The sequence below is a fragment of the Ovis canadensis genome, chromosome 18 (assembly GCF_042477335.2).
Source record: "Ovis canadensis isolate MfBH-ARS-UI-01 breed Bighorn chromosome 18, ARS-UI_OviCan_v2, whole genome shotgun sequence".
Lineage (NCBI taxonomy): Eukaryota > Metazoa > Chordata > Mammalia > Artiodactyla > Bovidae > Ovis > Ovis canadensis.
The window spans coordinates 14,364,000-14,506,564 of NC_091262.1; the positions used below are offsets into that span (position 1 = coordinate 14,364,000).

General features: G+C 43.4%; 1 protein-coding gene, 18 non-coding genes and 3 pseudogenes across 27 annotated transcripts; all 22 read left to right on the forward strand.

Moving 5' to 3' along the window:
- Positions 1-5,999: 5,999 nt before the first annotated feature.
- On the forward strand, positions 6,000-113,604 carry LOC138423313 (uncharacterized). Of its 9 annotated transcripts, none has more exons than XM_069559098.1 (21): positions 6,000-7,766; positions 9,106-9,143; positions 12,994-13,074; positions 17,341-17,533; positions 21,102-21,306; positions 23,834-23,973; positions 26,571-26,710; positions 29,309-29,448; positions 32,047-32,186; positions 34,785-34,924; positions 37,523-37,662; positions 40,296-40,435; positions 44,857-45,061; positions 47,571-47,710; positions 55,608-55,757; positions 58,055-58,205; positions 60,828-60,977; positions 106,968-107,106; positions 109,377-109,506; positions 111,812-111,925; positions 112,811-113,604. In XM_069559098.1, the coding sequence occupies exons 16-21, from the start codon at positions 58,075-58,077 to the stop codon at positions 112,846-112,848; spliced, it is 702 nt and encodes a 233-aa protein (XP_069415199.1). In that variant the 5' UTR covers positions 6,000-7,766; positions 9,106-9,143; positions 12,994-13,074; positions 17,341-17,533; positions 21,102-21,306; positions 23,834-23,973; positions 26,571-26,710; positions 29,309-29,448; positions 32,047-32,186; positions 34,785-34,924; positions 37,523-37,662; positions 40,296-40,435; positions 44,857-45,061; positions 47,571-47,710; positions 55,608-55,757; positions 58,055-58,074; the 3' UTR covers positions 112,849-113,604. The 9 variants fall into 9 exon arrangements, with proteins under 9 accessions (XP_069415199.1, XP_069415196.1, XP_069415204.1 ...); XM_069559096.1 differs by lacking the exon at positions 6,000-7,766 and adding an exon at positions 8,596-8,727; XM_069559095.1 differs by lacking the exons at positions 6,000-7,766; positions 12,994-13,074 and adding an exon at positions 8,595-8,727.
- On the forward strand, positions 8,594-8,660 carry LOC138424036 (small nucleolar RNA SNORD109A). Its single transcript, XR_011250610.1, has one exon. It is a non-coding gene; the product is annotated as a small nucleolar RNA SNORD109A (small nucleolar RNA).
- On the forward strand, positions 17,679-17,771 carry LOC138423974 (small nucleolar RNA SNORD116). Its single transcript, XR_011250552.1, has one exon. It is a non-coding gene; the product is annotated as a small nucleolar RNA SNORD116 (small nucleolar RNA).
- On the forward strand, positions 21,452-21,543 carry LOC138423976 (small nucleolar RNA SNORD116). Its single transcript, XR_011250554.1, has one exon. It is a non-coding gene; the product is annotated as a small nucleolar RNA SNORD116 (small nucleolar RNA).
- LOC138424077 (small nucleolar RNA SNORD116) lies at positions 24,184-24,276 on the forward strand. Its single transcript, XR_011250646.1, has one exon. It is a non-coding gene; the product is annotated as a small nucleolar RNA SNORD116 (small nucleolar RNA).
- Positions 26,921-27,013, forward strand: LOC138423962 (small nucleolar RNA SNORD116). The gene has a single exon (XR_011250540.1). It is a non-coding gene; the product is annotated as a small nucleolar RNA SNORD116 (small nucleolar RNA).
- LOC138423963 (small nucleolar RNA SNORD116) lies at positions 29,659-29,751 on the forward strand. Its single transcript, XR_011250541.1, has one exon. It is a non-coding gene; the product is annotated as a small nucleolar RNA SNORD116 (small nucleolar RNA).
- Positions 32,397-32,489, forward strand: LOC138423964 (small nucleolar RNA SNORD116). The gene has a single exon (XR_011250542.1). It is a non-coding gene; the product is annotated as a small nucleolar RNA SNORD116 (small nucleolar RNA).
- Positions 35,135-35,227, forward strand: LOC138423965 (small nucleolar RNA SNORD116). Its single transcript, XR_011250543.1, has one exon. It is a non-coding gene; the product is annotated as a small nucleolar RNA SNORD116 (small nucleolar RNA).
- LOC138423966 (small nucleolar RNA SNORD116) lies at positions 37,873-37,965 on the forward strand. Its single transcript, XR_011250544.1, has one exon. It is a non-coding gene; the product is annotated as a small nucleolar RNA SNORD116 (small nucleolar RNA).
- LOC138423968 (small nucleolar RNA SNORD116) lies at positions 40,643-40,735 on the forward strand. Its single transcript, XR_011250546.1, has one exon. It is a non-coding gene; the product is annotated as a small nucleolar RNA SNORD116 (small nucleolar RNA).
- Positions 45,207-45,299, forward strand: LOC138423969 (small nucleolar RNA SNORD116). The gene has a single exon (XR_011250547.1). It is a non-coding gene; the product is annotated as a small nucleolar RNA SNORD116 (small nucleolar RNA).
- On the forward strand, positions 47,921-48,013 carry LOC138423970 (small nucleolar RNA SNORD116). Its single transcript, XR_011250548.1, has one exon. It is a non-coding gene; the product is annotated as a small nucleolar RNA SNORD116 (small nucleolar RNA).
- Positions 50,701-50,793, forward strand: LOC138423981 (small nucleolar RNA SNORD116). The gene has a single exon (XR_011250557.1). It is a non-coding gene; the product is annotated as a small nucleolar RNA SNORD116 (small nucleolar RNA).
- LOC138423975 (small nucleolar RNA SNORD116) lies at positions 53,487-53,580 on the forward strand. Its single transcript, XR_011250553.1, has one exon. It is a non-coding gene; the product is annotated as a small nucleolar RNA SNORD116 (small nucleolar RNA).
- On the forward strand, positions 55,989-56,080 carry LOC138423973 (small nucleolar RNA SNORD116). Its single transcript, XR_011250551.1, has one exon. It is a non-coding gene; the product is annotated as a small nucleolar RNA SNORD116 (small nucleolar RNA).
- Positions 58,441-58,532, forward strand: LOC138423971 (small nucleolar RNA SNORD116). Its single transcript, XR_011250549.1, has one exon. It is a non-coding gene; the product is annotated as a small nucleolar RNA SNORD116 (small nucleolar RNA).
- LOC138423972 (small nucleolar RNA SNORD116) lies at positions 61,221-61,312 on the forward strand. The gene has a single exon (XR_011250550.1). It is a non-coding gene; the product is annotated as a small nucleolar RNA SNORD116 (small nucleolar RNA).
- On the forward strand, positions 63,735-63,822 carry LOC138423982 (small nucleolar RNA SNORD116; annotated as a pseudogene).
- Positions 76,498-76,582, forward strand: LOC138423977 (small nucleolar RNA SNORD116; annotated as a pseudogene).
- Positions 78,918-79,007, forward strand: LOC138423980 (small nucleolar RNA SNORD116). Its single transcript, XR_011250556.1, has one exon. It is a non-coding gene; the product is annotated as a small nucleolar RNA SNORD116 (small nucleolar RNA).
- Positions 104,027-104,108, forward strand: LOC138423979 (small nucleolar RNA SNORD116; annotated as a pseudogene).
- Positions 113,605-142,565: the final 28,961 nt, after the last annotated feature.

Sequence of the window (142,565 nt, forward strand, 5' to 3'; positions counted from 1 at the left end):
ACATTAAAGTCTAGCTTTTTCAAAAGTTTGGCCATTAGTTCCTGAGTACCAACTATGTTTGAGACATTAATATTGTATTTTATTCACATAAAATGAAATATGCATGTGCTTGTTTGGATATGGTCAATAAACTAATTTTATAGGAAGACTTCAAAAACTGTTGATGATGAGTTTGGACCATTATTTTACTATTGTGTATGCATGTGTGTGATGTGTAGTCTCAAATTTATATATTTCAGTTACATATAGCATTTATTGAATTCTTAGTATGTGTACCACATGCTGAAATAAACACTTTTCGTGGATTATCTCATTTAATACTAATAATAACCATACAGTATAGGATATTCATTCCTTTTTTTAAGATAAGATAGAGACTCGTTAGAAACTAAATTTGATTGTGCAATTAATTCTATTATTCAGAACTTAAGAAAAACACAATCAGTGTCACAGCCTTTGGAAGATGAAAATAATACTTATATTTTGCTACATTTCCTCTAGTTTTGGGGGAAAGATACACATTTTTGAGGTCATCTTTATTTTCTCTTGTTAAGGTCAGAGCCATGCAAATTCTCAAGTTTAGTTCTTTAAACTTAAAAGTGTAAGTGTTGAGATACTGCAGGAACAGGAGAAAAAGATGACATTGGTTTGTTGGAAATTCTGTGGTATAAATTTACAAATTGTAGAATGACTTGTTGAAATAGGGGTGCCAGTGCTTAGGAGATAGGCAGTGTTCCTTGGGAAACTATTTCATAGAGACTGGTATGTCATGGGGGCACAAATTGAAGTCCAAAAAGAAATGGCCAATGAGAGGAGTATCACTAAATGGAAAAAATCAACTTTAACGCAGAATTGATGACAGTTAACACGAAGAGAAATACTGTAAATAGCAGGGAAAGGACCAATGAGGAACTTGGAGTTGAAGGTACAATCCCTAACTGCTATAGATTCAAGTGTCATAATGTTCTAATGAAATATTTTTCAGATTGTACTTTATGACCATATGGTATAGATTATAAACTATCTACTTCATATGAATATGTGTTCCATAATCAATTCACTTTTCTCCAGTTGTCTGTATTCATTCTAACACTTTTCTAAAGACAGTACCTTGTGTCTTACAAGTACCATTCATTAGTAATTCTGAGCTAGTAGCTAAAATGTTGGCCAGAACGATAAGCAGAGTGAATTGCGACATAAAGTTTTGCCTGATTGCACCATAGCAGTGGCTAACGTACATTTAAAAACTTGGATGGTTTATAGCAAGAAATGTGTGTTATGCTAAAGTTTGCCTTCGTATTTTCTGGTATCCTGAGGAGAACTAAACCTGTGTAAGATATTCACAGCTGAGGCCCTGGAACAGAGGATACTGAAGGAAAAAGCAGTCATAGTTAATTAAGTAAGGCTGCATCTGTCATGGAGGACTGCTGGACACAGAGCTGCTCAGCCTCTAATTTTGATGGATGCAACTTGGGAATGTTTGAATATGGTAAATCTCTTTAATGATGGTAAAGTGTTTATAATATTACTAAACCAACATGTGAATGAGTGAATGAATTAATAGGGTCAAAAGTAAAATACTACAGAAAGTTGTGATAAACATATAAGAATGACAGGATATGAAAACTCAGCACTTGGCAATAATCATAATTGTTTCAGCCAGGAAAATCAAAAGATGCTAAAACTCATTGGAGAAAATTTGAGGGGAAACGATACATTTAAAAATGTTTTAAAAAATATTTTATTGAAGTATAGTTGATTTACAACTATAAGACTTTTAAGTCTGAAGTTTGACCAAAATGAATATAAAAGAATATGTAGGGCAGAATATCTTGAAGCACATGGTTTCAGGTGTACATGCTCAGGAAATATGAAAGTGTGGAATAAGAGCATGAATACTTTGATACCAGTGGGTTTTATCTGTATCTGCATTTGAACCATTTATAATAGAACGTGTTTTTACTCACAGTTCCTTCACTTAGCATGATTTTTCAAAGTTCAGCCATGTTATAGCATGGATTGGGACTCGATTTCTTTTTATGGGTGAGTAATACCCCGTTTATAGATCACATTTTGCTTGCTTATTCATTCATCAATTTATGGCATTCTACTAACTTATTTCTGTTCTTTGGCTGTTTTGAATAATCTTGCTGTATATTTATGTGGAGATTTTTGTGTATATGTATATTTTTAGTTCTTTTAGGGATAAGAACACAAGAAGTTGTCTGACCAGGATTTTAAGATCGTACTTGCTTCGTTTGAAGGTGTACAGGTCTGCACAGTGAACATTTGGTTGAATATTGGTGGAAACTCTTACTGTAGAAATAAGTAAATTGAAAAACCAAAATAAACACAGTTGAAGCCCATTGCCTCATACCTGGTTCATTCAATTTGAATGTATTTAGTTTTTATTATTGTGCATTTTTGTTTTTGTGTTCTTGTTTTAAATATGGAATCAATGTTGGTTTGCATACAAAGCATTTCATTGTCTTACAACAATAATTACAATGGAGAAAGGGCATCTTGAATAAGTGAATTAAATATTCAAGGATAGTAGGATCATTCAAATCGGTAGAATTCTGCCACAGAAATAAATTGATTTTACTCATAATGTTCATGAAGAACTAAAATGAAAAACCTCTTCTCATTGGTTTAATAGCTGGTGTAGCCTCCCATACTCATTTTCATCTCTACTTTCCACATGTAAATTAAGTGGCTTAGTATGTTTCTAGGATTATGGACGCCTGTATTATTTCTTGGGTGTTTTCAGGATCTGTCCTTTCTCACAGGCGAACAGCAAAAGGTGTCTTTAAATGAATGTGTCTGGATCATGTATTTATACATTGTGAAAAATCTGAAGAAAATGAGAAACAAAATGACTGTTGTTGAACCGTACTATATTTCTATTCTAAGCAAGTAAGGGAAGACTTTAACTTACTCATTTTTAGTGTTATTCACAGTTTGGGTAGTTTTGAATGCTACCAGTTTTGCATGTATTCAACATTTGATATCTGAATATCTGATTTCTTACTAAATGGTATTCCTTTTGAATGTGTGCCTACTAACATATATATAAACTCAAAATATGAGAGAGTGGAGAGGATACCTGAACACTGGCCCAGTGTTCTGTACTACATTTTTCCAATATTATATTTGTACCTCTTACATAACTTTAATTTTATGTACTTTAAAATACACCATTTGTCACGTGTATTTCTATGGGTTTTGGCAAAGGTATAGAATAGTATATCTAGCACCGCAATCATGGTGTGTGTCGGGGAGGGGGGTGTCCATTACCCCTAAAATCCCCTTTTGTTTCTCCTTTATAGTCAATCCCCCCTTCTGCTCTTCAGTCTCTTGTAATCACTGTTTCTATAGTACTGCCTTTTGTTTTTGTTGTTCAGTCACTTAAGTCATACTCAGCTCTTTGCAGCCCCATGGACTATAGCATGCCTGGGTCTTCTGTTCTCCATTATCTCCCGGAGTTTTCTTAAATTCTTATCCATTGTCTCAGTGATGCTATCTAACCATTGTATCCTCTGCTGCCCCCTTCTTTTGCCTTCAGTCTTTCCCAGCCTCAAGGGCTTTTCCAATCAGTCATCTCTTTGTACCAGGTGGCCAAAGTATTGGAGCTTCAGTTTTATCAACAGTGCTGCCAGTGAATATTCAGGGTTGATTTCCTTTAGGATAGACTGGTTGGATCTCTTTGCAGTCCAAGGGACTCTCAAGAGACTTCTCCAACAGCACAGTTGAAAAGCATCAATTCTTCAGGTATCAATTCTTTATAGTATAACTCTCACATCCATACATGGCTACTGGAAAAACTGTAGTTTTGACTGTACAGACCTTTGTTGGCCAAGTAATATCTCTGCTTTTTAATATGCTGTCTAGGTTTGTAATAGTTTTCATTCCAAGGAGCAAGTGTCTTTTAATTTCACGGCTGCACTCACCATGATTTTGGAGCCCAAGAAAATACTAGCATGTGAAATGAGTACAATTGTGCATCAGTTTGAGCATTCTTTGGCATTGCCTTTCTTTGGGATTGGAATGAAAACTGGCCTTTTCCAGTCCTGTGGGGACTGCTGAATTTTCCAAATTGGCTGACATATTGAATGTGGCACTTCACAGCATCACCTTTCAGGATTTTAAATAGCTCAGCTGGAATTCTGTCACCTCCACTAGCTTTGTAGTGATACATCCTAAGGTCCACTTGACTTCACACTCCAGGTTGTCCAGTTATAGGTGAGTGACCACACCATCATGGTTTTCTGAATCATTAACACTTTTCTTGTACAGTTCTGTGTATTCTTATCACCTTTTCTTAATCTCTTCTGCTTCTCTTAGGTCTTTACTGTTTCTGTCCTTTATCGAGTCCATTCTTACATGAAATGTTCCCTTGATGTCTCCAACAAGTATTTTCTTGAAAAGATCTATGGTCCTTTGCATTCTATTGTTTTCCTGTATTCTTTGCATTGTTCATTTAAGATGGTGGTCTTATCTCCTTGCTATTCTCTGAATTCTGCATTCAGTTGGGCATATCCCTTTCTCCCTTGCCTTTCACTTCTCTTATTTCCTTAGCTATTTGTAAAGCCTCCTCAGGCAATCACTTTGCCTTCTTGCATCTTTTTCTTTGGGACAGTTTTGGTCACTGCCTCCTGTACATTGTTATGAACCTGCATGCATAGTTATTCAGGAACTCTGTCTACCACATAGTCCTTGAATCTATTCCTCGCCTCCACTATATAATCATAAGGTATTTGATTTAGGTCATACCTGAATGGCCTAGTGGTTTTTCCTACTTTCTTCAATTTAAGCCTGATTTTGCACTAAGGAGCTCATGATCTGAGCCACGGTTAGCTCCAGGTCTTGTTTTTACTGACTGTATAGAGATTTTTCATCTCTGACTGCAAAGGACATAGTTTGATTTCAATATTGACTATCTGGTGATGTCCACATACAGAGTCATCTCTTATGTTGCTGGAGAAAGTTGTGTGCTTTGAGGGCTACTCCATTTCTTCTAAGGAATTCTTGCCCACAGCAGTAGATTAAATGGTCATCTAAATTAAATTTGCCCATTTTCATCCATTTTAATTCACCGATTCCTAAAGATATTGATGCTTAATCTTGTCATCTTCTGCTTGATTATGTCCAATTTACCTTGATCCATGGACCTAACTTTTTAGGTTCCTATGCAGTAATGGGTACAGCATCAGATTTTACTTTCACCACCAGATATATCCACAACTGAGCATTGTTTCTGCTTTCACCTAATTGCTTCATTCTTTCTGGAGTTATTAGTAATTGCCCTCTGCTCTTCCCCAGTAGCATATTGGATACCTTCCAACTTAGGGGGCTCATCTCCTGGTGTCATATCTTTTTGCCTTTTCATACTGTCCGTGGGGTTTTTCAGGCAAGAATGATGGTGTGGGTTGCCATTTCCTTCTCCAGGGGACCAGGTTTTGTCTTTTCAGTTCAGTTCAGTCACTCAGTCGTGTCCGACTCTTTGCGACCCCATGAATTGCAGTACGCCAGGCCTCCCTGTCCATCACCGACTCCCGGAGTTCACTCAAACTCACATCCATCGAGTCAGTGATGCCATCCAGCCATCTCATCCTCTGTCGTCCCCTTCTCCTCCTGCCCCCAATCCCTCCGAGCATCAGAGTCTTTTCCAATGAGTCAACTCTTTGCATGAGGTGGCCAAAGTACTGGAGTTTTCCGCTTTAGCATCATTCCTTCCAAAGAACACCCAGGACTGATCTCCTTTAGAATGGATTGGTTGGATTTCCTTGCAGTCGAAGGGACTCAGGAGTCTTCTCCAACACAGTTCAAATGCATCAATTCTTCATTGCTCAGCTTTCTTCACAGTCCAGCTCACGTCCATACATGACTACTGGAAAAACCATAGCCTTGACTAGACGGACCTTTGTTGACAATGTTTCTGCTTTTAAATATGCTATCTACGTTGGTCATAACTTTACTTCCAAGGAGTAGGCGTCTTTGAATTTCATGTCTGCAATCACCAGCTGCAGTAATTTTGGAGCACCCAAAAATAAAGTCTGACACTGTTTCCACTGTTTCTCCATCTATTTCCCATGAAGTGATGGGACCAGATGCCATGCTCTTTGTTTTCTTAATGTTGAGCTTTAAGCCAATTTTTTCGCTTTCCTCTTTCACTTTCATCAAGAGGATTTTTAGTTCCTCTTCACTTTCTGTCATAAGGGTGGTGTCATCTGCATATCTGAGGTTATTGATATTTCTCCCGGCAGTCTTGATTCCAGCTTGTGTTTTTTCCAGCCCAGCATTTCTCATGATGTACTCTGCATATAAGTTAAATAAGCAGGGTGACAATATACAGCCTTGACGTACTCCCTTCCCTATTTGGAACCAGTCTGTTGTTCCATGTCCAGTTCTAACTGTTGCTTCCTGACCTGCATACAGATTTTTCAAGAGGCAGGTCAGGTGGTCTGGTAGTCCCATCTCTCAGAATTTTCCCACAGTTTATTGTGATCCACACAGTCAAAGGCTTTGGCATAGTCAATAAAGCAGAAATAGATGTTTTTCTGGAACTCTCTGGCTTTTTCCATGATCCAGAAGATGTTGGCAATTTGGTCTCTGGTTCCTCTGCCTTTTCTAAAACCAGCTTGAACATCTGGAAGTTGACGGTTCACGTATTGCTGAAGCCTGGCTTGGAGAATTTTGAGCATTACTTTTACTAGTGTGTGAGATGAGTGCAACTGTGTGGTAGTTTGAGCATTCTTTGGCATTGCCTTTCTCAGGGATTGGAAACCTGACCTTTTCCAGCCCTGTGGGAAGTGCTGAGTTTTCCAAATTTGCTGGCATATTGAGTGCAGCACTTTCACAGCATCATCTTTCAGGATTTGAAATAGCTCAACTGGAATTCCATCACCTCCACTAGCTTTGTTTGTAGTGATGCTTTCTAAGGCCCAGTTGACTTCACATTCCAGGATGTCTGACTCTAGGTGAGTGATCACACAGGTTTTGTCTTTTAAAGAATGCCATTTAAATGGAATCAAACATTACATAGTATCTAGGGTCTAGTTCCTTTTACCTTGCAATTTGTGTTCTCCAGTTTACTTGCAAGCCTTTGTCCTTCAGAGACCTCTGTTCGGTTATTGATGTACCCCTCCTAAATTCCATGTTGAGAAAAGACAGGCCAATATTACTCCATCTTAATTCCGCTTATGTCTTACCCTCTCTAAAGTCTTTTTCCATTTGATTCTTTTTGTAAATAATTTCCATTTATCTTACGAAGTGTCTCCTCTATTTTTCTGTTCTTGCCATTGGTCTATTCGTTCAACATGTTTGTAATAGATTTTCAGAGTTCTTATCTCTTACTTCCAGAATATGGGTCTCACAACAAACATCCTTTTTATTTGACCCATCACAAAGCATTTCATAAAATTTTTATTTGATGTAATACAACTTTAGAATTTCTCAGTTTAAAAGATAAGTACTATGTTACTAATTTACATAGAGTGGTAGAGAGGAATATTGCATATTTGCAGAATGAAGAGTTCAGAGAGTGAAGAAATTAAATGACAAAGATGATAAAGAGCAAGGAATTTTGATTTGTTTGGTGAGGACTAGAAATGTGCGGATGCCTGTACAATAAATAATTATTATAGACCCAGTTCTATTGATTTTTAAAATAATGTCATGCATGTTTCTGATCTTATTTGTATCCTATGTGATGTTTTGCTGCAGGTCGAAGGCTAGAACAAGTTGTCATGCTTCAGGGAGGAAAGGTGAGCAGCTACTCTGGTGCTATTGGAATTTTGGTCTGTGTTCTGGCCAGTGATGTCACAAATTCAAGTTTTGTGACCTCATATTTTCAGGTGCCCAGGGAGCACATTTTTATGATAAATTTTCCCACATAGGTATATCTACTTTGTTAATGGACTCTTCATTATGTTTCCCTCTATTAAAGAAAATAACTTGGTTAACATTTAAGAATCATTGATAGATTTCGTTTTTATACCATTTTATTATGTGTGAAAATAACCTTTTAGTGAAATTTAAATGTGCCAAATTATTTATCTTTTTGTTACTAGCATTTCAGAATTTAGGTATTTCTACTCATATTTCCACTATAATCAAAGCTTATAGGCTACTTCATTTACAAATGCTGCCCCACTATAGCTCAGATGAACAAGAACCTTCCTGCTATGCAGGAAACACAGATTTGACCGCTGGGTCAGGAAGATCCCCTGGAGAAGGGAATGACTACCCACTGCACTGTTCTTGCTTGGAGAATTCCCCGTACAGAGGAGCCTAGCGGGCTACAGTCCGTGGGGTGTCAAAGAGTCAGACTCCACTGGGAAACTAACACTTTCACCTCACTACTCCTCGAAATTTTAATTGACTTAGTTGTTTTGGATATTCTCAATAGATTTTAATTTTATACAGAGAAATCCATGGTTGTGTGCCTTTTGTGCTATGAGGGTTCTATTGTATAATACTAAACAAATTGTGTTCTGTATATGTATTGATTTTTGTTAACAACACAGTATGTAAGCCTGAAGGAAATGAGCCTGGCTATGGAAATGCTTATTTGTTGGGAGGGTGCTTGTCTGGATCGATGATGAGAAAAACTGTCTGAGGATGCTGAGGGACTCATTCCAGATGTCAATCTGAGGTCCAGATGAATGCCCCTCTAACTGGACAAATAAGAACCTCAGAGCCTGGCTTTGGCTACATAACACTGCTGTGAGCATGCCTTTTCTTCCTTCCAGAGCAAGTCATCCTATTCTATATACTCATGCCTCTTATGAGGCATGTAGATATGCTAAGTGACCCAAGACTTGCTTCATTTTGAACACAGTTGTAGATAGAACTTTTTAAAGGAATTATTCTTGAGTAATAAATGAGGAGGGGGGGAATGTTGAAGTAAGAAGGGGTTGAGCAACTGTAATGGATACTGAAAGCATCATTTGTGGTTGGGCTGGAAGAAGGGAACATTGCATGACTAATAAATTTTGACAGTGAATTTTGACAGTATTAGTGCTTTGTTATTTTTACTGTTGAATATTTTTGAGACTATGTCTTTTTTTTCTTTTTTTTTTCTGCTATGCTTTTCTGAGATAGAAGGACTGAAATGAGGGCCTCTACTTCAGAGAATAGGGGTGAGTAACTACCAGGATCCTTTAAAATTCATATGTCTTGTGCACTGTGCCACACCCTGAAGTCTTAAGTGTTCATCTGTTCAGTGACTTACTGGGCAATATCTTCATGATGTGTCCTTTTCTTTAGTGATTGCCTCTAGCCTCATTTCCAAATTTTAAATTTTATTTTATCTGAGTTTTAGGTAAACTGACAAATACAGAATCTTGGAAAATGGTTGTTATATATATTTTCTTGTTGCAGTGAAATATCCTTTGGTGAAATTAAACTGTGCTTGGGAGTTTTCTTAACATATTATGGTTTCAAAATGTTGACCCCATGATTGAGATCATCATTGTTAGATCATTTTGGTCAGATCCGTAAGATCATTACGGGTCATTATTACTATTCTTCTAAGTGTTAAAGTGAAAGGTGCTCAATTGTGTCTGATTCTTTGTGATCCCATGGACTGTACAGTCCATGGAATTCTCCAGGCCAGAATAATGGAGTGGGTAGCCTTTGCCTTCTCCAGGGGATCTTCCCAACCCAGAGATCAAACCCATGTCTCCCACATTGCAGGCAGATTCTTTACCAGCTGAGCCACATTTGGCTTTAATTAGGAGTTTTCCTTTTTCGATCTGAAAAATTATACTTTATATACTTTCTGAACTCTTTCCAAGGTCATGAAGATTTTAAATGATAAAAACCTTCATTTTTTGTAAATTTCAATTTTCCATATTACATTAATCTCACAAAATGTACTAGGTTGGGTTAATCAAGTGTAGTAAAATTTCATATATTAAATAATTAATCATTATTGTTAAAATTGAAACATCCATCAGTTAAGAAAAATAGTCTATATTCCTTGACCTGATTACACAGGTTTTGTGTTACCTAGGGCCTGATGTTTAATACTTTTGAAATGAGTAAACTCTGTTTTTCTCTTGACAAAGATCTTTTCACAAATTCTTTAATAGTTGTGTTGTTATCTATTTATGAATTGTAATTTATATATTCACTTCTCTACAAACTAGCAAGGTCATTCATTTCCTCTGGTCAGTTTAGCTAAAATATTCTGAATTTTGTTGAATTTTTCAAGGAATTGATTTTTGGTTTCATTGATTTTTATTTTTTATTCAGTTGCTTGTTTCAATCTTTAATCTTTATCACTTTTTATACTAATCTTTGTTTTCTTTCTTGCTTGCTTTATGTTTGGTTTTCTTTGCTTTTGCTAGCTTCTTAAGGTAGGTTACTGATTTGAAATCTTTTTTTTTTCAATGTAAATCTCAACAGCTATAAAATTTTCTCTTCAAGTACTGCTTTTGGCATGTCATAAATTTTGGAATGTTGTGTGTTAATTTTTATTTATCTCAAATAATTTAATAATTTTCCCTGAGAATGTCATACTTGATTGATTTTTATTAGGGACTTGTTTCATAATTTCTACTTCTGTGTGAAATCATCTGAGTTTTTTTCCGTTACTGATTTCTATTTTAATTCCATTGTGATCAGTGAACATAGTGTGTATGATTTCAGTGTTTTAAAATTTATTTAAACTTATTATTTTTTTTTAGTTTTTTATTTTTTAAATTTTAAAATCTTTAATTCTTACATGCGTTCCCAAACATGAACCCCCCTCCCACCTCCCTACCCATAACATCTCTCTGGGTCATCCCCATGCACCAGCCCCAAGCATGCTGCATCCTGCGTCAGACATAGACTGGCGATTCAATTCACATGATAGTATACATGTTAGAATGTCATTCTCCCAAATCATCCCACCCTCTCCCTCTCCCTCTGAGTCCAAAAGTCCATTATACACATCTGTGTCTCTTTCCCTGTCTTGCATACAGGGTCGTCATTGCCATCTTCCTAAATTCCATATATATGTGTTAGTATACTGCATTGGTGTTTTTCTTTCTGGCTTACTTCACTCTGTATAATCGGCTCCAGTTTCATCCATCTCATCAGAACTGATTCAAATGAATTCTTTTTAACGGCTGAGTAATACTCCATTGTGTATATGTACCACAGCTTTCTTATCCATTCATCTGCTGATGGACATCTAGGTTGTTTCCATGTCCTGGCTATTATAAACAGTGCTGCGATGAACATTGGGGTACATGTGTCTCTTTCAATTCTGGTTTCCTCGGTGTGTATGCCCAGAAGTGGGATTGCTGGGTCATAAGGCAGTTCTATTTGCAATTTTTTAAGGAATCTCCACACTGTTCTCCATAGTGGCTGTACTAGTTTGCATTCCCACCAACAGTGTAGGAGGGTTCCCTTTTCTCCACACCCCCTCCAGCATTTATTGCTTGCAGAGTTTTGGATCACAGCCATTCTGACTGGTGTGAAGTGGTACCTCATTGTGGTTTTGATTTGCATTTCTCTAATAATGAGTGATGTTGAGCATCTTTTCATGTGTTTGTTAGCCATCTGTATGTCTTCTTTGGAGAAATGTCTATTTAGTTCTTTGGCCCATTTTTTGATTGGGTCGTTTATTTTTCTGGAATTGAGCTGCAGAAGTTGCTTGTATATTTTTGAGATTGGTTGTTTGTCAGTTGCTTCATTTGCTATTATTTTCTCCCATTCAGAAGGCTGTCTTTTCACCTTGCTTCTATTTTCCTTTGTTGTGCAGAAGCTTTTAATTTTAATTAGATCCCATTTGTTTATTTTTGCTTTTATTTCCAGAATTGTTATATCTGGTCTTTTATGGAGTATATTCCTTATGCACTTGAGAAAAATGTATAATCATTTGATTTTAGGTGGAGTGTTCTGTATAAGTCTGTTCACTGTAGTTGGTTTATGATTGTTCAAGTATTCTGTTTCCATAATGATCATTCTTCTAATTGTTCTATTGTTTATTAAAAGCAAAACATTAAAAGTATCCAAATATTGTAGAGTTGTCTGTTTCTTCAGTTCTGTGCAATTTTGCTTCATGTATTTTGGGACTTTGTTGTTAGGTGTGTAAATGTTTATCATTGCTTTATCTTCTTAATGTATTTGACTCTTATCAATGTTTAATTGACCCATATAACAATTTTTGTTTGAAGACAGCTTTTGTCTGATATTGGTTTAGTCACTCTAGCTGTCTTTTGGTTACATGTTATATGAAATATTTATTTCATGCTTTAATTTTTAAGCAATCTTTGTTTTTGAATCTGAAGTATTTCTCTTGCAGATAACATATAGTTGGATCATGTTTTTAATCCATTTTGCCAATCTCTGCCTTTCACTTAGAAATTTTAAACCATCTCTGTTTAAAGTAATTACTGATTAAGGAGGACAACTGCTATTTTGCTCTTCATTTTTTCTGTAATTTTTTTTTTTGGTCTTCAATATTGCGTATTTTCTGTGAAATAGATATTATTGAGAGTACCATTTTAAATTCTTTATTTCCTTGTTTTTACTATATATTTTTAAGTTATTTTCTTAGTGGTTGCCCTAGGGGTAACAATTAACTTCTTAATTTATAATAAAGTAGTTATGATTAATAACAATTTAATTTCAATAATGCATAAAATTTTTGTTGCCACATTGCTCCATTTCCCCTATATGTTGTCATTGTCACACATTGTGTCTTCATACTTATGCACTCAGCACCACAGGCAGGTGGTTTTTGTTTTATGCCTTTATTTAAGTACCATATAAGAGAAGAGTTACAAAGATATGTTAATACTGGCTTGTATATTTGCCTGTGTAGTTACCTTTACTGATGTTATTTATTTCTTGATGCAGATTTGTTATTGTATATTGTACATTCATTTAAGATTGACTCCCTTAGACATTTCTTGTGGGGCAAATTTACTATTAAAGAACATTCTCAGTCTTTGTTAATCTGAGAATGTCTTAATTTCTCCTTCATTTTTTCAGAGCATTATTATCAGATGAAGAATTCCCAGTTTTGTTTCAGAACTTTGAAAGTGCCATCCTACTGCCTTCTGAAACCATGTGGTATGATGAGAAATCACTTTTGTTTTTCTGAAAATCACTTCTGTGTCTTCTGTATTGCTGTTTTGTCTTTCTATTTGAACAGTTTCATAATGATGTGTCGCACTGTGAATCTGTTTGAATTTATCCTATATGGACTTCTTAAGTTTGTGATTTTTCATCAACTTTGGGCAGTTTTGTCTATTATTTCTTGATTCCTGCTGATTCCTTTCTTTTTCTCTGACTCTTGTTATGTGTATGTTAGTACACTGGCCTCATATTACTTTTAGGCTGTGTCTATTGAAAATAAACTTTCTCTTCCTATAACTGGATAATTTGAACGATTTATAGTTTTTAGTTTGGGCAGTTTTGTCTATTATTTCTTGATTCCTGCTGATTCCTTTCTTTTTCTCTGACTCTTGTTATGTGTATGTTAGTACACTGGCCTCATATTACTTTTAGGCTGTGTCTATTGAAAATAAATTTTCTCTTCCTATAACTGGATAATTTGAACGATTTATAGTTTTTAGTTGTGTTTTTTTTTTTTTTGTCAGTTCAAATTTGTCATGGAGGCCTTTTTGTGAGTCTTTTAATACTTGTAATTATGCTTTCAACTCCAGAATTTCTACTTGATTTTGTTTGAAAATTTTCTGTCCCTTGATTGACATACCTATTTCATGAGATAGTGTTTGTGGGAATCATCTGGTTCTTAAAACTACTTTCCATTACCTTTTGCAGCATATTTAAAGTAACTGATTTAAAATATTTCTCTGTTGAGTCCAGTGTCTTGACTTTGAGTTCCTGTTGCTTGTTCTTAGTTTTTCCTTCTGTGTGAGGGACGTGCATGTTTCTTTGAATGTCCAGTATTCTAGTACTTTTACGTTGAAAATTGAACATTATGCATATCATAATTTGGCAACTTTGGAAGTCAGACAATCCATTTTCCCTATATTTGCTGTCCTTGTTGATGAAGTTGTTTGTAGTAGTGTTCATTGAAGATTTTTTCATTAGATTCAGTTCAGTTCAGTCACTCAGTTGTGTCTGATTCTTGGCGACCCCATGGACTGCAGCATGCCAGGCTTCCCTGTCCATCACCAACTCCCGGAACTTACTCAAACTCTTATCCATAGAGTCAGTTATGCCATCCAACCATCTGTCGTCCCCTTCTCCGCCTGCCTTCAGTCTTTCCCAGCATTAGGGTCTTTTCCAGTGAATCAGTTCCTCACGTCAGGTGGCCAAAGGGTTGAGTTTTCAGCTTCAGCATCAGTTCTTCCAATGAATATTCAGGACAAATTTCCTTTAGGATTGACTGGTTTGATCTTCTTGCAGTCCAAGAGACTCTCAAGAGTTTTCTCCAACACCACAGTTCAAAAGCATCAATTCTGTCCATAATTCTTCAGGCACTCTGTCTATCAGATCTAATCCCTTGAATCTATTTGCCGCTTCCATTGTATAATCATGAGATACTTGATTTAGGTCATACCTGAATGGCCTAGTGGTTTTCTCTCCTTTCTTCAGTTAAGTCTAAAGTTTACAATGAGTTCATTTTCTTTCTTCCTTTATTTTATTTTATTTTATTTTTTATTTTTTTGAGTTCATTTTCTGTGTCACAGTCAGCTCCCGGTCTTGTTTTTAGTGACTGTCTAGAGCTTCTCCAACTTCACCTGCAAAGAATGAAATCAATCTTATTTCAGATTTGACAGTCTGGGGTTGTCCATGTGTAGAGTCTTCTCTTGTGTTATTGGAAGAGGGTGTTTGCTATGAGCATTGCGTTCTCTTGGCAAAACTGTTAGCCTTTTCCCTGCTTCATTTTGTACTATAAGACCAAACTTGCCTGTTATTCCAAGTGTCTCTTGACTTCCTTCTTTTGCACTCCAGTCCCCTGTGATGAAAAGGACATTTTTTTTTTTTTGGTGTCCTTTTAGTTCTAGAAAGTGTTGTCAGTCTTCATAGAACCATTAAATTTCATCTTCCTTGGCATATGTGATTGAGGGATAGAGATGGATTAGTGTGCTATTGAATGGTTTGCCTTAGAAATGAACTGAGATCATTGTGTTGCTTTTGAGATTGCCCCCACGTACTGCACTTTGAATTCTTGTATTGACCATGAGGGCTATTCCGTTTCTTCTAAGGGATTCTTGCCCAGAGTAGTAGATAAAATGGTCATCTGTATTATTCACCCATTCCCATCCATTTTAGTTCACTGATTCCTAAAATGTCAATGTTCATTCTTAACTATATCCTCTTTGACCAATTCCAATTTACTTTGATTTGTGGATCTAATATTCCAGGTTCCTTTGCAATATTGTTCATTACAGCATCGTACTTTACTTTCACCACCAGATACATCCACAATTAGATGTTGTTTCCATTGTGGGTCAGCCTCTTCATTCCTTCTGGAGCTATTTCTCCACTCTTCTACAGTAGCATATTGGGCACCTACTGACTTGGGGAATTGATCTTTCAGTGTCATACCTTTTCCCCTTTTCATATTGTTCACTGGATTCTAAACACAAGAAGCCAAAGCAGTTTATCTTTTTTTTTTTCTCCAGTGGACCACGTTTTGTCAGAAATGGCCACCGTGACTCATCCATCTTGGGTGGCCCTACAAGGCATGGCTCATAGTTTCACGGAATTAGATAAGACTGTGATACATGTGATCAATTTGGTTAGTTTTAGGTGATTATGATTTTCTTTCTATCTGCTCTATGATGGATGAAGATACGCGGCTTACGGAAGCTTCCTGATGGGTGGGACTAACTATGGGGAAAACTGGGTCTAGCTCTGGTAGGCAAGACTGTGCACAGTAAAGCAGTAACAGACTTCACTTTCTTGGGCTCCAAATCACTGTGGCTGGTGACTGAAACCATGAAATTACAAGGCGCTTGCTCCTTGGAAGAAAAGCTATGACAAAATTAGACAGGATATTAATGATTAGAGACATCATTTGCTGACAAAGGTCCATATACTCAAAGTGATAGTTTTTCCAGTAGTCATGTATGGATGTGAGATTAGGACCATAAAGAAGGCTGAGCATTGAAGATTTGATGTTTTGTACCATGGTATACTCATGAGAGTCCCTCAGACTACAAGGGAAAAACCAGTGAATCCTAAAGGAAATCAATCCTGAATATTCACTGGAAGGTCTGATGCTGAAGCTGAAGCTCCAATAATTTGGCCACCTAATGAGAAAAGTCGACACAATAGAATAGACTCTGTTCTGGGAAGCATTGAAGGCAGGAGGAGAAGGGGACAAAAGATGATGGGATAGTTGAATGGCATCACTAACTCGATGGACAAGGATTGGAGAAAACTACAGGAGATGATGAAAGACAGAGAAACCTAGCAAATAGCATTTCATGGGGTCACAAAGAGTTGGACATGACTGAGTGACTGGAGAGGAGGCCAGCATGGCTGCAGGTAGTAGGAGTCAGAATAGATCCCAGCCATGAAGGCAGTGGCACCCCACTCCAGTACTCTTGCCTGGAAAATCCCATGGACGGAGGAGCCTGGTGGGCTGAAGTCTATGGAGTCACTAAGAGTTGGACACGACTGAGCGACTTCACTTTCACTTTTTACTTTCATTGATTGGAGAAGGAAATGGCAACCCACTCCAGTGTTCTTGCCTGGAGAATCCCAAGGACGGGGGAGCCTGATGGGCTGCCGTCTATGGGGTCTCACAGAGTTGGACACGACTGAAGTGACTTAGCAGCAGCAGCAGCAGCAGCATGCAAGTGGGATCTGGTTTGGGTAGGTGTATTTTTGGTGCAGTTCCTGCTCTGAGTGCCATAGTTGGGGCTGTGCTGATGTCGAGGCTGAAGTGAGGAAGCTTCTGTGGTTCCTAGTTGGAGCCCCAGGCCATTGCAGCCCTTTGATTTGGTGAGATTCCTGAGTGCCTGGTGGGTTGCAGTGGTTGCGGAGGCCTGGTGGACTAAAGCCAGGGGACAACAGCAGTAGGACTCCATGGAGATGGCATGTGTATTCAGATATCAGGGCCTTTGCATGGGGATTCTTAGGCACAGAGATACCTAGAAGGAGTTTCAGAGGACACTCAGCCCCACATCAAATCCCCCAGCAGCCATGCACGCTCAGTCAGACAGATACCCACAGGCACTTGAACCTAATTTGCTGCACTCTATTGACAGATATGTATCCAGTCGTATGTAAGGGATCAATACAGTTGGGTAGCAGATACAGGCCTTCCTCTCATGAAGCAAGCACATCGATGTTGCCCAGTGAAAGACCGGGTACACATGTGAAGCCTGCCTGTGCTTTCTGTCCCCTTGACAGGTGAAGTTGCCAGGTATGACTGTCCGTCACCCAGGAGACGAAGCCCCGCCCATAAGGTGGTGACTCGAGGTGCAAGGGAGTGTGGCAGGCCCAGGTTGCTGCCAGTTCTTTTTGGATCATTGAGCATGGTACGCCTTCCCCAACCCAAAGATGTGTCATGGATTTCGGCTTTCCTGGGACTGCATGAGTAGCTGTAAGTATGGGGGGACTGTTCCTCTTGCTGAAAAGCCTGGGGGCTCTGAGTTCCCCCTGGTTCTGGGGGAGACTCAGGTCACTGGCTCCTCCTGGGATCTGTGCTGCCTGCCCTGCAGAGGTGGGCAGCAAGCCAGCACGTGCTCAGATCAATGATGACACCCTCACCTGCATTCCTTGGAAAATCTGAACAAAATGAGTGAGAACTCACTACCGTCTCCTCATCGAAACTGAGGTCCAGCACGTTGCTGCCCCTGTGGCTACGGGAGGGGCTAGTTAGCAAGAGGGCCAGCTACATCTGTGTCATACACATGGGCACAGCACCCAGGTCACCACAATTTGTGAGGCTCCCATCTGAGGGTGGGCTGTGGACAGGCATTTGAGTGGACTTGAGAGTGCCAGGTCCTTGGTAATGACTGTGAGGGGCAGAGGAGGCTGCCAGCTTGGCAACTGGTGGTAGGAGTTGCAGTAGATCCTGGCCTAGGCACATTGAGCTCTTGGCTTGAACAGGTGTGTTTCGCCCCAGCTCCTGCTGCAAGTGCAGCAGTTAGGGCTGTGCTGACGTGGAAGCCAAAGAAAGGAAGCTACAGTGGTTTCTTGATTGCAGCCCCAGGCCAGATCTGAGGCCCTCGCCATTGCAGCCCTTTGGGTTTTTAAGATTCTTGAGGGCGTGGTAGGATTCTTGAGGGTGTGGTTGGCTGCAGCAGTTGCAGTGACCTGGTGGATCAGTGGCATTGACAAAAGGCAGTAGGCCTCATTTCTGCAGTTGGCAACTCCTATATTGCAACTCTTGGCACAGTGCTTGATCTGTGGAGGCCACTGTGGAGTGTGGTGAGGTACCAGCTCTGCATTCCTTCTGTGGGTTAGCCAGAGTACCTAGGAAAAGCGTACTGCAGGTGAGGAAAGTTGCGGTGTGATTTCCTGTGATGAACTGTCTCCCTGAGACTGCAGGTACTGTCTTTGTGTTTCCAAGGATACCTTGGTCCCCTTGAAGGTGCCCTTGGCTCCCTGCAAAAGAGAGGGCCCGCTGGTCCTCAGGAGACTTCTGTGGCCTTGGTGGCCTGATACCTGAAGAGGGATACTCAAGGGTATCTTGCAGGGGCCTTGAAGAATTCCATGTACTGAGGCTTGCCTGCCAACCAGTCTGGGTAGAACTGAGGTCTGCGCACATGCCTGTTGGTCCCTTTGGCTCTTGGGCATGGAATTTTCAAGCTGTAAGAATTCCTAAGGGATGGGGCAAGATGGCCAGGTGTTTTCCACCCTGCAGAGAAGTATCATCACTGAGGCAGTGGTTGTGGTAGAGGTTGGGCCTTGGTTGGCATGCCAACCCTGCCTCCATGGTGTAGCCAGTGGCTACCCTGGCACGGTTTCGGGAAATCTTGCACAGCAAAGCTTTTCTCCTGACACCTCTTCTCAGGTCTTTGAAGCAGCCTTGGTGTCCTGGATGGACTTGGTAGTTTTGCTCTGGTGGAGAAGAGGTGCCGGGCAGAACGGTGTGGGTCAACTAATCAAGGCCTTCTTACTTCTGTGGGTCTTTCTGGGTGCTGATGGTCCCTTGTTTGAGCAGGGCACCTTAAGGCTTCTGATGGGGTTGAGAAGCCTTGGGAGCAGGAGCAGTTCAGCTTGGACTAAGCCCTGAACTAGGGGAGCTTTTCCTCAGGTGTGGTTGGTACCCAGGGCCCACAGGGATATGGATTTGAGCCTAATCTGACTGCTAAAGGGTCCCAGTTTCTGTGAGAGTGACCCCTGAACTCTGATCCCTGAGGATGACCATCTCCCATCTTCACTTTCCAGTGGAGCACTGGAGAGTGATTGGACACAGTCAGCTAGACAAGTTTCATGCCCTGAGTTATTTTAGCATTTTGAGGGTGTGGTGGGGCTTTTCTGCTCTGGGGCGAAGTTCATGGAATTGTCTGTCTTCTCAGGAAACTTCACTTGTACCTTGAGGAGCTGGAACTTGTGAGAAGGGACAACTAATTGTAGTAGTACTGGCATGGCCTCCGGATATGTGGCAGTTCCACGGAGGCTCCATTTGCTGATTTTGAGCAGTCAGGTTCCTGTGCTTTGGTCAGAGCGCGTGGGTTTTGGAAATCAGGAGCCCATGCCCTATGTGAACAGCCCCTCAGGGTGAAAGTTTGCGTGGGGCTTATGGAAGGTGTCAGGCGTGATCTGCCGTATTGTGGGAAGGCTGGACCTCAGGGCTCTGTAGAGAAGGCATACCTTTTCAGGCAATGAGGCCTTTACAAAGGGGCTCAGCCTTTAAGGAGACAACCAGGAGTTCCAGATCCACACCCAGAATCCTGAAAGCTTATCTTTGTACACTGGAACACACACACAGCCTAACATCAAGCCCCTCACCACAAACAGTCAGCCAAACAGACACACACAGATAATACATCCTAATTTCCTACAGTCTGCTGATGCTTATGTATCCACTGGTATATAAGGGATTGAGGCAGTTAGAAAGCAAATGAAGGCCTTCAACCAGGGAACTGTCAGCGTGGATGTTATTCAGAGAGAATGGGATGCACATCTGAAGCATGCCTGTGCTTTTCAGTTTTCAGGAACAATTGTTGGGTATGACTGTCCATCACCCAGGAAAAGAGGCCATGTGTGGTATATATTGACTTCAGATGCAAGGAAGTCTGGTCAGAAGTGTGGTGGGCCCAAGTTGCTGCCACAGCTTTCTCAATCACTATGGAGGGTACACCTTCCCCCTTTTGGATTAAGGGTTCCGTGGGTTCCATGAGATTGCCTGAGTAGCTCTAAGTGTGGATGGAATGATCCTCTTACCGAGAAGCCTGGGGGCTTTGAATTGCCTAGCTGCGAGAGGACTCCCAGGCTCACTGGCTCCTCCTGGGAGCTGTACTGCCTGCCCTACTGAGGTGTACAATGAGCCACCTGAAGCTTCTTGGGGAAAGTACCCCTGTTCTTGAAGGGAGGGGGACTTGTGGGCAAGGACACCTGAGCTGTAGTAGAACCTGGCATGGTCTCAGTGTAGGTGGCAGTCACACAGATGCTCTGCAGGGTGACCTTGAGCAGTCAGGTCAATGTGCTTTGATCAGAGGGTGGGTGTCATGGGGATCAGGAGCCCAGAGCCTGTTTCAACAGGCCCTCTGGATGAATATTGCATGGGGCTTGTTGAAGGCAGCATGCTTCATCTGCCATTTTATGTGATGGCAGGAGGTCAGGGCTCTGTGGCGAAGTCATGCCTATTCAGACACTGAGGCCTTTGCAAAGGGGCTCTGACACAGAGACCCCCAGGAGTTTCAGAGGCACACCCAGAATCCTGAGAGTATATCTTTGTTGGTAGACCAGAACACACGCACTCAGCCCCACATTGAATCCCCTGGCCACATACGGCTTTCAGAGAGATAGATACCCACAGGCACTTGAAACTAATTTCCTACACTCCTGGTGAGAGAGAGGTATCCAGTCATATGTAAGGGATCAAGACAGTTGGGGCTAAGATCCAGAACTTCCCCCAGAGAACCATGGGCATCAGTATTGTTCAGCAAGAACGAGGGAACACATCTGAAGCCTGCCTGTGCTTTCTGTCCCCTTGTCAGGTGACATTGCCAGGTATGACTGCGCATCACCCAGGATACGAAGCCCTGCGCGTGAGGTGGTGATTCAAGGTGCAAGGGAGTCCAACAAGAAGTGTGGAGGGCCCAGGTTGCTACCTCTACTTTTTGGATCACTGAGCATGGAATGCCTTCAGCTGACCCAAGATGTGTCATGGATTTACAGTTTCCTGGGACGGCCTGAGTAGCTGTAAGTTTAGATGGACAGTTCTTCTGGCCAAGAAGCCTAGGAGCTCTGAGTTCCCCCAGCTGCTGGGAGACTCCCATGTCACTTGCTCCTCCTGGGGGCTGGCCTGCCTTCCTGGCTAAAGTGTACAGCGAACCAGCAGGTGCTCAGATCGATGATGGCACCCTCACATGCATTCCCTGGAAAATATGAACAAAATGAGTGAGAAATTGATACAATCTCCTCATCGAAACAAGGTCGACCATGCTGTCTCCTCTGGGGCTAAGGGCAGGACTGGTTAGAAGTGCGGGCAGCTTCACTTGTGTCACACACAGGCATAGAGCACTGGGGTCACCAACACTTGCGAGGCTCCTGTCTGAGGCTGGGCATGTACAGGTGTTTGAGCAGTCTTCTTGGAATGAGAGCTGCATGGTGAATGCCACTGACGAGCAGAAGAGGCTTGTCCAGTGGTGATAAGAGTCACAGTAGATCCTGTCGTAGGACCATGGAGCTCTTGACATGAAAAGGCACATTTCGTCCTGGTTCCTGCAATGAGTGCACTAGTTGGGGCTGTGCTGATGTGGAAACTGAAGCGAGGAAGCTTCTGAAATTTCTGATTGGAGGTCCAGATCAGATCTGAGGCCCTCGCCATTGCAGCCCTTTGGGTCGGTGAGATTCCCGAGTGGCCTGTGTACTGTAGCAGTTGCAGGGACCTAGTGGAACGTTGGCCGGGGCCAAAGGAAATAGGTCTAGTTTCTGTTCTTGGCAGTTCCTGTATTGCAACTCCTGTCACAGTGTTGAGCCTTGCAGGACACTGTGGACTGTGAGGCGATCGTAGCCATACATTCCTCCCGTGGGTTGGCCAGAGGCCTAGAGCAGAATGGTTGTGCAGGTGAAGATAGGTGTAGTATGATTTCCTGGGACAATCTGTCCCCTGATATTCAGGCACTGTTGTTCTGTCTTCAGTGATACATACTGTGGTCCTTTTGGAGCTGCTGGTTGCTGGGTGCAGAGGACAGGGCATTGCTGGTGGTTGGGAGACTCGGTGATAGTGACCTTTGTGGCCTGATGCCAGTAAGAGGTCTTTCAAACTGTATCTTTGGTGCCTCGAAGAGTTACAATAACTAGGCCTAGGAGCCAGCCCTCTTGGTGGTAATAAGGTATGTTGCCCCCATTTAGCCCTTGGGACTGGAATTTAAAACGTGTATGAGTTCCTGAAGAATGGGGCCAGCAAGACAGCCCGGATCCCACCCAGGTGTTCACCACCCTGGCAGTGACACATCAACCTTGGAAGACCGTGGTTGTGGTAGAGATCCGGCATTGGTTGGCATACCATGCTGCTTCAGTGTAGTAGCCATTGGCTCCCCTGACATGCGGGTGGGAAACCTGGCAAATCCAGGGTCTTCCCCTGCCTGTTTTTGTGAAGTCTACCTGGAAGCAGCCTTAGTGATCTGTGAGCGCTTGGTGGTCTTGCATGGTGGGGACAAGCTGCCAGGCAGGATGGCATGGTGTTGCCATAATGAAAGCCACCTTCTTCCTGTGGGTCTTGCTGAGTGCTGATTGCCCTGTGTGAGTAGAGCCCTTGGAGGCTTCTGATGTGGGTGAGTCACCCTGGGAGGCAGAAGGAGTTCAATTTAGACCAAGTCTTGCTTTATGGGAGCTTTCTCTAGGGTGTGGTTGGTGCCCAGGGCCCTGCAGGCTGTGGATCTGAGCATAATCTGGCCAGGAAATGGGCCCCGTTTCTGTGGGAGTAACCCCTGGATCCTGGTACCTGAGGATGACCAGCTCTTGTCTTGCGCTTTCCGGCGGAGCCCCGGAGACCGACTGGGCTAATTGCACAGGAAGAGGTGCATGCCCTGTATTCTTCTGCTCTGCGAGCGTATGGTGGGCTGCATCTGGCCCAAGGCCAAGTTAACCACACTGTAGGCCTTCTCCAGAAGAGAGAGTTCAGGGAGGAGGTGGGACTTGTGGCAAGGACACCTGAGCTGTAATAGTAGCTGGGGTAGTATCACGGTAAGGGACATTCACACAGATGCTCCGCAAGGGGGCCTTAGGTGGTCAGGTTCCTGTGCTTTGGTCAGACCGCATGGATCATGTAGATCGGGAGCCCAGAGCCTATGTCAACCCGTCAGTGTAATTTTGCATGGTGTTTTGTGGGAGCGTGGGAGTTCAGGTCTCTCTGGAGAAGATGTGTGTGTCAGACACCAGGGCCTTTGCTCAGGGGCTCTGAGACACGGAAATACACGGAGAGAGTTCCCAAGGCCCCCAGAATCCTGAGAGCACGTCGTTGTTGGTACAGTAGAACACGAGTACTCAGACCCACATCAAGTCTGCGGCCACGCTTGCACACTCAGTCGGGCAGACATCCACAGTCACATGAACCTAACTTTCTTCACTTGTGCCAACACATGGGTATCCAGTCGTACATAAGGGATACTACAGTTGGGAAGCAAAAAAGGCCTTCCCTCAGGGAACGGTGGGCATCAGTATTGCTTAGCGAGAAGCTGGGGACACACCTGAAGCTTGCCTGTGTTTTCTGTCCCCTTGTCAGGTGAAGTTCTCAAGTGTGAGTGCCCGTCACTCAGAAAATGGAGCCCCGCTCGTGAGATGGTGACTCGAGGTGCTGGGGAGCCCGGCGAGAAGTGTGGCGGGCCCAGGTTGCGGCCACTGCTTTTTGGATCACCGAGCATGGTACGCCTTCCCCTGCCCCAAGACGCGTCATGGATTTCAGGTTTCCTGAGACTGCCTGAGTGGCTGTATGTATGGAGGGACCATTCCTTTTGCTGAGAAGCCTGGGGGCTCTGAGTTCCCCTGGGTGTTGGGGGACTCCAAAGTCACTGGCTCCTCCTGGGAGCGGCCCTGCCTGCCCCGTGGAGGTGGGCAGTGAGCCAGCACGTGCTCGGATCGATGATGACACCCTCACATGCATTCCTTGGAAAATCTGAACAAAATGAGTGAGAACTCACTACCGTCTCCTCATCGAAACTGAGGTCCAGCACGTTGCCTCCCTTGGAGTTAAGGGCGGGACTGGTTAGCAGTGAGTGCATCTCCCACTATGTCACACACGGGCATGGAGGAGCTAGGTCACCACCATTTGCGAGGCTCGCGTCTGAGGGTGGGCTGCGTACAGATGTTGGAGTGGCTCTTGGAATGCGAGGTCCATGTAAAGGCACTGAGGAGCATAGAGGCATTCGGCTTGTCCAGTGGTGGCAGGAGTCACAGTAGATCCTGGCTGAGCTCTTGAGCTCTTCACGCGGAAAGGTGTGTTTCTTCCCGTTAATGCTGCTAGTTGCGCTCGTTGGGGTAGTGGTGATATGAAATCCGAAGCACAAAAGTTTCTGTGGTTTCCGATCGGAGCCCCAGGTCAGATCTGAGGCCCTCGCCATTGCAGCCCTTTGGGTCGGTGAGATTCCCGAGTGGCCTGTGTACTGTAGCAGTTGCAGGGACCTAGTGGAACGTTGGCCGGGGCCAAAGGAAATAGGTCTAGTTTCTGTTCTTGGCAGTTCCTGTATTGCAACTCCTGTCACAGTGTTGAGCCTTGCAGGACACTGGGGACTGTGAGGCGATCGTAGCCATACATTCCTCCCGTGGGTTGGCCAGAGGCCTAGAGCAGAATGGTTGTGCAGGTGAAGGTAGGTGTAGTATGATTTCCTGGGACAATCTGTCCCCTGATATTCAGGCACTGTTGTTCTGTCTTCAGTGATACATACTGTGGTCCTTTTGGAGCTGCTGGTTGCTGGGTGCAGAGGACAGGGCATTGCTGGTGGTTGGGAGACTCGGTGATAGTGACCTTTGTGGCCTGATGCCAGTAAGAGGTCTTTCAAACTGTATCTTTGGTGCCTCGAAGAGTTACAATAACTAGGCCTAGGAGCCAGCCCTCTTGGTGGTAATAAGGTATGTTGCCCCCATTTAGCCCTTGGGACTGGAATTTACAACATGTATGATGAGTTTCTGAAGAATGGGGCGAGCAAGACAGCCCGGATCCCACCCAGGTGTTCACCACCCTGGCAGTGACACATCAACCTTGGAAGACCATGGTTGTGGTAGAGATCCGGCATTGGTTGGCATACCACGCTGCTTCAGTGTAGTAGCCATTGGCTCCCCTGACATGCGGGTGGGAAACCTGGCAAATCCAGGGTCTTCCCCTGCCTGTTTTTGTGAAGTCTTCCTGGAAGCAGCCTTAGTGATCTGTGAGCGCTTGGTGGTCTTGCGTGGTGGGGACAAGCTGCCAGGCAGGATGGCATGGTGTTGCCATAATGAAAGCCACCTTCTTCCTGTGGGTCTTGCTGAGTGCTGATTGCCCTGTGTGAGTAGAGCCCTTGGAGGCTTCTGATGTGGGTGAGTCACCCTGGGAGGCAGAAGGAGTTCAATTTAGACCAAGTCTTGCTTTATGGGAGCTTTCTCTAGGGTGTGGTTGGTGCCCAGGGCCCTGCAGGCTGTGGATCTGAGCATAATCTGGCCAGGAAATGGGCCCCGTTTCTGTGGGAGTAACCCCTGGATCCTGGTACCTGAGGATGACCAGCTCTTGTCTTGCGCTTTCCGGCGGAGCCCCGGAGACCGACTGGGCTAATTGCACAGGAAGAGGTGCATGCCCTGTATTCTTCTGCTCTGCGAGCGTATGGTGGGCTGCATCTGGCCCAAGGCCAAGTTAACCACACTGTAGGCCTTCTCCAGAAGAGAGAGTTCAGGGAGGAGGTGGGACTTGTGGCAAGGACACCTGAGCTGTAATAGTAGCTGGGGTAGTATCACGGTAAGGGACATTCACACAGATGCTCCGCAAGGGGGCCTTAGGTGGTCAGGTTCCTGTGCTTTGGTCAGACCGCATGGATCATGTAGATCGGGAGCCCAGAGCCTATGTCAACCCGTCAGTGTAATTTTGCATGGTGTTTTGTGGGAGCGTGGGAGTTCAGGTCTCTCTGGAGAAGATGTGTGTGTCAGACACCAGGGCCTTTGCTCAGGGGCTCTGAGACACGGAAATACACGGAGAGAGTTCCCAAGGCCCCCAGAATCCTGAGAGCACGTCGTTGTTGGTACAGTAGAACACGAGTACTCAGACCCACATCAAGTCTGCGGCCACGCTTGCACACTCAGTCGGGCAGACATCCACAGTCACATGAACCTAACTTTCTTCACTTGTGCCAACACATGGGTATCCAGTCGTACATAAGGGATACTACAGTTGGGAAGCAAAAAAGGCCTTCCCTCAGGGAACGGTGGGCATCAGTATTGCTTAGCGAGAAGCTGGGGACACACCTGAAGCTTGCCTGTGTTTTCTGTCCCCTTGTCAGGTGAAGTTCTCAAGTGTGAGTGCCCGTCACTCAGAAAATGGAGCCCCGCTCGTGAGATGGTGACTCGAGGTGCTGGGGAGCCCGGCGAGAAGTGTGGCGGGCCCAGGTTGCGGCCACTGCTTTTTGGATCACCGAGCATGGTACGCCTTCCCCTGCCCCAAGACACGTCATGGATTTCAGGTTTCCTGAGACTGCCTGAGTGGCTGTATGTATGGAGGGACCATTCCTTTTGCTGAGAAGCCTGGGGGCTCTGAGTTCCCCTGGGTGTTGGGGGACTCCAAAGTCACTGGCTCCTCCTGGGAGCGGCCCTGCCTGCCCCGTGGAGGTGGGCAGTGAGCCAGCACGTGCTCGGATCGATGATGACACCCTCACATGCATTCCTTGGAAAATCTGAACAAAATGAGTGAGAACTCACTACCGTCTCCTCATCGAAACTGAGGTCCAGCACGTTGCCTCCCTTGGAGTTAAGGGCGGGACTGGTTAGCAGTGAGTGCATCTCCCACTATGTCACACACGGGCATGGAGGAGCTAGGTCACCACCATTTGCGAGGCTCGCGTCTGAGGGTGGGCTGCGTACAGATGTTGGAGTGGCTCTTGGAATGCGAGGTCCATGTAAAGGCACTGAGGAGCATAGAGGCATTCGGCTTGTCCAGTGGTGGCAGGAGTCACAGTAGATCCTGGCTGAGCTCTTGAGCTCTTCACGCGGAAAGGTGTGTTTCTTCCCGTTAATGCTGCTAGTTGCGCTCGTTGGGGTAGTGGTGATATGAAATCCGAAGCACAAAAGTTTCTGTGGTTTCCGATCGGAGCCCCAGGTCAGATCTGAGGCCCTCGCCATTGCAGCCCTTTGGGTCGGTGAGATTCCCGAGTGGCCTGTGTACTGTAGCAGTTGCAGGGACCTAGTGGAACGTTGGCCGGGGCCAAAGGAAATAGGTCTAGTTTCTGTTCTTGGCAGTTCCTGTATTGCAACTCCTGTCACAGTGTTGAGCCTTGCAGGACACTGGGGACTGTGAGGCGATCGTAGCCATACATTCCTCCCGTGGGTTGGCCAGAGGCCTAGAGCAGAATGGTTGTGCAGGTGAAGATAGGTGTAGTATGATTTCCTGGGACAATCTGTCCCCTGATATTCAGGCACTGTTGTTCTGTCTTCAGTGATACATACTGTGGTCCTTTTGGAGCTGCAGGTTGCTGGGTGCAGAGGACAGGGCATTGCTGGTGGTTGGGAGACTCGGTGATAGTGACCTTTGTGGCCTGATGCCAGTAAGAGGTCTTTCAAACTGTATCTTTGGTGCCTCGAAGAGTTACAATAACTAGGCCTAGGAGCCAGCCCTCTTGGTGGTAATAAGGTATGTTGCCCCCATTTAGCCCTTGGGACTGGAATTTACAACGTGTATGATGAGTTTCTGAAGAATGGGGCGAGCAAGACAGCCCGGATCCCACCCAGGTGTTCACCTCCCTGGCAGTGACACATCAACCTTGGAAGACCGTGGTTGTGGTAGAGATCCGGCATTGGTTGGCATACCACGCTGCTTCAGTGTAGTAGCCATTGGCTCCCCTGACATGCGGGTGGGAAACCTGGCAAATCCAGGGTCTTCCCCTGCCTGTTTTTGTGAAGTCTTCCTGGAAGCAGCCTTAGTGATCTGTGAGCGCTTGGTGGTCTTGCGTGGTGGGGACAAGCTGCCAGGCAGGATGGCATGGTGTTGCCATAATGAAAGCCACCTTCTTCCTGTGGGTCTTGCTGAGTGCTGATTGCCCTGTGTGAGTAGAGCCCTTGGAGGCTTCTGATGTGGGTGAGTCACCCTGGGAGGCAGAAGGAGTTCAATTTAGACCAAGTCTTGCTTTATGGGAGCTTTCTCTAGGGTGTGGTTGGTGCCCAGGGCCCTGCAGGCTGTGGATCTGAGCATAATCTGGCCAGGAAATGGGCCCCGTTTCTGTGGGAGTAACCCCTGGATCCTGGTACCTGAGGATGACCACCTCTTCTCTTGCGCTTTCCGGCGGAGCCCCGGAGACCGACTGGGCTAATTGCACAGGAAGAGGTGCATGCCCTGTATTCTTCTGCTCTGCGAGCGTATGGTGGGCTGCATCTGGCCCAAGGCCAAGTTAACCACACTGTAGGCCTTCTCCAGAAGAGAGAGTTCAGGGAGGAGGTGGGACTTGTGGCAAGGACACCTGAGCTGTAATAGTAGCTGGGGTAGTATCACGGTAAGGGACATTCACACAGATGCTCCGCAAGGGGGCCTTAGGTGGTCAGGTTCCTGTGCTTTGGTCAGACCGCATGGATCATGTAGATCGGGAGCCCAGAGCCTATGTCAACCCGTCAGTGTAATTTTGCATGGTGTTTTGTGGGAGCGTGGGAGTTCAGGTCTCTCTGGAGAGGATGTGTGTGCTCAGACACCAGGGCCTTTGCTCAGGGGCTCTGAGACACGGAAATACACGGAGAGAGTTCCCAAGGCCCCCAGAATCCTGAGAGCACGTCGTTGTTGGTACAGTAGAACACGAGTACTCAGACCCACATCAAGTCTGCGGCCACGCTTGCACACTCAGTCAGGCAGACATCCACAGTCACATGAACCTAACTTTCTTCACTTGTGCCAACACATGGGTATCCAGTCGTACATAAGGGATACTACAGTTGGGAAGCAAAAAAGGCCTTCCCTCAGGGAACGGTGGGCATCAGTATTGCTTAGCGAGAAGCTGGGGACACACCTGAAGCTTGCCTGTGTTTTCTGTCCCCTTGTCAGGTGAAGTTCTCAAGTGTGAGTGCCCGTCACTCAGAAAATGGAGCCCCGCTCGTGAGATGGTGACTCGAGGTGCTGGGGAGCCCGGCGAGAAGTGTGGCGGGCCCAGGTTGCGGCCACTGCTTTTTGGATCACCGAGCATGGTACGCCTTCCCCTGCCCCAAGACGCGTCATGGATTTCAGGTTTCCTGAGACTGCCTGAGTGGCTGTATGTATGGAGGGACCATTCCTTTTGCTGAGAAGCCTGGGGGCTCTGAGTTCCCCTGGGTGTTGGGGGACTCCAAAGTCACTGGCTCCTCCTGGGAGCGGCCCTGCCTGCCCCGTGGAGGTGGGCAGTGAGCCAGCACGTGCTCGGATCGATGATGACACCCTCACATGCATTCCTTGGAAAATCTGAACAAAATGAGTGAGAACTCACTACCGTCTCCTCATCGAAACTGAGGTCCAGCACGTTGCCTCCCTTGGAGTTAAGGGCGGGACTGGTTAGCAGTGAGTGCATCTCCCACTATGTCACACACGGGCATGGAGGAGCTAGGTCACCACCATTTGCGAGGCTCGCGTCTGAGGGTGGGCTGCGTACAGATGTTGGAGTGGCTCTTGGAATGCGAGGTCCATGTAAAGGCACTGAGGAGCATAGAGGCATTCGGCTTGTCCAGTGGTGGCAGGAGTCACAGTAGATCCTGGCTGAGCTCTTGAGCTCGTCACGCGGAAAGGTGTGTTTCTTCCCGTTAATGCTGCTAGTTGCGCTCGTTGGGGTAGTGGTGATATGAAATCCGAAGCACAAAAGTTTCTGTGGTTTCCGATCGGAGCCCCAGGTCAGATCTGAGGCCCTCGCCATTGCAGCCCTTTGGGTCGGTGAGATTCCCGAGTGGCCTGTGTACTGTAGCAGTTGCAGGGACCTAGTGGAACGTTGGCCGGGGCCAAAGGAAATAGGTCTAGTTTCTGTTCTTGGCAGTTCCTGTATTGCAACTCCTGTCACAGTGTTGAGCCTTGCAGGACACTGGGGACTGTGAGGCGATCGTAGCCATACATTCCTCCCGTGGGTTGGCCAGAGGCCTAGAGCAGAATGGTTGTGCAGGTGAAGATAGGTGTAGTATGATTTCCTGGGACAATCTGTCCCCTGATATTCAGGCACTGTTGTTCTGTCTTCAGTGATACATACTGTGGTCCTTTTGGAGCTGCTGGTTGCTGGGTGCAGAGGACAGGGCATTGCTGGTGGTTGGGAGACTCGGTGATAGTGACCTTTGTGGCCTGATGCCAGTAAGAGGTCTTTCAAACTGTATCTTTGGTGCCTCGAAGAGTTACAATAACTAGGCCTAGGAGCCAGCCCTCTTGGTGGTAATAAGGTATGTTGCCCCCATTTAGCCCTTGGGACTGGAATTTACAACATGTATGATGAGTTCCTGAAGAATGGGGCGAGCAAGACAGCCCGGATCCCACCCAGGTGTTCACCACCCTGGCAGTGACACATCAACCTTGGAAGACCATGGTTGTGGTAGAGATCCGGCATTGGTTGGCATACCACGCTGCTTCAGTGTAGTAGCCATTGGCTCCCCTGACATGCGGGTGGGAAACCTGGCAAATCCAGGGTCTTCCCCTGCCTGTTTTTGTGAAGTCTTCCTGGAAGCAGCCTTAGTGATCTGTGAGCGCTTGGTGGTCTTGCGTGGTGGGGACAAGCTGCCAGGCAGGATGGCATGGTGTTGCCATAATGAAAGCCACCTTCTTCCTGTGGGTCTTGCTGAGTGCTGATTGCCCTGTGTGAGTAGAGCCCTTGGAGGCTTCTGATGTGGGTGAGTCACCCTGGGAGGCAGAAGGAGTTCAATTTAGACCAAGTCTTGCTGTATGGGAGCTTTCTCTAGGGTGTGGTTGGTGCCCAGGGCCCTGCAGGCTGTGGATCTGAGCATAATCTGGCCAGGAAATGGGCCCCGTTTCTGTGGGAGTAACCCCTGGATCCTGGTACCTGAGGATGACCAGCTCTTGTCTTGTGCTTTCCGGCGGAGCCCCGGAGACCGACTGGGCTAATTGCACAGGAAGAGGTGCATGCCCTGTATTCTTCTGCTCTGCGAGCGTATGGTGGGCTGCATCTGGCCCAAGGCCAAGTTAACCACACTGTAGGCCTTCTCCAGAAGAGAGAGTTCAGGGAGGAGGTGGGACTTGTGGCAAGGACACCTGAGCTGTAATAGTAGCTGGGGTAGTATCACGGTAAGGGACATTCACACAGATGCTCCGCAAGGGGGCCTTAGGTGGTCAGGTTCCTGTGCTTTGGTCAGACCGCATGGATCATGTAGATCGGGAGCCCAGAGCCTATGTCAACCCGTCAGTGTAATTTTGCATGGTGTTTTGTGGGAGCGTGGGAGTTCAGGTCTCTCTGGAGAGGATGTGTGTGCTCAGACACCAGGGCCTTTGCTCAGGGGCTCTGAGACACGGAAATACACGGAGAGAGTTCCCAAGGCCCCCAGAATCCTGAGAGCACGTCGTTGTTGGTACAGTAGAACACGAGTACTCAGACCCACATCAAGTCTGCGGCCACGCTTGCACACTCAGTCAGGCAGACATCCACAGTCACATGAACCTAACTTTCTTCACTTGTGCCAACACATGGGTATCCAGTCGTACATAAGGGATACTACAGTTGGGAAGCAAAAAAGGCCTTCCCTCAGGGAACGGTGGGCATCAGTATTGCTTAGCGAGAAGCTGGGGACACACCTGAAGCTTGCCTGTGTTTTCTGTCCCCTTGTCAGGTGAAGTTCTCAAGTGTGAGTGCCCGTCACTCAGAAAATGGAGCCCCGCTCGTGAGATGGTGACTCGAGGTGCTGGGGAGCCCGGCGAGAAGTGTGGCGGGCCCAGGTTGCGGCCACTGCTTTTTGGATCACCGAGCATGGTACGCCTTCCCCTGCCCCAAGACGCGTCATGGATTTCAGGTTTCCTGAGACTGCCTGAGTGGCTGTATGTATGGAGGGACCATTCCTTTTGCTGAGAAGCCTGGGGGCTCTGAGTTCCCCTGGGTGTTGGGGGACTCCAAAGTCACTGGCTCCTCCTGGGAGCGGCCCTGCCTGCCCCGTGGAGGTGGGCAGTGAGCCAGCACGTGCTCGGATCGATGATGACACCCTCACATGCATTCCTTGGAAAATCTGAACAAAATGAGTGAGAACTCACTACCGTCTCCTCATCGAAACTGAGGTCCAGCACGTTGCCTCCCTTGGAGTTAAGGGCGGGACTGGTTAGCAGTGAGTGCATCTCCCACTATGTCACACACGGGCATGGAGGAGCTAGGTCACCACCATTTGCGAGGCTCGCGTCTGAGGGTGGGCTGCGTACAGATGTTGGAGTGGCTCTTGGAATGCGAGGTCCATGTAAAGGCACTGAGGAGCATAGAGGCATTCGGCTTGTCCAGTGGTGGCAGGAGTCACAGTAGATCCTGGCTGAGCTCTTGAGCTCGTCACGCGGAAAGGTGTGTTTCTTCCCGTTAATGCTGCTAGTTGCGCTCGTTGGGGTAGTGGTGATATGAAATCCGAAGCACAAAAGTTTCTGTGGTTTCCGATCGGAGCCCCAGGTCAGATCTGAGGCCCTCGCCATTGCAGCCCTTTGGGTCGGTGAGATTCCCGAGTGGCCTGTGTACTGTAGCAGTTGCAGGGACCTAGTGGAACGTTGGCCGGGGCCAAAGGAAATAGGTCTAGTTTCTGTTCTTGGCAGTTCCTGTATTGCAACTCCTGTCACAGTGTTGAGCCTTGCAGGACACTGGGGACTGTGAGGCGATCGTAGCCATACATTCCTCCCGTGGGTTGGCCAGAGGCCTAGAGCAGAATGGTTGTGCAGGTGAAGATAGGTGTAGTATGATTTCCTGGGACAATCTGTCCCCTGATATTCAGGCACTGTTGTTCTGTCTTCAGTGATACATACTGTGGTCCTTTTGGAGCTGCAGGTTGCTGGGTGCAGAGGACAGGGCATTGCTGGTGGTTGGGAGACTCGGTGATAGTGACCTTTGTGGCCTGATGCCAGTAAGAGGTCTTTCAAACTGTATCTTTGGTGCCTCGAAGAGTTACAATAACTAGGCCTAGGAGCCAGCCCTCTTGGTGGTAATAAGGTATGTTGCCCCCATTTAGCCCTTGGGACTGGAATTTACAACGTGTATGATGAGTTTCTGAAGAATGGGGCGAGCAAGACAGCCCGGATCCCACCCAGGTGTTCACCTCCCTGGCAGTGACACATCAACCTTGGAAGACCGTGGTTGTGGTAGAGATCCGGCATTGGTTGGCATACCACGCTGCTTCAGTGTAGTAGCCATTGGCTCCCCTGACATGCGGGTGGGAAACCTGGCAAATCCAGGGTCTTCCCCTGCCTGTTTTTGTGAAGTCTTCCTGGAAGCAGCCTTAGTGATCTGTGAGCGCTTGGTGGTCTTGCGTGGTGGGGACAAGCTGCCAGGCAGGATGGCATGGTGTTGCCATAATGAAAGCCACCTTCTTCCTGTGGGTCTTGCTGAGTGCTGATTGCCCTGTGTGAGTAGAGCCCTTGGAGGCTTCTGATGTGGGTGAGTCACCCTGGGAGGCAGAAGGAGTTCAATTTAGACCAAGTCTTGCTGTATGGGAGCTTTCTCTAGGGTGTGTTTGGTGCCCAGGGCCCTGCAGGCTGTGGATCTGAGCATAATCTGGCCAGGAAATGGGCCCCGTTTCTGTGGGAGTAACCCCTGGATCCTGGTACCTGAGGATGACCAGCTCTTGTCTTGCGCTTTCCGGCGGAGCCCCGGAGACCGACTGGGCTAATTGCACAGGAAGAGGTGCATGCCCTGTATTCTTCTGCTCTGCGAGCGTATGGTGGGCTGCATCTGGCCCAAGGCCAAGTTAACCACACTGTAGGCCTTCTCCAGAAGAGAGAGTTCAGGGAGGAGGTGGGACTTGTGGCAAGGACACCTGAGCTGTAATAGTAGCTGGGGTAGTATCACGGTAAGGGACATTCACACAGATGCTCCGCAAGGGGGCCTTAGGTGGTCAGGTTCCTGTGCTTTGGTCAGACCGCATGGATCATGTAGATCGGGAGCCCAGAGCCTATGTCAACCCGTCAGTGTAATTTTGCATGGTGTTTTGTGGGAGCGTGGGAGTTCAGGTCTCTCTGGAGAGGATGTGTGTGCTCAGACACCAGGGCCTTTGCTCAGGGGCTCTGAGACACGGAAATACACGGAGAGAGTTCCCAAGGCCCCCAGAATCCTGAGAGCACGTCGTTGTTGGTACAGTAGAACACGAGTACTCAGACCCACATCAAGTCTGCGGCCACGCTTGCACACTCAGTCAGGCAGACATCCACAGTCACATGAACCTAACTTTCTTCACTTGTGCCAACACATAGGTATCCAGTCGTACATAAGGGATACTACAGTTGGGAAGCAAAAAAGGCCTTCCCTCAGGGAACGGTGGGCATCAGTATTGCTTAGCGAGAAGCTGGGGACACACCTGAAGCTTGCCTGTGTTTTCTGTCCCCTTGTCAGGTGAAGTTCTCAAGTGTGAGTGCCCGTCACTCAGAAAATGGAGCCCCGCTCGTGAGATGGTGACTCGAGGTGCTGGGGAGCCCGGCGAGAAGTGTGGCGGGCCCAGGTTGCGGCCACTGCTTTTTGGATCACCGAGCATGGTACGCCTTCCCCTGCCCCAAGACGCGTCATGGATTTCAGGTTTCCTGAGACTGCCTGAGTGGCTGTATGTATGGAGGGACCATTCCTTTTGCTGAGAAGCCTGGGGGCTCTGAGTTCCCCTGGGTGTTGGGGGACTCCAAAGTCACTGGCTCCTCCTGGGAGCGGCCCTGCCTGCCCCGTGGAGGTGGGCAGTGAGTCAACACGTGCTCGGATCGATGATGACACCCTCACATGCATTCCTTGGAAAATCTGAACAAAATGAGTGAGAACTCACTACCGTCTCCTCATCGAAACTGAGGTCCAGCACGTTGCCTCCCTTGGAGTTAAGGGCGGGACTGGTTAGCAGTGAGTGCATCTCCCACTATGTCACACACGGGCATGGAGGAGCTAGGTCACCACCATTTGCGAGGCTCGCGTCTGAGGGTGGGCTGCGTACAGATGTTGGAGTGGCTCTTGGAATGCGAGGTCCATGTAAAGGCACTGAGGAGCATAGAGGCATTCGGCTTGTCCAGTGGTGGCAGGAGTCACAGTAGATCCTGGCTGAGCTCTTGAGCTCTTCACGCGGAAAGGTGTGTTTCTTCCCGTTAATGCTGCTAGTTGCGCTCGTTGGGGTAGTGGTGATATGAAATCCGAAGCACAAAAGTTTCTGTGGTTTCCGATCGGAGCCCCAGGTCAGATCTGAGGCCCTCGCCATTGCAGCCCTTTGGGTCGGTGAGATTCCCGAGTGGCCTGTGTACTGTAGCAGTTGCAGGGACCTAGTGGAACGTTGGCCGGGGCCAAAGGAAATAGGTCTAGTTTCTGTTCTTGGCAGTTCCTGTATTGCAACTCCTGTCACAGTGTTGAGCCTTGCAGGACACTGGGGACTGTGAGGCGATCGTAGCCATACATTCCTCCCGTGGGTTGGCCAGAGGCCTAGAGCAGAATGGTTGTGCAGGTGAAGATAGGTGTAGTATGATTTCCTGGGACAATCTGTCCCCTGATATTCAGGCACTGTTGTTCTGTCTTCAGTGATACATACTGTGGTCCTTTTGGAGCTGCTGGTTGCTGGGTGCAGAGGACAGGGCATTGCTGGTGGTTGGGAGACTCGGTGATAGTGATCTTTGTGGCCTGATGCCAGTAAGAGGTCTTTCAAACTGTATCTTTGGTGCCTCGAAGAGTTACAATAACTAGGCCTAGGAGCCAGCCCTCTTGGTGGTAATAAGGTATGTTGCCCCCATTTAGCCCTTGGGACTGGAATTTACAACATGTATGATGAGTTCCTGAAGAATGGGGCGAGCAAGACAGCCCGGATCCCACCCAGGTGTTCACCACCCTGGCAGTGACACATCAACCTTGGAAGACCGTGGTTGTGGTAGAGATCCGGCATTGGTTGGCATACCACGCTGCTTCAGTGTAGTAGCCATTGGCTCCCCTGACATGCGGGTGGGAAACCTGGCAAATCCAGGGTCTTCCCCTGCCTGTTTTTGTGAAGTCTTCCTGGAAGCAGCCTTAGTGATCTGTGAGCGCTTGGTGGTCTTGCGTGGTGGGGACAAGCTGCCAGGCAGGATGGCATGGTGTTGCCATAATGAAAGCCACCTTCTTCCTGTGGGTCTTGCTGAGTGCTGATTGCCCTGTGTGAGTAGAGCCCTTGGAGGCTTCTGATGTGGGTGAGTCACCCTAGGAGGCAGAAGAAGTTCAATTTAGACCAAGTCTTGCTGTATGGGAGCTTTCTCTAGGGTGTGTTTGGTGCCCAGGGCCCTGCAGGCTGTGGATCTGAGCATAATCTGGCCAGGAAATGGGCCCCGTTTCTGTGGGAGTAACCCCTGGATCCTGGTACCTGAGGATGACCACCTCTTGTCTTGCATTTTCCGGCGGAGCCCCGGAGACCGACTGGGCTAATTGCACAGGAAGAGGTGCATGCCCTGTATTCTTCTGCTCTGCGAGCGTATGGTGGGCTGCATCTGGCCCAAGGCCAAGTTAACCACACTGTAGGCCTTCTCCAGAAGAGAGAGTTCAGGGAGGAGGTGGGACTTGTGGCAAGGACACCTGAGCTGTAATAGTAGCTGGGGTAGTATCACGGTAAGGGACATTCACACAGATGCTCCGCAAGGGGGCCTTAGGTGGTCAGGTTCCTGTGCTTTGGTCAGACCGCATGGATCATGTAGATCGGGAGCCCAGAGCCTATGTCAACCCGTCAGTGTAATTTTGCATGGTGTTTTGTGGGAGCGTGGGAGTTCAGGTCTCTCTGGAGAAGATGTGTGTGTTCAGACACCAGGGCCTTTGCTCAGGGGCTCTGAGACACGGAAATACACGGAGAGAGTTCCCAAGGCCCCCAGAATCCTGAGAGCACGTCGTTGTTGGTACAGTAGAACACGAGTACTCAGACCCACATCAAGTCTGCAGCCACGCTTGCACACTCAGTCAGGCAGACATCCACAGTCACATGAACCTAACTTTCTTCACTTGTGCCAACACATAGGTATCCAGTCGTACATAAGGGATACTACAGTTGGGAAGCAAAAAAGGCCTTCCCTTAGGGAACGGTGGGCATCAGTATTGCTTAGCGAGAAGCTGGGGACACACCTGAAGCTTGCCTGTGTTTTCTGTCCCCTTGTCAGGTGAAGTTCTCAAGTGTGAGTGCCCGTCACTCAGAAAATGGAGCCCCGCTCGTGAGATGGTGACTCGAGGTGCTGGGGAGCCCGGCGAGAAGTGTGGCGGGCCCAGGTTGCGGCCACTGCTTTTTGGATCACCGAGCATGGTACGCCTTCCCCTGCCCCAAGACGCGTCATGGATTTCAGGTTTCCTGAGACTGCCTGAGTGGCTGTATGTATGGAGGGACCATTCCTTTTGCTGAGAAGCCTGGGGGCTCTGAGTTCCCCTGGGTGTTGGGGGACTCCAAAGTCACTGGCTCCTCCTGGGAGCGGCCCTGCCTGCCCCGTGGAGGTGGGCAGTGAGCCAGCACGTGCTCGGATCGATGATGACACCCTCACATGCATTCCTTGGAAAATCTGAACAAAATGAGTGAGAACTCACTACCGTCTCCTCATCGAAACTGAGGTCCAGCACGTTGCCTCCCTTGGAGTTAAGGGCGGGACTGGTTAGCAGTGAGTGCATCTCCCACTATGTCACACACGGGCATGGAGGAGCTAGGTCACCACCATTTGCGAGGCTCCCGTCTGAGGGTGGGCTGTGTACAGACGTTGGAGCGGCTCTTGGAATGTGAGGTCCGTGGTGAAGTGCACTGAGGAGCATAGAGGCATCTGGGTTGTCCAGTGGTGGTTGAAGTCACAGTAGATCCTGGCTGAGCTCTTGTGCTCTTCACTCGGAAATTTGTGTTCCTCACAGTTCATGCTGTGAGTGGTCTAGTTGGGCCTGTTGTGCTATGAAAACCGAAGCACGGAAGCTTCTGTGGATTCTGATTCGAACCCCAGGTCAGATCTGAGGTCCTCGCTGTTGGGGCCCTTTTAGTTGGTGAAATTCCTGTGTGCCCTCTGGGCTGCAGCGGTTGTAGGGACCTACAGGAACGGTGGCAGTTGTGCAAGGCAATAGGCCTTGTTTCTGCCCTTGGAAGTTCCTGAATTGCTACTGCTGTCACAGTGCTTGAGTCTTGGAGGCCACCATGGACTGTGAAGTGATCCCAGGCCTGCATTTTCCTGCAGGTTGGCCAGAGGCCTAGAGCAGAATGGTTGTGCAGGTGAGGAAAAGTGCAGTATGATTTCCTGGGACAGTATGTCTACTGAGGCTGTAGGCACTGTTGTTTTTTCAGTGATACATACTGTGGTCCTTTTGGAGCTGTCCTTGGCTGGATACAAAGGAGAGGGCCTTGCTGGTGATTGGGAGGCTCGGTGATAAGTGACCTTTGTGGCCTTGGTGACCAGCTACCAGTAGAATGACTCTCCAAGTGTATCTTTGGTGCCTTGAAGAGTTGCAGTAACAGAAGCCAGGGAGCCAGCCCTGTGGGTGGTAATGCAGTGTGTACACATGCCCCTTGGCTGCCATTTGGCCCTGACCCTGGAATTAACAAGGTGTGTGAGTTCTTAAAGGCTGGGGCCAGGCAGACAGCCCTGATGACACCCAGGTGTTCTCCACACTGGCAATGAAGCATCAACCTTCAAGGCCCTTGGTTGTGGTAGAGATTGGTCATTGGTTGACAGACCAGCACTGCCTCAGTGTAGGAGCCAGCAGCTCCCCTGGCACTATGGCAGAAACCTGGCATATCCAAGGTCTTCTCCTGGCAGGTCTTTTGAAGTCTTCCCGGAAGCCGCTTTGGTGATCTGTGAGCCCTCCGTCATGTTGCATAGCTGAGACATGGTGGAAAGGTGTGATGTCACCCTAGTCAAAGCCCACCTTCGTCCTGTGGGTCTTGCTGGGTGCTCATTGTCCCTTTGTGAGCTGAGGCCCTGGAAGCTTCCGATGTGGGTGAGTCGTCTTTTGGGTCAGGAGGAGTTCAATTTGGACCAAGCCCTGCATTTTGGGAGCTTTCTCTAGGGTGTGGTCGGTACCCAGGGTGCTGCATGCTGTGGATCTAAGGATAATCTGGCCAGGAAAGGGGTCTAGTTTCTGTGAGAGTAACCCTTGAATCCTGGTACCTGAGGAAGACCAAAGCCCATCTTGCACTTTCCGGCAGAGGCTGGACAGTGATTGAACTGACTGTGCAGGAAGAGATGCATCCCCTGAATTCTTTTGCTTGAGGGTGTGGTGGGCCATATCTGCCCCAGTGCCAAGTTCACCATACTATGTGGTTTTATGGGAAAGTTTCCTTGTTAGGGTAGGAGGTAGGACTTGTGACAAGGACCCCTGAGCTGTAGTAGTAGCTGGGGTAGTCACAGGGTACGTGGCATTCACACAGATGCTCCGCAAGGCGACCTTGTTCAGTCAGGTCCCTGTGCTTTCGCCAGAGTTCATGGGGCATGGAGATTGGGAGCCTAGAACCTATGTACGTAGCTCTGAAGTGAAATTTTGCATGGGGCTGGAGGAAGGTGCCAAGCGTCATCCCCCATTTTGTGGGTGGCAGGTCAGGGCTCCATTGAGATGGGACATGTGTTCAGACACCAAAGCTTTTGCACGCGGGCTCTGAGACCGGAGACACCCAGGAGTTTCCAAGGGAGCCCTAAAATGCCGGGAGTGCATCCTTTTTGGTATGCTGGAACACAGGTACTCAGCCCCACATCAAATTTCCTGCCACCCTGATCAGTTGGACATACACCCACAGGCACTAGAACCTAATAATTGCACTCTTCTGACAGATAGGTATCCAGTTGTCTGTACAGGATCAATACACTTGGCTTGGAGATACAGGCCTTCCCCCCATGAAGCATGTGCATTGATCTCGCTCAGTGAGAGACCGGGTACACATCTGAAGGCTGCCTGTGCTTTCTGTCTCCTTGTCAGGTGAAGTTGCCAGGCATGACTGTCCGTCACCCAGGAGACGAAGCCGCACCCGTGAGGTGGTGAATCGAGGTGCAGGGGAGTCTGACGAGAAGTGTGGCAGGCCCCGGTTGCTGCCAGTTCTTTTTGAATCACCAAGCATGGTATGCCTTCCCCTGCCTCAAGACGTCATGAATTTCAGGTTTCCTCAGACTGCTTGAGTGACTGTACATATGGAGGGACCATTCCTCTTACTGAGAAGCCTGGGGGCTCTGAGTCCCCCAGCTGCTAGAGGACCTCCAGATCACTGGCTCCTCCTGGGAGTGGTGCTGCCTGCCCTGCGGAGGTGGGCAGCGAGCCAGCACGTGCTCGGATCGATGATGACACCCTCACATGCATTCCTTGGAAAATCTGAACAAAATGAGTGAGAACTCACTACCGTCTCCTCATCGAAACTGAGGTCCAGCACGTTGCCTCCCTTGGAGTTAAGGGCGGGACTGGTTAGCAGTGAGTGCATCTCCCACTATGTCACACACGGGCATGGAGGAGCCAGGTCACCACCATTTGTGAGGCTCCCGTCTGAGGGTGGGCTGTGTACAGATGTTGGAGCAGCTCTTGGAATGTGAGGTCCATGGTGAGGAGCACTGAGGAGCATAGAGGCATCCGGCTTGTCCAGTGTTGGTAGGAGTCGCAGAAGATCCTGGCTGAGCTCTTGAGCTCTTCGCTCAGAAATGTGGTTTCCTCCCAGTTCATGCAGTGAGTGCGCTAATTGGGGCTCTGTTGATGTCAGTTCTGAAGCAATGAAGCTTCTGTGGTTTGTGATTGGAGCCCCAGGTCAGATCTGAGGCCCTCGCTGTTGCAGCCCTTTGGGTTGCTGAGATTCCTGAGTGCTGTGTGGGCTGTAGCGGCTGCAGAGACCAAGGGAAATGGTGGCAGTTGTGAAAGTTAATAAGCCTTATTTCTGCCCTTGGCAGTTCCTGAATTGCAACTCTTTCACATGCTTGAGTCTTGGAGGTCACCATGGACTGTGCTGTGGTCCTGGGCCTGCATTTCTCCTGCAGGTTGGCCAGAGGCCCAGAGAAGAATGTATGTGCAGGTGAGGAAAAGTGCAGTGTGATTTCCTGGGATATGTCCGCTGAGGATGCAGGCACTGTTGTTCTGTCTTCAGTGATATATACTGTGTTCCTTTTGGAGCTGCTCGTGGCTAGGTGCAGAGGACAGGGCATTGCTGGTGCTTGGGAGGCTCGGTAATAGTGACCTTTGTAGCCTTGGTGGCCTGATGCCAGTAAAAGGTCTTTCAAACTATATCTTTGGTGCCTTGAAGAGATATAATAACTAGGCCTGGAGCCAGCCCTCTTGGTGGTAATAAGGTATGTGCACATGCCCTATGGCCCCCATTTAGCCGTTGGGACTGGAATTTACAAAGTGTATGAGTTCCCGAAGAATGGGGCCAGCAAGACAGCCCGGATCCCACCCACGTGTTCACCACCCTGGCAGTGACATGTGAATGTTGGAAGACCATGGTTGTGGTAGAGATCCGGCATTGGTTGGCATACCACGCTGCTTCAGTGTAGTAGCCATTGGCTCCCCTGACATGAGGGTGGGAAACCTGGCAAATCCAAGGTCTTCCCCTGCCTGTTTTTTTGGAGTCTTCCTGGAAGCAGCCTTAGTGATCTGTGAGCACTTGGTGGTCTTGTGTGGTGGAGACGAACTGCCAGGCGGAATGGCATGGTGTTACCACAAGGAAAGCCACCTTCTTCTTGTGGGTCTTGCTGAGTGCTGATTGCCCTGTGTGAATAGAGCCCTTGGAGGCTTCTGATGTGGGTGAGTCACCCTGGGGAGCAGGAGGAGTTCAATTTGGACCAAGTCTTGCTTTGTGGAGGTGATGGAATTCCAGTTGAGCTATTTCAAATCCTGGAAGATGACGCTATGAAAGTGCCGCACTCAATATGTCATCAAATTTGGAAAACTCAGCAGTGGCCACAGGACTGGAAAAGGTCAGTTTTCATTCCAATCCCAAAGAAAGGCAAAAGAATGCTCAAACTTGCACTCATTTCACATGCTAGTAAAGTAATGCTCAAAATTCTCCAAGCCAGGCTTCAGCAATACATGAACTGTCAACTTCCAGATGTTCAAGCTGGTTTCAGAGAAGGTTTCTGATGTGAGTGAGTCACCCTGGGGGACAGGAGGAGTTCAATTTGGACCAAGTCTTGCTTTGTGGAGGTGACAGAATTCCAGTTGAGCTATTTGAAATCCTGGAAGATGATGCTATGAAAGTGCTGCACTCAGTATGCTAGCAAATTTGGAAAACTCAGCAGTGGCCACAGGACTGGAAAAGGTCAGGTTTCATTCCAATCCCAAAGAAAGCCAAAGAATGCTCAAAATACTGCAGAGTTGTACTCACCTCACACACTAGTAAAGTAATGCTCAATATTCTCCAAGCCAGGCTTCAGCAATACGTGAACCGTCAACTTCCAGATGTTCAAGCTGGTTTTAGAAAAGGCAGAGGAACCAGAGAGCAAATTGCCAACATCTGCTGGATCATGGAAAAAGCCAGAGAGTTCAGAAAAACATCTTTCTGCTTTATTGACTATGCCAAAGCCTTTGACTGTGGATCACAATAGACTGTGGGAAAATTCTGAAAGAGATGGGAATACCAGACCACCTGACTGCCTCTTGAGAAATCTATATGCAGATCAGGAGGCAACAGTTAGAACTGGACATGAAACAATAGACTGGTTTGAAATAGGAAAGGAGTACGTCAAGGCTGTATATTGTTACCTGCGCATTTAACTTATAAGCAGAGTGCATCATGAGAAATGCTGGATTGGCGGAAGCACAAGCTGGAATCAAGATTGCTGGAGAAATATCAAGAACCTCAGATATATGCAGATGATACCACCCTTATGGCAGAAAGTGAAAAAGATCTAAAGAGCCTCTAGATGAGAGTGAAAGAGGAGAGTGAAAAAGTTTGTTTAAAGCTCAACATTGAGAAAACTAAGATCATGGCATCCAGTCCCATCACTTCATGGCAAGTAAGTAGATGGGGAAACAGTGGCTGACTTTATTTTTCTGGGCTCCAAAATCACAGCAGATGGTAATTGCAGCCACAAAATTAAAAGAAGCTTACTCCTTGGAAGGAAAGTTATGACCAACCTAGACAGCATATTAAAACAGCAGAGACATTACTTTGCCCACAGAGGTCTGTCTAGTCAAGGCTATGGTTTTTCCAGTAGTCATGTATGGATGTGAGAGTTGGACTATAAAGAAATCTGAGTGCTAAAAATTGATCCTTTTGAACTGTTGTGTTGGAGAAGACTCTTGAGCGTCCCTTGGACTGCAAGGAGATCTAACCAGTCCATCATAAAGGAGATCAGTCCAGGGTGTTCATTGGAAGGGCTGATGTGAAGCTGAAACTCCAAATCCTTTTTGCCACCTGATGTGAAGAGCTGACTCATTCAAACGACCCTGATGCTGGGAAAGAGTGAGGGCCGGAGGAGAAGGGAACGATAGGATAAGATGGTTGGATTGCATCACTGACTCAGTGGACATAGGTTTGAGTAAACTCCAGGAGTTGGTGATGAACAGGGAGGCGTGGCATGCTGTAGTTCATGGGGTCGCAAAAAGTTAGACACGACTGAGTGACTGAAGTAAAATGAACTTGCCTTATTGGATTTTTCTCTAGGTTGTGGTTGGTATCCAGGGCCCTGCAGGCTGAGGATGAGCATAATCTGTCCAGTAAAGGGGCCCTGATTCTGTGGAAGTGACCCCTGGATCCTGGTACCTGAGGATGACCACCCCTTGTCTTGCACTTTCCAGGAGAGCCCCAGAGAGTGACTGGACTGATTGGACAGGAAGAGACCCATGCCCTGTATTCTTTTGCTCTGTGAGGGTATGGTGGGCTATATCTGGCCCAAAGCCAAGTTAACCACACTGTAGGCCTTCTCTGGAAAGTTTCCTTGTTCAGGGAGGAGGTGGGACTTGTGGCAAGGACACTTGAGCTGTAATAGTAGCTGGGGTAGTCTCAGGATGAGGGACATTCACACAGATGCTCCACGAGGGAACGTTGGGCACTCAGGTTCCTGTGCTTTGCTGATACAGCAGGGGTCATGTAGATCAGGAGCCCAGAGCCTATGTCAACCCCTTGGTGTAATTTTGCATGGTATTGTGGAAGGTGCTAGGCATCATCCCTCATTTTGTGGGAGGGTGGGAGTTCAGATCTCCACGGAGATGTGCGTGTTCAGACACCAAGGCCTTTGCACAGGGCCTTGAGACACGGAAGTACACGGAAAGAGTTTCAGAGGCACACCGAGAATCCTGAGAGCACATCCTTGTTGGTATGCTAGAACACAAGTACTCAGACCCACATCAAGTTCCCCTACACGCTTGCACACTCAGTCAGACAGACATCCATGGTCACATGAACCTAACTTTCTGCACTCATTCCAACACATAGCTATCCAGTTGGAAATAGGGGATACTGCAGTTGGGAAGCAGAAAAGGCCTTCCCTCATGGGCATCGATATGCTAGTGAGAAGCTGGGTACACATCTGAAGCCTGCCTGTGCTTTCTGTCCCTTTGTCAGGTGAAGTTGCCTGTTATGACTGTCCATCACCCAGGAGACGAAGCCGTGCCAGTGAGGCAGTGACTCAAGGTGCAGAGGAGTCCGGTGAGAAGTGTGGTGGGCCCAGGTTGCTGCCACTGCTTTTTGGATCCCTGAGCATGGTACGCCTTCCCCTGCCGCAAAACATGTCATGGATTTCGGCTTTCCTGGGAATGCCTGAGTGGCTGTAAGTATGGAGGGACCATTCCTCTTGCTGAGAAACCTGGGGGCTCTGAGTTTCCCCAGCTGCTTGAGGACTCTCAGGTCACTGGCTCCTCCTGGGAGCGGTGCTGCCTGCCCTGCAGAGGTGGGCAGCGAGCCAGCACGTGCTCGGATCGATGATGACACCCTCACATGCATTCCTTGGAAAATCTGAACAAAATGAGTGAGAACTCACTACCGTCTCCTCATCGAAACTGAGGTCCAGCACGTGGCCTCCCTTGGGGTTAAGGGTGGGACTGGTTAGAGGTGAGGGCACTGTGTCACACACACACATGGAGGAACCAGGTTACCAGCATTTGTGAGGCTCCTGTCTGAGGGTGGGCCGTGTACAGATGTTCGAGCGGCCCTCTTGGAATGCGAGGTCCATGTAAAGGCACTGAGGAGCATAGAGGCATCTGGCTTGTCCAGTGGTGGTAGGTGTCACAGTAGATCCTATCCTCAGACAGTTGAGCTCTTAGCTTGGAAAGGTGCATTTTGTCCTGATTCCTGCTGCAAGTGTGCTAACTGGGGCTCTGGTAATGTCGATTCTGAAGCAGTGAAGCTTCTGTGGTTTGTGACTGGAGCCCCAGATCAGATCTGAGGCCCTCGCCATTGTGGCCCTTTGGGTTACTGAGATTCCTGAGTGCCATGTGGGCTGCAGTGGCTACAGAGACCTAGGGGGATGGTGGCAGTTGTGAAAGTTAATAAGCCTCATTTCTGCCCTTGGCAGTTCCTGAATTGCAGCTCTTGTCACATGCTTGAGTCTTGGAGGTCACCATGGACTGTGCTGTGGTCCTAGGCCTGCATTTCTCCTGCAGGTTGGCCAGAGGCCCAGGGGAGAATGTATGTGCAGGTGAGGAAAAGTGCAGTGTGCTTTACTGGGATGATATGTCTGCTGAGGCTGCAAGCACTATTGTTCTGTTTTCAGTGATACAGTGTGGTCCTTTTGGAGCTGCCATCAGCTGGGTACAGAGGAGAGGGCATTGTTTGTCATGGGAGGCTCAATAATAGGTGACCTTTGTGGCCTTGTTGTCCCACTGCCAGTAGAAGGACTCTCCAAGGGTATCTTTGGTGCCTTGAAGAGTTGCAATAATGAGGCCAAGGAACCAGCCCTGTGGGTAGTTATGTGGTGTGCACACATGCCCCTTGGCCACCATTTGTCCCCTTGGCCTGGTATTATCAAGATTCCCTAAGGTTGGGCCAGCCAGCCAGCCCTGATAGCGCCCATGTGTTTGCCCCCCTGGCAATGGAGCATCAACCTTCGAGGACCGTGGTTGTGATACACATTGGTCATTGGTTGGCATACCAAGGCTGCCTCATTGTAGGAGACAGCAGCTCCCATGGCACTATGGCAGAGACCTGGCACATCCAAGGTCTTCCCCTGGCAGGTCTTTTGAAGTCTTCCTGAAAGCATCCTTGGTGATCTGTGAGCCCTTGGTCGCGTTGCCCACCTTCTTCCTGTGGGTCTTGCTGGCTACTCATTGTCCCTGTGAGCCAAGGCCCTGGAGGCTTCAGATTTAGATGAGTCATCCATTGCAGCAGAATGAGTTCAATTTGGACCAAGCCCTGCATTATGGGGGCTTTCTCTAGGGTGTGGTCAGTACCCAGGGCCCTGCAGGCTGTGCATTTGAGGATAATCTGGCTGGGAAAGGAATCCCGTTTCTGTGGGCATGACCCCATGTACCTAAGAATGACCAGGTCTCATCTTGCAGTTTCCAGTGGAGGCCGGACTTTGATTGGACTGAATGGCAGGAAGATACGCATGCCCTGAATTCTTTTCCTATTTGAGGGTGCAGTGGGCCATATCTGCCCTAGTGCCAAGTTCACCTTACTGTGCAGTTCTCTGGGAAAATTATCTTGTTAGGGTAGGAGGTGGGACTTGTGACAAGGACCCCTGAGCTATAGTCGTAGCTCACATAGTCTCAGGGTACGTGGCATTCACACAGACTCTCTGCAAGGTGACCTTGGGCAGTCAGGTCTCTGTGCTGAGGTCAGAGATCATGGGTCATGGAGATTGGGAGCCTAGAGCCTATGTCAACAGCCCCTTGGTGAAATTTTGCATGGATCTTATGGAAGATGCCAAGTGTTATCCCCATTTCATGGGAGGGCGGGAGGTCAGGACTCCATGGAGACGGCACACGTGTTCAGACTGTAGGGCCTTTGCACGTGGTCTCTGAGACTTGGATACCTGGACAGATTTCCAGACACACACCCAAAATGCTGAGGGTGCGTTCTTGTTGGTACACCAGAACACAGGCACTCAACCTCACATCGAATCCCCTGCCACCCTTGCATGCCTGGTCAGAAGGACACCCACATGCACTTGTGCCTAATTTGCTGCACTCTTTTGAAAGATAGGTAACCATTTGTCTGTAAAGGATCAACATAGTTGGGTTGCAGATACAGGCCTCCCCCCAGTGAAACATTTGCATCAGTATTAGTGAGAGACCAAGTACACATCTCAAGCATTCCTGTGGTTTCTGTCCACTTGTCAGGTGAAGTTGCCAGGTATGACTGTCCGTCACCCAGGAGATGAAGCCCCGCCCATGAGGCAGTGACTCAAGGTGCAGAGGAGTCCGGCGAGAAGTGTGGCATGCCCAAATTGCTGCCACTGTTTTTTGGATCACTGAGCACGGTACGCCTTCTCCTGCCCCAAGATGTGTTATGAATTTCAGGTTTCCTGGGACTGCCTGAGTGGCTGTACGTATGAAGGGACCGTTCCTCTTGCTGAGAAGCCTGGGGGCTCTGAGTTCCCCCAGCTGCTGCAGGACTCCCAGGTCACTGGCTCCTCCTGGGAGTGGTGCTGCCTGCCCTGTAGAGGTGGGCAGCGAGCCAGCACGTGCTCGGATCGATGATGACACCCTCACATGCATTCCTTGGAAAATCTGAACAAAATGAGTGAGAACTCACTACCGTCTCCTCATCAAAACTGAGGTCCAGCACGTTGCCTCCCTAGGGGTTAAGGACGGGGCTGGTTAGCAATAAGGGCATCTCCCACTATGTCACACACACACATGGAGGAGCCAGGTCACCACCATTTGCGAGGCTCCCGTCTGAGGGTGGGCCGTGTACAGATGTTGGAGTGGCTCCTGGAATGCGAGGTCCATGGTGAAGGGCACTGAGGAGCACAGAGGCATCCGGCTTGTCCAGTGGTGGCAGGAGTCACAGTGAATCCTCTTGGACAGGTGAGCTTTTGGCTTGAAAATGTTCATTTCTTCCTGGTTACTGCTGCAAATGCACTTACTGGGTCAGTGGCGATGTGGAATCTGAAACAAGGATGCTTCTGTGGCTTCTGATTGGAGCCCCAGGTCAGGTCTGAGGCCCTCGCCATTGCGGCCCTTTGGGTTGTTGAGATTCCTGAGTGCCCTGTGGGCTGCAGTGGTTGCATGGACCTAGGGGAACGGTGGCAGTTGTAACAGTTAATAGGCTTCATTTCTGCCCTTGGCAGTTCCTGAATTGCAACTGCTGTCACATGCTTGAGTCTTGGAGGTCGCCATGGACTGTGAAGTGATCCCAGGCCTGGATTCCTCCTGCAGGTTGGCCAGAGGCCTAGAGCAAAATAGTTGTGCAGGTGAGGAAATGTGCTGTGTGATTTCCTTGGACAATCTGTCCCCTGGGGCTGAAGGCACTGTTGTTTCTTCGGTGATACATACTGTGGTCCTTTTGGAGCTGTCCTCATCTGGGTACAGAGGAGAGGGGATTGCTTGTGCCTGGGAGGCTCAGTGACAGTGACCGTTGTGGCTTTGGTGGTCCAATGCCAGAAGAAGAACTCTTCATTCGTATCCTTAGTACCTTGAGAGGTTGCACTAACCGAGTCTAAGGAGCCAGCCCATGGGTGGTAATGTGGTGTGCGTACATCCTCTTGGCCCCCATTTGGCCCCTTAGCCTGGAATTTGCAAGGTATGTGATTTCTTAAAATTTGGGGCCAGCTAGTTGGCCCTGATCCACCCAGGTGTTCGCCCCACAACAGTGAATTATCAACCTTGAAGGCCCATGTTTGTGATAGAGATTGGTCATTGGTTGGCATACCAAGGCTGCCTCAGTGTAGGCACCAGGAGCTCCCCTGGAACTATGGCAGGAGACCAGGCACATCCAAAGTCTTCCCCTGGCAGGTTTTCTGATGTCTTCCTGGAAGCCACCTTAGTAATCTGTGAGCACTTGGTCATCTTATGTGGCAGACACAAGGTGTAGGGTGGAATGGCGTTATGTCACTGTAGTCAAAGCCCACCTTTTTCCTGTTGTTGGGTGCTGGTTGGTCTCTGTGTGAACAGAGCCCCTGGAGGCTTCCGATGTGGGTGAGTCGCTATTTGGGGCAGGAGTGTTCAATTTGGACGAAGCCCTGCTTTATTGGAGTTTTTCCCATAAGATGTGGTCAGTACCCAGGAGCCTGTACTCTGTGGATCTTAACCTATTCTGGCCAGGCAAGGGGCCCCGTTTCTGTGGGAGTGACGCCTAGATATTGGTACCTGAGGACGAGTACCTCTTGTCTTTCACTTAGCATTGGATCCCTGGAGAGTGATTGGACTCACTGAGCAGGAAGAGGCTCATGCCCTGAATTCTTTTGCTCTTCAAGGATATGGTGGGTCATCAGCCCCAGGGCAAAGTTCACCATACATTTCTCATTCTAATGGAAAATTTCCTTGCTCTAAGTAGAGCTGGGTTTAGTGGGCAAGGACACCTGAGCTGAAGTAGTTCCTGGTGTAGTCTCAAGCTCTGTGGCATTAACAGAGTTGCTCTGCAGCACGACCTTACTTGGTCCGATTCTTATGCTTTGGTCAAAGGGAATGGTCATGGAGATAGGGAGCCCAGAGCCGATGTCAACAGCCCCTCGGTGAAATTTTGCATGGGGCTTGTGGAAGGTGCCAAGCATCGACTCCATTTTGTGGGAGTGTAGGAGGTCCACACTCCATATAGACGGCATGCATGTTCAGACACCGAGGCCTTTGCATGGGGCTCTGAGACATGGAGATACCCGGAAGGAGTTCGAGGCCCATCCAAAATCCTAAGAGTGCATCCTTGTTGGTACGCCAGAGCGCACGCACTCAATCCCACATCGCATACCCTGCCACCCATGCACACTGTCAGACACCCACTCGCTCTTGAACCTACTTTGCGGCACTCATGCTCACATATTTATCCAGTCCTAGGTAGGGGATCAATACATTTGGCTAAGCAGATAAGGGCCTTCCCCCAGGGAACCATGGGCATTAACATTGTTCAGTGAGAACTTGGGTACACATCTGAAGCATTCCTTTGCGTTCTCTCCACTTGTCAGGAGAGGTTGTTGGGTATGACTGTCTGTCATCCAGGGCAAGAAGCTATGCACATGAGACAGTACCTCGAGATGCAAGGGAGTCTGGTGAGAAGTTGACAGGCCCAGGTTCCTGCCACTGCTTTTTGGATCACTGAGGATGGCACCTTCTCTTACCACAAGATGTTTCATGGATGTAGGGTTTCCTGGGACTGCCTGAGTAGTTGTATGTATGGAGGGACCATTCTGCAGAGAAGTCTTAGAGCTCTGAAGGACTTGCTCCCCTGGCTCCTGAAGGACTCCTGGGTCACTGGCTCCTCTTGAGATTGGCTCTACCTGCCCTCCTGAGGTGGGCAGCAGGCCAGCGTGTGCTCGTATCTATGACGATGCTCTCGTACGTGTTCCTTGGGAACATCTGAACAAAATGAGTCAGAGTTCACTACTGCTTCCTCACCGACAGTGGATCCCAGCGCGTCGCCTCTCCTGGGGCTGAGTGTGCGCTAATCAGCAGTAAGGGCTGCTTCACTGTGTCGCATGCGTGCATAGAGCAGGAGGGCCACCAGGGTCACCACCGTTTGCAAGGCTCCCTTTTGAGTGGGCTGTGTAAGGTGTCCATGCGGTTTTCCTGGAGTGCAGGGTCTGAGGTCAATGCCACTGAAGTTCACGGAGACGTCTAGCCTGACCAGTGATGCTAGGAGTCAGAGTAGATCCTGGCCTAGGCCTATTGAGCTCTTGGCTTGAAAATGTGCGTTTTGTTCCAGTTCCTGCTGCAAGTGTGCTAGTTGGGGCTGTGTTGATGTGGAAGCCAAAGTGAGGAAGATTTTGTAGTTTCTTATTGGAGCCTCAGGTCAGATCTGAGGTCCTAGCTGTTGAGGCCCTTTGGGTTGGTGAGATTTCTTGAGTGCCCTGTGGGCTGTAGCGCTTGCAGGGACCTAGTCAAATGGTGGCAGGGGTGAAAGGCAATAGGCCTCGTTTCTGCCCTTGGCAGTTCCTGTGTTGCATCTTCTGTTGCATGCTTGTGTCTTGAAGGCCGCTGTGGACTGTGTGGTGGTCCCAGCCTTGCATCCCTCCTGCAGGTTAGCCAGAGGCCTAGAGCAGAATGGTTGTGCAGGTGAGGAAAAGTGCAGTGGGATTTACTGGGATGATATGTCTGCTGAGGCTGCAGGCACTGTTGTTCTGTTTTCAGTGATACAGTGTGGTCCTTTTGGAGCTGTCCTTGGCTGGGTACAGAGGAGAGTGCATTTTGGTGCCTGGCAGGCTCGGTGATGGGTGACCTTTGTGGCCTTGGTGGCCCACTGCCAGAAGGACTCGAAAAGCATATCTTTGGTGCCTTGAAGAATTCCACTTATTGAGACCTCACAGCCAGCTAGTGTGGGCAGAAACGAGATCTTTGCACATATCTGTTTTTCCTTTTGGCCTGGAATTTGCAAGGTGTATGAGTTCCTAAAGATGGGACCAGCTGGACCGCCCAGATGGCACCTAATTGTTCACCACCCTGACTGAGAAGTATCAACCTTGGAGTCCTGTGGTTTTTAGAGAGTCATCTTTGGTTGGCATACCAAGGCTTCCTCCATGATATAGCAAGTGACTCCCCTGGCACTGTTGTGGGAAACTTCACATAATAAAGGTCTTTCCGTGGAAGTTCGTCTCAAGTCTTCCTGCAAGCAGGCTTGGTGTTCTGTGAACACTTGATGGTTTTGTGTAGCAGAGAAGGGATGCCAGGCAGAATGGTGTGGTGTCACCATAAACAAAGGCCACCTTCTTCCTGTTGGTCTTCTGAGTATTAAATGTCCCTTTGTGAACAGAAGACCTGGTGGCTTCTGATGTGGGTGAGTCACACTAGGGGTAGATGGAGGAGTTCAATTTGTAGAATCTCTTTATTTTATGAGTTTTTCCTGGGTGTGGTTGGTTCCCAGGGTCCTGCAGGCTGTGGATCTGAGCGTTATCTGGCCGGCAAAGGGGCCCAGTTTCTGTGGGAGTGACCCCTGGATCCTGGTACCTGAGGAAGACCAGGTCCCATCTTGCCCTTTCTGGTGGAGCCCCGGAGAGTGATTAGACTCACTGGGCAGGAAGAGACTCATGCTCTGAATTATTTTGCCCTTTTAAGGAATAGTGGGCCATATCTGCCCCAGAGTCATATTCCTAATACTTTTGACCTTATTGGGGAAAGTTTCCTTGATCCAGGAGTAGGTAGGTCTTGTCACCATGGATGCCTGAGCTGTAGTTTTAGCTGACATGTCTCATGGTACATGGCATACACAGTTGCTCTGCCAGGCGACCTTGGGCAGTCAGGTTCATGTTCATAGTGAGAGGGCATGGGTCACAGAGATCACGAGCCCATGCCCTATTTCAACAGCCCCTCAGCATGAAATTTTGCATGGGGCTTGTGGACAGTGGCAGGCGTCATCTGCCATTTTGTTGGACAGCAGGAAATCAGGATTCTGTGGTAAAGACATGTGTGTTAAGATACCAAGGCCTTTGTAGTGGGACTCTGAGTCCTGGAGACACCCAGAAGGAGTTTCAGAGGCACGCCAGAGTCTTGAGGGACATTCTTCTTGGTACACTGGAACACACACACTCAGACCCATATCAAATCCCCTGCCTCGCACACATACTCAGTCAGACAGACACTGATAGGAACTTTAAGATAATTTCCTACCTTTGTGCTATAGATTGGTATCCAGTCATACATGAGGGATCGAGGCAGTTCAGAAGCAGATGCAGGCTTTCCCCCAGGGAACCATGGACACCGATATTATTCATCGAGAACCCAGGTGCACATTTGAAGCATGCTTGTGCTTTCCTTTGACTTGTCAGGAGAAGTTGCCAGGTATGACTGTAGCGTAGAAGAATCTCTGCCTGTGATTCAGTGAATGGAGGTGCAAGAGAGTCGTGTGATAAGTGTGGCAGGAACCACCTTAGAGTTTCTGCTTTTTGGATCACTAAGGATGGTACGCCTTCCTTTGCCCCAAGATGTGTTGTGAATTTAGGGCTTCCTGGGATTGCCTGAGTACCTGTAAGTGTGAATGGACTTTTCCTCTTGCCAAGAAGCCTGGGGACTCTGAATTCTCCCAGCTCCTGGAGGACTCCCAGGTCATTGGCACATCTTGGAGCAGCCCTGCCTGCCCTGCTGAGGTATGCAGCGAAGCAGCACATGCTCGGATCAGTGATGACAACTTTCATATTTATTCCTTGGAAAATCTGAACAAAATGAGTGAGAACTCACTACCATCTCCTCATCGATACTGAGCTCTAGCACGTTGCCTCCCATGAAGCTAGGGTTGGGCTAGTTATCAATTAGGGCCAGCTTAGACTTGATCACACACATGCATACAGTACCTGGGTCACCTCCATTTGGTTGTCTTCTTTCTTTGGGTGGCCCTTACAAATGAGTTAAGTTTGTCTCTGGCTTCAATAATCTAGCCTGGGATGTTGTCCTTTGTTATAGTGTGTGTGCGGTTATCAGAGGTAATTGAAGCCATTTGAAGCATCTGATTATCTGATCTGCCATTGAGTTTCACTGACCCCCTGCTGCCCATTGCCTGGTGCTCTGGAGAAAAGCCAAGTTTTTTTCACTCATGATTCATACAGCAGTTTTGGCCTCAACTGGCTTTGATGTCATTTTTTTCTCCAGGAAGGCATGCTGCAGATTTTCTCCTGAGATTCAGAGGAGATCAATGGTCAGAGCATCCAGCAGGTGGGCCAAGCCAATGGCCCTTCTGTTTCTTTGGTTGTTGTCTGAGTGAGCACTGGTGTTGGGAGACTGAGCCTGGCAGATGCCGTAGAGCATTTCCGAGGATGGAAATCCTGTGTCAACGAGAGGGACCTGCACATTGCCCTGAGAGGGGGTGCAGATGCTGGGGCAGAGCAAAGCTTGGGAAGTGTGAAATGCACCTCAAATGGTGGTGGAACCCATGGGTGGATGGGCAAGTGGATGGATCTGTGACTCAGTTAGGTTCCCTGAAGTCTGTGTTACCTTCAGTTAAGGTTGGAGTGAGTGTGGGGAAGCACCATGGTGGCAGGTTCGCAGGTTCACAGATTCATGGACCCGCCACAGTTGGCCTCTCCTGTGATAGGTCCTTTGTGGCAGACCTCTGAAGCTGGGAGTGGTTTCCAGTCTGGTGTCATATTTTGTCCTAACCAGGGTGTCAAGTATGAGGAACATGGGATATTTTCTATCCATCCTGCCTCGTTCTCCCCTTGTGTTTGGCGTGAAGTTGTACTTCAGGATATCCCATTGTCATTTGTAAATCCAGCCCACCTATCCTTGCCTGAGTTTAGGGGCTCTTCCCAGAAATCAGGGAGCAGGATCCTGTGGAAAAAGGGGAGTTGGCGGCCCATGTGAGTGGGCAGTCGTAGGGGCAGGAGAGGCTGTCTGGCGTGGGGCTCAGTTTGTCATTTGGCCCGCTGGTGCAGGGAGGCTGTGCTCTCCTGTATTCCTGGCCTCTGGCCAGAGGCATCATGTGGATTCATTCATCATGCCTCTTTGCCGGATTCTGTGATGGTATGGCTGATGGTGTCTGTGTGGTCATGGACAACCTGATTCTCATGTTGTGTCCGAGTTCATGGCAGTGATGTTACTGCCTTACAAAGAGAAAGTCAGCATACAAGTGACCCGGTTGCTTTGAAGGGTGGAGCCCCAGCATCTCTGCCCTTCAGAATGTCTGCAATGGCCTGTAGCTCTTTGTGCTGTTCAAGGAAGGTCTTCTAGCATGGCTCTTGGCTAGGAAGCCTATACCCTCATGTGTCAGCCAGGCTGAGTGCAGGTGTCCATTGGGACCCCTTTGTTGCAGGGCTAAAAGAGCCTTTTTTCATGGATATACAACCTGTTGGAAAAGGAAATTATTATCATGGAAGCCCTCAGGTAACTTTTATCCTTCCCTGTGCTGGCAAGTCCATTGTGAGCAGAATAGGTGCCAAGAGTGGATGTTTCCCTGGAAGGGCAGTGGCTATTAGGCCAAGGGGGCTCAGTTCACCTCATGGTGTCTCCAGAGTTCTTGGGGGACATCCTTAAGCTTTCAGTGGGAATGGCAAAAGAAGAGAAATTGCAGGGCCTGAGACCAGGGACTTGGCAGATTGGTGCTATTTGTCGTGATGGCCCCTTGACTCCGGAGGTATCCATGTGCAGATGCGCTCACATTTGGCTGTTGACACACCAGGCCAAGGTGCAGCAGTTGAATAGTAGATTGAAGAATAAGGGCAACCCTCCTGGAGGCCTTGCCTCTTTCCCCTGTACACCTGTTGCTCTTCCTCATGCATGCGTGTGTTTTCTCACCTCAAGGCAGATCGAGTTGCCCAGGATGGAAGACCATTGTCAACAGGGAACCCGTCACACATTCTGTGAACCCCAGCCTGGTGAGACAAGGAGCATGAGCCCCTGGGGGCCATTGTGCATGCAGCCCTTGGGTTTACAGATGGAATACCCATGGAGGTAAGTGGTCCTTATTTGAGGAAACCTAGTGGTTTGGCCCCGGTGATCTGGGCATGGGATCTTCAGGGGTTTCCCTAGGGTATGCAAAGTCCCAGGGCCCAAGGCTTGGCTGCAGTTCCTGCCCCATGGCTGCAATCTGTGCAGTCTTGAATGCTGACCTGATTGAGCTTGCTGGCCTTCCTGGGATGGAGGTGGTGACTTTGCTCATGCAGCTCCTGGGCACACGTGCTTGGATCGATGATGACTCCCACAAATGCATTCCTTGGAAATCTGAACAAAATGAGTGAGCCATCCCTACCGTCTCCTCATCGGAACTGAGGTCTAGCACGTGATTTCCAGTGGGATCAAAGGGCCAGGGTCACATTTCATTTGCTCCCTGGGGTGTAAGCAGCCACAGTGTGCAAGCTGAGGGTGATGGCCTTGTGGTATGGAGATGAGCCATGAGGAAGATGCCCTGACCTCCCAACCTCGGGATATGGCTAAGGACCATGAGTCATCTCTGGTTGCATGAGGCTAGCCAAGGCTTTTGTCTCCTGGTATGTATGATTCTATTGGTAGCAGAGACATGGAAGCCATTTGAGAGCATCTGGACTGCCATTGAGTTTGTCAGCCACACCGCCTTTGCCTGAAAGTGTTTTCACTCATGGTCAGGAAAGGAGTCATGGCTTCAGACAAGTTTCTATGTCATGTTCTTCTGGGGGACGGGATGCTGCATAGTTTTCTCCTGGTGATCAGAGGAGATCATTGGGCAGAGTGTCCAAGAGGTGGGCCAAGCTGATGGCCCCTCATCTGATTGTTTCTCTGGTTGGTATGTGAGTGGGCACTAGTGTTGGGAGGGTGAGCCTTGCAGATGCATTAGGGCATTTCCAAGGATGAAAGTCCTAAGTCAACAGGAGGAACCTGCACATTGCCCTGAGATGGGCAGTTGCCAGGGGAGAGCAAAGCTTGGGGATCGTGAAATGTACCTCAAGTGGTGGTGGAACCCATGGATGGATGGGCAAGTGAATGGATCAGCAAGTCGTCAGGTTCCCTGAATTCTGGGTTGCCTTCAGGTTCAGTTGGAGTGAATGTGGGGAAGGACTGTGGTGGCAGGTTCACAGGTTCATGGACCATTGAACAGTTGGCCTCTGCTGTGATTGGTTTCCTTTGCTGCAGACCTCCAGAGCCATGAGTGGTTCCCCAGGTGGTGTCTTATCTTGTCCTGGCCTGGGGGTTATATGAAGCAGAGGGGATGTTTTCTGTCCATCTTGCCATGTTCTCCCCATGTGCATGGAGTGAATTTGTGCCTCAGGACATCCAAGTGTCATTTCTGTACCCAGCCCACCTATCCCTGCCCAAGTTTAGGAGCTCTTCCCAGAAATTAAGGGGCAGGGACCCTGTGGAAATAGGGGAGTCAGATGAGTGGCTACAGTTTTAAGGGCAGGAGAAGCTCTCTGGTGTTGTGCTTAGCAGCAAGGCTGTGCTCTCTTGTGAACCTGTGGCCAGAGGCGTCATGTGGGTTCAATCATTGTGCCTCTTTGCTGGGTTCTGTGGTGTCATGACTGGTGTTTCAGGATGGTCGTGGATGACCTGAGTTTCATATTGTGTCTGGGCTCATGGCAGTGATGTTACTGGCTCAAAAAGAACAAGGTTGCATGACAAGTGACCCAGTTGCTCTAAAGGGTGGAGCCCCAGCATCTTTGTGCTTTGGAATGGCTCCAATGGCCTGTAGCTCTTCGTGTTGTTCAAGGAAGGGCTTCTAGTATGGCTTTGACCAGGAAGCAAGCGCACTCATGTGTCAACCGGGCTGAGTCCACTGGGGCCCTTTTGTCATGGGGCCAAAAGAGCCATTTTTCATGGATATGCTCCATATCAAAGAAGGGGCTTAATGTCATAGAGGCCCTCAGGTACCTTTTATCCTTTCCCGTGCTGGTGAGTCTATTGTGAGCAGAGCAGGTGCCAAGAGTGGGTGTGTTTCCCTGGAATGTCAGTGGCGAAGGGGCCCCCATTCACCTGAGGGGTTCTCAGGGTTCTTGGGGGACATCCTTAGATTGTGTTTGCCGGGACAGTACATGGAGTGGAATTGCAGGCCTGAGACCAGGCAGTTGGCAGATTGGCATTCTTTGTCCTGTAGGTCCCTTGACTCTGAATGTATCTGTGCACCAACACATCCCTGTTTGGCTGCCTACACAGCACACCTTCTTGCAGCAATTGAGTGGTAGATGCCAGGATGATTGGCAGTGCTCCCGGAGGCCTTGGCTCTTTCCCCCGTGTACTTGGTGCTCTTCCTCACACATGCATGTGTTTTCTCGCCCCAGGCCAGGTTGAGTGGCCCAAGATGGAAAACTGTTGGCAACAGGTTACCCATCGCATATTCCATGATAGCCAGCCTCTCAAGATGAATCTCACGAATCCCCAGAGGCAACTGGACAAGTGGCCCTTGAGTGTACAGATGGAACAACCATGGCGGTAAGCAGTCTTTCTTCGAGGAAACCTAGTGGTTTGGCCCCAGGGATCTGGGCATGGGATTCACACCTTCACTTTCTGGGCTTTCCCTGGGGCATGCAAAGTCCCAGGGCCTGCAGCTTGGCTGCCCCAAGGCTGCAATCTGCACAGTCCTGAATGCTTACCTGATCAAGCTCACTGACCTTCCTGGGATGGAGGTGGCAACTTTGCTCACGCAGCACCTAGAGCACACGTGCTTGGATCGATGATGACTCCCACAAATGCATTCCTTGGAAATCTGAACAAAATGAGTGAGCCACCCCTACCGTCTCCTCATCGGAACTGAGGTCCAGCACGTGGCTCCCACAGGGATCAAAGGGCCAGGGTCACATTCATTTGCTCCCTGGGATGTGAGCAGCCACAGTGTGCAAGCTGAGGGTGAGAGCCTTGTGATGTGAAGGTGAGCCATAGGGGAAAGGGGCTGCATCTCCCATGCTCGGGTTATGACTAGGGACCATGAACTGTCTCTCTCTGTATGAGCTATCCAGGTCTTTTGTCTCCTGGTGTGGATGAGAGTGAGGGTAGCAGAGGAAGCTGAAGCCATTTGAGAGCGTCTGGGCTGCCACTGAGTTTGTCGGGCCTCCGTGTGCCCACTGCCTGGTCCCTGGCGGATAGCACAGAGCTTTCACTCAGGGTCGGAGCAGAAGTCATGGCCTCAGCCAGCCTTCTGTGTCATGTTCTTCTGGGGATGGATTGCTACCTAGTTTTCTCCTAATACTGAGAGAAGATCAATGGGCAGAGTGTCCAAGAGGTGGGCCAAGCTGAGGGCCCCTCGTCTGATTGTTTCTTTGGTCAGTGTGCATGGGTGCTGGTGTTGGGAGGCTGAGCCTGGAAATTCCATTAGGGTGTTTCTGTGGATGAAAATCCTGTGTCAAAGGAGGATTAGCACATTGCCCTGAGTTGGGTGGATGCCAGGGGAGAGCAATTTTCGGAGATCTTGAAATACACCTTGAATGGTGGTGGAACCTGTTAATGGATGGGTGGGTGGATGGACCAGCTATTCAGTCAGATTTCCTGAAGTCTGGGTTGCCTTCATACACAGTTGGAGTAAGTGTGGGGAAGGATCACAGTGGCAGATTCATAGGTTCAAGGACCATCCAACAGTTGACCTCTCCCATCAATGATTTCCTTTGTGACCGGCTTCCGGGGCCAGTAGTGGTTCCCAACATGGCGTTGTATCGTGTCCTGACCTGGGGGCCAAGTATGAACTATCCATTCCATGGAATTCTCCAGGCCAGAACACTGGAGTGGGTAGCCTTTCTCTTCTCCAGGATATCTTCCCAACACAGGGATCAAACCCAGGTTTCCCATATTGCCAGCAGATTCTTTACCATCTGAGCCACCTTGGAAGCCCAGAAATAGTGTGGTGGGTAGCTTATCCCTTCTCCAGTGGATCTTCCCAACCCAGGAATCAAGTGACGGTCTCCTAAATTGCAGTGATATTCTTTACCAACTGAGCTATCAGGGAGGACAAGTATGAGGTAGAGGGGATATTTTCTCTTCATCCTGCCACATTCTCCCCGAGTGCATGGAGTGATGCTGTGCCACAGGACATCCCAGTGTCATTTCTATACCCAACCCACCTATCCTTGCACAAATTTAGTAGCTCTTCCCCAAACTCGGGGTAGGACCCCATGGAAACAGGAGTCAGATGCTCCTGTGAGCGTCTGCGGTTTGAAGGGCAGGGGAATCTATCTGGTGTGAGGCTCATTTTGTTGTGCAGTCTGCTGGTTCAGTGAGGCTGTGCTCTCCTGCATGCCTGGCCTCTGGCCAGAGATGTCACGTGGGTTCAGTCATCTCGCCTCTTTACTGGTTTGTGTCATGACCTTGCTGGTGGTGTCAGAATGGTCGTGGACAACCTGGGTCTTGTGCTGTGTGTGGTTCACAGCAGTTATGTTACTGCCTTAACAGAGAGCAAGGTAGCATGGCAAGTGACCCAGTTGCTGTAAAGGGTGGAGCCCCAGCATCTTTGCATTTCAGGAAGTCTCCGATGGCCTGCATCTTTTCATGTTGCCTAAGGAAGGCCTTCTAGCAAGGTTTTTGGCCAGGAAGCAAAGCATGCTTGTGTGTCAACTGGGCTAAGCGTAGATATCCATCAGGGCCCCTTTGTTGCAGGGCTGAAAGAGACATTTTTCGTGGATGTGTTCCCTGTCAGAGAAGGGTCTTATTGTCATGGAAGTCCTCAAGTACCTTTTATCCTTCCCTGTGTTGGGCAGTCCATTGTGAGCTGAGTATGTGCCAAGAGCAGGTGTGTTTCCCTGGAAGGGCAGTGGCTGTTAGGCCAAGAGTCCCCAGTTCCCTGAGGGTGTCTCAGGGGTTCACAGAGGATATCCTTAAGCTGTGTCAGCCAGAACGGCATGAGGAGCAGAATTACAGGGCCCAAGACCAGGGAGTTGGCAAATTGGCAGTCTTTGTCCTGCAGGCCCCTTGACTCTGAATATTTGATGGCTGACACACCAGACCGAGGTGTACCAATTGAATGGTAGATGCAAGAATGAGGGCAGCACTTCTGGAGGCCTTGCCTCTTTCCCCAGTATGGCTATCGCTCTTCCTCATGCATGTGTGTGTTTTCTCACCCCATACCAGTTGCCTTGAGTATGCCAGGATGGAAGACTGTTTGCAACAGAGAACCCGTTGCGTATTCCATGACAACTGTTCTGGCAAGACGAGGCGTGTGAGCCCCCAGGGGCTTCTGGGCAATTGGTCCTTCGATGTACAGGTGGATCATCCATGGCGGTAAGCAGCCCTTCTTCAAGGAAACCTAGCAGTTTGGCCCCAAGGATTGGGCATGGGATCTGTGCCCTCACCTTCTGGGGTTTCCCTGGGGCATGCAAAGTCCCAGAGCCCAAGGCTGGGCTGCAGTTCCTGCCCCATGGCTGCAGTCTGTGCACTCTTGAATGCTGACATGACTGAGCTCCCTGGCCTTCCTGGGATGGAGGTGGCAACTTTGCTCACGCAGCACCTAGAGCACACGTGCTTGGATCGATGATGACTCCCACAAATGCATTCCTTGGAAATCTGAACAAAATGAGTGAGCCACCCCTACCGTCTCCTCATCGGAACTGAGGTCCAGCACGTGGCTCCCACAGGGATCAAAGGGCCAGGGTCACATTCATTTGCTCCCTGGGATGTGAGCAGCCACAGTGTGCAAGCTGAGGGTGAGAGCCTTGTGATGTGAAGGTGAGCCATAGGGGAAAGGGGCTGCATCTCCCATGCTCGGGTTATGACTAGGGACCATGAACTGTCTCTCTCTGCATGAGCTATCCAGGTCTTTTGTCTCCTGGTGTGGATGAGAGTGAGGGTAGCAGAGGAAGCTGAAGCCATTTGAGAGAGTCTGGGCTGCCACTGAGTGTGTCAGGCCTCCGTGTGCCCACTGCCTGGTCCCTGGCGGATAGCACAGAGCTTTCACTCAGGGTCGGAGCAGAAGTCATGGCCTCAGCCAGCCTTCTGTGTCATGTTCTTCTGGGGATGGATTGCTACCTAGTTTTCTCCTAATACTGAGAGAAGATCAATGGGCAGAGTGTCCAAGAGGTGGGCCAAGCTGAGGGCCCCTCGTCTGATTGTTTCTTTGGTCAGTGTGCATGGGTGCTGGTGTTGGGAGGCTGAGCCTGGAAATTCCATTAGGGTGTTTCTGTGGATGAAAATCCTGTGTCAAAGGAGGATTAGCACATTGCCCTGAGTTGGGTGGATGCCAGGGGAGAGCAATTTTCAGAAATCTTGAAAGGCACCTCGAATGGTGGTGGAACCCATGGGTGGATGGATGCATGGATGGATCGATGAGTCAGTCAGGTTCCTTGAAGTCTGGGTTGCCTTCATATACAGTTGGAGTGAGTGTGGGAAGGATTGCAGTGGCAGATTCATACGTTCATGGACAATTGAACACTTGGTCCCTCCCATGGTCACTTTGCTTTGCAGCAGATGTCTGGAGCCTTCAGTTCTTGCCATCATGACATTGTGTCTTGTATTTTTCTGGGGCCAATATGAGGCACAGGGGATATTTTCTGTCCACCTCGCCGTGTTCTCACCATGTGCATGGCATAAAGATGTCCCTCCTGACCTCCCAGCATCATATCTATACTCATCTCTCCTATTTTTTTTCTGAATTAAGGAGCTCTTCCTGGCAATCCATGGGCAGAACCCTGTGAAAACACAGGAGTGGCTGTCCCCATGAGCAGCTGCAGTATTAAGGGGAGGAGAGGCTGTCTGGCATGGGGCTCATTTTGTTTTGTTACCTGCTGGTACAGCAATGCATTGCTTTCCTGCTTGCTTGATCTCTGGCCTGTGATGTCATGTGCGCCCAGTTGTCGTGCCTGTTGGCTGAGTTCTGTCATATTATGGCTGATGGTGTCAGCATGGTCATGGACAACCTGTCTTGTGTCTGGGTTCACAGCAGTGGTGTTACTGGCTTACAAAGAGCAAGGCAGCACAGAAAGTGACCTAGTCGCTGTTAGTGGAGCCCTGGCATCTTTGTTTTCTGAAATGGTTCAATGGCCTATAACTTTTCATGTTGTCCAAGGAAGAGCTTGTGGTATTGCTTTGAGCCAGGAAGCAAGTATGCTCATGTGTCAGCTGGGCTGAGCGCAGGTATCCAATGGGGCCCCTTTGTCATGGGACTTAAACTGCCATTTTTCATCAATAGGCTCCCTGTTGGAGAAAAGCCTTATTTTCTTGGAAACCCTCAGAAACTTTTTTCCTTTCCCACACTGGCATGCTCTTTGTGAGGAGATCAGGTGCCTAGCATGGGTGTGTTTCTCTGGAACAGAGGTGGCTATTAGACCACGGGGTCCCCATTCCCCTGAGGGCATCTTGGGGATTCACGGAGGACATCCTTACGTTGTATTGGTGGGGATGGCATGGGGAGAGAAATTGCAGGGCCCAAGACCAGGGAGTTGGCAGATTGTTGCTCTTTGTCCTGATGGCCCCTTGAATCTGAAGCAATCCACATGCCAACACATTGATGTTTGGCTTCTGACATACCAGATTGAGGTGCAGCAATTGAATGGTAGATGCAAGTATGAGGGCAATGCTCCTGGGGGCCTTGCCTCTTTCGCCTGTATGCCTGTCTCTCTTCCTCATGCTTGCATGTATTTCCTTGCCTCAAGCCAGATTGAGTGGCCCAGGATGGAAGACCATTGGCATCAGGGACCCATCACATATTCCATGACTCCCAGCCTGGAAAGTCGAGGCCTACGAGCTGCCACAGGCCACTGGACACGCGGCCCTTGGTAGTACAAGAGGAACGCCAATGGCTGTAAGTGGCCATCTTCGCATAAACCTGGTGGTTTGGCCATAAGGCTCTGGCTGTGGTGTCTGCTTTTTCACCTTTGTACTTTCCCTGGGGCACGCAAGGTCCCACAGCCCACAGGCTTAGCTGTAGTTCCTGCCTCTTGGCTGGGATCTGTGCAGTTACAACTGCTGATGTGATTGAGATTGCTGGCCTTCCAGGGGTGGAGGTCCTGACTTTGCTCATTCAACATCTGAGCACATGCACTTAGATAGATGATGATTCCCAAAGACAGCCTTGAAAATCTGACAAAGTGAGTTATCAATCCTTTTCATGTTCTCTTTGGAACTAAGATCCAGCATGTGGCTCCCAGAGGGATGGAATGGCCAGGGTCACCTTGCCTTTGCTCCCTGGGGCATCAGCAGCAACAGCAGGGAAGCTGAGAGTGACAACCTTGTGGTGTGTAGGTGAGACATGGGGAAAAGGGCCTGCATCTCCCATCCTCAGGGGATGGCTAGAGACCATGTGTTGTCTCTGGTTGCACGAGACTAGTCAGAGCTGTTGTCTTTTGCTGTGGGTGAAAGTGCCATGGCAGAGAAAGTGAAAGCCATTTGTGGGCCTCTCGGCTAACATTGAGTTCATTCAGAAAACAAATTGTTTTTGTTCAGATTCAGAACAGGAGTTGTGGCCTCATGCTACGTAGTTTTCTCCTGATATTTGAAGAAGCAAATGAGCATAGTGTCCAGGAGTTTGGGCAAGCTGATGGACCCTTCTTGTATTATTTCTTTTGTTTTGTGTGTGAGTGTGCACTGGTGTTGGGAGGCTGAATCTGGAAGGTGCCTTAGTGCCTTTCCAAGGAAATCAGAATCCTATGTTGATGAGAAGGTCCAGCATATTTCTCTGATGCGGGTGGATGGCAGGAAGTGAGGAAAGCTTGGACAGCAGGAAATATGCCCAGAATGGTGGTTGAACCCATGGGTGAGTAAGCAGGTGGATGGATAAGTTTTGCAGTCAGGTTTCATGGACGCTTTGGTTTCCTTCAGGTGCATTTGGAGTATTAGGAAGGACAACAGTGGCAGATGTATGGACCATCCAGCAGTTTTCCTCTCCCATAGTCGGTTTCCTTTGTGGCGGAACTCCAGATCCACAAGAGGTTGGTATTGTGTCCTGTCTTGTCCTGGTGGCCAATTAGGAGGCAAAGGGGATGTTTTCTGTCCATCTCTCCATGTTCTCCCTGTGTGCATGGCATAAGGTGTGCCTTGGGACATCCAGATGTTATTTCTATATCTAGCCCATGTATCCTTTCACAAGTTTAGGAGTTCTCCCTGGAATTTAGTGGGCTGGACCCAGTAAAAACAGAGGAGTCAGTTGCCCACATAAGCGGGTGCTGTCTTAAGGACAGGAGAGGCTTTCTGGCACAGGGGTCTTTTCGTTTTGTGGCCTGCTGGTGCAGCAACACTGTGGTCTCTTGCATTCCTAGCCTCAAGCCAGAGACATCATCGTGGGTTCAGCAGCTGCAGCTGTTTCTGGATTCTGTCATGGCATGGCTTGTGCTGTCAGGATGGTCATGGATCACCTGGGTCTTGTGTTGTCTCCGGGGCCACTGTAGTGATGTTGTTGCAGGAAGAGGGACCCCTTCCAGGGCCCAAAACTGGGCTCTTGTCTAACGCTTGGAAATGAATTGTCCGAGGAGACACATGTGCTGACAAAGCAAGAGATTTTATTGGGAAAGGGCACCTGGGTGGAGAGAAGTAGGGTAAAGGAACCCAGGAGAACTGCTCTGCTGCGTGGCTCCCAGTCTCAGGTTTTATGGTGATGGGATTAGTTTCTGGGTGGTCTTTGGCCGATCATTCTAATTCAGTCTTTCCTGGTGGCACATGCATCGCTCAGCCAAGATGGATGCTAGCGAGAGGGATTCTGGGAAGTGGACGGACCTTTCCCAAACTCTTCTGGTTGGTGGTGGCTTATTAGTTCTGTATTCCTTATCAGGATTTCCTGTCATAAAACAACTCATGCAGATGGTTACTATGGTGCCTGGCCAGGGTGAGCTGTTTCAATTACTGTGCTTCCCCTAAAAACTCCCCCATGAGAGACTTCATACTCAAGATACTTCTTGGGAATTGGGGCGGAGGTCTCTTTCTTCTGTAACTTCTTTCTGCTGTGCATGGGCATAGGCCTGCCTAGCAGAGCAGAAGTCTCTGTCTACCCGATGTAAGTTGGGGTATTCCACATCTGAAAACAGCTTCCACCCTGTAGTAACATCAATTTGGCTTGGAACTGCTGGAGTCTGCTGGAAATAAGCTTTGTAAGTAGTTGGAGTATACAGGTGCCAAATAGGAGGCATAATAAGATAGTTATCACTGGACCCATGAATGGTAGGAGCCAAGAAGGGAAAGAAAGAGAACTCCATACACTTGTTGAACTCAAATCCCAGATCTTTGTGGCCTGTTCAAAAGCCCCTTGATATCTGTCTGGACCTGCCAGACTGGTTGTAATAAAAACAGCATTCTTCCTTTAGATAGAGACAAGTGCCCCCCTATCCAGCAGTCAGTAAATCTAGGGCCCGATGATTTTATAGGACCATTGTGGCTAGGGAGTCTGACTGGGATTGTAGGTGTTGGAGGGTCCTTGCCATTTTTTCTATGGATACAGCAGTGTCCGGTAGAAAGCTGTTGAAATTTATGTAAAGAAGTTCCCCCCATGGCAGCTCCTGTCAAACCAGTGGTCAGTCCTAGGGCTAGGAAAAAAAGGGGTAAGTATTACTGCATGACGTATCCTCTGGTTGGTATATACTGGTAAAGGCAAGGAGGTATTACTCCAGGCCAGATCTGTGTGGGGTATAACATACCCTAGGGAGCAAGTTCCTGACCGAAAAGGTGGTAGGGATAAATAAGCTTTATCCCCACATATGAAATAGACTCCATGACTGGGTTTAAGCTGGGCAGCAAAATGGGTTTGCCAAAGAGGAACAGGATTTCCATCTGCCTTACAACTGGAACATGGCATAATGGAACAGGGGCAGTCTTTTAGTAGCTGGGAGGAGACTGTCACTCCACTTGCTGCAAAACCGGCAACAGTGAGGGCATTTAGGAAGGTATTCAAGTGTTGTGAGACATCCTGGGTTTTGTCCTCAAGGTAGAGAGTATTTCGTTTAGGCTCCCACCATAGGGTTAGGTTTTCAGGGTTGGGTACCCCTACAAGGGAATAACAGGGGTCAGAGCTGCCTGCCTGATTTAGAAACCAGGATGAACAGGTATGGTTCTTTGGTCGTCCAGAACAGAACATGGATTTTCGAGACTGGTTAATAGCATCCGAGGAGAGCCTCATGTTCAGGGATAGGTATACTGTGTCAGTTCTGCCAGAACCTCTAGTTCCCAGACTTTGGGCTAAATCGTAATACCCTAGTGAAATTTCTAGGTCCCAGTTTTTCTCGTTAGTTTCAACGGTGAAAGTCACCGCACATTATAAGTTGCCTAGATTTCCCACTGACATCCCTGTCAGGGAGTTGCTTTTTAGACAGATAGGGAAAGTCACTTGCGGAATGTTAGTCAAGAGAGAAAATAAGGGCTCAGGTGGGATTACAGATGTTATTGAGGGGGTAAATGTAGACAGTTGTTGCTGATACCAAGGCATGACTTTTTTTCCCCTTTTTCCCAAAAGGCCATACTATGACCAGATGGGGTGCTCTGGGTAACAGCATGTAGCTCAGCTGGAAGGGTAGGCCATTGATAGCCTGGGATAGGTTGGACATACCCCCAGCTCCTGCCATTAATGCTGATCCAGCAGGGGCTGGTTAGGATGAGTCAAGAAGTAGTGTGGTTTGCAAGCATATATGCCTCGTTTAGAGAGAGATTAATAGCCATACAGGGAGGCATGATTAGAAGAGGTAGAACACCATATGATGCATTTTTACTTACCTGAGGGAGAGTTGATGGGGTTCCGCCTGAACAAGAGTCTGAGATCTTCAACAGGTTCACAGCAATAGTTGTCCTCTGGTTTTGGAGTCTCAATCCCCGTCTCCCCCTCCTGTAGGCCATAGGGTTTTATTCTAGAATTGTGGACCCAGGCAGATAGACCCTTCACTTTCACAGCAGTTGAAGTTACTAGGACAACCTGATACGGTCCTGTCCATTTCTCAGACAGCTGGCTTGGACTCCCTTTTTTTTTGCCAGGTCTTTACTAATCCTTGGTCCCCCGGCTCTACCTGGGGATTTTTCAAGTTTTCCTGTGGTCTAGGGAGGATCTGTTCTCTGTATCATTGGAGTTCTTGTTGAAACCGTCCCAGGTCAATTATATGTTTTAAGAGAGTATTGGTATCCTCATCAAAAAACAAATCAGAAGTTAAGAATGGACATAATTTCATAAGGGCTTAATAATAGCTGCCGTTTGGGGGCTGTCTGTACCCTCATGAGGGCTATGGGTAGCATATGGATCCACTTATGTGTTTCTTGACATAGCTTGGCCAGAGCCCTTTAAAGAGTCTGGTTGGCTCTCTCTACCTTTCCCGAAGCCTGAGGCCTCCAAGATGAGTGGAGGCGGTATTTTATGCCTAAGCATGCGGCCAGGTTCTGAGATATCGTGGCTGTAAATGAGGGCCCATTGTCACTCTGAAGTGATCAAGGCAACCCAAACCTAGGTACTGTCTCCTTCAGCAGAGCTTTACAGACTTCTGTGGCTCTCTGTGTCTTAGTAAGGAACACTTCAATCCATCCTGTGAATGTGTCAATAAAGACTAGCAAATAAGAAAACCCTTGGGTCTTTGGCATGGCTGTAAAATGCACCTGCCAGTCCTCTCCTGGGTATGATCCCCGATGTTGGACACGTTTAGTTAGAGGAGGTGGCAAGGGTCTGGTTTTTTGATTATTTCTTAGACAGGTATCACAATTCTGTGTGACCTGTCTAACAACCTTAGCCAACTGGGATGGTAGAGGATAGGCTTGAGCAAGATTTCCAGATTATCTCTTCCAAAATGGGTACTTTTATGTAAGGAGTTAATAATTTTCCAAACCTGAGAGTCAGAGAGTATTACTTGGGCCTGATCAGTCTGAAACCACCCATGTGACCCAATCTCCCAGCCCCACTCAGCATATCAGGAATGTTCCTCTGGGGTATAATCTGGAGTCAGGGTTTCCTTGGGGAAAAGGGGGCAGATAGCAGTGACAGGGGTAGTTTCCCTAGCAGCTTGTTTAGCTTCCTGGTCAGCTTTTCTATTTCCCTGGGCCTCCTCTTCTTGCTCCTTTTGGTGATCTTTACAGTGGATGATAGCTAATTTTGCAGGAAGTTTGCCTCTAGGAGCCTGAGAATGAGCTCTTTGTGTTTAATTGGAGAGCTTCAAGCACTGAGCATCCCTCTTTCTTCCAAATTGCTGCATGGGCATGCAGGATGAGGAAAGCATACTTACAGTCCATATACACATTAATCCTCTTTCCTTCTCCTAATTCCAAAGCTCACATCAGGGCAAAAAATTCAGCTTTCTGGGCTGAGGTGTCTGGGGGAAGAGACCCACTTTCCTTAGTTTCCTCTAGGCTCACTACAGCATATCCTACCTTCCTCTCTCCCTTTTCTACAAAACTATTGCCATCTGTGTACCATTTTTCCTCTGGGTCAGAAAAAGGTGTCTCTGATAGGTCCAGGTGAGAAGAGTATAACTCGTCTATGATTTGCATGCATTGGTGATCCAAAGGGGAAGTAGGGGGATCTGGCAGTAAGGTGGCTGGATTTAAAGTCTGCTGCTGCTGCTAAGTCGCTTCAGTCATGTCCGACTCTGTGCAACTCCATAGACGGCAGGCCACCAGGCTCCCTCATCCCTGGGATTCTCCAGGCAAAAACACTGGAGTGGGTTGCCATTGCCTTCTCCAATGCGTGAAAGTGAAGGCGCTTAGTCGTGTCCGACTCTTAGCAACCCCATGGACTGCAGCCTACCAGGCTCCTCCATCCATGGGATTTTCTAGGCAAGAGTACTGGAGTAGGGTGCCATTGCCTTCTCTGTTTAAAGTCTGACAGACCCTCAACTTTATTTCTGGAGTGTCAAGGAGGAGGGCTTGGTATTGGGTGATCCTTCCCCCTGGGATCCTTCCTCCCACCTATCCCCTTTAGTTTCCAAGACTGCTTGCACCTGGTGAGGCGTATACACTATGGTGGGCTGACCCAGGGTCAGCTTAGATGCCTCCTTAACATAAGAGCAATGGCCGCTACTGCCCGGAGGCAAGTGGTCCACCCTCTGGCCACTTGATCTAGTTATTTTGAGAGATAAGCCGGGTTGTAATACAGGGCCCATCATTTGTCCTAACATCCCAAGAGCAGTTCCTATCCTTTCAGAAACATAAAGCTTGAAAAGCTTTTCCAGGTTTGGGAGGCCTAAAGCTGGGGCTGTAGTGAAAGACTCTTTTAGGGCATTAAAGGCCACCTTGCAGGTCTCATCCCAGTCGAGTGGCTTTTCCTCTTTCCCTCTTAACTTTTCATATAGGGGTTGGGCCAGATTGCCATAATTAGGAATCCAGATCCTGCAAAACCCAGTCATTCCTAAAAATCCCCTAAGCTGTTTTTTTGTTTGGAGGGTATAGGGTGTTTAAGATGAGGGATTTCCTCTAGGGGTTGAGAGGAAATCGACCATATCGTCCTTCCATAATTATAAATCCAAGGTATTTTACTTGGGTTAAGCTAATCTGAGCTTTCTTGGGGGGTACTCAATAGCCCTTTTCATGCAGGAAATTTAGAGTTTTAATAGTGTCCACTAGATATGAGCAGGTCATCCACATATTGTATTAGATTGCTATTTGTTAAAGTTGATTCCCTTAGTTCTCTCCCCAAGGAAGTCCCAAAAATATGAGGGCTGTCCCTAAACCCTTATGGTAGTCGAGTCCAGCAGAGTTGTGTGGCCTCCCTTGTTTCCAAGTCCTGCCACTCAAACGCAAAGAGTTTTGGGGATTCAGGATGGAGAGGAATGCAAAAGAAGGCATCTTTAAGATCCAAGACTGAGAAGTACTTAGCATTTCCTGGGACTTGGGATAGGAGGGTATACGGATTTGGGACTGTGGGGTGGATGGGAACCACAGCTTCATTAACAGCTCTTAGATCCTGGACGAATCGATAAGATACATCTGGTTTTTTAACAGGCAAGATTGGAGTATTGCAGGGAGACTCACAGGTGATTAGAATTCCAGTATCTCGGTATTTGTTAACTAATGGTCTAAGACCTTCAAGAGCTTCTGGTTTTAAGGGATATTGTCTTTTCCAGGGGTAGGGAGCATTTGGCATCAGAAGATCTTTACCGGTGGAACATTTATGGCTAGACCAGGGCTGGAGACATCTCACACCTGGGGATTGACCTCATCTAAGAAAGGGACAGACTCCTCCTTTTCTACATCTGACTAAATATTCAGACACTAGGCAAAGGAAATTAGCGACTTCTAGCTTTCCCCAAGTCACTCTGGTCTGGAGGCGGCAAAGAAGGTCTTTCCCCAGTAAGGGAGCAGGGCAACCAGGGATGTATAAGAAGGGGTGGATTCCTTGCCAGTTGCTTTGAGGTTTTCCATCTACCCCATCACTGTTTTAGTCTGGGAATCTAAAGGTCCTAATTGGAAAGGAAGAACAGAGAAGGCAGCCCCCATGTCTAAAAGAAAGTTCACATCCTTACCTTCTATTTGTAGAGTCACCCAAGGGTCTAGAGGAGTGATCTGGGCCTCACCATTCGTGGGGGTTTCTCGAGCCACTGGGTACCGTCAGTCCTGGTCGCCCAGGACTAATACAGAGGGAGCAGGTTTAGGGGTCTCCATACGTCTTCCTTTAGGGCAATATGGGCACTCCCTTTTCCAGTGCACATCCTCTTTGCAGTAGGCACACTGGATGTGTCTCAGCTGCTGTGGATTGTTAAGATCCTTTTTCCTTCCTTGCTCTCCCCCAGACTCTAGCGTAATGGCAGGATGACTCAAAGCCAGGATTTTAGCCTGTTGTTGGGCCAAGGCCTGGGTCTGCCTCTCCATTCTCCTATCTTTTCAGGCTTCCTTTTGCTCCCTTTTTGCTTTCTCCTCCTGGTACCTGTTCAAAAACACCCTGTTTGCCTCCTCCACCAAATCGGAAATTGGGGTCTCTGGTCCTTTTCCTAGTTTTTGTAATTTTCTCCTTATGTCTGGGGCTGCCTGGGTTATGAAAGAATGGGCCAACAGGACTCTTCCTTCCATACTTTTTAGATCTGTCTTGGTAAAGTTTTTAAAGGCTTCTGTGAGTCTGCCCAAAAAAAAAAAAAAAAAGAGCTGGATTTTCATTTTCTTCCTGTGTAACCTCTTTTATCTTATTATAATTAACAACCTTTCGGACACCCTGGGTCATTCCCTGTAGTAGGCAAGTAATGAGGTGTCTTAAGGATTCCTCTCCTGCCCTTTTATTAGGATCCAAGTCTAGCTCTGTAGAGGAGATTGCCTCTTCAGCAGGGGCCAGACTGACATCTACCCAGTCTTTCTTCAGCCACTTTTCTAGCCTGATCTAGGATTCGCGCTCTTTCCTCATCATTACAACACCAGGTGAGGATAACCATTATATCCCTCCAGGTAAGGGAGAAGTTAAGGCTAAGATGCCCAAATTCATCCTTAAATTTTTGGGGGTTCTTAGAATATGAGCCCAGTTGTTCCTTGCATTGGGTAATGTCTTGCATAGAGAATGGAACATGAACGTGCATAGTTCCCCCCTCCCCATCTGGTACCTCTCTTACGGAGCAGATTTTGTCTGAGGATGACCTTTCCTTCTGTGGAGGACAAAGCTTACTTCCTGATCATAACCCCATAGGGGAGGGGGCACATGGAGGAGGAGCTGAGGCAATGGTGAGTGACTTCCCTTCAGATCCCGTGACTTCTGGGTCTGAGCTCATGATTCCCAGGCCTAGCCTCCTGACTTTGGGGTCCAAGCTCGTGACTTCCAGGTGTGTCTTACCCTCCTTTCCCCGTGACTTCTCTGCTGAAGCAGAGGAGGTTAGGGGAAGGTCAAGGGGATCTTCTGTTTCAGACCTTGCTAAAAGGATTTTGGAAGAGCATTTATCAAAGTCCTCAAGCTTGTATTTTCCCTTTTTCCTGGAGTCCTGGTAGAAGGCCATAAAGGCCTGGACATAGGGAATCTCCTTGTATTTACCCTTGCGTTTGCAGTATAGACTGAGCTGTAAAATGGTGTTGTATCCAAGTGATCCCGACTGGGACCATTTTCCCCCTCCTTCCAGAGAGTAAGTAGGCCAGTATTGAGTACAGTATTTGATAATTTTTTTCTTTTTTAGCCCTTCCAGTTGGTATCCCTCCCAGTGGGCCAAAAGACAACCCAGTGGGGTGTCTAAAGGGAAGCTAGGCTTATTTCCCATTTTAGTGACAGTATAATTTATATCTCGTTCCCAGGGAACCAGTATTGGGGTGGATGTCCCTATATCTGACTCTAGAGAGACTGTAAGCTCTCTCCTGGTCCCAAATTGCCTGATTGTATATGCGCCAAAGGAAATGTTCAGTAGTAAGCACAATCAACAGTGCTGTAGGACTGGTCCTGAAAGGTGAATTAACCCCTAAGGATGTGTCTAGGGTGTTAATTTTCACCCAAGACCAGGTGCAACTATACTGAACCCCATCAATCATTTCCATGTGGAAGCACTCAGCCAAATGCTCAATTAAATGGCTGAATTTATAGAAACAGGGCACCTGATGGACTGCTTCTAATGCCCGATTGTCTCTCTAATAACAGCATAATGATGGGGAGCAGAGAGCGTAGCCTCTCAGAAAATCTCTTGCAAAGACCCAGAACTAAATAACTTGGGTCTTCACAGAGAGGAAAAAAGGCCAGGTTGAGAGAGAAGGAGAGGGAAGAGACAAAAGGTATAAGCGTGGGGGAGAGAAAGAGGAAAAAGAAAAAGGGGTGGCCTTACAGACGTCTCCTGCCACCTACAGATATCCAGGCGTTACAGGACTTTTCCCTGGGCCTCCAGAGAAGGGAGGACTGGAACTCGGCCCTACCAGAAATCAGAACCAGAATTTGAGTTCTCTGCCAATAGGAGGTGATCAGTCTCCAATCCTCAGCTCAAGCCAAGGCCCTTCGACCAGACTCTTGTGTCCAGGACCAGGGGACTAGAAAAATAGGATAGGATAGGTTGAAAGGAGGGGTGAGATAAAAGGGGGTCAACAAAATCTCTTGTTCCTTAACCGGTCGGGGCACCCTGGCCAGTTGTCCACGTCAGGAGGAGACCAGGGACAAACAAGTCCCAGTTGCGGCCACTGGGTCAGATCTGTCGGCAGGCAAGCTGGTCCTGGAGTGCCCCAAGCGATCTGGATGTCAGCCCCAGTAAAAATGGGGGTGTCCCTTCATGGTCGCCAGTTGTTGTAGGAAGGGGGAGGCCCCCCTACAGGGCCCCAAGAATGGGCTTTTGTTTAACACTCAGAAATGAATTGTCTGAGGAGACACGTGCTGACAAAGCAAGAGATTTTATCAGGAAAGGGCACCCAGGTGGAGCGCAGTACGGTAAGGGAACCCAGGAGAACTGCTCTGCTGTGTGGCTCGCGGTCTTGGGGTTTTATGGTGATGGGATTAGTTTCCTGGTGGTCTTTGGCCAATCATTCTAATTCAGAGTCTTTCCTGGTGGTGCACGCATCACTCAGCCAAGATGGATGCTAGCAAGAGGGATTCTGGGAAGTGGACAGACACGCGGTGTCTCCTTTAGACCTTTCCTGAACTCTTCCAGTTGGTGGTGGCTTACTAGTTCTGTATTCCTTATCAGGATTTCCTGTCATAAAACAACTCATGCAAATGGTTATTATGGTGCCTGGCCAGGGTGGGCAGTTTCAATCAGTGTGCTTCCCCTAACAATGTTACTGCCTTAAAAAGTGCAATACATCACTATGAGTAACTTAAGTGCTGTAAAGGGTAGAGCACCACATCTTTGCATTTCAGAATAGTTCCAATGGCCTGTAGCTTTTTGTGTTTTTCAAGCTAAATGCTTGTAGCACGGCTGTAGTCCGGGAAACAAGCACACTTGTGTGCCACCCAGATTGTTCACAGCTGTACTGTGGAGCCCCTTTGTTGCACAGTCCAAGAACTAGTTTCATGGATAATCTCCCTGTCAAAGGAGGGCCTTATTCTTGTGCAAGCTTTCAAATACCTTTGTTCCTTCCCTACGGTGGTGAGACCATGTGAGCAGAGTAGGTGCCAAGAGTGTGTTTTCCTGGAGGGACAGTGGTAGTTCAGACAAGGTGGCCTCCTTCCCCTGAGGGTGAGTTGGGGTTTCTTCAGTTCAGTCGCTCAGTCGTTTCTGACTCTTTGCAACCCCATGAATCGCAGCATGCCAGGCCTCCCTGTCTATCACCATCTCCCGGAGATCACCCAGACTCACGTCCATTGAGTCCGTGATGCCATCCAGCTATCTCATCCTTGGTCGTCCCCTTCTCCTCCTGCCCCCAATCCCTCCCAGCATCAAAGTCTTTTCCAGTGAGTCATCTCTTCACATGAGGTGGCCAAAGTACTGGAGCTTCAGCTTTAGCATCATTCCTTCCAAAGAAATCCTAGGATTGATCTACAGAATGGACTGGTTGGATTTCCTTGCAGTCCAAGGGACTCTCAAGAGTCTTCTCCAACACCGCAGTTCAAAAGCATCAATTTTTTGGTGCTCAGCCTTCTTCACAGTCCAACTCACATCCATACATGACTACTGGAAAAACCATAGCCTTGACTAGACGGACCTTAGTTGGCAAAGTAATGTCTCTGCTTTTGAATATACTATCTAGGTTGGTCATAACTTTTCTTCCAAGGAGTAAGCGTCTTTTAATTTCATGGCTGCAATCACCATCTGCAGTGATTTTGGAGCCCCCAAAAATAAAGTCTGACACTGTTTCCATTGTTTCCCCGTCTATTTCCCACGAAGTGATGGGACCAGATGCCATGATCTTTGTTTTCTGAATGTTGAGCTTTAAGCCAACTTTTTCACTCTCCTCTTTCACTTTCATCAAGAGGCTTTTTAGCTCCTCTTCACTTTCTGCCATAAGAGTGGTGTCATCTGCATATCTGAGGTTATTGATATTTCTCCCGGCCATCTTGATTCCAGCTTGTGTTTCTTCCAGTCCAGCGTTTCTCATGATGTGCTCTGCATATAAATTAAATAAGCAGGGTGACAATATACAGCCTTGACGTACTCCTTTTCCTGTTTGGAACCAGTCTGTTGTTCCATGTCCAGTTCTAACTGTTGCTTCCTGACCTGCATACAGGTTTCTCAAGAAGCAGGTTAGGTGGTCTGGTATTGCCATCTCTTTCAGAATTTTCCACAGTTTATTGTGATCCACACAGTCAAAGGCTTTGGCATAGTCAATAAAGCAGAAATAGATGTTTTTCTGGGGTTTCTTATAGGTTATCTTTACACTGTGTTGTCAGTGATGGTAAGAGAAGTGGATTTGCAGAGTCTGAGACCAGTGAGTTGACAGAACATCAGCACTTCATCCTGCTGGCCCCTTGACACTGAATTTTTTCCTGTGGCAATGCACTCAGTTTTGGCTTCTGACACACCAGAGTTGCAGCAATTGTGTCATAGATGCCGTATGAATCTCAACTCTCCTGTGAGCATTGACTCTGTCTGCTATGTGCCTGTTGCTATTCCTCAAGCCTGCAGATATTTTCTTGCCTCAAGTTAATTTGAGTCACCAACTTGGAATACCATCGCAACAGGTGACCCTTTGCATATTCTGTGACACTTGGCTTGGGGAGGTGAGGCCAGGTGAAATTAATGATCCCCCATATATGAGTGAACATGCAGCCCATGGGTTTACAGGTGGAACACCCACGGTTGTAAGTGGCAGTTCTTTCCCAAAACCTAGTGGTTTGTCTACAGGCCTCTGGGTGCCAGGGTTGCACCCTTACCTTCTGTGCTTACTCTCTGGCATTCAAGGTCCCATGGCCTGAGGCTTGACTACAATTCCTACCCTTGTCTTGGTTCTGGGCAGTCTCAAATGCTGATGTGATTGAGCTCACCTACAGTCCTAAGGTAGACACCACAGCTTTCCACATCCAGTGTCTGAGCACGTGGTAGGATTGTGTTGACTCCCACAAATGCTTGGGAATCTGAACAAAATGAGTGAGCAGTCCCTATGGTCTCCTCATTGAAATTAAGTTCCAGCCTGTGGTTCCCACAGGGAACATAGAGAGAATGCCATGTGGCACTTGCTTCCTTGTGCTTCAGCAGCTTCACTGTGTAAGTTGAGGGTGACAGCCTTCTCATGGGAAGAGGAGCCATTGGGAAAGGAGCCTGGGACTCCCATCTTCCTTGGATGGCTACAGACAGCATGTCTGGTTTTGGTTTATGAGCCCAGTCAGGTTTGTGGTCTCCTGCTGCGGGTGAGAGTGAGATAGAAGAGGATGCAGGAGTTGTTTGAGAGCCTCTGGGCTGCCACTGTGTTCCTGCCTCCACTCAGTTGTTGCCTTGTCTCTTGGAGGAAACCATAAACTTTACACTCAGAGTCAGAACAGGAGTCCTTTCCTAGGTTGGTCTTCTATGTCATGTTCTACTGGAGAGAAAGGACACAAAGCTTCTCCTGATGATTGGAGGACGTCAGTCACTGTCTCCAGCACGTTGTCCAAGCCTATGTCCCCTTTTTGGGTTGTGTCCCCCTTGTATGTGAGTGAACATGAGTGTTGGGAGAGTGGGCCTGGAAAATGTTTTGAGGTAATAAATATTCTGTGTTAATGGGAGAGTCTGGCACATTGGCTCTGAGGCAGGTGTATTTTGGGGCAATTGAAAGGTGAGAGGGTGGTTAATGTGTGTGAAATGGTTGGTGAACCCATGGCTGGATTGGTGAGTGGAGGTATCAGCGAGTCTAGAGTACTCTGTGAGTTCTTTTGGTTGCCTTCAGTGCATTTGCACTCAGTGTCTGGAAGGCCTGGGGAAACAGATTCAGGGACTGTCCCCTATTTGGCCTCTCTTTGATTAGACACTTTGTGTTTTAAACACGGTGAGTGTTTGTCATTGTAGCATTGTATGTCTTGGTCTGGGTGCTGATTATGAGGCATGAGATGTGTATTTTCTCCCCGTCTGGCTACATTTTCTCTGTGTTGACCTTGTGAAGTTGTTCCTTAGGCCATCCTAAATTTTTTTTTATACCCAGCCCCCGTAGCCTTCCCTGAAGGTTGGAGCTCTTCCCAGAGGTCGTTGGGTGGGACCTTGTAGAAATAGGGGAGTTGGCTGCTAAGGAGAGATTGCAGGTTTAGTGGCAGGAGAGGCTGTCTGGGGGATAGGTCATCTTGACATGCCACCAGCTGGTGCAGTAAACTCATTGTCTCTGGCGTGCCTGGCCTCAGTCCAGAGAATCAGTGAGGATTGTGGTCACAACTGTTTGTTGGGTTTTCTCATGGCATGGCTGTGGGCGTCACATTGTTCCTGGAGGACCTGGGTCTCAGTATGTTTCTGAGTTATGGCTGTGATATTCCTGGATAAAGAAATTCCAAAGCCTCATGGTGAGTGTCCCAGTTGATGTAAAGTATCTAGCTCTGCAACTTTGGGTTTTGGAGTAGCTTTGCATGTTTTCCAAGTTAAGGGCCTCTGTCTTGGCTGTAGGCCAGGAAGTAAGTGCACTCTTGAGTCCCCCAGAGTCAGTGCAGGTGTGCCTCAGGGATTGTGGGGCCCAAGGAGCCACTTTTCATTGTGGACCTCACTTTCAGACAAGTGCCATTTTCTCATGTAAGCTCCCAGTTTCCTTGTGGCCCTGTTGGCAGGCCCATTGTAAGCAAAGTAGGTGGCAAGATCGAGTGTTTTCCTGGAATGTCAGTGGCTGTTAGGTTCGCAGGGTAGGCCCAGTTTTCTTGGGCATGTCAGGAGGTTCAAGAATTACACCTTTAAGCTGTGTCCGCAGGCGCAGTATTCAGGAGTGGAATTGGAGGGCCCAAAACCAGGGATGTGATGGACCAGTGGCTTTCTTTGGCCTGATAGTTACCCACTCTTAAAGTGTCCTTGCCCCAGTGCATTCACATTTGACTCCTGCCACACAGACAAGGGGCAGGATATGAAACTGAGGCAAGATAGAGCCCTGTATTCCAGGAGGCACTGCCTCTTTTTCCTGTGTACCGATGCATGTTCTTCAAGTGTGTATGTAAATTCTTGCTTCAATTCAGATGGAGTCCCTAGGGATCAAAACCATCAGTGTGGTATCCTTCCCATATTCCGTGACATCAGGCCAGGTGAGGTCAGGCAAGGGAGCCCCTGGAGGCATGTTGGCATACAGCCCATAGGGTGATGGTGGAATGCCCATGGTGGTAAGTGGCCTGGACCTCTGTGAGCTGGGGCTGCACCCTCACATTCTGGGCTTTCCCTGGGACATGTGAGCTCTGATGGCCTGAGGCTTGACTGCACTACCTCGCCCATGACTGGGCTCTGATGGGTCCTGAATGCTGATGTGATTGAGTTCCCAGGCCATCTCAGGGTGGAGGCCATAGGTCCAGAATCTGAGCACGTGCTTAAACTGATGATGACTCCAAGGCATACCTTGGAAATCTAAATAAAATGAATGTGAAAAGCCTCTACTGTCTCCTCATCAGAAGTGGGATCCTGAATGTGGCTCCCACAGGGAACGTAGACAGGGTGTCCCATTGCATTTGCCCCCTTGGCCATCAGCAGCTACTTTGTGCCAGTTGAGGGTGATGACTTTCTTGTAGGTAGAGGAGCCTTTGGGAAAAGGTCTGGAACTCCCATCCCTGGGGGATCCCTGGATGCATGAGGCTAGCCAGAGCTGTGTTCTTCCACAGGTGAGAGTGCAGGTGGAAAAGGAAGTGGGAGCCTTTGGGGGCCTCTGGCCTGCCATTGGGTCCTTCAGGCCTCTGCCAGGTCCCTGGAGGGCATCTACATCTTTACAGACAGGGTCAGAGCAGGAGCCCTGCTTCTCTGTCATGTTCTATGAGGACATGAGATGAATGTTAGAAGGTTCTTCCTGATGCTCTTAGGAATTCAACAGACCACCACCCCTGGGATGTGGGCCAAGCTGACAGCCCCTCCTTAGATCACATCCCCCTTGTGTGTGTGTGTGGCGGGGAGGGGTGGTGTGGGGGAGCAGGGACGGCTACTGGGCTTGAGACGTTGGGCCTGGAAAATGTCTAACAGAATTTTTGAGGAAATCAAAATTCTCTGTAGAGGAGAGGGTCTGGCACTTTGCCCTGAGATGGGCAGATACTAGGGACAGAGAATGGTAAAGAAAGTGAGAAATGCACTAGGAATTGTGCATGAACCCCTGGGTGAAATGCTTTGTGGATGAATTGGCAAGTCCGTAGGGTTCCTTGAACTCTTTGGGTTGCCTTCAGGTGCATTTTAAGCCAGTTTCAGGAAGCACTGAGGGTGCAGATTCATGTACCCATCCCCCAGTTGGCTTCTCCTTGGATTGACTTGCTTTGTGGTGGATCTTTGTGGCAGCAAGTGGTTGGCATCAAGGCATTGTATCATGTCTTGGCATGGAAGCCAGTTATGATGCGGGGTGTTTGTTTTATCCACATCTGGCCAGGTTCTCCCTGTGTTGACAATGTAAAGATATTCCTTGGGACATTACAGGGTCATTTCTATACCCAGCCCACCTAGCCTGCTCTGAGGTTTGGAGCTCTTCCTGGAGGTCATCAGGCTGGATCCTGCGGAAACAGGGGAGTCAGCTTCCAAGGAGAGGCTGTCTGGTATGGGAGTCATTTTGTCATGCCACCATCTGGTGCATCAAACCTGTGGTCCCTGAAATGCCTGGCCTCAGGCCATAGAAGTCATGTTGGATTCAGAGCTTGCAGCTGTTTGCTGGGTTATGTTGTGGAATGGCTGTGGGTGTCACATTGTTCCTTGAGGACCTGGGTCTCATGGTGTCTCTGGGGTTGGCAGTGATATTCCTGGTTTATGAATTTGCAAGGTTCTGTAGTTTTGGTGACTGTGGATGTCACCATGGTCCTAGAAGAGCTCTTGGTTTGCTGAAGTATGGGCACTGGTGGGACAGGCTTTTGAAAGTGCAAGCCTCCACGTCAATTCACTCAGTTGCTTTAGGTGTCTCACCTTACAACTTTGGGCGTTTGATGGGCTCAGTTTCCTTTCTGTCTCTATGTGGTCCAAGTGAAGGACTTTTATCTTTGCCTTAGGCTCAGAAGCAATCTTGTTCTGAGTACTTACCTAGCTAATGTAGCCATCCCCAGGTTGTGTATAGACTTTCTATGGTATGGTACTGTACATTTTCTTTTCTTTTTTTATGTGGCTCATTGAACACTTTTATTTTAGCTCTGTAAATCAGGATTATGAATTTTTGGTTATTTATTCATCTTTTTCTTTTCCTACTTGTTTTCTTCACTTTTTGTCATATGTGTTATGTTGTGATATAGATGCCATTGTTTTCAGTCAAGTGCTTTATAAAAAAATTTCCAGAGCCCTCCTTTCTCATTTTTAATTGGTGTGCTGCAAGAATTTTAAAAGACTCTGTATTGATGTGTCTTTTATTGAACCTTATTTGTGTTGTATGTGACCTTATAATATCACAGTTCATGTTTTTGTTTACTCATTTAATTGACCTTTTTAAACCAAGAATTTTTGCCAATTTAAATATTTTTTTAAAATAATAAATTACACCTAAATGTTTCTTAGTCCTCTTGTCAGGTACATCTCTTTCTTTTTTTGCCTTCATGTTTATCCAAAATGTTATATAATTGAACATTTTTTTTTACATTCTGTTCCTAGATGCCTTTTTTAACTGTAGAAATTTTTTAAATTGTGAATTCACTGTTTCATATGTTTGTACTACTATTTTTGTATGTTTAACCTTAATTGTGCAATACTATGGACTCTAGAGAGTCTCTTGGACTGCAAGAAGATCAAACCAGTCAATTCTAAAGAAAATCAATCCTGAATATTCATTGGAAGGACTGACACTGATGCTGAAACTCCAATACTTTGGCCACCTGATGCAAAGAACTGATTTATCTGAAAAGACCCTGATGCTGGGAAAGATGAAGGCAGGAGAAGGGGGTGACAGAGGATGAGATGGTTGGATGGCATCACCAACTCAATGGACATGAGACTGAGTAAACTCCTGGAGTTAGTGATGGACAGGGAGGCCTGGCATGCTGTAGTCCATGGATCACAAAGAGTCAGACATGACTGAGTGACTGAACAACAGCAGACCTCTATCCGTAGTTCTTCAGACACACTATTTAACTAGATCTAGTCCTTTGAATCTATTTGTTACCTCTACTGTGAATTCATACAGGATTTGATTTATGTCATACCTGGCTGGCCTAGTGTTTTTCCCAGTTTTCTTTAGTTTAAGCCTGAATTTTGCTATTAGAAGCTGATGATCTGAGCCACAGTCAGTTCCAGGTCTTGTTTTTGCTGGCTGTATATAGTCTCTCCATCTTTGGCTACAAAGAATGTAATCAATCTGATTTCAGTATCTATCATTTGGTGGCCACAACTGGAAAAGGTCAGTTTTCATTCCAATCCCTAAGAAAGGCAATGCCAAAGAATGCTCAAACTACTGCCCAATTGCACTCATCTCACACACTAGTAAAGTAATGCTCAAAATTCTCCAAGCCAGGCTTCAACAGTATGTGAACCATGAACTTCCAGATGTTCAAGCTGGTTTTAGAAAAGGCAGAGGAACCAGAGACCAAATTGGCAACATCCGTTAGATCATGGAAAAAGCAAGAGAGTTCCAGAAAAACATCTTCTACTGCTTTATTGACTATGGCAAAGCCTTTGACTATGTGGGTCACAATAAACTGTGGAAAATTCTGAAAGAGATGGGAATACCAGACCACCTGATCTGCCTCTTGAGAAATCTGTATGCAGGTCAGGAAGCAACAGTTAGAACTGGACATGGAACAACAGACTGGTTCTAAATAGGGAAAGGCTTACATCAAGGCTGTATATTGTCACCCTGCTTATTTAACTTATATGCAGAGTACATCATGAGAAACACTGGGCTGGATGTAGCACACGCTGGAACCAAGATTGCTGGGAGAAATATCAATAACCTCAGAGATGCAGATGACACCACCCTTATGGCAGGCAACAAAGAACTGAAGAGCCTCTTGATGAAAGTGAAAGAGGAGAGTGGAAAAGTAGACTTAAAACTCAACATTCAGAAAACTAAGATACTGGCATTGGGTCCCATCACTTCATGGCAAATTGATGGGGAAACAGTGGAAACAATGACAGACTTTATTTTGGGGGACTCCAAAATCACTGCAGATGGTGACTGCAGCCATGAAATTAAAAGACGCTTGGTCCTTGGAAGAAAAGCTATGACTAACCTAGACAGTGTATTAAAAAGCAAAGACATTACTTTGCCAACAAAGGTCCATCTAATCAAAGCTATGGTTTTTCCAGTGATCATATATGGATGTGAGAGTTGGACATAAAGAAAGCTGAGCACTGAAGAATTGATGCTTTTGAACTGTGGTAGTGGAGAAGACTCTTGAGAGTCCCTTGGACTGCAAAGAGATCTAGCCAGTCCATCCTAAAGGAAATCAGTCCTGAATATTCATTGGAAGGACTGATGCTGAAGCTGAAACTCCAATACTTGAGCTACTTGATGTGAAGAACTGACTCATTTGAAAAGACCCTGATGCTGGGAAAGATTGAAGGCAGGAGGAGAAGGGGATGACAGAGGATGAGATGATTGGATGGCATCACCGACTCAATGGACATGAGCTTGAGTAAACTCTGGGATTTGGTGATAGACAGGGAAGCCTGGCATGCTGCAGTCCATGGGGTCACAAAGAGCCAGACACGACTGAGCGCCTGAACTGAACTGATGTCCATGTGTAAAGTCATCTCTTGTGTTGTTGAAAAAGGGTATTTTCTATGACTAGTGCATTTTCTTGGCAGAATTCAGTTAGGCTTTGTCCTGCTTCGTTTTATTCTCCAAAGGCAAACTTACCTGTTACTACTCCAGGTGTCTCTTGGCTTCCTACTTTGGCATTCTAATCTCTGATGATGAATAGAATATCTTTTTAAAGTATTAGTTCTAGGAGGTCTTCTAAGTCTTCATTGAATTGGTCAGTCAGCTTCCTCTGCATCCGTGGTAAGGGTATAGACTTCGATTACTATAATGTTGAATGGCTTGCCTTGGAAACAAATCAGGATGTTTCTGTCATTGTGGAGGTTGCACCCAAGTACTGTATTTTGGACTCTTTCATTGATTATGAGGGCTACTCCATTTCTTTTATGGGATTCTTGCCCACAGTGGCAGATATAATGGTCATCTGAATTGAGTTTGCCTATTCCTATCCATTTTAGTTCACTGATTGCTAAGATATTGATGTTTATTCTTACCGTCTCCTGCTTGACCACATCAAATTTCCCCTGATCCATGGGCCTAATATTCCAAGTCCCTAGGCAATACTGTTCTTTGCAGCATCAAATTTTACTTTCATCACCAGACACACCCACAACTGAGCAGCATATCCACTTTGGCCCAGCTGCTTCATTCATTCTGAGGCTGTTCATTCTGGAGCAGTTCTCCTCCACTCTTCCCCAGTAGCATATTGGACACCTTCAGACTTCAGGTGCTCATCTTTTGGTGTCATATCTTTTTGGCTTTTTATACAGTTCATGAGGCAAGTATCCTGGGGTGGTTTACCATTCCCTTCTCTTAGTTGTCATGTACGGTTGTGAGAACTGGATTGTAAAGAAGGCAAAATGCCAAAAAATCGATGCCTTCAAACTGTTGTGCTAGAAAAGACTCCTGAAATTCCTTGGACAGCAAGGAGATCAAACCAGTCAATCTTAAGGGAGATCAACCCTGCATATTCACTGCAAAGACTGATACTCAAGCTGAAGCTCCAGTATTTTGGCCATCTGATGTGAACAGGCAACTCATTAGAAAAGTCCCTGATTTGAGGAAAGATTGAGGGCAGAGGAGAAGAGGGCATCAGAGGATGAGATGGCTGGATGGCGTCGCCAATGCAATGAACATGAACTCGGGCAAACTCCAGGAGATGGTGAGGGGCATGAAGGCCTGGTGTGCTACATACAGTCAGTCCATGGGGTCGCGAAGAGTTACATGACGAGGCAACTGAACAACAGCAGCAACCTTAATTTATTAGTATCCTTTTTAATGAGTTATTTAATATCTAGGTATCTTATTTTTTCACACAGATCCTTTGTGGGATTTGAGATCATTTTTTGTTTTTAAATTTTTTTAATCTTTTGATCTGCACGCATTTCACTTAGTATCTTCCATGTTTTGTGCTCTCTAATAATGACCCTGTCTGGTAAACTTTCCTTACTTATTATACAATTCCATTTTCATTTCATTTATTTAATTTATATTGTTATTTACTGGAGGTTTGTCTTCATTTTCACTTTTTAAAGATATTTTATATTCACACTTCAAATTTTTCATAAGTATTTTATTATTTATTCTGATAACTGTTGTTTCATCTTTTGTTTCTTTCATTGATTTTCTATTCACATTCTTTTCATGATTACTTTTTTCTGTAATGGGTCATTTTTTCATTTCTATCTGGAAGCTTTTTATTGTAGTATAGTTGATAAATAATGTTGTGCCAGTTTCTTTATATAGCAGAGTGACTCAGTTTTACACGTATATACATTTTTATATTCTTGGCATTATGATTAATCACAGAATATTGAATATCATTTCCTGTGTTATACATTTAGGACCTTGTCTATCAATTCCAAATATAGTAGTTTGCGTCTACCAACCCCAAACTCCCAGTTCATCCCTTTCCCTCCTCTCCTTCCCCTTGGCAGCCACAAGTTTGTTGTCTATATCTGTGCGTGTCTTTCTGTTTTGTAGATAGATTCATTTGTGCCTTATTTCAATTCCACATGTAGGTGATATATTCTACTTGTCTATCTCTTTCTGACTTAACTTTATTTAGTATGATAGTCTCTAGTTGTAGCTCTGTTGGGCAGTTTTTATATTAAATTACTTGATTTCTATGACAATTTTTATTTTAGTTCTTAAACCCTGTTTTGGTTTAATTCAATGTCTTACATCTTTCTAGTTTGTGGTTTTGTTTGCAGTCCAGTTGTCAGAGCTGATTTGCTGCTGTTTTGGTCCCTTGGTTTCTTTGATTTTGCTCAGTCTTCATGTAGCTCCTACTAGTCATGTGTAAGATGTTAGAAGGTTTTTTCTACACTGAATTCTCTCTCTGGAGTAAGAGAGATTCTATATACAGAAATGAATAGTTTCTGTTAGTTCAGGCAGCTCAGTTTCATGGTGTGACCTGACCTATGTCACCTGGCTTTTAGCCGTCTTAGGTACAGAGGGAGATTCTCTAGTCTAGAAAGAGATTATCTAGTCTAGAGATTTTCAAGACTTAAGGAGAATCCCTGCAGTGTAGGGATTCCTAGGCCAGTTGATCAGTGAAATTGTTACCCCCAAATTTCACTTTTCTTCTATTTTTATAGTTCAATTTAGAATCACACTTGATTTCTTATGAAAGAATTATATTTGTTTCACCTTGAGAAGTGAAATGATGGAGAATATCTGACTAAATCTGCCAATCAAACCTCACAGTTCATTGGAGACTCTCACACTGGTAAGCATTTTGTCCTGAGAATACTGACATTAGAGTGTTGTAATATTCCAATGATAATAAAACTCTGGCCAAGCCAGTTAACTGATACTGGATCACTGACTGTGATGACGTAGTCTCCATCATTTAAAACTGCTGATTGTTGTGTCTAAGGGTGTTGGAATCCTGAGTGCTCAGTCTCTGCTACATAACTTACTGTCCTACTACAAATGTACCTGTATTGGTGATGAGTTCAAAGTGGGTCTCAGAGGAATCTGAATAAAATGACTGACAAAGTTACTTCTGTGAGGTGAGGTCCAGCACAAGGGACGATACTAGGCTATGGAGGGAGTTCAGTTGGTCAAGTAATATCAATAGTGACTACCATGTTTAAAGTTAACAAATAACTTTGACAAATTTTACAGTTGCCTATAAACATCTGATTTGGTGGCAGAAAATACTAGACAGTATTTGCTCTGATGGAGGGTAGAGATTAACATAACGTTGGAATAACATCAGAAACATTTTAGGAGACAAATACATTATTTTATTTCAAATGAGGGTACATTTGTGAACTCTATGATTTTGTATCTAGTAGACCAGTGGACACATTTACCTCTTATCTTTCCACATTTTACTTTGTTCTTTCAAGTAGCATGGATCTAGTACTGAGTTTCATACGAAAGAGAAGCAACATAAAGGACAGGATTGAGAATAAGTTAGCCTTTTCATCTTTGAGGTTCGTTCTCAAGCTGGTAAACATTTTGTCCTGAAAATACTCTATTCTTCTTAGAGGTCATATAATATTGAGGTCAATATTAGGGGTCAATAATGGTAAGTCTTTGACTATTCTGGGAAGTATATGGTCTCCAAGACTGAATATGGTAGGTCAGTATGTCTGTGGGTGATGTACTCCTGAATACCTGCTCTGTTGTTTAACTGAGGTTCGAAATACCCCTTTAGTAATGTGCCTGGATTGATGACTGAATAATTTTTTTATTCAGAAAATCTGAATAAAATGAGTGACCTAATCAATTCTGTGAAGCTGAGGACCAGAACCCACCTTGTACAAAATATATGGAAAGAGAGTTGAGTTTTTTCATCTGTGAGGTATCAGTAGAGACTGTTGTATTTGAAAGTTCACCAATGTGCATGTGTTTGATAAACTGAATTAGGCAGAGGGCTGTACTTCTACACTGTTGGGATAATATTGAAACTCTCTTGAGTGCTCATTTGGCAGCACTAGACTCTAGAGAACCAGCACATGAGTGCTGGAAATGTGGGGTGCAGTTATGCCTACACATGTTTGTCTGAGCTGCTGGAATCTTCTGAATGACAGTCTCTTTAGGGCAATTAGATGGTCAAAATTCAAAGAGATCAAAGATTTTTATTCTTCACTTCTATATTAAATGAAACAATTACATGGAAATTGAAGCATAGATACTGAATTTTAGAATATCTTCATAGTATTTTTAATAGAAATTTATTTATTTTGATTGGAGGTTAATTACTTTAAAATATTATATTGGTTTTGCCATACATCAACATGAATCTGCCACAGGTATACATATGTTCCCATCCTGAACGCCCCTCCCTCCTCCTTCCCCGTACCATCCCTCTGGGTCGTCCCAGTGCACCAGCCCCAACCATCGAACCTGGACTGGCGATGCATTTCATATATGATATTATACATGTTTCTATGCCATTCTCCAAAATCATCCGCGATTCATGGGGTCGCAAAGAGTCGGACACGACTGAGCGACTGAACTGAACTGATAACATTTGTGTCTCTTGCTGTCTCGCATACAGGGTTATCATTACCATCTTTCTAAATTCCATATATATGCATTCAGTTCAGTTCAGTCGATCAGTTGTGTCCGACTCTTTGTGACCCCATGAATCGCAGCACGCCAGGCCTGCCTGTCCATCACCAACTCCCGGAGTTCACTCAGACTCACATCCAGAGTCAGTGATGCCATCCAGCCATCTCATCCTCTGTCGTCCCCTTCTCCTCCTGCCCCCAATCCCTCCCAGCATCAGAGTCTTTTCCAATGAGTCAACTCTTCGCATGAGGTGTCCAAAGTACTGGAGTTTCAGCTTTAGCATCCTTCCCTCCAAAGAAATCCCAGGGCTGATCTTCAGAATGGACTGGTTGGATCTCCTTGCAGTCCAAGGGACTCTAAAGAGTCTTCTCCAACACCACAGTGCAAAATCAATTCTTCAGCACTCAGCCTTCTTCACAGTCCAACTCTCACATCCATACATGACTACTGGAAAAACCATAGCCTTGACTAGATGGACCTTAGTCGGCAAAGTAATGTCTCTGCTTTTGAATATGCTATCTAGGTTGGTCATAACTTTTCTTCCAAGGAGTAAGCGTCTTTTAATTTTATGGCTGCAATCACCATCTGCAGTGATTTTGGAGCCCAAAAAAACAAATTCTGACACTGTTTCCACTGGTGCCCCATCTATTTGCCATGAAGTGATGGGACCGGATGCCATGACCTTCGTTTTCTGAATGTTGAGCTTTAAGCCAACTTTTTCACTCTCCTCTTTCACTTTCATCCAGAGGGTTTTTAGTTCCTCTTCACTTTCTGCCATAGTATACTGAATTGGTGTTTTTCTTTCTGGCTTACTTCACTCTCTAATCGGCTCCAATTTCATCCACCTCATTAGAACTGATTCAGATGTATTCTTTTTAATGGCTGAGTAATACTCCATTGTGTATATGTACCACAGCTTTCTTATCCATTCGTCTGCTGATGGACATCTAGGTTGCTTCCATGTCCTGGCTATTATAAACAGTGCTGCGATGAACATTGGGATACACGTGTCTCTTTCAATTCTGATTTCCTCAGTGTGTATGCCCAGCAGTGGGATTGCTGGGTCATAAGGCAGTTCTATTTCTAGTTTTTGAAGGAATCTCCACACTGTTCTCCATAGTGGCTGTACTAGTTTGCATTCCCACCAACAGTGTAAGAGGGTTCCCTTTTCTCCACACCCTCTCCAGCATTTATTGCTTGTAGACTTTTGGATCGCAGCCATTCTGACTGGTGTGAAATGGTACTTCATTGTGGTCTTGATTTGCATTTCTCTGATGATGCATGATGTTTAGCATCTTTTCATGTGTTTGTTAGCCATCTGTATGTCTTCTTTGGAGAAATGTCTATTTAGTTTTTAGGCCCATTTTTTGATTGGGTCATTTATTTTTCTGGAATTGAGCTGCAGGAGTTGCTTGTATATTTTTGAGATTAGTTGTTTGTCAGTTGCTTCATTTGCTATTATTTTCTCCCATTGTGAAGGCTGTCTTTTCACCTTGCTTATAGTTTCCTTTGTTGTGCAGAAACTTTTAAGTTTAATTAGGTCCCATTTTTTTTATTTTTGCTTTTATTTCCAATATTCTGGAAGGTGGGTCATAGAGGATCCTGCTGTGATTTATGTCAGAGAGTGTTTTGCCTATGTTCTGCTCTAGGAGTTTTATAGTTTCTGATCTTACATTTAGATCTTTAATCCATTTTAGTTTATTTTTGTGTATGGTGTTAGAAAATGTTCTAGTTTCATTCTTTTAGAAGTGATTGACCAGTTTTCCCAGCACCACTTGTTAAAGAGATTGTCTTTACTCCATTGTATATTCTTGCCTCCTTTGTCAAAGATAAGCTGTCCATAGGTGTGTGGATTTATCTCTGGGCTTTCTATTTTGTTTCATTGATCTATATTTCTGTCTTTGTGCCAGTACCATCCTGTCTTGATGACTGTGGCTTTGTAATAGAGCCTGAAGTCAGGCAAGTTGATTCCTCCAGTTCCATTCTTCTTTCTCAAGATTGCTTTGGCTATTCTAGGTTTTTTGTATTTCCATACAAATTGTGAAATTATTTGTTCTAGCTCTGTGAAAAGTACCGCTGGTAGCTTGGTAGGGATTGCATTGAATCTGTAGATTGCTTTGGGTAGTATACTCATTTTCACTATATTGATTCTTCCGATCCATGAACACGGTATATTTCTCCATCTATTACTGTCCTCTTTGATTTCTTTCACCAGTGTTTTATAGTTTTCTATACATAGGTCTTTAGTTTCTTTAGGTAGATTTATTCCTAAGTATTTTAGTCTTTTCACTGCAATGGTGAATGGAATTGTTTCCTTAATTTCTTCTTCTACTTTCTCATTATTAATGTATAGGAATGCAAGGGATTTCTGTGTGTTGATTTTATATCCTGCAACTTTACTATATTCATTGATTAGCTCTAGTAATTTTCTGGTGGGGTCTTTAGGGTTTTCTATGTAGAGGATCATGTCATCTGCAACAGTGAGAGTTATACTTCTTCTTTTCCAATTTGGATTCCTTTTTCTGCTCTGATTGCTGTGGCCAAAACTTCCAGAACTATGTTGAATAGTAGCGGTGAAAGTGGGCACCCTTGACTTGTTCCTGACTTTAGGGGAAATGCTTTCAATTTTTTGCCATTGAGGATAATGTTTGCTTTGGGTTTGTCATATATGGCTTTTATTATGTTGAGGTATGTTCCTTCTATTCCTGCTTTCTGGAGAGTTTTTATCATAAATTGATGTTGAATTTTGTCAAAGGCCTTCTCTGCATCTATTGAGATAATCATATGGCTTTTATTTTTCCATTTGTTTAATGTGGTGAATTACATTGATTGATTTGCGGATATTGAAGAATCCTTGCATCCCTGGGATAAAGCCCACTTGGTCATGGTGTATGATCTTTTTAATGTGTTTTGATTCTGACTGCTAGAATTCTGTTAAGGATTTTTGCATCTATGTTCATCAGTGATATTGGCCTGTAGTTTTCTTTTTTGTGGCATCTTTGTCAGGTTTTGGTGTTAGGGTGGTGGTAGCCTCATAAAATGAGTTTGGAAGTTTACCTTCCTCTGCAATTTTCTGGAAAAGTTTGAGTAGGATAGGTGTTAGCTCTTCTCTAAATTGTTGGTAGAATTCAGCTGTGAAGCCGTCTGGACCTGGGCTTTTGTTTGCTGGAAGATTTCTGATTACAGTTTCAATTTCCGTGCTTGTGATGGGTCTGTTAAGATTTTCTATTTCTTCCTGGTTCAGTTTTGGAAAGTTGTGCTTTTCTAAGAATTTGTCCATTTCTTCCACGTTGTCCATTTTATTGGCATATAATTGCTGATACTAGTCTCTTACAATCCTTTGTATTTCTGTGTTGTCTGTTGTGATTTCTCCATTTTCATTTCTAATTTTATTGATTTGACTTTTCTCTCTTTGTTTCTTGATGAGTCTGGCCAATGGTTTGTCAATTTTATTTATCCTTTCAAAGAACCAGCTTTTGGCTTTGTTGATTTTTGCTATGGTCTCTTTTGTTTCTTTTGCATTTATTTCTGCCCTAATTTTTAAGATTTCTTTCCTTCTACTAACCTTGGAGTTATCCATTTCTTCCTTTTCTAGTTGCTTTAGGTGTAGAGTTAGGTTATTTAACTTTTTTCTTGTTTCTTGAGGTATTGCCTGTATTGCTATGAACTTTCCCCTTAGCACGGCCTTTATAGTGTCCCACATGTTTTGGGTTGTTGTGTTTTTATTTTCATTCATTTCTTTGCATATTTTGATTTCTTTTTTGATTTCTTTTGTGATTTGTTGGCTATTCAGAAGCATGTTGTTCAGCCTCCATATGTTGGAATTTTTAATAGTTTTTCTCCTGTAATTGATATCTAATCTTACTGCATTGTGGTCAGAAAAGATGCTTGGAATGATTTCAGTTATTTTGAATTTATCAAGGCTAGATTTATGGCCCAGGATGTGATCTATCCTGGAGAAGTTTCTGTGAGCACTTGAGAAAAAGGTGTAATTCATTGTGTTCGGGTGAAATGTCCTATAGATATCAATTAGGTCTAAGTGATCTATTGTATCATTTAAAGTTTGTGGTTCCTTGTTCATTTTCTGTTTAGTTGATCTATCCATAGGTGTGAGTGGGATATTCAGGTCTCCCACTATTATTGTGTTATTGTTAATTTTCCCTTTCATACTTGTTAGCATTTGTCTTACATATTCCGGTGCTCTTATGTTGGGTGCATATATATTTATAATTGTTATATCTTCTTCTTGGATTGATCCTTTGATCATTATGTAGTGTCCTTCTTTGTCTCTTCACAGCCTTTGTTTTAAAGTCTATTTTATCTGATATGAGTATTGCTACTCCTGCTTTGTTTTGGTCTCTTATTTGTGTGGAATATCTTTTTCCAGCCCTTCACTTTCAGTCTGTATGTGTCCCCTGTTTTAAGCTGGGTCTCTTGTAGACAACACATACAGGGTTGTTTTTGTGTCCATTCAGCCAGTCTTTGTCTTTTGGTTTGGGCATTCAACCCATTTATGTTTAAGGTAATTACTGATAAGTATGATCCCATTGCCATTTAGTTTATTGTTTTGGGTTCAGGTTTATATACCCTTTTTGTGTTTCCTGTCTAGAGAATATCCTTTAGCATTTGTTGGAGAGCTGGTTTTGTGGTGCTGAATTCTCTCAGCTTTTGCTTGTCTGTAAAGCTTTTGATTTCTCCTTCATATTTGAATGAGATCCTTGCTGGGTACAGTAATCTGGGCTGTAGGTTATTTTGTTTCATCACTTTAAGTATGTCTTGCCATTCCCTCCTGGCCTAAAGAGCTTCTATTGAAAGATCCGCTGTTATCCTTATAGGAATCCCCTTGTATGTTATTTGTTATTTTTCCCTTGCTGCTTTTAATATTTGTTCTTTCTGTTTGATCTTTTTTAATTTGATAAATATGTATCTTAGGGTGTTTCGCCTTGGGTTTATCCTGTTTGGGACTCTCTGGGTTTCCTGGACTTGGGTGATTATTTCCTTCCCCATTTTAGGGAAGTTTTCAACTATTATCTCCTCAAGTATTTTCTCATGATCTTTCTTTTTGTCTTCTTATTCTGGGACTCCTATGATTTGAATGTTGGGACGTTTCATATCGTCCTGGAGGTCTCTGAGAATGTCCTCATTTCTTTTAGTTCGTTTTTCTTTTTTCCACTCTGATTCATTTATTTCTACCATTCTGTCTTCTATTTCACTAATCCTATCTTCTGCCTCTGTTATTCTACTATTTGTTGCCTCCAGAGTGTTTCTGATCTCATTTATTGCATTATTCATTACATATTGACTCTTTTTTATTTCTTCTAGGTCCTTGTTAAACCTTTCTTGCATCTTCTCAATCCTTGTCTCCAGGCTATTTATCTGTGATTCGATTTTGATTTCAAGATTTTGGATCATTTTCACTATCAATATTCGGAATTCTTTATCAGGTAAATTCCCTATCTCTTCCTCTTTTGTTTTGTTTGCTGGGCATTTATCCTGTTCCTTTACCGCTGGGTATTCCTCTGTCTCTTCATCTTGGTTATACTGCTCTGTTTAGGGTGGCCTGTCTGTATTCTGGCAGTTTGTGGAGTTTTCTTTATTATGGAGTTTCCTTGATGTGGGTGGGGTTGTATCAGTGGCTTTTCAAGGTTTCTTGGTTAGGGAAGCTCGAGTCGGTGTTCTGGTGGGTGGAGCTGGATTTCTTCTCTCTGGAGTGCAATGAAGTGTCCAGTAATGAGTTATGAGATGTCAGTGGTTTTGGAGTAACTTTGAGCTGCCTGTATATTGGAGCTCAGGGCTGTGTTCCTGTGTTGCTGGGGAATTTGCCTGGTATGTCTTGCTCTGGAACTTGTTGGCCCTTGGGTGGTCCTTGGTTTCAGTGTAGATATGGAGGCGTTTGATGAGCTCCTATTGATTAATGTTCCCTGGAGTCAGGAGTTCTCTGGTGTTCTCAGGATTTGGACTTAAGCCTCCTGCTTCTGGTTTTCAGTTTTATCTTTACAGTAGTCTCAAGACTTCTCCTTCTATACCGCACCATTGATAAAATATCTAGGTTAAAGATGAGAAGTTTCTTCACATTGAGGGACACCCGGAGAGGTTCACAGAGTTACATGGAGAAGAGGAGGTGTGAGTTAGAGGTGACCCTAATGAGAGGAGGTGGAATCAAAAGAGGAGAGAGCAAGCTAGCCAGTAATCACTTCCTTATGTGTACTCCACAGTCTGGACTGCTCAGAGATGTTCACGATGGAGTTATACAGAGAAGGGGAGAGGGAGGAAGGAGACATAGGTGACCAGGAGGATAAAAGAGGGGAATGAAAAGGAGAGAGACAGATCCAGCCAGTAATCAGTTCCCTAAGTGTTCTCCACCACCTGGAGCACACAGAGATTCACAGAGTTGGGTAGATAAGAGAAGGGGGAGGGAGGAGACGAGCGACCTGGTGGAGAAAAAGGAGCGTCCAAAGGAGGAGAGAACAGTCAAGCCAGTAAACTCGCTCTCAAGCAAAAATGGGTACTGATAGTTGGGTTTTTGACGGTACAAAATTGGTAACAAATACCAAAAAGCAAAGATTAAAAATCTAGAGTAGAGGCTGGATTTTCAAAATACAATATTAAAGAAAAGGAGAAGAAGAAGAAAAAGTCACAAGAATAAAAAAAAAATGAAATTTGCTTTAAAAATAGGGTCTTTTTTTTTGAAAAGTAATAGTAGGTTATAAAAATGAAAATTAAAGGAGAAATAGAGGACTTAAAAATTTTTAAATGTTTTTAAAGAAAAAACAAACAAAATAATGATCATAAAAATAGTAAATATATATCTAGGACTTTCTCTAGTGTTGTTGTGGGCAGTGTGGGGTCAGTTCATTTTCGGATAGTTCCTTGGTCCGGCTTCTATTTCTCGAGATCTATAGGCCCCTTCCTATGTAGTCGGTACTAACGACAGGGTTTTTAATCTATTGCACCTGTCACTTTCAAGGCAGTTCCCTCTGTTTTAGCTTCTTCTCTTTGCTGGTCTCTTCAGTGTCTGATTTCCACCCTGACACAAGAGGGGTGGTGGTGGATACTTTTTTAGGCTTATTTGTTCAGTCACGCTGTGGGGAAGGAGGGATGCTGCAAACAAATAACACTGGCATGTGCTCGGAGTATCTCAGCAATGCTGGGCCTGCCCCTGCTCATGGCACACACAGCTCAGCCTGTAGGTTGCTCCGCCGGGAACCTTTGAGGCTGGCCCTGGGCTGCATGCATCTCCCAGGTCTAGCCGCTCAGGCTCAGGCACTCAGGTAGTCCTCAGAGGTGCAGACTATTTGGGCCTGCATTTTGTGCCCTTCCCTAGTCCAAGTAGCTCAGGTGTTTGGCGAGCACGGTCATTGCAACTTATTGCCTCTCCCGTCCCTGCTGCTCAGTTTTCTGGGTGTACAACCAGCACACCTTCTCAGGTGGATGATGACTGCCCAGAACCCCAAGAAGTCTTAGTTAGCAAAGAAGCCTGTTTGCAGTTTGGTAGTTACTGTCTCTCTGGGGCTGCGATTGCCCCCTTTCTGGCCCTTCCGGCTCTGGCTGCCTGTCACCGGAGGGGGATGGTCTGCAACCAGCTAATTCTGTTCTGTCCTTTGTTCTGTGCACTGTCCTGGCGGTGTCTTATGTTAGAGCTTTTCGCGTGGTATCTATCCCACAGTCTGGTTTGCTAGCCCAAGTTAGTTCGCTCTGGGTACACTTGGGGCATTCAGGCCCGATCCTTAAAAGGAAATGCAGCCCACACCTCCCTGCCCAGCCCCTGCTTGCCTAGTGGCAGATGCAGGCATCTGCGCTGCTTCTCCGCTGGGGGAGTTACCATTGGGCTCGTAATCTGTGGGGTTTAATTATTTATTTATTTCCTCCCTGTTATGTTGCCCTCTGTGCTTCCAAGGCTCGCCACAGACTCGGCAGTGCGAGTGTTTCCTGGTGTTTGGAAACTTCTCTCTTTTTCAGACTCCCTTCCCGGGACGGACCTCGGTCCCTACCTCTTTTGTCTATTTTTTTATCTTTCATATTTTTTCCTACCTCCTTTTGAAGACACTGGGCTGCTTTTCTGGGTGCCTGATGTCCTCTGCCAGCATTCAGAAGTTGTTTTGTGGAATTTGCTCAGCGTTGAAATGTTCTCTGGATGAATTTGTGGGGGAGAAAGTGGTCTCCCCTTCCTATTCCTCCGCCATCTTAGGATTGCCCCCTCCTCATAGTATTTTTAATCTGCTTGCCAACTCTGTCTTAAGTTTTCAACTGTCATTTAGTTGTATCTCTTTTTTCACCCATTATGTGAGGAAGCAGTTTCACATACATTTGATTGCTGCTTCAATTATATGCTGTATTAAACATTTTTAGATGTGAAATCATAATAAAATTCTTGCATTTTTATGTGTGTATATATCTATGTGTGTGTATATATATATCTATATATATATATATGTATATATATATCATGACTTGTGCCCTCGATGTGTTTCATATGTGTATAAGAGCAATTCTGGTTGTAATGCATGGTTCTGAGACATGCGTACTGGGAGACTTCGAACTAATGGCTTGTAAAATAGTTGACTCATTGGAAAAGACTCTGATACTGGGAGGGATTGAGGGAAGGAGGAGAAGGGGACGACAAAGGATGAGATAGCTGGATGGCATCACTGACTCGATGGACATGAGTCTGAGTGAACTCCGGGTGTTGGCGATGGACAGGGAGGCCTGGCTTGCTGCGATTCATGGGGTCGCAAAGAGTCAGACACAACTGAGTGACTGAACTCAACTGAACTCACTGAAAAACTTAATCTGTATACTACCATGCTCTGAAGAGTGAGTGTAACTGTTCTGCTGTCCAGTGACTATCTATGGTGAATATTGTATAAACTTATCATTATATTAAGAAGATTTTCTTTCTCAGTCTCCTGAATTTTTCCTTGTGCTTTATAGATTGGAAGTGATATTTAATGGAAGGCACATTTTGTTGCTTGGAATTCTCACCAACACACCAGGGAAGTGCCATTTTGTCATTGGTAACAGCTTTTGCATCTGGGAATGTCAAAACAATATATTCCAGAAATACAACCCAATTTTCAATAGGATTTTTACAGGATTGTTTTTATTATTGTTTTTAAGAAGTCAGGAATTCACATGGCTTTATGAAGACTCTGTTAATTCAAATACTGTGAGGCATTAATAATATGATGAGTTATTCATGTTTTCTTTTTTATTTCAATAATTTTTGTTCTTTCTTTGCTTGGAATAAAACTTTAAAATATCTAAGTAAACCCCAGGAGATGACCAAACTCTACGAGATGGTAAAGGACAGGGAAGCTTGGCATGGCTGCAGTCCATGGAGTCGCAAAGAGTCAGACATGACTGAGCAACTGAATAACAAGTACACAGAGAACCATTCCATCTTTTGTTTGGTTGATAAATGGACATTATCACTTCCCATCTTTATATATATTTACTCTGTTACTACAATTCAAGATGGACCAAGAGCTTGGTTTCATATGAATGAGTTTATTCCCTTGAGATCTGACATGAAGGAGAGCTTTAGGAACAGTTGTACCTCTCATCCTGAAGGGTCAGTGGGAATTTTTCATGCGGGTAAGCACTTTCTCCTGAAGATGCTGACATTCCTCTCAGGGAGTATAATAGGAGTGTCATCCTCCAATGACAGTGGGGCTCTGGCTATGCTAGTCAACCTTGGGGTCGCCACTGATGCTGGTCTCCATGGTTGAATAGTGTGGACCAGTGTGTCCACACTAGGAAGACAGAGTCCTAAGAGCTCAGTGTCTACTACATGTTTCATTCTAAAGTTTCTTTTTAGAAGTGCACCTGGAAAAATGGTGACTTTTCAAATGAACCTCATTGGAATCAGAACAAAATGAGTGACAAAGTCGCTTATGTGAGCTAAGGTGCAGTCCACAGGGCATGCTAGGCAAAAACGTGGAGGGATGTTCAGTTTGCTCAGCAGGTGCTGTACCCCAAACAGGGACTACGGTATTGGGAAACTAAGATGCTAACATTTAGAGGAGGTGAATTGTATAGTAGTTGATCAACAACCAATTAGGGATGATATGATTAACTCTGGGTACTTGGCTGCCAGCATCTACAAACCTGTAGTAAATAAACTCTGGGTAATCACTACTTGAATAATGAGTTCCATGAGGAATCTTTATAACTACACTTGAACCATTCATACATTTGTCTGAGCTGCCAAAATATTCTGAGTGATTATTGATGTCTTCAGTGTGCTTGGACTGTCAAAATTCAAGCTTACGAACTTCTGCTTTTCATTTTCTATTAAGTAGAACAGTTATATGTAAATTTGAAGAGTTTGCAACCCCATGAACTGTAGCCTGCCAGGCTCCTCTATCTGTGGGATTCTCCAGGCAAGAATACTGGAATGGGAAGCCATTCCCTTCTCCAGGAGATCTTCTTGACTCAGGGATTGAACTCATGTCTCCTGCATTGTAGGCGAATTCCTTAACCATCTGAGACAGGAAGCCCAACTGAAAGTAGGTATATGAAATCTCCACAACATCTTTTAATTTGTTGCCAACATAGTCACTAGAGTTAGACAGTTGTTTCTTTGTTTTTCGTTTTTCTTATAAACAGAGCAAGCAATTCCATATAATTTGAATACTGGCTTCAACTACGTGCTACATTAAACATTCTTAGATGTGAAAGGATTATACTTCAAATGCTTAGATTTTTTGCATGAATTTCACTGGCCACTTTCATATATTCTCATTGGGTTTCTAATGTGTTTAAAGAGATATCTTAGTTTTAATAATTTTTCAGCAAATGTGCTGGGAAAATTTGGAGACAAATATCTTAGAAAAAGATATTTTCTACTGTGATCAAAGGTGGAACATAATTTTCTTTTCATCTTATGGTCAAGGAATATCTATTATGAATTCTTATAACTTCCTATAGCTGAGTATGCCATTAAAAAACTCTGTTTTGCAGCTTCTCTAATTTCATGTGTACTTTGTATATTGGACATGACATTAGAATTCCATAAATATCATCACAATAAAGTACTGATTTTGTCACTTGTGCTAGCTCTCTTAACTGGGAAGTAACAAAACAATGCACTCCTAGGGTAACAGCTGATTTTAGTAAATTTGTTCTTTGTATTATTTATTATTTTGAAATGATAAAAATTGCACTGAGTTGATGAATAGTTAGTTAATACAACTTTATTAGCACTGATAATCCATTGAGATATCTGAAACTTCTGTCTCCTTTATTTTTAAGATTTTATGCTTTTTCTTCTTTAACCAGAAACATCCTAGAGGAGTAATAAATTCATATATTTTACATAAAGATACACAGCAAATCTTCCTGTCTTATGCAGTTTTTACACATAGACATGTATACCTTTCATCTTTCCACATTTATACTTTGCCACAGGTTGATGTGGGCCAAAAACTAGGTTTTGTATGGATGAGCTTCTTCTTTTTTGATATATGCCGTGAAGGAAAATATTGGGAATAATTCTATTTTCCATCCTCAAGGGCCAATGGGAATTCTAATATCAGTAAGCATTTTAATTTTTAATCAGTAAGCAATTCTAGTATCAGAAGAATTTTCTAGACATTTGTACTATGGATCCAAGTAGATGGTATATTAAACATTTTTAATTAAAAATTATTACATTTCCAATTATTGACTGAAATGTCGTACCCTGAAAATACTGACATTACTCTTAGGGAATCATATAACTCCAATGACAGTGATACTCTTGGCTATGCTAATCAGCCAAGAGGCTGGGCCACTGACTATGACTAATGATCTCCATGACTGAATAGTATGGACCAGTGTGTCCCAAGGAGACAGAGTCCTGCGAGCTCAGTGCCTCCCACATATTTCAGGATCAATGTGCCTGGATCAGTGATGACCTCCAAAATGGATCTCATTGGAATCTGAGCCAGAAGAGTGGTGAAAGCACTTATGTGAACTGAGGTCTAGCACAAGAGACCAAACTAGGTAAAAATGTTGGGGTGGGGTTCAATTTGGTCAGCTAGTGCTACTGTAGGGTCCATAGTAACTGAATGCTATCCTGATTCCATAAAGGAAGAGAATTGAATTTCACAGATGTCGATAAATATCTAACTTAAGAATGACATGGCAACTCCTTGAATATTTGCTGGCAGTATCCATACAGTCATAGTAACCAGGTCCAGCACAGGAGTAGAGAGGCCAGTGGTAAATGGTTATGCCTACCCACGAGCCATTCACACGTTTTTCTTTGGTGCCCAAATCTTCAGAATAAGGTTGATTAGGTAGGTATTCAAGGAAGAATATATGATTTTCACTTATTTACTTCTTAAAGTAAAAAAAGAAAAATGTAGAAGTTGTAGTTTCTATTTGTCAAAAAGTTTTCCAGAACATTTTAATTTCCTTGCTGAACAAGTTACAAGAATTGGAAGAGAATTTTTTTTTCCCTGTCACCCAAAGAATTTTTTAGACATTGTGTTATGGATCCAAGTAGATGCTGTATTAAGCACTTTTAATTAAAAATTATTACATTTCCAATCATTGATATTTGAGGTAGATTTCATTGCCTGATATTTATATTGTGTTAGTGGGTTTCATAACGTTGAAAGGGAGATCCTAGTATTAATACCTGATGCCAAGGGAAGGCTTTGGGGGAACTTTGAGACTGAAAGTCTTATAACTTTCAGTGTTATCCTGATCCAAGTAGTGAGCATTATTTTTCTTACGTAGTCAAATGAAATCTGTGGTTTATTCCTTATAATATATTACTAGTTTATAAACTTTCAATTATAATGGTTTTGTCAAATTCCCTAATTTCCCAATATATTCTGTAGATTAGAGGTGAAATTAGAGTGGATGGAATTCCTACCAGTTACCCAAGTAACTGCTGACTTTACACTTGTATAAGCTCCCTTCCATGGAAATTATCAGAACAATGCACTCCAGAGGGGTAATGTTGCAATTTTTAATAAATGTATTTTCCAAATTTTTCTAGTATGTATTTTTAGCAAGCAAGATTATAGATGGTTTTTGGGGCCATGAAATTAAAAGACGCTTACTCCTTGGAAGAAAAGTTATGACCAACCTAGATAGCATATTCAAAAGCAGAGACATTACTTTGCCGACTAAGGTCCATCTAGTCAAGGCTGTGGTTTTTCCAGTAGCCATGTATGGATGTGAGAGTTGGGCTGTGAAGAAGGCTGAGCACCAAAGAATTGATGCTTTTGAACTGTGGTATTGGAGAAGACTCTTGAGAGTCCCTTGGGCTGCAAGGAGATCCAACCAGGCCATTCTGAAGGAGATCAGCCCTGGGATTTCTTTGGAAGGAATGATGCTAAAGCTGAAACTCCAGTACTTTGGCCACCTTATGCGAAGAGTTGACTCTTTGGAAAAGACTCTGATGCTGGGAGGGACTGGGGGCAGGAGAAGAAGGGGATGACAGAGGATGAGATGGCTGGATGGCATCACTGATTCAGTGGACGTGAGTCTGAGTGAACTCTGGGAGTTAGTGATGGACAGGGAGGCCTGGCGTGCTGCGATTCATGGGGTTGCAGAGAGTCGGACATGACTGAGCGACTAAACTGAACTGAACTGAATCTAAACAATGTGAAGCTATATAACAGTCTGGATCATCTGAGGTTTCCGTGTACTTTTCCCCCAGGATTTTAATGCTTCCTCCATTTTGAATAACATCAGAAGATCCTACCAGAGAAATAGTACTTTTGTTTACTTCAGTTGATTTCAGTCATTCAGTTGTGTCTGACTCTTTGCAACCCCATGGACTGCAGCATGCCAGGCTTCCTTGTCCATCACCAACTCCTGGAGCTTACTCAAACTCATGTCCATTGAGTCAGTAATGCAATCCAACCATCTCATCCTCTGTTGTCCCCATCTCCTCCTGCCTTCAATCTTTGCCAGCAACAGGGTCTTTTTCCAGTGAGTTAGTTCTTCCCATCACATGGCCAAAGGATTAAGAGTTTCAGCTTCAGAATCAGTCCTTCCAGTGAATATTCAGGACTGATCTCCTTTAGGATGGCCTGGTTGGATCTCCTTGCAGTCCAAAGGACTCTCAAGAGTCTTCTCCAACACCACAGTTCAAAAGCATCAATTCTTTGGCGGTCAGCTTTCCTTCTAGTCCAACTCTCATATCTGTTAATAAGAAAGGAAGAAAGTGAAGTCACTCAATTGTATCCAACTCTTTGCAATCCCATGGACCATAGCCTACCAGGCTTCTTGTCAATGGGATTTTCCAGGCAAGAATACCAGAGTGAGTTGCCATTTCCTTCTCCAGGGTCTCTTCCCAACCCAGGGATCTAACCAGGGTCTCCTGCATTGCAGGCAGATGCTTTACCCTCTGAGCCACCAGGGAAGCTATACATGACTATATCTATAGTCATATCTATAGACTGTGGGAAAAACCATAGCTTTGACTAGATGGACCTTTGTTGGCAAATTAATGTCTCTGCTTTTTATGCTGTCTGGGTTGGTTGTAGCTTTTCTTCCAAGGAGCAAGCATTTTTTTGTTTTGTTTTGTTTTGTTTTAAATTTCAGGGCTGCAGTCACCATCTGCAGTGATTTTGGAGCCCCCAAAAATAAAGTCTGTCACTGTTTCCACTGTTTTCCCATCTATTTGCCATGAAGTGATGGACCAGATGCCTTGATCTTAGTTTTCTGAATGTTGAATTTTAAGCCAGCTTTTTCACTCTCCTCTTTCACTTTCATCAAGAGGCTCTTTAGTTCTTCTTCACTTTCTACCATAAGAGTGGTGTCATCTGGATATCTGAGGTTATTGATATTTCTCCCAGCAATCTTGATTTCAGCATGTACTTCATCCAGCTCGGCATTTCGCATGATGTATTCTGCATGTAAGTTAAATAAGCGGGGTGACGATATACAGACTTGATATACTTCTTTCCCAATTTGGAACCAGTCTGTTGTTCCATGTCTGGTTCTAATGTTGCTTCTTGACCTACATACAGATTTCTCAAGAGGTAGGTCAGGTGGTCGGGTATTCCCATCTCTTTCAGAATTTTCCACAGTTTGTGATCCACACAGTCAAATACTTTGCCTTAGTCAGTAAAACAGAAGTAGATGTTTTTCTGGAACTCTCCGCCTTTTTTGATGATCCAACAGATGTTGGCAATTTGATTTCTGGTTCCTCTGCCTTTTCTAAATCGAGCTTGAAGTTCACAGTTCACATACTGTTAAAGTCTGGCTTGGGGAATTTTGAGCATTACTTTGCTAGCATGTGAGATGAGTGCAACTGTGCAATAGTTTGAACATTCTTTGGCATTGCCTTTCTTAGGGATTGGAATGAAAACTGACCTTTTCCAGTCCTGTGGTTGCTGCTGAGTTTTCCAAATTTGCTGGCATATTGAGTGTAGCACTTTCACAACATCATCTTTTAGGATTACTAGAATTCCATCACCTGCACTAGCTTTGTTCATAGTGATGCTTCCTAAGGCCTCCTTGACTTTATATTCCAGGATATCTGGCTCTAGGTGGTTGATCACACGATCGTGGTTATATGGGTCATGAAGATCTTTTTTGTATAGTTCTTTTGTATATTCTTGCCACCTCTTCTTGTTATCTTCTTCTGTTAGGTCCGTACCATTTCTGTCATTTATGGTGCTCATCTTTGAATGAAATGTTCCCTTGGTATCTCTTGATTTTCTTGAAGCGATCTCTGGTCTTTCCTATTCTATTTTTTTCCCCCTGTATTTCTTTGCACTGGTCACTGAAGAAGGCTTTCTTATCTCTCCTTGCTATTCTTTGGAACTCTTTGTTTACTTGGACATACTAAATGTCTTATGTTATGCATGGTTAACAACTGGACATGTATACTTCTCATCATTCCATAATTTTACTCTATGCCAGCAGATCGACATGGACTTAAGAACTCAATTTCATATAAATGCTTTTATTCTTTTCCCTTAAGACTTGAAATGAAATAAAATACTGGGAATCATTGTGCCTCTCATCCTATGAGCTGGTGGGAATTCTAAAACTACTAACATTACTCTCAGGGAGTGTAACCCTCCAATGACAATGAGACTCTGGCTATGCTAACCAGCCATCACTGGTACCCCATACAATCCAAACATTGTGATGGGTCACCATTGATGCTGGTCTCTGTGATTGAATAGTGTGAGCCAGTGTTTCACAGGGAGATAGATAGCTCTCAGTGTGTCCCTGAGAGCTCAATGTCTGCAACACATCCCAGGATCAAAGTCTCTTCCACAAATGTGCCTGGATTGATGATGACTTTAAAAATAGATCTCATTGGAATCTGAACAAAATGAATGACTAAGTCACTTATGTGAACTGAGGTCCAGCATAAGAGACCACTCTGGACAGAAGTGTTGGGATGGGACTCAGTTTGGTCAGCTAGTGGTAACCCCCAGAAAAGGACTATGGTATTAGAAAACCAAGATGCTAGCATGTGTTAGAGGAAATGAGTTGTACAAAAACTGTGAATAATCATTGTAAAATGAAAATTCTGAGTGCTTGGCAGGCAACACATAGTAAACAAACAGTGGAGAACCAGACACAAATGATAAAACAATGCAAGAAACATTTGTGCTTATCCTCGGGCATTCACACAGTTTCCTTAGATGTTAAAGTCTTTTGTGAGGATCAGCATGTTAAGGTCTATTAGATAGCTAATTAGAAATAAATTATTAGCTTTTGCTTGTCATTTATCTCTTAAGTAAAAGAAATATGGGAATAGAGTTTATTGCATTTGTGAGATTATCTTATGATATATTTTAATTTGCTTATTAACCCATTAATTCAAAGAGTAGGATAAGTTTTTTTTTCTTGTCATCCAGGGAGAAATTTTCTAAATATTTGATGATGGATTACATTAGATACTTCATTAAACATTTAAAACATGAAATGATTAAATACCCAATTGGAATTTTATGTAGACATCATCAGCTAATATTCATATTCCCTCAGTGGGTTTATAAGTAATGCTTAAGAGGAATTATGGGTCAAATTTGAGACCAAGGTCTTAGAAAAATTGATTTTCTACACCACCCTTTTCCAAGGGACAAACATAATTTTTTTCTCATTATATAGATTATCAAGTGAATATCTGTTGTTAATTCTTTAATACTCAATTGACATTTAATTGGAAATATTTTGCTTCACAACTTCCTTTATTTCCTCTGTGCTTTGGAAAATGGAAGTGACTTTGGAATTGCATGAAATCAGTTCAGTTCAGTCCCTTAGTTCAGTTTAGTTGCGTAGAGTACTCACTACCATAAAAAAAGGGTGATTTTGTTACTTTTACCTGCTCCTTGTCTTAGGATGGAACAAAATAATGCACTCTAATGGTAATAATCATTTTTAAACAAATATTCTTTTTATGGCTTATTTTAATTATACTTTTATAATCAAGTAGATAATTAGTTTTTTGAACTGTCTATTAACCCAAATAATGTGAGTTATTAATTATCTGGTGAGGTGTCCAATATTTTATCTCCTTTATTTGTGAGATTTTTGTGCTTTATCCCTTTGAATAATATCAGAAACATTCTAGTAAAGTAATATGAGTATATTTGATATGAAGCTACATGATAAGCCCTCTTGTCTTATGCTTGACAAATAGACATATATAATCTCATTTTTTCATATTTTTACTCTATATGGACCATTAGTTGAGTTTCATTTGAAGGAATTTGTCCCTTCTTGAGAAGTGGCATGAAGGAAGGTATTGAAAATAATTTTACCATCTCAACCTCAAGAGCCGATGGGAATTGTAACATCAGTGAGCATTTTGTCTGGAAAGTACTGACATTCTTTTAAAACCCTGTAATACTCATGACAGTGAGATTCTAGCTGTGCTAGTCAGTCATGGGGCTGTCATTGACTGTGACGAATGGTCTCCATTATTGAATACTGTGGGTCAGTGTGTCTGAGGGTGTCAGAACCCTGAGTGCTCAGAGTCTGCCATATATCTTAGGATCAAATTCTCTTTCACTAATGTGCCTGGATTAATGATGACTTCCTCATTGCAATACAAACAAACTGAGTGAAAAAAATCACTCGTCCGCTGAGATCCCTCCCAGGGTCCATGCGAGACAAAGAATCTGGAGAGCGCTTGGTCTAGTATAAGCACCAAGTAGGATGAAGTGCTGGAAAGGTCACCTGATAGTATATATTAAGGGAAATGAGCTGTACAGAGGTCTGTAAGTATCTGGTGTAAGGAGAGATGGAAGCTCTTGGAGTGCTTGGCTAATATATCCATTCACTCAGAGTTACTATATTCTGGGCATTTGATCGATTGTTGTTGGTGGTGTTCAGTTGCTCAGTTGTTTCTGACTTTTTGTGACGCCATGGACTGCAGCACCATTTCCTGGAGCTTGCTCAAACTCATGTCCATTGAGTCAATGATGCCATCCAACCATCTTGTCCTCTGTTGTCCCCTTCTCCTCCTGCCTTCTATTTTCCCCAGCATCAGGGTCTTTACTAATGAGTTGGCTCGTTAGATTTTTAGCTGTCACAAAAATTCATACAGTTGTTTTTCTTCTCACCCAAATTCAAATTTTCTAGACATTTGAGTGATGGGGTCAAGTATATGCTACACTAAATACTTTAAATTGTGAGGTCGTTGCATTTCCAAATCTTGAAATTTTATAGGTTAATATTCATATTCCTTCAGTCTGCTTCATATGTGTTTTAAGGGAGATCCCAGTTTTAATGAGTGATTCTAAGGGTCCTTTGGAGAGACTTTTACCAGGTCTTAGAACAAATGACTTTCTATACTCTCCTCTTGCATGGAACAAAGTGTATTTTTATTCTTATCACACAATTGGCCAAAAAATGTGTGTAATTAAATCTCAGATCAATTAATATTCAGTTTGGAAGATTTTTTCAACTCCTCTAATTTCCTCTGTGGTTTGTAAGTTGGAAGTAATATTTCAATTGCATAGAATTTTTATCCCACCAAAGAAAAGCTGGTTTTATCACTTCTGCCAGCTCCTTATCTAAGAAGAAATTCAATAATGCACTCTCAACATAACATCTAATCTTTTATAAATTCCTGAGTAATTATTATTTTTTAAGGAATGAAAAATTTAATTGGTGTTGTACAGTCTGTCAGTTTAAACAGTTTGAGTGCTTAAAAATCTGGTGATTCTTTGAGGCTTCTTTTTGTACTTTTCCAGAATTTTTTATTTTTTCCAGCTTCCTGCTGATGCTTCATATAGAAATTAGATATGGAAACAATGGCAAGGCTATTCCTCACCAGTTTGGCAGAGAGAAATTGTTTCTACTGAGGGATGTGCTTGCCCAGATATCACTGAATCCTCAGCAGTGTGGCCTGGTGAGCATCACTGTGACGATGGGATGGGAAGTATTTCATGGTGAGAGATCTCAGTGTCTAACTCTTCCTCTCTGCGCACTCCCACCCTCTCAGTCACATGTCCATAACCGTTGTGCCTGTGTGAGTCTTGCCTGCTTTGCTGTCACTGTACCATCAGGTGTAGTGTAACTCTGTGCTTTCCCTGCAAATTGCCATGTTCCTGAGCTTAAGCACTGTAAGTGATTTTTAGATAATGTTCTTTATTTCCCTATCATGGCTTTTTTCAGGTTAGTCCTCCCCAGTCCATTTGGATCACCTTTGAGGATAAAATAATTCTGAGGTTTAGTTTACAGAGTATATATATCCATTATATGTCCATTGTTGTGACTGAATTATTCACCAGGCCAACATTTTCCTGGAACTTTAAGTATGTTCAGACAGTCTTATTGCACATTTAATTTGGCCAAGAATGTTGGACAATATTTGCTCTTATGGAGACCAGAGCCTAACACAATTAATATTGATGGAATAATATTGGAAACATTCTAGCAGAGCAATGCTTATTTAATAGGCAGTTACATTATTGAGCCCTACTGTCTTGTGACTGACAGACCAATGGACGGGTTTACTTCTAATCTTTCCACAGTTCTATTCTATTCCCACAAGGTAACAAGGACAGAGCTCAAGTTTCTTATGAAAATGTTTATTCCTCCCCCTTGAGATACAACATGAAGGAAAGGCTCATCCTTAGGGGCCTGGATCACTGATGTGGGGTCTAGTCTCTGTAACTGAGTAGGGTGGATAAGTGATAACCTTTGGACTTGTACCTTCTGAGGCGAGCAGTGCTGTATTTTAGAAATTCATATGTGTTATCAATTGTTATAAATAATTGATCTCATTTAAAAATCTGAACAAAATGAGTTAGATAATCACTTCTGAGAAACTGAGGTCTTATATAGATAGTCACCCTAAGAAAAATATTTACAAGAAGATCGGTGATTTCATTTGTATGGTACCAGGAAGAACTATGATATTGGAAAGTTTAGCTTTTTGCATACATTAGAGGAACTGAACTGTACATTTTCTCATTTCAGTTCAGTTCAGTCACTCAGTCATGTCCAGCTCTTTGCGACCCCATGGACTGCAGCACGCCAGGCCTCCCTGTCCATCTCCAACTCCCAGAGTTTACTCAAACTCATGTCCATTGAGTCAGTGATGCCATCCAACTATCTCATCCTCTGTCGTCCCCGTTTCCTCCCACCTTCAACCTTTCCCGGCATCAGGTTTTTTTTCAATGGGTCAGTTCTTCACACCAGGTGGCCAAAAATTGGGGTTTCAGCTTCAACATCAGTCCTTCCAATGAATATTCAGGACTGATTTCCTTTAGGATAGACTGGTTGGATCTCCTTGCAGTCCAAGGGACTCTCAAGAGTCTTCTCTAACAACACAGTTCAAAAGCATCAATTCTTCGGTGCTCAGCTTTCTTTATAGTCCAACTCTCACATCCATACATGACCACTGGAAAGACCACAGCTTTGACTGGATGGACCTTTGTTGGCAAAGTTATGTCTCTGCTTTTAATTTGAGGGTGAAATTGCAACTCTTTTGAGTGTTTAGCTGGTAGCATGAATACACTTGTAGTAAACAGACCCTGTAGAAATTAGCATGTGAGCACTGAAAATTCTGAAAATGGTTGTACCTACACTTGAGCCATTCACATAGTTGTCTGAGCTGCTGGAGTCCTCTCATAAGGGCTATTTATAGATGGTCAAAATACAAACATAATGTTTATTTTTCTTCAGTTAACTGAAACAAATCTGTGGTAATTGAAAAGTAGTTACTGTATGTAAGACCTTCACAATTTATTTTAATTTGCTTGCCAACCATTCACTAGGATTGAATCATTGTTTCTTTGTTTCTTTTTTTCCCATCAACCAAGAGAGTTACATAGTGAGTACTGGCTTCAACTACATACTACATTAAACATTTTCAGGTGTAAAATGATTAAATTTCCAGTTCTTGTTTTTAGTTATTTTTTTTTACGTGGATTTCCTTAGCCATTTTTATATACCCCAAGTGGAATTTCTAATATGCTTAAAGATCTAAGAAGACCAATGCCTTAGAAAAAATATTTATAAACAAATATGTTCCAAAGAGTGAGCATTTATTGTTTTTGTCATGTTGACTGCCCAGTGAATATCTTTGATGTATTTCTTATAACAACTTGTTACTAGATATTCCATTAAGAACATTTTATCTCTCAACTCCCTGGCTTCCTTTGTGCTTTGTAGACTGGAAGTGATGTTAGAGAGAAGGGATATTTTGCTGCTTGGAATTCCACTGCCACTCCAAAGAAGTGCTGTTTTCGTCACTTGTACGAGCTCCTTTCTCTGGGAAAATTCACAGCAATGCTTTCTAGAGGTAATATCCAGTTGTAATAAATGTATATTGGTAGATTATTTTTACTGTGTTATTAAGCAATTTAGAATTTTATTGCTTTTATGAGGTGTCTGTTAATCCAAAGAGTGTGAAGCATTAATAATCTGGTGAGTCATATGAGGCACTTTTCCACCCCAAATTTTTTCTCTATCAGTCTTTTGAATAATATCAGAAATATCTCAGAAGAGTGATTATATGTATTACATGCATATACATAGTGAACACTCCTATCTTGTTTATGCTGACAAATGAACTCATCCTACTTCTCATCTAGATGCACATTTATTCTTTCCCACAGACTGACATGTTCCAAAAACTAGGTTTCCTGTGGATGAGCTTATTCCTTCCCCTTGAGATGAAACATAAAGAAAAGTGTTGGGAATAATTCTGCCTCCATCCTCAAAGGCCTGTGTGAATTCTCACAAAGGCAAACACTTTGTCCTAAAGGATACTGATATCTTTTAGGGAATTACAGTGGCAGTGAGAATCTGTCTATACTAGTCAAGCATGAAACTGGGTCACTGATTGTGCTCGCTGGTCTCCATGACTTACTGGCATGCCTGTGTGTCCAGTGGTGGTGGGCTCTTTAGTGTTTAGTGACTGTCACATATCTTAGGCTCATAGTTGCTTTTATAAACATACCAGGGCCAAAGACAGTTTCAGTCATTGATCTGTTGGAAAATCTGAACCAGTGATAGAATCATTTCTCTGAAACTAAGTTTAAGATATATAAAAGGTTAGGTAACAAAATTAGTGTTACTTGAAATAGATTGTGATAATTTAAGGTGCCTCTTACAAACCCTAGGGTCAATACTAAGCAAATAACTCCAAAATATTAAAAGAAAAACTACCAACTAATTAAAATAGTGGAATAAGAAGTGTCTATTTAATATAAAAAGGCAATTTAGAGTGAACAGAGAAACCAACAATATATAAGACATCTAGAAAATGAATAAGAAAATGTTAGACACAAATCTAACCACATGATTATTATATTAAATTTAAAAGAAACTGGAGATTTCATTTAAAAAATTAAACAGGTGCACATTGCTTCTAAGAGAGATAGTTCAAAACAAAAAACAAACTGCTTGAAAGTAAAAGGTTATTAATTATATCATGCAGAGAATACCCAAAATAAATAATAAATTTTTGAGCAAAGGTCAATGATATAATGGTAAAGCCCAGCAAAACTACAGGGAAAACCCATGAAACCAAAAGCTAGATTTCTGCAGATTGATGAAATTGACAAGTCTTTAGTTAGACAGAGGGCTTCTGTAGTAGCTCAGCTGGTAAAGAATCCACCTGCAAAGCAGGAGACCCCAGTTTGAATCCTGGTTTGGGAAGATCTGCTGAGAAGGAATAGGCTACCCACTCCAGTTTTCTTGGGCTTCCCTGGTGGTTCAGCTGGTAAAGAATCTGCCTGGAATGTGGGAGACCTGAGTTTGATCCCTGGATTGGGATGATCCCCTGAAGAAAGGAACCACTACCCACTCTAGTATCTTGGCCTGGAGAATTCCATGGACTGTATAGTCCATGGGTTTGCAAAGAGTTGGACACAACTGAGCGACTTACACTTTCACTAGTTAGACAAGACATAAGTCACTAAACTTAGAAATTAGAGAGGAAGCATCATTACTGATTCTGTAGATTCCATGAGGAATGCTATTGTTTTTCTCATTTTGTTTTCCTGAGGGCTGGTGGATATAGAGGAAAGCAGCAGTCTGGTTGCACTTTAAACTCAATAACATGCTACTGATATTTAGACTCACATCGCTATCAGTGAATCTCCCTCTGTAAGACCATTGACTAAGTTACTTCTCAGTTTTTTCTTTTTGTATGATTGAGTCACAAAATGAGGTTTTAATTTTAATGGCATGATGCTTTTAAGTTCATTTTTGTGACACAAGCTCCTAGTGGGTTATCATAGATTAGGTTCTCAACAAACTTTTATTGAGAATAGATATATGAGTAGACGATATAGAGTGATCTTATAAATAACCTGGCCATCTAAGCAGAACAAATAATAAACGATAGAAAAGAAACATAATTTTCAGTGGGATCCAGATAATTCAGTCAGTTTTAGAAAAGCACCAGAAAGAAAGGCTCTGATACAAGGTGTTAATATTGAAATGTGTAGAGTTTTGAGCAGCTAGCTATAATTTCAGTGCTATATCACAGAGCAGGAAGCAGCTTCCAAATGAAATCAGTATGGAAAGGGGTGACTTCCCAACTTCAGCTGAATCGCCTTTTTCACTAGAAGTGGTGTTTCTCCCCCTCCACCCCTCAGAAGATGACTTCCTGGGAGCTCTTTTGGTCATGAACGATACCAGTAAACCCCTGAAGGAAGACTCTTCAGACAGAGCCCTTTTGCCTCCCTGTTGTCTGAGGGCTGCCTCTGAAGGTAAGGGTTTTGTCAGAATAGTCCTTGCTTTCTAGGAGCAACCACATCTGGGTAGGAAGTTAGGTGTCAGTTTTCTGAAGATTTATGTCTTATGGCTACATTCTAATTAAAAGGCCAGATTGTATAATGAGTTAAGAGATAAACTTTTCTTACATACCTTCATAGTTTTTCTACATCTTCTCGGGCTTCCCTGGGCGCTCAGATGGTAAAGAATCTGCTCACAATGCAGGAGACTGGGTTCAGTCTTTGGGTCAGGAAGATCCCCTGGAGAAGGGAATGGCAACCCACTCCACTATTCTTGCCTCGAGAATTCCATGGACAGAGGAGTCTGGTGAGCTACAGTCCATGGGGTCACAAAGAGTCAGACACAACTGAGCAGCTAACACACACACACACACACACACACACACACACACACACACACACACACTAAACTTCTTTGCTGGATCTCTTGTGTTAACAGAGAATTATTATATTCATGAGATATAGTAATTCTCAGTAATCTTTAGACTGAAGGGTAGACAGACAAGTAGTTTTGCCTGAAATAATTGATTCAATGAATGAATGACCTAGCACTTTAATGAGTCAAATTCAGAGGGAAACAGACAGACAGAAGTCTGAAATAGTTGGAGAACTCCATTTTTTGGCCAAGCAAAGGAGAAAAAGTATCACCAGTGTTTGGCATCCTTGATTTTAAGAAATCTTAGTCATTTTTCTGGCCATAGCAGGTACCCAGCTGCTGAAAATGTGGCTTTCTCTGTGTATTCTGGGTAGATTTGTTCCAGAACACGTAGAAGAGTGTACAAGGACTTCATAGCCCTCGGACAGGCTCCTGAGAAAATGTGTGCCTCACTTTTGCCAATTTTCCCCACTATGTCCTTGCAGGTGATGACCACAGAGACAAGGTGGATTTGTTACTATAGGTGCCATTACTTCTGCCACCAGCTTCTCCAATACAGTGACAGTCTTCTTTGTGCATGGAAACTCTTCTCTTTCCTGTGATGCAGTGGATACCTCCTGCAGATAAGAAATGGTTAACTGAGAAATGCTCATGTTGGGATATCATCGATGAGACTTTAATTTGGGCATGGTGACTGTTTCCCTTGCTTCCACTTGACTCAATCCCAGGAGCCTCAGTAGAGGAAATTATATTGCACAAGTGATGGAATTGCTCAGTACTCCCATAAATATACATTTATAATTTTCATTTGCCATGTAGTAAATTAAAAAAATAAGATCTATTAATTTTTTTTTCAAAAACTCAAAGCATATCTAAACATCTAATATATAAATTAAGTGCCCTTTTCTCTCCTATCTCCAAGTTTTCCTCTATTAAGGGAGTTGTGTGCCTTCTTTAAGCAGATAGATGCACACGCACAGACACAAGCTATTCTAGGGGGTTCTGGAAGTAGAGCTATATTGTACACATTATTCTGCAAATTTGCTTTCATTTAACAGTTTTTTCAATGCCCTTTTTTCTGTTTCAGTAATACATATCTGTGTCATCTGTTGAATGACTGCATGATTGTTTTGTACATGAAATATAATCAAATGTTTCAAACATTTCTTATTCATAGATATTTATGTTAGTACCAAAAATTGCTGTGCAATGAACCTCCCTATATATCAATAATTTGCATTTGTCTATTATATCATAATAAATTACTTAGCAGTTAAAATACTGGGATTAAGTATATGCATATTTCAAATTTTGAAAATGATTGCAAGATTTCCTTAAATACATGGTAACAACTTGATCCTCAAATGACCATGAATGAGATTGCGAACTTTCCCACAATCTCACAGATAATGAATTTTATGAATATTTGAAATCTTTGCCAGTGTGATAGCCCAAACTATTGTCTTAAATTGTATTTCTTTTGGTTTTGAGTTTGATCATTTTTTCATATGTTTATTAGCCATCTGTATTTTTTATTTTCTTTTTATGTCCAATTTTGGGGCTGCGGGGAGGTTTTAGTCCTTCACTGATTCCAAAGAGCTCATTTATTATTGGGGGAATAAGCTTTGGATTGTCACGCATTACAGATATTTTTTACACACTTTTAAGCTTCCTTTTTGTTATAAGAATGTATTTGATTGTTACATGTCCAGGTATAACCATGTTTGCTTCTATGGCTTCTGAGTTCATGTCATTTTGGAAAGATATTTATACTGATCCCATAGAACTCTTCACCTATGTTAACTTCTAATTCTTTTGTGTTTTTTTTAATTCAAGTTCTTAAGTCACAGAAATTTTTTTATTTGAAATCTTAAAGTTGCCAAGTTATTTGCCATTACTTGCGATTATTTGCCAATAATTGCCCATTTATCTGTAATGCCATCTTGCACATATGCTGTATTCTCATCTGTGACTGACTCCATTTTTGTTCTCTGGGTCTGTGTGTCTCTTCTTCTGCCTCCTGTCTCGTGTCTTCTCTTAGAAGAAATTACAGTTTAGACTGCAATTTCATCAACTTTTAATAAATTAATTTAGGGGAGAATTGGTTTTTAATAATAGTCTTCCTATTCAAGGACAAGGTATGTCTTTCTTTTTATTCAGTAATTTTAATTATTGTTAATATTTTCACTTTGTGAGTATCTTCTTTCAGTTTATTTTCTTACTTAATAATTTTTCTGTATCTGAAAAGTTTTGTGTTGTTTTAGGGGTTAGTGGTCTCCTTCCTCTTTTTCATGGAGTTTCATTTTTTCTTTTTAAAATTACATACTAAATCCTTCGAAAATACTGATAGTTGTGATTCTCCTCTCCCGGATTATCTGGATTGTGGAAATATCACCCACCCTTGATCTAGTTAGATTTTGATGGACCCTTCTTGGTTTGACCAGCATGTTGTTTCTGGTCTATTACACAAAAAGACTCTCAGAGACAGCTATAAGCAAGCAAAGCTGATTTATTAAAACTATAGCAGAAAGGGAAAACAGCACTTTGACAAGGTTTAGTAGTATTTCAAAAGCAGGAAAGTAAGGTCATGAGGGATGGGATGATGGTTTAAGGTAGGACTTTCAAGGCAGAAAACTGTCTTGTTGTTTAGTCACTAAGTCATATCTAACTCTTTTGCAACCCCATGGCTCCTCTGTTCATGGGATTTCCCAGACAAGAATACTGGAGTGGGTTGCCATTTCCTTCTCCAGGGGATCTTTCCAACCAAGGGATTGAATCCACATCTCCTGCATTGGCAGGTGCTTTTCTTTACCGCTGAGTCACCAGGGAAGCAAGGAGCTGGTTAGGAGTGGGCAAGATTGATCCTGTGAGAGTTTAAACTTGGTGAAAGAGTAAGATGAAAACGTTGATTGAATTTAGATAATCACATTTTTGTCTGATGAATGAGCTATTTCCTTATCTGAATAATACATTATCAATGACGGAAGAACTGTTTGGGTAGATGAACAAACTTGAGTGTATTTGTTGGTTTACAGTTCTGTCTTGTTTATAAGACCCTGCTGGGGGTGGTATCAAGTCTTATTAGTTCCAATAGGTAAGTTATTTTGATGTAAATGATCTCAGTCATCAAAATGCTAATTTTAAATTTCAGATTCTTATATATTATGTTAGGTAAAGTCTCTTACCTTTTATATATTTCTTAAGGAATTTTAATCAAAACCAAGTGGTGGATATAACCAAATGCTTTTTGCATAAACAATTATATTATTCTTTAAACTTTTGTCATTGTGAAATAATCCATTTTTAGTATTGAAATTTTTTTATTCCTTTTATTGTTCATTCAACAAATTCCTTTTGGTTAAAAAAGTGTTGGTTTTTAAATTCACTATTGAATTATGAGTATCTTAGCTTGATTTGGAATTTTTCAGGCATGACGCTAACTGAAATTGATCTGTAATTTTATTTTTCATTCTATTTTTGTCATGTTTGTATATTGGATTTTCTGATTGTGTTTAAATAATTTTAGGATTTTCTTTTTATTTTATGCTCTAGAATAGGTTGGAAAGCTTTAGCTTTCATCAGCAGTTAAGCAAACACATAATTTAAGTCATCTGAACTCTCCTTTGTGTTTTTGGTGGTTTTCACATTTTCTATGGTTATTGCTAATTTTTTGTTTTATACCTTACATTTAATTTGTTTCCTAGTAGAAAATCACAGTCAAGTAGATTTTCAAACACAGTAGAATGAAGTAATACAAAATGTTCATTAATTTCTCTCATTTCAACTAATATCCATTTTCATCCAGTTTTGGTTATTTCTGCTGTCTTTTTTTAATGTAATAAGTTTGACTCATGGATTTTTAGTATCACTCGCTGTCCATTCCTGTGTTCCCCAGTCAGCTCTCTGGTATTTACTTATCAGTGTATCTTTTTAATGTTTTAATTTATTTATTTTTTCTACATTCCCTTGTGGGCTTTTTCCTAATGAATTCTTAAACATGTAATTCATTGATTTTAAATTGTTCTTGGTAATGAAAGACTTCCTCTGTTCTGATTTTTATAAAAATTCATAATTAACACATTGTAAGCATACAGAGTATAAGGAAAAAAGAAATATGACCTTGCAAATAACCAGTAATTCAGGTTCTACCACATTTTGCCATATTCACTTCATAATGCTTTAAAGTATTTTTAAATAAGTTAAGGAATTCATAACACTGATTTCCTCCAGAAGCATTTTACATTTTTCATTTTCATTTTTAAAATCATAATATATGTTACAAAATTCAAAATTTATAAAGGGATTTTCAGTGAAAGGTAATTTACCTTTTCAGTTCTATCTTCCATAGCCACCCAATTTCCCTTTCCTGGAGACAGCTAGTGTTATGATTTCTTGTGTCTCCTTTCAAACATATGTATACACACATCACAAATACACATCCCAAAATGTGTGTGAGTATATACATAGATACACACACCCACACATACTTTTGTAATGTTCTGTACTTCCTTTTATTTTATATATTTATGTAATATATAAATATTTTTAATATTTCTAACAGATATATCAGTAATGAGAACCTTCTTTTTAATATTTATACTTTTATGCAGGTAAAATTTATATAGTTAAATGCATGCATCTTAATTGTGTAATTCAGTGAGTTTTCTTAAAAGTATATACCCATGTAACTGTTACCTTATTCAGGAGGTAGAATGTTTTTATTACTTGAGAACTTCCTCTACTGCTTCCTTCCTCCTAAGCCTAATTCTCATAGGAGACAATATTCTGATTTCTATCATCATAGATTAGTTTTACCTGTTCTTGCAATTAATTAAATTGAATCACACAGTATATGTCTGACTTCTTCTACTCATCATAATGAGATTGAGATTTATACATATTATTCCCTGTACCAGTAAGTTTAAATTTTTTCTATTTAATTGTAGACTAATATTCCATTGAATGGGACTATTACAGTTTATTATTCATTTTCCTGTTGATGGGCATGAGGGTTGTTCCCAGTTTTTAGCTATTTTGAATATGTTGGCAAATCTTTTATGCAATTACCTAAAAATGTAATTTGCTTGATTGTAAGATAGAGTTTGCTTAATTTTATGAGAAACTGTCAAAGAGTTTTCTAAATAGGTGGAAACTTGTCATACTCACCACCTGCGATATATGATATTTTCTACTATTCATCACCACCATCATTTGAAGTTGTCATTCTTGTACTCACTTGAGTAAGTACAAGATGTTATCTTATTGTGACTTCAGTTTACAGTTTGGTCACTTAAGAAGATAAATTTTTATAAGATTAGCTGCCAGTCATAAATCTTCTGTTTAATTTTTCCTAAAATTTTATCTATTATTTTGAAATAATTTAAAAGTTATTTCAGGACTTACAGGACATTTTCAAAAATAGTACAGAGAATACTTGTATATTCTTTACCCTGATTTTCTAATCTTAACATCTTATATAACCATTATTACAATATTAATACTTATAGCAATCTTTGAAATATGTAAATACTGTTGGTTAGTCTGAAGATCATAATTTTATTTTATTGGTTATCCCTTGGATGTTCATCACATTGTTTTTTTAATTAATCAATGTATTTTAATTGGAAGCTATTTACAATATCGTGGTGGTTTCTGCCATACATCAACATCAATCAGCCATGGGTGCACATGTGTCCCTCCATCCTGAACCCCCCACCCACTTCCCTCCCCATCCATCCCTCTGGGTTGTCCCAAAGCATCAGCTTTGGGTGCCCTGATCATGCATCGAACTTCCGATGGTAGTCTATTTTACATATGGTAATATACATCTTTCAATGTTGTTCTTTTAAACCATCCCACTCTTGCCTTCTCCCACATAGTCCAAAAGTCTGTTCTTTACATCTGTCTCTTTTGCTGCCTTGCACATAAGATTGTCATTACCATCTTTCTAAATTCCATATATAGGAATTAGTATATTGTATTAGTGTTTCTCTTTCTGACTTAACTTCACTCTGTATAATAGGCTTCAGTTTCATCCATCTCATTAGAACTGACTCAAATGTGTTCCTTTTCATAGCTGAGTAACATTCCGTTGTGTATGTGTACCACAACCTCCTTATCCATTCATCTGTAGATGGGCATCTAGATTGCTTCCATGTCCTAGCTATTGTAGATAGTGCTGCAGTGAACATTGGGGTACATGTATCTCTTTCAATTCTGGTTTCCTTGGTGTGTATGCCCATCAGTGAGGTTGCTGGATTGTCTGGCAGTTCTGTTTCCAGTTTTTTAAGGAATCTCCACTCTGTTCTCCATAGCAGCTATTCAATTCAGTTCAGTCCCTCAGTCATGTCCAAATCTTTGTGACCACATGGACTACAGCACACCAAGCTTCCTTGTCCCTCACCAACTCCTGGAGCTTGCCCAAAACTCATGTCTGTCGAGCCAGTGATGCCATCCAACCATCTCATCCTCTGTCCTCCCCTTCTCCTCCTGCCTTCAATCTTCCCCAGCATCAGGGTCTTTTCCAGTGAGTCAGTTCCTCACATCAGGTGGCCCAAGTATTGGAGTTTCAACTTCAGCATCAGTCCTTCCAATAAATATTCAGGACTGATTTCCTTTAGGATGGACTGGTTTGATCTCCTTGCAGTCCAAGGGACTCTCAAGAGTCTTCTCCAACAACACAGTTCAAAAGCATCAATTCTTTGATGCTTAGCTTTTTTTATAGTCAAATTCTCACATCCATACATGACTACTGGAAAAACCATAGCTTTGACTAGATGAACCTTTGTCTGCAAAGTACTGTCTCTGCTTTTTAATATGCTGTCTAGGCTGGTCATAGCTTTTCTTCCAAGAAGCAAGTGTCTTTTAATTTCATGGCTGCAGTCACCATTTGCAGTGATTTGGAGCCCCAAAAATAAACTCTGTCATTTTTCACCACCTATTTTCCGTGAAATTATAGGACCAGAGGCCATGATCTTGGTTTTCTGAATGTTGAGTTTTAAGTGTATTTTTCACCAAGAGACTCTTTAGTTCCTTTTCACTTTCTGCCATAAGGGTGGTGTCACCTGCATAAATGAGGTTGTTGATATTACTCCTGGCAGTCTTGATTCCAGCTTGTGCTTCATCCAGCCCGGCATTTCGTGTGATGTCCTCTGCATATAAGTTAAATCAGCAGGATGATAGTATACAGCCTTGATGTACTCCTTTCCCAATTTGAAACCAGTCCATTGTTCCATGTCCGGGTCTAACTGTTGCTTCTTGACCTGCGTACAAGTTTCTCAGGAGACACATGAGGTGTTCTAGTATTCCCATCTCTAAGAATTTTCCAGTTTGTTGTGATCCACATCATCAGTGGTTTAGTCAATGAAGCAGAAGTAGATGTTTTTGTGGGACTCTCTTGCTGTTTCTATGATTCAGCAGATGTTGGTAATTGAATTTCTGATTCCTCTGCCTTTTCTAAATCCAGCTTGTACATCTGGAAGCTCTCAGGTCATGTCCTGTTGAAGTCTAGCTTGAAGGATTTTGATCATTACCCTGCTAGCATGTGAAATGACCACAATTGTGGTTTTGTTTGAACATTCTTTGTGATTGAAATGAAAATGACCTTTTCCAGCCCTGTGTCCACTGCTGAGTTTTCTAAATTCACTGCATATTGACTGCAGCACTTTAACAGCATCATCCTTTAGGATTTTAATTGGCTCCACTGGAATTCCATCACTGGATAAAATGCTTTAAAGCTTCTTTGTAGTTTTCTTTCAATCTCATGGATTTTGTACAATTTTTGCTTTATAAAATCTGATTCTATGGTATATACCCTTAATGGAGTCAATTCAATTTTATCTTCCTGTGGATTGCAATCATCTTATTTTTCTATTGAAAGCTCTTTTTAAATCTCTGGTATATTATTTTGAAAAAAATTTCATTGCATTATATTTTTAAAGTTAATATCACTTTTTAGATGAGATATTATAATCTTACTAGTTATATGACAGACAGTGCTGTTTTTATTTGCATATGCCATTTTATAATCCTCTTGTTTTAAAATGATTTATGGTGTTTTATATGATTTTAATCTGTTTTTATGTAACTTGTATTTCCTCCCTTTTACTCATTTAGAAGATACATTGAATGTGTGTTTTGCTTAGGTTACATACATACCTTTAAATTATATGTTGAGGCAAACATATTTTAATTTGATCAACTTAATAGAGGCTTTCTCTTTTGAAAGAAGAAAATATCACATATCTAGGGTGTGCCTTCTAATTATTATCTCCCAGCAATGGACAGGTATTTGGGATTCAGTGTCAGGTTGCCTATTTTAGGACAAGTGGAGTCTTGGTCACTGTACTCTTCTTTCCCTTCTAACCCAACTTTGGGAACCCAAGGAGCACCTAGTCCACCCTCCATCCCTGCCCCTGATCCTGAAGAGCCCTGCTCATACACTGCACTCCTTGCTCAGTAGTCACAACTGTCCACTGGGAAGCAGCATTGACTGCTTTCCTGTGAATGATCCCATTATTTACCTGCTAAGTCTAAGTCGCTTCATGAAAGTGAAAAGTGAAAGTGAAGTCACTCAGTCATGTCCGACTCCTAGCGACCTCATGGACTACAGCCCACCAGGCTCCTCCATCCATGGAATTTTCCAGGCAAGAGTACTGGAGTAGGGTGCCAGTGCCCTCTCTATTCCCACCACCTCCACGCCACAGTATTGTAGCAGCCAAGAGTAGAGAAGAGACTTGTATGATACTGTATGATAGCACTCAAGTGCCATTTAAAAACAATATTAATGAATGCACGTGCAAAATAAAAACAAACTCACAGATTTAGGGGCTTCATTGGTGGCTCTCTGATGAAGAGCCTGCCTTCCAGTGCAGGAGATGTGGGTTCAATCCTTGCGTCAGAATGATCCCCTGGAAGAGGAAATGGCAACCCACTCCAGTATTCTTGCCTGGAGAATGTCATGGACAGGGGGATCCTGACAGGCTACAGTCCATGGGGTCACAAAGAATCAGACATGACTTAGCATCTACACAGATAGATTCCTTATTCATGTGATAAAATAATAACTATAACAATAAATGTTTTTATTATTAAGTGTGCAATTAAAGGTGGTAGGGTGTGTGCTGAAATATTTGTAAATCTTGAACTTTAAAAATTTTCCAATTAACCCATATGTTTTAGAATAGTACAAATTTGACATACAATATATGTAATTATTTTATATGTGTGTCTAAATTGTGAACATATGCATACTGCCTTTCTCAAATTGCTCTTTTAAATAATAAATGTCTTCATAAACAGATAAAGCAACTTGGAGTGAACAGATGCTGGGAACAGCAACAATAATGGTAGTCATTATAGTAACTGATTGAGGCAAAATTTGAACCCAGATATATCTTAACTGCAGAACTGTTTGCTTAACCATTTCACCTCGATTCTGTCCACATCTTGCTTCATTTTGTCGGCATAATCTCAGATTTTAATCTCCTAGTTACATATGCATTTATATAACTATCTTTAATATTAATATCTTTACAAATATATTACACAAAGTCAAATTAGTGAATTTATTTCATCATTGGATTCTGTTTTGAAGTACCAGATACACTGTGTAATCAACAATAATTACATGTCAAAGAGAATTTGATTGTCACCTCTTGCTCCATGGTACTTCCTTCACATCACTTTTATCTTCTTTCCCCCATTGGAAGCAGTATATTCTCAAAAAGAACTGTTCAAGAAGCACTCTGGAAATAGTGTCATTCCTCAGTCTTGATATTATTAGTCACTCTTTGCGTTTCCTCATAATAACCTTGATTAGTCATATCTCTTGCTTGTAAGGGAAAGATACACTACGCAATATCTTATAAGGAGAAAATGAAATTCTTAAGCTTCTATAACCATGATGAGTCTAGCTTCAATCTCTGTGGAATCCAGGAGTCCAGGATCTAAAGAAGCATCTGACTTCTGCTCATTTCTCATCTCTTGGTTATGTTTCTTGGCTTTAATTCTGCATCTTTTTAATTTAGATGACGGGCCAAAAAAAAATAAGTTCTAAAGTCAGTTTATCTATTTTTCAATTTGAGTAAAATGTGAACTTTTTTCTCCCCTTTTCTATGTAGAAGTCCAAGAGTGGAGAAGTGGGCCTGACTTGAGTCACTAAGATGTTCACTGACTCAAAAAGAGGAACAATGAGTAGTCTGGTTATATCTCCAGTGGAGGTAGGGTACCTCATGATTATCAGCTCTTCCAACACCTCATAGTCTAGAAGAGAATGTCCTCTAAGAGAAAGGGAAATGGAGTTAGCTGCAAAAATGGCCAGGCAGCTGTAAAGTTTAAATGCGACTACCTGCCACCAGTGTGCCAAGTGTGCTAATGCCAGCCTTTATGACCATGTATGTCAATAATTACCACAGGCTTACATTATCAAACAATCCTACATATCACCAAATATGCACTGTAACCTGATAGACAACATGAAGGACTCCCTCCCTACTAGAGTATGTTCAATGATCAAAAGAGTTCAGTTTTCTAGGGGCTTTAAAAGATATATGATGACAGAGTTCCTTCTTTATGGACTGTTATGACTTAAAAAATCCTTCTATCAGGACTTCAGTATATGCAGTCCTCTTGAAGCACATAAGCAATTTGATTGAGGAGACATCTTGAGATATGAAACATATAATTGGGCACTACTATTTATCATGGTATTTAAATCAAGACTCTACCTTTAGAGAAAAAGTAGTTCTTTCTGTCTTGGCCTCAGGCTGCTGAAATGAGTAATAATGCATCACTTATTTCCTGAGGCAATAACCTCCTAAATGGACTCTTTTAAGGGTCAGTGATTCAGGAAATAAATGTACATCTGGAGGTGTTGGTGAAGATTTCTCATCTCACTCTGACTTGGAAAGAATATGGCTATCGCAAATTTTCTACTTTCATGACAATTTGACCTTCAGATTCCTACATTTTATATGCAGAAAAGACTCTACAAAGCTGTGTGCTATTCCTTGCTCTTAAAAGAGCAGCTTGGGATGGCATTTATTTCATTGTGGTGGCACCATGTGGCTAGCTACCACACTGTTAACATTATTACATTTTTTGATAAAGAGCCAAAGACTTCAGGTAATGAATATCCAGAAAGCTATGTTAATGCACTGCATTGGTATAATCTCAAAATTATTGGCAATTTTCCATTGGAAAGCCCAACCAGTTAGACATGGAATATAAGAGTATGGTAGAACTTCCTCAAAGGAACTAGGGAGTAAAGAATGTAATATACGTTAGGCACACAAATTATTCTTTTTTTCCTTGATTCCTTTCCACTGAAATATGTGTGAGCTCCCAACCTCCACCCTACCTGCTCATCCTTCATCTCAGTGAGGCTCTTTTCAGGCTATTGTAGAATTGAGTATATAAAATTAAATTAATACTTCTCTTCCTAGCACTTATAAAATAAAAGAAACAAACTTGGAAAAGAAACTGTGTCTCTAATATATAATAGAAATAGGGACATTAGCCTATACTACAAATGGAAAGGTTTCATCTACCTAAATGAAAGTAGTACCAGTTGAAGGAAAACACTGGAGATCATTCATTTCTCTAATTGCAATTAGAGTACTGATTTTTAAATTTATTTGCAGACAGATAAATGCAGTATTAACAACTCTTAGAAGAAGCAGCTACTTTTGTTCTGAGTAGACCATAGGGAAAGCAATACCAACTGCGTGTTCAGTCAGTTCAGTTCAGTCGCTCAGTCGTGTCCGACTCTTTGCAACCCCATGAATTGCAGCACGCCAGGCCTCCTTGTCCATCACCAACTCCCGGAGTTCACTCAGACTCATGTCCATTGAGTCAGTGATGCCATCCAGCCATCTTATCCTCTGTCGTCCCCTTCTCCTCCTGCCCCATCCCTCCCAGCATAAGAGTCTTTTCCAATGAGTCAACTCTTCACATGAGGTGGCCAAAGTACTGGAGTTTCAGCTTTAGCATTATTCCTTTCAAAGAAATCCCAGGGCTGATCTCCTTCAGAATGGACTGGTTGGATCTCCTTGCAGTCCAAGGGACTCTCAAGAGTCTTCTCCAACACCACAGTTCAAAAGCAATTCTTCAGTGCTCAGCTTTCTTCACAGTCCAAATCTCACATCTATACATGACCACTGGAAAAACCATAGTCTTGACTAGACGGACCTTTGTTGGCAAAGTAATGTCTCTGCTTTTCAATATGCTGTCTATGTTGGTCATAACTTTTCTTCCAAGGAGTAAGAGTCTTTTAATTTCATGGCTGCAATCACCATCTGCAGTGATTTTGGAGCCCCCAATAATAAAGTCTGACACTGTTTCCACTGTTTCTCCATCTATTTCCCATGAAGTGATGGGACCAGATGCCATGATCTTAGTTTTCTGAATGTTGAGCTTTAAGCCAATTTTTTCACTCTCCACTTTCACTTTCATCAAGAGGCTTTTTAGTTCCTCTTCACTTTCTGCCATAAGGGTGGTGTCATCTGCATATCTGAGGTTATTGAACTGCATGTTATATTTATACAATTTAAAATGGCAGGGCTCAGTATTTTCTGTCTCTGACCTCTAACTGAGAATACTGCTCTAGACAGCATACCTGGTGTCAGACCACAGGGAACCCTCTTCAGCATGTTCCAAGCTCTTCTAGGTAATACTGATCTTCCTCTACCCGGGTTTAGAGGACAATTAGATTCATCATTAACAAAATTAGAGGCATAATTTGAGAAAAATTTAGAAAAAATATTATCTACGTAAAACTTCAGGGAGAAGTTATGTCATCATTCTTAGACTTCTTTGTAATTTCGTTTAGTTACCGTTTTTATTTGAATTACTGTCAATGTTTGTTTCATCCTTGATAAACTGTAAGCTTGAGACTATCTTTTTCATATTAAGATACTAGTACTTCTCATACTTTTCTGGTCATGGTATGTGTTCAGTAAATGCAGTGATTAAAGAAATGGGCAATTATATGTATTACATATTTAGACGCACATATGTATGTTATATATATATACACAAAAAGCTATATATAGATTCAAGAATATGCAACTGCATACATACACACACATATACATTATTCTTTCAATCTGATGTGAGTTTTAGTGAGTATGAACAAATGTGTAAAGTTCAAAGGATATAATGAAGAAAGATAATTTGAGGTTAGTGTCAGAGATGCAGGTATGATATAGACGACAGGAGTGCATTAACAACTTCACATTGTCTGTCAGCACTATGCTGAGTTCCATGAAATCAGCCAGAGGAAGGGTTATGCTCTTCTTATGTCTAGTACAGTAGTGGGCATAGAGTACATGCTATAGCAGTGCTTATCTATCGGATAAATTATCAAAAAGGTGAATGATTGAGTGAATGGACAAAGGATTTGTCCCCTACCTGCTGTGGGAAGCTTCTTTTAGTTTTTCCATGAAAGAGACAACTGTACCTGGAGAGAACCCACAGCTAAAATAATGATGAGATTTCATTTTGTAGATCATGATGGGTCTTTTCTTAGCCCATCTTAAAAAGATTACAAACAATGCTGTATGTGCTTAAACTGATACAGTTCCTTCCTTTGGAAGGGTTATTTGTTGTTTGATTAATATTATACATTGAATGAGCAAATAAATGCAGAAGTAGATGTGATAGGGCTATTCTTTTATTACCACTTAATGAAATTTTGCTATGTACAGCCTCATGTTTACCCTGTATCTATTGTCATCTTTCTTATATAATCTATGTATGTACATCTAGGTATGGCTTACATCCACTTAAAGAGAAACTCCAATGTTTAGAGCTCAAGGAAGGTGTCTTGGGACATACTGCCCTAGTGACAGAGCAGCCACCTCTACAGCAGCTGGGTAGATTGCCTACTCCAATAAAAATATAAGCTTACTCCCTCACATACTCCACCTACTTTTTCTCTGCCCTTTAAATCCCTGATTCTGGCTGAGATGTAATAGGCATTAAATGGTTATGGTTCACTTTCATGCCTGTTCTCCAGATACTCAGAAACCTCTAAAATTAAAAAATCAGAAAACTAAAACTATAGAACAGTTTATTTTATATAGTTACTAAATAACCAGAAATAAGCTAAAGTGTAAGAAAGTAAGGGAGTATGTCACTTAATGAAATCATATGTAGGGAAGAAAAACACTGAGGGGGAGAAAACAATGTAAGAATCATCAACATAAACACTATTTTTATTGAACCAATCTATTCTAGCCCCTGTGTGTTCAATCACTTAGTTGTGCTTGACTTTTTGAGACCCTATGGACTCCTTTGTCCTTGGAATTTTCAGGCAAGAATACTGGAGTGGGTTGCCATTTCCTGCTCCAGAGGTTCTTCCCAACCCAGGGATTGAACCTATGTTTCCTGTATCTTCTGCACTGGAAAGTGGATTTTTCACCACTAAGATCACCTGGGAAGCCCCTATGGTTGCTGCTTAATATAATCCTACCATGTCATCTTTAGAGCACACCTAGATATTATTTTCTCCGTCACACAAAAAAATATTTAAGGTAAATAATTACCAAGTAGCATATATATTAGTGTCTTTCCTGGTGGCTCAGATGGTAAAGTGTCTGCCTACAATGCAGGAAACCTGGGTTTGATCCCTGGGTTGGGAAGATCCCCTGGAGAAGGAAATGGCAACCCACTCCAGTACTCTTGCCTGGAAAATCCCATGGACAGAGGAGCCTGGTAGGCTATAGTCCATGGGGTCACAAAGAGTCGGACATGACTGAGCGACTTCACTTCACTAGCATATATATTTGTCTTAACTTTGAACTTCTGGATTCAAAGCCTACATTCTCGGATATCAGTCTGTGTACCAGCATAGAATATGCTTTAAATTCATCTATTCACCCTAAAAATATTTGTGGATCATGTAGTATGAGAAAGTTTCTCTTCTAGGCAGTGGAGAAATAGCTGTGAGCAAGATAGTAAGCGTCCCTGCAATCATGGAAATAGAATATATTAGTAGGTACAGTTGCATATTCATTAAGGAAATGAGTGCTAGAATAGATTTCCTGGATTCCAATTCGCATTCACCGTAGTTTCCTGCTTGTCTCTCTAGTGAGTGGAAGTGAGATGTGCCAGCCATCACCAAAATTAAAAGAGATGATAACATCTGGCACATTATGTATTCAGTAGAAATTGCTTGTGACTTTTTGAGAAAACATACATTTTAAAATAATTGATTACATTACATATAGCAAATGCTGGCTCCTGAAAAATATCACCAAAACTTGTTCCTTTTAAGACAGTAAGAGCCCACCTTGGCAGAGTCTCAGGAGTATATCACAGAGGGCAGTACACTCTGAAGTTTCATTGGAGTTAGATCTTTTCATTGTGGGAACTTGAGAAAGTAAGCAATACAGAGTTCCCCTTGAGTGGTAAGGCTTGGATTCTAACATCAAGATCTAATTTTTTTTTTCTTCTAGAATTAAATTATCTGAGGATCTCTTCTTAGAGGGGAAACTGATGGGTCAAAATACAACCTGGGTGATGTCCGAAAGTATACTGACGGCAGAACTTAGTTTATCAAGGTAGCAGATTCCTCCAGTGTGCAGGATGTTACCAAGAAGCTTTTGCTTCACTAATCCAATATCAGTCTTTCAGAACTACACAGTGATGTGTTTAAAGCCAAAATACCCCTAGGAGATTGTCAAATATTTTTTTAATGTCTCAGTGTTACTGATCAAGAATCTTTTAGTGCTAGAAAATAAATGTTGTAATATCAATATCATTGATAGATCTAAAGCAAAAATAGTGAATTTTATGAAATCTGAGAAAATTAGACACCTCCAAGTAGATATTGTTTGCTCTGTAGTTCTCATCAAATTCTATTCCTGTGAAAGTTCAGTTACAAAAGCTGACTTCCACCAAAGACCTGCCAGTATTGTTTTCATAGACATAGGAAACTCCTTTACCAGATATGACAGGATAGTAATTTTAGATTTCTGTCTATCTAGTATGTTGTTGTGTTTGCCTTGTCTTCAGTGGTTGGGCCTCAAGTTTCTGATTCATTTCAAAGAATTGAAACCAAGAGAAATTGGGTGGCTCACCATGGAAAATGTGTACAAATTCAACAATCAGTTTGATTATATGCTTTAATGCTTCACACATAAATTGTGTGTTATGTGTTTTTATTAGGCTCGTACTAAGGAGTGATTACATGCAAAATAAGTAAAGTAATATAAATAATAAATGCCTTATAAGTAACATAATTAAATGTAACCAAACCCTTAAACCAGGTAGATAAGAAAATAAACAATGAAGGAATACAAATTAAACCATGACAGTTTGTCATATTTTTCTGTGGATCTTAAGGAGAAGCCATTTCTTTCCAAAGAATATCTGCTTCTAATGGATTCCTAAGACTTCTTAGCTTGAGGTCTCCAGTAATGATTTAAGATGGTTTAGCCCTCTTTGATTGAAAGACATCACACTTAAGTATCAACCTCGTGAAATTTTACTTCTGCACCAGCCTCACCATCCTCAGCAGTACTTGATAAGGCTTTTTTTCTCCCAGAGTTTGAAGGCTATTTTTCTCTCCCAAATTTTAGAGCGGAGCTCCAGAATTTAACAGTTGTTTAAGAAAATATTAGGGCTTCCCTGGTGGCTCATACGGTAAAGAATCTGCCTGCAATGTGGGAGTCCCAGGTTTGATCCCTGGGTTGGAAGGATGCCCTGGAGAAGCAACTGGCTTACCCAATCCAGTATTCCTGCCTGGAGAATTCCATGGGCAGAGGAGCCTCGTGAACAACAATCTACAGAGTCACAAAGTCACAAAAGACTGAGAGACTAACACTTTCACTTTCTAGGAGATTATTGAGGAAAATCATTTGTGTCATTTGATTTAAAGGAGACCCTAACCTAAAATCAAGCTGGCATAAATTTCTACTTGTTTAACTGCTATGACTATTTATTACAACAAAGTCAAGACAGCTATGTGGTGGTCTCTGAGCATTCTGATGAAGTTGAATCAGAACACCAAGTTTGTCCACCTTACTTAGATAGGAATTGGTAGAAAGTTTTAATATAAATACAACTGGATGAATTGCTGATGACTCATCTGAAATATTTGGCCAGGATTTCTTACAGTAGAGCAGAGTCCAGAAGTAGAGGTGATATTACTACACTTGTCCTGTTACTAACTCAAAAAGAACAATTCAGTGAACCCTAAGAATTAAGTTCGTTGTCATTAAAGCAATCATTATGCCATGGGAGTTTGAATGAACTTGAGAATGTTGCTAATTTGACCTTAAGATTTCTGTTTTTTCTATCTTTCCTGAAGATTGAAGCAATGTGGACAGTAAGGTTACTGTGTGACTGGAAGAGATGTGCAAAACTTTAATTACAGTCTCAGTAAAATGATTGTGCCTAGTATTATCTCAGAGTTTGGGAACACAAAATCATGTAATACATTGCTACTGGCAGAACTGGAATTCTCCAACAAGGCTTTATTCCCCCCACCCCCCAAATAAGCAATTATGATATATATTTAAAGCACATTCCAGAAGTATGAAATCTGTTTGGACATGTTTAAAGAAATTCTAAGGTTTGGGCTCTTATCCATACCCCACCTTTACAGTTTTATCAAGAACAACAAATGAGACATTAACCACAGATACCCTTAGTATCTTTGTAAAGTTTCTCCACCAGGCTGAGTATATACAGTAGTCAATTTGTCTTTGCTGTGGTAGATAATTTCATGTTAAATGTTTACAGTTCTCCATTTGATGTCACCTGGTATGGCTAAGTATCCATAATTAGAGTGGTAGAGATTATTCTCATGTAATTTACCTGCAGATTTCTCCCAGTAACTGTGATAACTCTGGAGCCAATGGAGCCAACAGGCTATTGGAATCTCTCAAAAAATATAATCATGAGAGACAGGATATTAGTGAGTGCTGCCTGTTAGGGCATTTATTTAGCTTTCATGGTATCCTCTCTTGATGGGTGTTTGCTTTTATGACAGTCACCTCTTTAGAAAACTTCAGAGCACTCTATAGTTACTTAATTTGCTGACCATTCTTTGTTGAGGCTCCTGCAGAAATCAAGAACCCTGCTTATTCTTAAAGATTTCAGAAATAATGGACTACAATCAAAGTATACTTACGATCACTCTGTATCACTCTCTTATGAACCTGTTTATTCTTAAAGAATTCAAAAACCATGGACTACACTCAAAGTATACTTACTATCACTCGGTATCACTCTCTTACATCTCTCTAACTAACCAGATCTGTGGAATGTAATGAGTTCTGCCTTGTGGATGTATTTTTGCCTTGGGACATAGTCTAAATATGCTGTTGATTTTCCTGAGTGACAAATAAGTATAGACTATTTTGATCCAGAGTGACACTAACAAAAAACTAGATCATGAATCTACCACTATAAAGTATACTGCTTCGGGGAGTTACTGAAAATAAAATGGTATGGGTGTTGTACTATAGGGAAACAGGAAAAACTATTCTATTTATGGCTCTGAGGTCCTAAACAAATCTCTGTCTCTGTCAAGTAGGTTCTTGGAATTGGTGGGTTAAGCTATTATAAGGATTGGTATAAGTTTTTTACTTCCATTTTTAGTCCTCAGTTCCTGGTTTTAGAAGATACAGTGGAAGTTTGGATAGCAACTTAGATGGATAAATCTAAACTGTGTTTAGCCCAAACAATCCTGCCTATGTGAGTAGAAATTCTTGTGCACTAGAATGGGTGCTTCCTTGAGATCTTCAGTTTGGGCTCAATTTAGATACAAAAATAGCAGTATATCAGTTTCCAAATTATCTACATTCTTTATGTGGAGGGGAGTCCTCAAGGACTTGAGGCCTAGACCATCCAGAGAATATTTAGCTTGCAATTCCATTTGTACAGTGATTCTCTACCTATCAAGAAAGTAGAGATGCTATTACAGTAGAAGAACAAGTGTAATTTAGATAAAGTCTGAGGGTTATTGGAGAAATCTACCACCTGAATACTTGCCATTTCTAAGGAACAAGTTGTATAATAGTGGTAGAGTTTAAAATTGATATTATAGCACCCATATTGATTTTTTTAATTGGAAGTTTATCCTTTAATGTTAAGTTATATTTTTGACTTTAAGGGTACAATGTAGGTTATTAGTTGCCTGATATGTACTTAAAGCACCTTGATTGATTGTTTATTTCTTTCTTTCTTTTTTTTTTTTTTTTTTTACTGTTTAGATTCTCAGCTAATGGAAGACAATTATTTCCCCAAAGTACTTAATGTTTACAGGTGTCTGGGATGGGAGGATGTAGTTTTGTCTCTAGTCTGATTAATGTTTAGTGCAGTGCTGCACATCTAATAATGTGAGTATTTCCCTTTCTAGTTTTTTTGTTTTCATATTAAATCCTCTATTTCTGGTTTGAGTTTATTTGTATCCTGTTCCATATTTTTTAATACTTATTATCTAATATAAAGTACCCTATTTAATATTTTTAATGAGTGTTTGCCTTCTTGCACTATAATGCAAACATGTTGAGCATAGAGATTTTTGTGTGTCCTTTACTGTATTGATACCAATGCCCTGACTGTGAGAAACATAAAAATTAGCTTAAATTTTAAAACCAAGTGCTAAACTTACTTCAAATTATCGGTCTGGTAAGGGAGAAACTGTAAGAGAAATTTCAACATTTTGCTTCTTGAAGGAAAAAACAAAATTACAGGGAATTTTGAGGATGAGTGAAATTTGGCTAAATTTATAATAAGCAGCATTTGGGGTAGATCAAAGCAAAAATGACGTTGACTGGATGGATTGATTTGATCAAACCTAAATAGAGATGATTGGAAGGATTGGAGAGTAGATCAGTTCTAGTAGTGTTTGCTAAATGTAAAGATTTAGTTAAAAACCAGTTTTAACCACTTTTGCAGCTTCCTGAGCAGTGGGTAATTTTATCAGGAAAGGTAGAATTTGTAGCATTTTTGTACATGTGGATGAGGTCCTTCCGGCAAATGTGACATTTTTTAAATTTCACCATCCAAACCTAAAAACATAAACGTGAGAACATAAAGTTCATTATCATTTAAATACTCTTATTTGCCTTTGTAGATAATTTTAATTTTTCCTAAATTAAAATTTTAAATATCAATAGCATTTGAAAAGTAAATAATTTGCCAGCCATTTAAAAAATATGGTTGATCATTGAACATCATGAATTAGAGGTACAAATAAGTCTTCCCTCCCCAGTTGAAAATCTGTATATAACTTTACAGTCACCACTCTGTGTCTGTGGTTCTGCATCCAAGGATCCATATTCACAGTCTCAACCAGACCCTGTTGTACATACTTGTTGAAAACAATTTGTATAATAAATGGATCTACACAGTTGAAATCATGTTATTCAAGGGTCAGCTGTATCAATGAAATGGAAAAAAATTCCTTAAGAGCACAGCTAGTGGAAAAAAAAAAAACCACAAGAATAGAAAGTATAAATTTTCCTATATCTGTTAAAGATACTGAATCCAAACTGAAAATCCTTCCAAACGAGACTACTCCAGTCATGAATATTCTCACCAGTAGATTTTTACAAGTATTTAAGGAAAAAATATAGTATTAATTCCCATTTTCTCAGAATAGCTTAACTAAACCTGATAACAGTGTTTAAAATGAATTTATAGAATATGACTACTATGAATATAGATGGAAACATCCTAAATATAATATTAGTAAACCACATTGCATAAAATATGTCAAAACTAATGCATCAGAACCATTTGGGACTTATTTAGTAAACGTTGCTTTTTTACATTAAAAAAATAAGACTTCTGGTTTCAACTCTGAAATACGAAGGGATAAGAAGTCATTATTTCTGTACTTACAGCAAGATAAAGGTAGGAAAACTGAGAAGAATCAGTTATTTCCTTGGATCCATCAGAGGCCTGAAGCTGCAGGGAAAACTGCCACCCCAAAATCTGGAGAGACAGACATCCATTGAGATACAGGTGAGATCTGCTAGTTGAAACAGAAGCTACAAATTGGTAGGAAAATGTAACTGCAATTTAGATGGAGAGATGGGTTGAATGTAGAATAAAGTGAAAGGGAGAAACTTCTGGAAACTTACACTTTTGTGGGCTTTACCTACAAGAACCTCACATGTTTCTTATGATAAGGATTTGAGGAAAAAAAAAAGACATAACCCTTATGACTCTGGAACTGGGGTGGTGGAGGAGAGTGATCCTTGTGAAGTAAACCCAAAGAATTTTCCATAACTGTGGCCTAATCTTCAGAGGAAAGACCTGGAAACTTGAGGGAAGGGCATTCCTCTAACTCTGGCCTATTATAGCCATTCAGTCTTATCAATCAGAAAACACACACACACACACAATTGTCAATAGCGGTCAGTGCTTCAGGGAAATAGATTGGGAACACTAGAGTCAGGGAAAAGGGTAGGAGACAAGGAGAAAAAGAACTATGCTACTGAGGAAACACTTATAAAGGCCACAATCCTAAGACATAGGCAAACAGAACCAGAGACTTATTCAAAACTGTTGTGGATCACTCAGTTACCCCACAAGCTAACCATGCCACCAATATAGCTTCACTATAATAACAGTGGATACAGTTGAAAGAGCTTCAAGACAACAGCTCTCTCAGAAGTACTTAGGGAAACTCAGAGTCAAGAGAGGAGACAAAAGCACACTAAAGTAATTTAACACTTCTGATACCTCTAGGAATACAAACATTAAACAGAACACAACTCCTAGTTAGATTACAACAAATCTCATACCAAAGGCTTATTTACCTCAATTCCAAATACCAGATACAACTCAAAAAAACTATAGTGCATGTTACAGAGCAAGAAAAATGCAGTTTGAAGAGAGAAAACAATCAGCAAAACCAGACTCAGGACACAGATGTTGAAATTATCAAATGGGGAATTTAAAATAACTGTGATTCATATGTTAAGAGCTCTCAGAGAAAAAGAAGATGTCATGCAAGAATAGATTATATAAGCAGAGAAATAAAAACTACAAGAATCAAGAGGAAATGCTACCAAAAAAAAAAATGAAGAATGACTTCAATAGACTCATCACTAGATTCAACACAATTGAGAAAAACAATGCTGTTGAAAACAATCCAATAGAAATTTCACAAAATGAAATACTAAGAGAAAAAGAAAAAAATCCAAGAAGTCAAACAATTTTAAAAAGTGAAATACACATAACTGGAATCCCAGAATGAGAGAGCAGAAGAAATTTTCAAAGTAATAATGGTCAAGGATGTTTCAAAATGAATGAAAAACATTAAATCACAAGTGTGGGAATTTGGAGAACACAAAGCAGGAAAAAATGCAAAGCACACGAACGCACACAAGCAAACTAACAACATTAAAGCCTAGGTATAACTTATTCAATTGAAAGAAAGTGAAAGTCACTCATTCGTGTCCAGCTCTTTGTGACCCCATTGACTATACAGTCCATGGAATTCTCCAGGCCAGAATACTAGAGTGGGTAGCCTCTCCCTTCTCCAGGGAATCTTCCCAACCCAGGGATTGAACCCAGGTCTCCCACATGCAGGTGAGTTCTTTACCAGCCGAACCACAAGGGCAGGCCAGGAATACTGGAACCTACCCCTTCTCCAGTGGATCTTCCCAACTCACGAATCCAACCGGGGTCTCCTGGATTGCAGGCAGATTCTTTACAAACTGAGCTATCAGGGAAGCCCTCAACTGAAGGAAACCAAAGACAAAGAGAAAATCTTGAAAGAAGTTAGAAAAATACCCACAATGCATTAACTATAGAGAATTACAGTGAACTTATCAGAAACAAAGTTAAGAGAACATGATGTGAAATATTTAAAATGTTGCAGGAAAGAAATATCAACCTAGAACAAGATTATTCTTCTAAAATAAAGGAGATATATATACTCTCAGACAAACCAAAAATGAGGAAATTCTCACCGACAGACATGGTGTACAAGAAATGCTAGAAGTTCTTTAGGAAGAAGGAGAATTATACAGGTCAGAAACTTGGATTGCCATAAAGAAAAGAGCATTGGAGAATAAATCAGGTAAAATAAAATTATTAGTCCCATTTTTCTTAAATAATCTTAAAATGCCTAAAGTAATAATAGCTATAAAATGCTGGTTGATTATGGCATATGGATAGTGAAACAAATGATAATAATGTCACAAGAGATGGGAAAGAGAAATTGATAATACTCAGATCGAAGGAACCTGTACTTCATGTGAAGTGGTATAGTGTAATTTGTAAAGTGAGTTTGGATGAGTTGAAAAATTTTATTGTACGTTCTAGAGAAACCAATAAAAAGTTAAAAGTAATTGATATGCTAAAAGAGGAGATAAAATGGAATCATGTAAAAATCAACTAAAAGCGGAGAATGCAGTAAAATGGGAAGAAACAATAATTCAATGACTAGGAAACAGTTACAAATTGATAGATATTAATTGGTAGTATTAATAATTGTTTTAAATGTGAGGGTTTAAAATACAGGGATTGTCAGAATGAATTTGAAAAAAAAAGTCAACTAAATGTTGTCTACAAGAAACCTACTTTAAAATTAAAGGTTTAGGTCAATAAAGGTGTTGAGGAACCTTTCAGGAAAGGTATTAAGAAACATATATCATGCAAAATCTAATAAAAAGATAGCCAAAGAAGCTGCATTGATTTCAGACAAAGCCAGCTTCAGAACAAGGAAAATTATCATGCATGAAGATTATTTAATGTTAAAGAATCCATTCTTTAGAAGACATAACAATCATGAATGTATGTATGTGCCCCTAACAACAAAGTATCAAGATAGGTAAAAGTTGAAGGAACCCAAAGTAGAAATAAACAAGTCAACTATTATAGTTGCAGACTTCAACAGCTCTCTGACAGTAACTGATCAAACAGGCAGAACAATAAAGATACAGATGATCAAAAGAGCACTATCAAATTTGTTTGATACTTACAGACTATTCCATCCATGAAGGAGAACACACATTCTTCTAAAGGTCATATGAAATAGTGACTGAAATAGGTCATATTATGTTCCATAAAACATACCTTAACAAATGTAAAAGATTAGAAGCTATAAAAAGCAACAATGAAATAAAACTGGTAGTTGATAAAAATATAGCTGGGAAATCCCCAAGTATTTGAATTAAACAATTCAAAATAACAAATACATCAAGGAACATTAGAAAATATTTTTTTATATTTTGAGCAAAGTAAAAAGGAAAATATTACCATAATTTATCAGATGCAGCTAAAGCATCACTTACAGAAAAAAAAAAAAACATTTTATACATTAGAAAATTTGAAAGACCTAAACCAGTAATCTTAAGTTTTTACCTTAGAAAAAGAACACTTTAAGCCTAGAGAAAATAGAAGAATATTGATAACAGCAGTTAGAACAGAAGTCAGTAAAATTAAGAACAGAAAAACAATAGAGAAAATAAACAAGAGGTAGTTCTTTTAAAAGACCAATAAAATTGCAAAAATTCTACTGAGGCTAAGGAAAGGGGAAAAAAGATACAAATGACTAATAATAGAAATAAAAGAACAATCAGTTCTGATTCTAAGGATAGTGAAAGCATAATAACAGAATACTCTAAACTCTATGCTCCCAATTGGATAAATTTGATGAAATAAAACAGTAGTTTTGGTAGTTTGTCATACAAGGAAAAATACATATTCTAAATAGCCCATACAAGGAAAAATACATATTCTAAGTAGCCCTAAGTCTGTTAAAGGAATTAACAGTTAATAGCTTTAAAAAAGAAAACACCAAGCCCAGATAGTTTTGCTGGTTTATTTTGCCAAACATTTAGGGAAGAAACAGTATCAACCCTCCACCACTGCCTCCAGAAAATGGAAGGGGGATGTATGCTGTCCTCTCAGTCCTGTCTGACTCTGAGACCTGTGGATTGTAGACCGCCAGGCTCCTCTGTCCATGGACTCTCCAGGCAAGAACACTGTGGAGTGGGTGGCCATTTCCTCCTCCAGGGGATCTTTGAGACCCAGGGACTGAACTCTAATCTCATGTCTCCTGCATTGGCAGCCAGGTTCTTTACCACTGTCGCCACTTGGGAAGCACTAGAAAGAAGGGAGTCACTTGCTAATTCACTGTGTTAAACCATTATTCCCCTAACACCATGACCAGATCATCACAAGAAATTGGACATTACAGACCAATATATGTCATGAGTATCCTCAAAAATATTAGCAAGTTAAATCCAATAAAATATAGGAGAAATTATACACAACCAACTGAAATTTATTCCAAGTATTTCAACATTCAAAAATCAATCGATATAATCCATCCAAAGGCTACAAAAGAAAACTCATATAGCCATATGCTATAAAAACTTTTTGACAAAATCCAATATTCATTTAAGATAAAAACTCTGAGTAAATTAGTAATGCAGGGACAGTCTCTCAGTTTGGTAAAGGACACCTGCAAAAAGCCCTGTAGCTAGCATTTTTTGATGAGAGTCTTTATGCTAATTTCAAAAAAAAGACAGGATGTCTTGCACCACTTCTATACATCATACTGGAAGCCTTAGCTAATTCAATGAGATAAAAAGTATTAAGAGGCGTATAGATTGAAAATGAGAAAAATAAAACTGTCTTTATTCAGAGATGACATGAGTATCTATGTAGAGAATCCCAAAGAATCTATAAAGCTAAACAAAAACCTCCTGGAATTAAATGAGAGAAATGTGCATAACAAGCATAAAGAATATGTTAGTATTAAAAAGTCAACTGTTTCCTATATACCAATTATGAACAATTGGTGTTTGAAATAATTTTTTAAAATCCCATCTACATTTGCAATTTAAAAAATAGGTATTCATTGCACATACTTTTGTGTATCTAAATGGGAAAAGTCAAAATTCTGATAAAAGCAAAGAAAATGTAAATAATGGCTATTCTGTTTTCATGAGTTAGAAAACTCAGTATTAAGTCAGTTTTCCCCAGCTTTACCTATGGATACAATATAATCCTATTCAAAGCCCCAGCGAGTTATTTTGTAGATATCAGTAAACTGATTTTAAAGTTTATGTGAAAAGACAAAAGAACTAGAGTTAACCAACATTGGAGGACTCACACTACCTTATTTTGAAACACTTACCATAAGCTACCATAATCAAGATAGCATGGCATTGGCAAATAAATAGACATAGATGAATAGTACAGAATAGAGGATCCAGAGGTAGATACACGCTTATAACATTTATAATTGCCTCATCTTTGACAGGAGGTCAAAGGCAATTTACTACATAAAAAGTCTTTTCAATAAATGATGCTAGAACATGGGATTCCACAAGCATAATGGGGGCCTAGACACAGCCCTTATATGTTACATAAAGATTAACTCGAAATCATAGAACTAGATGTGAAATGTAAAACTATAAAACTTCTCAAAGCAAACATAGGAGAAAGTCAATGTGACCTTGGGTTTTGTGGTATAACACCAAAAGCACAAAACCATGAAGAAAAAAATTTGAGCTTTATTAAAACTAAAAGCTCTGATCTGGCAAAAGACACATAAGTTAATGAAAAGACAGGAAACATTGGGAGAGTACATTTTCAAAGCACATATCTGATGAAGATCTTCAATCCAAATAGATAAAAACTCTTAAAATTCAGCAAAAAGAAAACCCATTTAAAATGGGCAAAAAATCTGAATAGATACCTCACCAGAGAAATATACAGATAACTGTATGTAAAGATGCCATATATTATCTGTCATTAGGGAGATGCAAATTAAACAAACAAAAAATACTACTACACACCTAGGATAATGGCTAAAATTAAAAACTGACTGTCAATTATTTGTGGAAAATACAAGCAGCAGAAACTGTCATTTATTTGTGGCTAGAATGAAAAATGGTACAGCAAGGTTGGAAAACAGTGTGGTTACAAAGCTAAGTGTTCTACATTTAGCTGCTGTGCTCCTAGGTATTTACCCAAATGGGTTGAAAACTTAGGTCCACCCCAAAACTAGCACATGAATATTTATAACAGCTTTATTTGTAACTGCCAAAAACTGGCAGTAGCTAAGATATCCTCCAATAGGTTAATCCTTAAAAACACTGTGGCACAGCCACTTTAGCAACAAGAGAGAGAGAGACAGAAACACAGATGAACTTTGAATACATTTTTCAGAGTGAAAGCGGTTGGTTGAATACGTATGGTATGCTTCCATTTATATGATATTCTGGAAAAGGCAAAACTAAAGATACAGTAAACACATGGTCATCAGTGGGAGGGCAAGGGCTGAATAGATAAAGCAAACTGAATCTATCTTGTATGATACTGTAATGGCATATATATGACATGCATTTGTCAAAACCCATAGAACTTTACAGCACAAAGAGTAAACCTTAATATATATGATTTTTTAAAACTATTTAGTAGTTGGGGGATCCCAGGTTGGAATATAAAATGTAAAAAGAGAATCTACTGTATTACAAATGTATGAAACAATTTCACTTATGGGGTTTGTAAAGAAAAGATGCTAACAAATGACTAGGGGAGTTAGTGCAATCTGTAAGACTAGAAGCAAAGTAAATATATACAGTCCTGTACTTAATAAAGTTGTTTCTCATGAGTGTATGGATTAGCAACTCTGAAACCACTACACATACATACTAGAATTAATTAAGTAAATGGTTGGCAGATGGTGTAAGGTTTTTTGCTGGAGTAGAAAGCTATAGACAAACAAGAAGAGGTTAGAGTAATCCATGTAATAATGGGTTTGAATTGGAAGCATCACTATTAACTTACGTTCTGTATCATATATATGTATATGCATATGTAGTTACACACATTTATATACATATATAGTTACTTTATATATATATATATATATATATATATATATATATATATATATATATATATTTCATTAATCTGTCGGTTGAGAAAGCCTAGAAACAATGGTAATCTAATAATGAAAGGCACACCTAAAACCCATAGCTTGGTTTCTAATACTAGTCTCAAAAAAAAAATGGATCCTGTCAAAAATGGTTGATTCTATGAAGTAAAGTGAAAGTCGTTCAGTCATGTCCAACTCTTATGTGACCCCATGGACTATGCAGTCCATGGAATTCTCCAGGCCAGAATACCAGAGTGGGTAGCCTTTCCCTTCTCCAGGGGATCTTCCCAACCCAGGGATCAAACCCAGGTGTCCTGCATTGCAGGTGGATTCTTTACCAGCTGAACTACCAGAGCCACCAGGGAAGCCCAAGAATACTGGAGTGGATAACCTATCCCTTCTCCAGCGGATCTTCCCAACCTAGCAATCAAAGTGAGATCTCCTGCATTTCAGGAAGATTCTTTACCAGCTGAGCTACCAGGGAAGCCTGATTCTATAAAGGGGCAGGAAATATTAAAAGTGAGTCTGGAGCATCCTAGAGGACCAGAACATAAGGAAGTGCTTCTCTTTCTAATTATCCATGAATTCACAGTAATATAAAAAAGCGAATAAATACATTGGGAGAATAGACAAAATTCTTATGTAAAATAATTCAAAACAAATTTTGTAGATACTTTGACTTCAAGGAAGTGCAACATGAATCCTCATTCCTCAAGTGTGGTCTGTGCATAGCGACCTGCTTGCAGAGAATACAGTGTGAAAGTGGCAGGTGGGAGGAAAAGTAAATTTATGGTGGAGAAACCTGATGAACAATATTTCAGCCAGGTAGTCAAGGTTAATATAGTCATATTGATAGGATGTAGCCTTTTATGACAGGATAAGAATGATACTTTATGATCTTTCCCAGAACCCATAATGACAGTATAATCATGAGATAATAATTAGATAAATCCCACTTCAGAGACAACTCTACAAACACTTAACTAGTTCTCAAATCAGTTCTTGATGTGCCAAAAAATTGATGCTTTTGAACTGTGGTATTGGAGAAGACTCTTGAGAGTCCCTTGGATAGCAAGGAGATCAACCCTAAATATTCAGTGGAAGGACTGGTGCTAAGGCTGAAGCTCCAATACTTTGGCCACTTGATGCGAAGAACTGACTCATTGCAAAAGACCCTGATGCTGGGAAAAATTTAGGGCAGGAGGAGGGGGGACGACAAAGGATGAAATGGGTGGTATCACCGACTCAATGGACATGAGTTTGAGCAAGCTCTGGGAGCTGGTGATGGACAGGGAAGCCTGGTGTGCTGCAGTCCATGGGGTCTCAGAATTGGACACGACTGAGCAACTGAACTGAGTTCTTCTAAAAAATGAGAGGACTGTCAAAAGAAGGAAAATCTGAGAAATTGTCATGGTCAAGAGGATCCTAAGTAGATATCAAAATACAGCATCCTGTATGGGATCATGGAACAGTAATAGGTCATTAGGCAAAAAAATGGAAATCTGTAAAAAGCATAGACTCAATAACAATGTACCATTATCGATTAATTGCATGACAAATAAACCATACTAGTATCAGATAGTAATGGTTTGTGAAATGGGGTGTGAGATATTCAATAACTGCTATTTTCAGAGCTTTTTAAAACAAGTCAAACTATTCTAAATTAAGTTTAATTTTAAGAAATTAAAAATCAATGTAATTCATTGTAGTAATACAACAGAGGGGAAATATATGATAAGATCATAGCACCTGGTCCCATCACTTCATGGGAAATAGATGGGGAAACAGTGGAAACAGTGTCAGACTTTATTTTTTTGGGCTCCAAAGTCATTGCAGATGGTGATTTCATCCATAAAATTAAAAGACTTTTACTCCTTGGAAGGAAAGTTATGACCAACCTCAAAAGCATATTCAAAAGCAGAGACATTACTTTGCCAACAAAAGTCTGTCTAGTCAAGGCTATGGTTTTTCCAGTGGTCATGTATGGATGCGAGAGTTGGACTGTGAAGAAGGCTGAGCACTGAAGAATTGATAACTTTCGAACTGTGGTGTTGGAGAAGACTCCTGAAAGTCCCTTGGACTGCAAGGAGATCCAACCAGTCCATTCTAAAGGAGATCAGTCCTGGGTGTTCTTTGGAAGGACTGATGCTGAAGCTGAAACTCCAACACTTTGGCCACCTCATGCGAAGGGTTGACTCATTGGAAAAGACTGTGATACTGGGAGGGATTGGGGGCAGAAGGAGAAGGGAATGACAGAGGATGAGATGGCTGGATGGCATCACCGACTCGATGGACATGAGTTTGAGTGAACTCCGGGATTTGGTGATGGACACGGAGGCCTGGCATGTTGCAATTCATGGGGTCGCAAAGGG

Coding starts and splice junctions, on each gene's coding strand:
- LOC138423313 (XM_069559098.1), top strand. CDS start 58,075: ATGGAAAACTGTTGGCAACAGGTTACCCATCGCATATTCCATGATAGC. Junction 58,206..60,827: donor CAGATGGAACAACCATGGCG/GTAAGCAGTCTT, acceptor ACCCCATACCAG/TTGCCTTGAGTATGCCAGGA. Junction 111,926..112,810: donor TCTGAGGGCTGCCTCTGAAG/GTAAGGGTTTTG, acceptor ATGTCCTTGCAG/GTGATGACCACAGAGACAAG.